At 34.7% G+C, this 144179-nt stretch overlaps 3 protein-coding genes across 5 annotated transcripts; all 3 read right to left on the reverse strand.

Moving 5' to 3' along the window:
* Nucleotides 1–1733: 1733 nt before the first annotated feature.
* Nucleotides 1734–58822, reverse strand: LOC147075267 (venom protease-like). Of its 3 annotated transcripts, XR_015070041.1 has the most exons (8): nt 16404–16793; nt 14871–15047; nt 10925–11168; nt 8774–8883; nt 8094–8261; nt 7012–7168; nt 3019–3384; nt 1734–2263 (listed from the first exon to the last, which is right to left on the reverse strand). XR_015070041.1 is itself a non-coding variant. In XM_085942789.1 (7 exons), exons 1-7 carry the CDS (start codon nt 58742–58744, stop codon nt 3185–3187), a joined length of 1344 nt encoding a protein of 447 aa, XP_085798915.1. In that variant the 5' UTR covers nt 58745–58822; the 3' UTR covers nt 2761–3184. The 3 variants fall into 3 exon arrangements, 2 of the variants coding, with proteins under 2 accessions (XP_085798915.1, XP_085798914.1); XM_085942789.1 differs by lacking the exons at nt 1734–2263; nt 7012–7168; nt 8094–8261; ... (2 more) ...; nt 14871–15047; nt 16404–16793 and adding exons at nt 45993–46149; nt 46769–46936; nt 48605–48714; ... (1 more) ...; nt 55957–56133; nt 58457–58822 and having other exon boundaries at nt 2761–3384; XM_085942788.1 differs by lacking the exons at nt 1734–2263; nt 3019–3384; nt 7012–7168; ... (3 more) ...; nt 14871–15047; nt 16404–16793 and adding exons at nt 33529–34724; nt 45993–46149; nt 46769–46936; ... (2 more) ...; nt 55957–56133; nt 58457–58822.
* Nucleotides 58823–65744: 6922 nt separating this feature from the next.
* On the reverse strand, nt 65745–80694 carry LOC147075268 (uncharacterized). The gene is made up of 6 exons (XM_085942888.1): nt 80160–80694; nt 76416–76586; nt 71873–72107; nt 69152–69252; nt 67459–67623; nt 65745–65907 (listed from the first exon to the last, which is right to left on the reverse strand). Exons 1-6 carry the CDS (start codon nt 80430–80432, stop codon nt 65839–65841), a joined length of 1014 nt encoding a protein of 337 aa, XP_085799014.1. The 5' UTR covers nt 80433–80694; the 3' UTR covers nt 65745–65838.
* Nucleotides 80695–89789: 9095 nt separating this feature from the next.
* Nucleotides 89790–116498, reverse strand: LOC147075269 (uncharacterized). Its single transcript, XM_085942541.1, has 11 exons — nt 116209–116498; nt 114318–114373; nt 113904–114201; nt 111310–111416; nt 107001–107217; nt 106259–106292; nt 103494–103628; nt 102096–102277; nt 100982–101108; nt 94148–94296; nt 89790–89969 (listed from the first exon to the last, which is right to left on the reverse strand). Exons 1-11 carry the CDS (start codon nt 116368–116370, stop codon nt 89922–89924), a joined length of 1515 nt encoding a protein of 504 aa, XP_085798667.1. The 5' UTR covers nt 116371–116498; the 3' UTR covers nt 89790–89921.
* Nucleotides 116499–144179: the final 27681 nt, after the last annotated feature.

The raw sequence follows: 144179 nt of genomic DNA on the forward strand, positions 1-144179 counted from the left end.
AATGAATGATGATGAATTTGAATTGACTACTATTGAAATTGATTGTGCTGTTGTGTGTAGTACCTACATTCATCGTATGAAAAACAAATTAATTTTAAAATGAAAATGAAAATAATATAGGTAGGAAAACCTTGTTTTTAATTTCATTTTTATATTAGTACATTGTTGACTATTTAAAAGGTGTCTGTGTTATTTAATGAAATAAAGGGGGGAGGCGCCAAGATTAGATTTTTTTAAAAGGGAGGCGTAGTAACATAAAGTTTGGAAACCACTGTTATAATGTGTGATGCTCAAAAATAACCTAATAATTTTAATAAATTCAATTCAATACTTTGTCAATATCAATGTTAACTTCTGTTTCATTTACCAATAAATAATATATTCTTTGATTTTATTTTATTATCTTATCACTATATTAACTTACCACTATCACAATAAAATTAAGTCTTTCAGTGCTAACGACGCGCTAGGCGTTAGCATGATATTTAAATATGGTAATTAATTAAGTAATTATCTGGTCAGCAGTGAATGTGTTTTAACTTCCTTTACCACTATATTACCTTACTCCTCGGGTTCAAACAAATTTATTTTTATTTTAACAGCTGCTAAATTTACAAATCATATTTAATGACTATTATTCGGCCATTTAACTCACATATATTGCCATTTTAATATTATGTAAGTCATGGCCACCACATCCCGAAGCGGGCCCCCAGACCAGGATATTTTCCGGCCCCCCTACCCATCGCTAAGGTTAATGGCAGTCTGATGCTCTACAGTGGCGTTTTCCAAATGGTATTGGAGGTCAAGAAAAATACAGTGTATTTATAGCGCTTTTTTAACACATCAAACTATGGAGTTGAGTATGGAAATAAAATAGCGCCGTATGCGAGTTTTTTTACTATTAGACCAAATTAAAGATGTATGATTATCTCATTTACCTGGTCAATCCACCACGCCCCCCCCCCCTGAGCAAGGGTCCCTAGGTCCCTAGGTACCTATGATGTAAGTCCACTGCTACAATATACAATACTCAGCGCTCGAAATGGTAAAATTTACGAACCGGAGCTCTCGATAATTTTACGAAAATATTTACATTATATAAATACATAGTTACATAAATACATAGTACATCTAACTTTATGTATATTTTATAAAAAAAGTGTGTTAGATTTTTGTGTCAAATTAATTTTTCCACTTTGACGGAGCGATAATTTTGGGGATTTTATGAACCGGAACGGCGATCCGGTGCGCTCCGGTCCACTTCAAGCCCTGACAATACTTCTATACCTTTAAAATCTATCACGAAATTACCTCCCCTTACCCTGTATTGTTTTCAATTTTACATTTTTATTCACTATTTTAATGTTAGATTTGGTTAGGTATAAGGGTTACATGTAAGTTGTACGTATGCAGTTCATCGTGGGGCACTTATTCGTGCGCCGCAGTACATGAAACATGTTGTAGCATACATACAAATATACTCCACGGTGAAATGTTCAACGAAGAACTCGTCATTTGATTAAATGTTACACGAACTCATGTTTCACGTACTGCGACGCACGAATAAGACGTGTCCTGCGGTGAACTGTTTACGTACAAATTTCTGGATACGAGGTATAAGACGATTAATAGTAAATTTGTTTTTATTATTATTTTATTTTTTATTATGGATACAGTCACAGTTATTTGTTATTGTAAAAAAGACAGAAATAAAATTATATAATCACTGATCACTAATCATAACTCACAGCCCGGTGTTGCTAATAAAGATAATTAATAATAATAATATTATTTCATTATTGTATTTTAAGGTTATATCGTCGCACATTGACGTCAAATATTATTCTTGAGTATTAGACAACTGTTAGGTACAGTGAGTATTTGAGTCCGAACGTCTGTTCGCGTCATTAATTTGTACCCAAGAGTTAATCAAGTGAAAAGATTAACTAGTACAGTTTTTCAGTCATATAAAAAAAAGAGATTATGTCATTTGAAATTAATTCACCTGTATTTAATTGTAATATCTTGTTAAACCTTATAAATCATGTACCGATATTCAGTCTCTTTTATATAGGTCGGCCGCAGTGGCGAGCGGTGACTTTTGGTTGTAAGGGTACTGTTAAAAATACATATATTATGCTCACTATTCATATTATTATCTACTTTGGCCTTGTCTACATGGCGTGTTTTGACTCGCACGCATACCAGGTATACGTTTATCCGTTTATCCAACTGACTTTCTCTTAGGCATGCTTACATACTGCAGTCTGCAATTTAGAAGAAATCTTTATTTAGCTACGTATTTTTTTCGACTTATACAAGGTATAAATGAGAACTCTGCCATTCTGGGCAGTGTTGACCTGTGTGTCCCTGATAACTATCTTAGAAATAGAGACCACCAGTTGTTTATTCTCCCAAGGTGCAGAACCAACCTGCCACTGGTAATGCCAATTGGGAGAGTGATAACTATGTTCAACGAAATTGCTTCGGGTGTTGATATATTCCACCTACGTGAGAATGAGTTTAGGTGGATGTTGTTTTATAAAATCTTAAAATAGGGTCTGCTTAGCTCATCCGGTGTACTTCCTTGTACCTATCTAATTCATCTACTGATATATCTCTTTTTTTATGTAATACTGTTATATTTATATATCTTTGTTTCTAAATGTCATGTTGTGAACGTCTTAAACTTATAATTTGTAATGTCCACAATATGTTAAAAAATAAATGAATTGAATTGAATTGAATTGAATACGTGACCTCATTGAGCCGTCCACATGCACTCGCGCCGTAATGACTGTCGCGCGCAGTCGAGGTACAGGAGACGTCACTGAGGTGTCCAAATTCGTTCGCGGCGAATCGGCTATAGTAGCCACTGAGTATAGTAAACACGGAGTATAGTAACCAATTCAAACATGACAAGCGGAGATAAGTAGTATAATATGGTGTATTGCGAAGTGGTAGGTCTGCGATATTCTTAAAAAAAACGTCATTAATATGACGTAAATTTTCTACTAATGTAGGTAATATAAAACTTCAGAAGAAGTATAGTTGAGTAAAATTCACCACACAATTATTGTACAACAAATACAAATTATATTAATTATTTCAGGAGATGCTCGGTATTTACAGTACCTATCTATGAACCGCACGCCACTGGTAGGTCGGTACCTAACTTATATTACATATTGTCTTTAATGAATTTCAAATATTTGGCAGAGTCCGTGAAGACAATGAAGTGTTTAGGATCGCAGACTGCTTTATCACTTCTCGCTACACTGACGGAGACGAGTCCTCGGAGGAAGTAAGACAACTTATTGTCTGGCTGACGGCGAGAGAAGACCAGACCACCGCCGCTGTCTCCGTTACAGGCACTCGTACCTGCAATTTGTAAATGTTACATTAATCTAATTATTGAATAAGTCAGGTATATACCACATAATGTACACGTTTATCAGAGTAATCTACGAGGGCAGTATGATGTCTGAAAAAAATGAAACGAGGAATTATTTTTTTAACATAGACACCTTTTAGCTCGATACACTTAATCCAGCATAGGGATTGCAATACCGGTATTTCAAAACCGGTATTCCAGTATTTATCAATAGCGAAATACCGGTTTTAAAAATCCAAAATACAGGAATTTTCGGTATTAAGAAAGCACACTCGTTTACATTTTTGAAAATGAATTATAAGTTATGTGCTGCTAAAATGCAAATATTTTGAGTGAATCCAACAGAGGTGAAAAAATAATTAAATAAATTTCATCAAATATATTTATATAAGTGATTGTCGTGATGAATTATCATAATATTATTTCGAAATAGAAAACATCCGTGACAAAGATGTTGAATTATTCTATAATTATTAATGACTGTACAAGCGTTGAACTTAAGCAGCTTTTCCTGCAGCCGGACTTATTTGCACTTGATGAACTTTTGAGGGCTTTAGTTAAAATTATCAATATACCTATTTAAATTATTTGTAAAAAAAAATCACTAGTTCTACAATTATGATCAATACATATTTTTAAATGTCAACATAATAAATGTAGGTATATAAATTTTTGCTATAAAATAATATTTTAAAAAGATTTTAATAGCTATATTTATTGATAAGCACCTACTTCTGTTTTTTTAATGTTTAAGAAATACCGGTATTCAATAAGAAATACCCAAAAACCGGTATTGAAATTTCATTCGGCATTGCAATCCCTAGTCCAGCATTATTACAATTTTGCGATCCCTTCCAAATAATACGATTTCTCCAACCCTTCAAAATAAGCGTTTATTGATGACCTCATCATTAGTGCCAAATCCTTTTTCGCCGAGCCGTTTCTTCAAATTTAATCCTGAAATAAGAAACAGTCGCTGGTGGCTAAATCTGGAGAAGATTATGGATGATCAATACATGCAATTTTGCCATGGATAGAACACACGTATGCACCCGTCCATTGTCTTTGAGGAAGAGAAGTTTTTTCCTCACAAAATGTGTTCGTTTTCCCTTCAAAGCGTCTTTGAAACGGTCCAATAAAATGCAGTATGTAATATTCCCTAGTAATCGTACATAATGATATAAAGTCGGGTGCCCGTTAGCGAGTACAATTACTATAATTATCGTCCGGCTGGCAACATTATGCAAATCGCTATGTAAAATTAGTATACTTCAACCACGTACTACTTCAAATAATGTTTTCTGTACCCCCAATGCCCCCAGGGGTCCATAGCTACCCACAGTTTGGGAAACTCCGATCAAAGAGTTGCACACAGACGCGCGATAGACAGTGTCATGTTGATGTACATCATAGTACTTATCAGTGACATAGCAAAGGATGAGCCAGAGAGTAATTGCGTTGGGTCAGCGAAGAAGGAAAGTTTCGTTGAACGTGCAAAAATAAAAATTGTCAATTTTTGTAAGTGTGTCGAACTAGTGATGATTTAAAACATATTATTCAGAATAGCAGCTGATCAACGAAACGTGTTTCAAAAAAATACAGATAAATAAATTATGTATGCACATATAAACTTTCGAAACTCATAATATTATATCGAGGGTATACTAACAGAACGCATTATTTCAGTTTTTGTTGTTTTCTGTTTTAAATGCCAAAATGTATAAAATTTTACGGTTTACGTCCTGGTAAAACGCACAAAGGCATAAGATACTCGTATAATGGTGAGAAAATAGAAACATTATTAAATCACATTGTTATTTTTTTATTCTGATAGAAAGTATGATAATGACCTAATGCGTTCTGCGTATACAAAATACGGGAATGGGACGACTGGCCTCCGGACAATTGGACGCCGCACTGTCGTAGACACGTGTAGACGAGGTATTTTAATCAGTTTCTATCTACTACTTAGTAGTTTGAATTCATTTTACTCTTAACATAATGTATTCTTTATCGCGGATTGAGAATTACCATGCCTAAGGCTTTATATTAAATAAAAAACTCTTTTTTCATTGGAACTTAAACATATGCACGATTAAATCATTGTTTACGTCTGCATATTTACATTCTTACCAACTATTAAATCATAATATAATCATTGAAGTATAAATAATAATATTGAATATTTTTTTTAAACTTACCTATATGTACCTAACCTCTATTTATTTTTAAATTCCGTGGCATCCAGTTGACCGGTGCCAAATCGTCCTAGACCCACAAAATACAGGACTTGTAACATGTCGTATATTGTTTGCCACAAAGATTAGTCGTTATAATGTAGAAAAAATGTTTTTAAATCATAAAAGAATCTACGTGGGAGAACGCTTTGAAAAAAATTAAAGTCCTTTTTGCGATTATCTCAGAACTTGTTTTAATGAGTAAAGTTAATGCTTTCTGTCAGTATACCCTCGATATACAGTCGAACTTGGTTATTACGATCACGGAAATAGCGAGATCTCGGATGTAATGAGGAAACGTTCGTTGACATTTTAGTTTATGATTTTCTCTGTAGGTACATTTATTCACTTTCATAACGAACTACTTCTTGGGTTTACCGAACAAAACTGTTAATGTGTCGATCGGTTAAAAACAACATTTTCGACCCTAAGCAATAAAATCCGACCGGGTAGTTAACTAGACCGATGCCGCCGGGATCGGATTACGTTTATAACACTTTAGTCAACTGTCTAAGGACCTAATTGCTATTTTCGACGACAACATTGAAAAAGTATCCACGCATATGGTTGAAATTTCATGTAAAAAATCCAAGCCTTGTGAAGTCAGTAGGTACCTACCAGCGCTGGCAGCTCAGCACTTCAATACAATAAACAACTTATTTTGTAGTTTATGATTTACATGCTTGTTTCGGGGATTTTTACGATGGTTTTCAGATTTTTTTATGTTCCATACTTAAATAGAACGTGGCGCGAAAAATATTATATAACGATATAACGAGTAATACTTGTAACGAGCAAATTCAGTGGGCCCCATCTTCCTCGTAATAACCAAGTTCGACTGTATAGTGTTTACTAAAATCGATATCAAGAGAAGAGGAGTTTGCCATGCCATTTCCTTTTCGAGGTTTCCGCCATCGCCATGCTGTTAAAGGTCCTAATTTTTTTACCAAACATCAGTGCCAGTGGCGCACCTGGGATTTAATATTGGGGGGAGCCCAAGGAGGAGAATGTAAATTTGTCCTATAGACTCTTTTTCTTCTTCACATCCTAATTTCTCGTCTATTGCACTCGGTGTAGGTACCTACACCATACTCCGCACATCCTGAAGCGTGCCCTCGGGCTAGGATATTTGGGGGCCCCCTACCTGCCGCTAAGATTAAAGGCAGTGTGAAACACTACATTAACGTTTTTCAAATTGTGTTTTAGTTCAAATTAAGGGTACTTATTCATTTCATTTTATTTTGGGTGCCAGGGCCCCTTGCCCTCCCACCCCCCTGGGTGCGCCACTGATCAGTGCAGTGTCTTCAGATCTCAGCTTGCTTGCTGTTAATAACAGCTATTGATTTTTTTGGCAATTTAACATAAGTATGATATTACCATTGCTTCTGCCCGCGCAGAAAGTTTTATCGGACACGAAACGTTCAAAGAACGTGGCGTAACTCAAGAGACATTCAGCATCCGTTACCACTGGCATTCCACCTGCTGTCAGCTGCTGTGAGAGGACATCGTTTTCATTCAAGCCCCATCCGACAACCTGCAATTTTAAACGACCATAGAATCGCAACTAACATTATGTAAATAGTAAATTTGTATAACTATCTCGAAGATTAATAGTGTACCTAGCAATTTTATAGTACAAACCTATTCTTTAACGGCCCACATGCCCAAAGTAACAAAAATACTTTATGCAGTCATCAAATGTTTAAAATAAATATATAGGATAATAAGGCTTCAAAATTATATAAATAGATTATCTACAATGCATAAGGGCGGACGTGCTCAACGTGGGTCAAAATGGAACTTTTTTTCTATTTTCAAAGCATGATCCTGGACATTCCTTAAACGTTGTAGATAATACGTTTACGTACTACGGCCGTATGTTGTAGCTTAACCACTGGGGAATGCCAAAAGAAATGGCGTATTTCAAAAAACACTACCTTATTCTAAGGTCAATAATTATTATAAAGCAATCATTATTCATAGGATATTTATCACACTTGAATGGTCAAAGACATAGCTTATAATTATTATCTTTAGAATTATCTTCAAATATGTTAATCTTGCTCATTTTTTGAATAAAAATGCCTAATTATTGTCAAATTTAGGATCACAGAGATTATCAATATAATTTTTTATCGTAAATATTTCACTATAATAATGTTGACATAAATTATACTGATGGTTTTATAAATGCGTTTAAAAATTAATAAATGTAAAAAATCTTAACACCACTGCACAAGTATGTGCTGAAATATTACTATATTCTAAAACATTAGAGCGAGAGGTTTAAAAGAATACTATTTTATGTAATTCCCGCTCGCGGGCATCGCGGCCGACTGGAAGTAGCTATCTCTAGCGGCTGCGCTACTTTTGTGACTTTATTTTTCATTACAATATATTAATTTCAACAATAATTACATAATGTCAATTTCCTATTAGGAATACCAGATTAATATTACCGTGCCTGTCTGCCCGACTATGGTGTCTTTGCTGATCTCCTCCTCTGGCCATAGACAAATTGGTTGGACGTAATCATTAAACTCCACTTGAGTCTTCAAACGAAGAATGGCTATGTCACCACTCAGTGGATTTGTATTGAAATCTGGGTGGACGACAATATTTGATACCTTAAATTTGAAAATAATGTTTTTTTATAATAAAATACGCATACATGTTGTTATAAAATATTATTAGCCATAAGATGTGAATAAATATATGCATCTATGTGCATGGGCGTGATACCCGAGATATGCAGGTTCGATTCCTGCGGGGTGTGGGGTGTCTTACTTTTTTCAAAAAGATTTTTTTCGATTGGTTATATATATATATATATTTATAACATATATTTGTTTTCATAATTATGTACATATGTGAATAAATATAATATTATTTAATGAAAGTCAATAACTGACTAAATTCCCATAGTAATATGTTATAATAAATTGTTAAATATTATTTTTAGGAATGTTTTTTTATATCAATACATAATAGATACCTTTAGAATATGTACTGAATAGGTATACTCCGTTATGGTTTATAGTGAAAACTTAAGAACAAACTAAATTCCCACAGCACTATATTATCAATCAATAATATGGTTTCAGAACATTTTCTCTACATACTACACTAATATACTTACTTCTCTCTCCTGTGATCCAGGATCTCTTCCCAATAAGTTGTATTTTCCCAATATAACTAAAAGTAGATCATTTGAGATTACTTGGCCGTAGAGTGTCACGCAGTGTCCAGCTGCAATTTAAAAGTTATTTGCAATTATTGTAACTGTTCAAAGAAAACAACATCACTAATACAAATCTATCTATGTATATCTACCAGTGGCGAAGGGTGACTTTTGGAAAGAGGTTGGCTGTGGAGATCTGATAAAAAGAATACATTTGTCAGGTATACTTACGAGAAATAAGAAGATAATACGATATTACTACTAATAAATAACTAACACACTAATGATAATGACACACTAATTTAATGAAACTTCAAAAACTCACTGACGACATAAAATTAAGCGATCAGTTTAAATTAAGTCTGTATTTTTTCGAAGCATTTATACACATCAAAAATCATTAGATAAAAGTTCTCGTAATTTTTAAAAACAGTCTATATTTATTAACATTCGATTAAACAACATAGAAATTACTTTTAAAAATTATCTAATTATTAATTATTTAGTTTTAGGCTCTGCGATCGGAGCTTACCTTAGTTCATACAATTCGATAGACTGGGCAGGGCTACGTGACGTAAAGTCAATATGAAAAAAAAATGAGATTTATTTGAAACATAATCCGACCTTTATTTACGTCAAGCCAGATGGCGCGCTGTGGTATATTTTTAAACCCTTTGCAAATTGTTTTGTAATTATCTGTATAATACATTCCTACACATACGGCATCTCTCGTTGGCAAAATAAATTATTTTATAGAATATATTATTATAATCAAGTGGTTATATAAATAAGTCAATACGCGATTAAAAAAATATTTTTCTTAAGAAGGTTGGCTTCAAATAATCGCCTAGTATGGAGTCTTCGCCACTGATATCTACTAAAAATGACAAATAATACTATAATAACTGGTACATAATTATTTGCTTGAAGCATGATAATGAAAAACCTTCAACAAATTGCCAATAGATGTCATGATATTCTATACAGATTCTGATTCTGAATTTACGTAATGATTATTTCAGTCTTTGAACACATGAGTATTAATTGATGGTAAATATATAACCCAGTGTCGGTATCTACATATTGTATACTGCGAAAACTATTATCATTATTATTATTATTATGCGTATCGATGTCTCTGTTGATGCCAAAGATATATTGTAGGTACCATAGGCCTCCATCGATCCCAGGATGTTTTTCGGGCCCCCCTACCTATCGCAAATGTTAAAGGCAGAGTGGTGTTCTAAGGCAGTGCTCACCAAATGGAACGCGTAGTAAAATTAAGGGTACCTATTCCATGTATTTTTAGCGATTTTTTGTATTTCTAAATAAATTCACTTGAATTGTTGAATTTTCGGCACTCGTCATCATATTATGAAGCACTGATCGCGACCCCCTTTTGTGGCAGCCAAGTAACATGCGCCCTTCGCCATATCGGATAAAAAGCAATATTTATTAGTCAGGAAACACACTAAATATATATTTTTTTTTTTACTATTAGAGCAAATTTGTGGTATGTGTGTATCTCACTTAACTGCTCGAATCGTCATGTCGGGCCCTTAGGCTAGAGTCCTGTCAACCCCCACCTTGTGGGGGCCATGGTAAGTGGATACTAATATAAAAATAACTACAAGATAAAAAGAACTTTTTATATACAACGTTTTTAAATTTTCTATTGAATTATTATGCTCAATATGCTCAAACTTGTACTTGATATGAAGAAAAATAAAAAACAAACAAACAAATAAATATAGAATACTGAAATGTCATTTTGACATTTCATTTTGCTTTCCATAGTAACGCACGTATATATTAATAATTTAGTTTCTAGGACCACCCTCTTAGCACCACCACCCTCTTTTACTTTTTACGGATTTTTCTGAAATAACTTTCCATACAAAACATAATTAACTGAAAATGAATTCAATTCTGCTTAAAAATGGCTAAAAGTATTAAAAAAATGCATTGGCACCGTGTTCTGATATATTCTACAAGTTTCAAATGTCTAGCTAGTCGGGAAGTTAGCTAAAAATCGATTGCAAGATTTGTACTGGACAAACAACCACCGGACAAACATGAATACGAGCTAATAAAAACATTGTAAAATACCCGTAACCACTGCATCCCTGGATAAGAGTGAAGCACCACAGGCATACTTCTGGCCGGCCTTGTTGTCGGTAAATTGGTAGAGAGCTGCGTGCCATGGCCAGTCTCCGTATTTAGTTGCTTGCCCATTCACCACGAGCTCCGTGTGCTCAACTCTTCGTCTTCCACACCAAGGCACGAAGTCATTCGGAGATTGAGTCACTGTACCAACTGCAGTGTCTGCCACTTTTTGGATGTACGGGTGCCACTAAAAGATGAATCAATAATAAATCAGTAAAAATATTTTTTGGCGAAAATTACATGAACTTTATTATATAATTATAAGTAATACGATACACGATGGCTGCACGACTTAAGCGTCGTCCTATTGCAGGGTAGGCGAACCCTTTTACGTACGCGTGCCAAAATTTCCCAAATATTATTTTTCAACTGTCTGACGTGCCGAACAGTTTACATGGGGAAAATAGTTTTTAAAAATTATGTTAAGGGAGACGTGCGCCGCGTAGGTCAAAATGGAGATTTTATTCTATTTTCAAAGCATGATCCTGGATTTTATCTTATTTATATTATTTTTATATTTATTCATTTTTAAAAGCATTTATAAAACCATTAGTAAAATTTATGTCGACATTATTATAGTGAAATATTTAAGATAAAAAATTATATTGATAATCTCTGTGATCCCAAATTTGACAAGAATTAGGCATTTTATTATTCAAAAAATGGGCAAGATTTACACATTTTAAGATAATTCTAAAGATACTGATTATAAGCTTTGTTTTTGACCATTCAAATGTGATAAAGATTCTACGAATAATGTTTGCTTTATAATAATTATTGGCCTGAGAATAAGGTAGTATTTTTTTGAAATACGCCATTTCTATTGGCATTTCCCAGTGGCTAAGCTACAACATACGGCCGTAGCTGTAAATTGACAAACGATAAATGAAGTAGGGAGTAAGATCATGGTAACGCGCGTGTTTGAACATGTACCGTTTTTAAAAAAATATTTTTTTTTCTGTTAGGTATTATTACGCCATACATTACAGTCAACTAACAACATTCATCTTCAACTTTCAACATTACACCAATTTTGAAACTGTCTGCCAGAATTGCCTACTACCACTGGCTTTACCAAGTATTTGTTTCTTATTTTGGTCTTATTAATATTGTTGTGGGTAGAAATGAAATTGTTTGCTAATGCATTCGCTGCTGAATAGATAATGAGATTTTAATTGCCCCCTTTAAAATGCACGTTAATTACATCGATCGGCCGCCTGGTCATTACGCGCCGTGTGCGTCTTCCGCGTCCAAAGTATTAATGTATTAATTAGTTTGGTTCTTTACGCACAAATTGATATTAGAATTGCTCCAATTAGATGAGGCGTTCTCTCGCTGCAGTAGCATTGTAAATCGATCAAAATTAGAGCATTCCCCGCCGCCTGATGAGGTTAGTGCGATAATATTAAATGTGACGCATAAAGCCTAACGACCAACCTATGCAATTATATATTTAAATTAAACGTAATGCTTATTCTTCAAGAGTATTTGACTGCTATTTTTTATACAATGCGATATGCCATTTATTGTTATAGGTTTTTTCTCTTTTTAAACGCGTGCCATAGGTTCGTTACCACTGATCTATAGCGTCGTGGGTCCCAGGTTCGAATCCCGGGTCTGGAAAAGTACACATCGTGTTTTTCAATTTGCGTATGAGTCAGAGTATGTACCTTATAGGTTAAGCAAGTGGCTGACATCCATTTCTCGTAAAAAGAAAATCTGTTAATACAAACCTCCACTCAGTGGAGGCGCATATGATCTTATTATGATCGGACATGGTCGAAAAAATAAAATAATAATAAGATATTGCTTCTGTGCAACCAATGTCGATGAAGAATATTGATTCGGTTCTTACGAATTTCAATCAAAAGTTAACAGACATTTTAATGATTCTAAAAAAAATAAATACAAATACATCACTGATTTATAAAGGAATCCGCGGGGTTTATGGGCATACAATTAAATTAATTTATAATTGAGTCGTATAGTATCAAAAGTAGATCTGTGCGTTATCCATCATTTCGAGAAAATGACGAAAAATGTTTTGTTAGGTTTTTTAGTGTTATAATAGCATGAAATATGTTTCTACATTTATAAATTAGAAGTTGAATTCAAATTCAACAATTCTACTTTTGTTTCCAAAGTATTGAACAGTTCTAATTCTGATACCAAGCCGTATTTTCCATCACAATTTTATACCACACAGATATGATTTTGATTCGAATATTATATTGCTAGTCGTACATTATGGTCAGAAGAATAATTTGGCATACTTAGTTAACTTTCGATATATTTGCGACAGTTCTACTTTTGATACTATACGACTCAATTATGGTAATAGCGGTTTTGGGCAAAAATGCTGAAGTATATTTTATAATAACATGACGTATAACAATGTCTTTGGATTCAACAACGTAGGTTTCCAACTGATATTGTAATATCAATGATATTATTAATGGACAACGCACTCAATACAGTAGCTAGCAAGTAAATTCACGCATAGATACATTCGCACATGCATAGGTAGACGTCACGCAATTTCCATTATGCGATATCACGCATCGGGAATTTATAGTGATATGGCGTTAGAACAGTGTTTCTAGTGTCAATGTTCATTTGAGCGAACCCTTTCGAACCGAACCGTTCGGCAGGCCCGACAAAAAGCATCGGGAATTTATAGCAATATCACTTTTATTGTAATAGCGGTAGAACAGATTATGCCATTCGGCAAAAAAGTGAGTGTCATTTTTTTTCCAGATGCTTCGTCCATATTAATGTCATTGTCTAATATAGAAACGCTAGATATTTTGAAATTAACATAGCGAAACAAAAATTACACCACTCTATGTAAATAATATTACGTTTTAATCGATCGTATCATTAAGTTCGACGATGGTACTTATATATATACTTACGACGACGACGTGGTACTTATATATTATGTGGTAATATATGTGGTAATAATTATGGCTTATCACTGCCAGCCAATTTTTACTAGGTGGACACTTGTAGGCCAGCTGTTTTTGGAATAAAATAAATCCCTTAAAAATATGAAATAGGAACAGAATGCTAAATATTTGTGAAAATTTACCAAATCAACATGTTTCTCGAGTTTATCGTGAATATTTTCATACTAAAATGATAAATATTGCTTAGAAAATATACACAAACATTCATTCAGAAATTATGACGTTTACAAGAACCCACGAGTTAATTCGTCCGTGGCACTGCTCCGGACATTCAGACGTTGGATCCAAACTCGTGATATATTACAAAATTATACGCGTTATACACGTATACACGATAGAACGCATCCAAAAGAAATTTCTTCGATGTCTTTATTTTAAGACATACCTACCTATATACTTATAACTATTTTCCTTTCGATAAATCGTCAAATGATTATTTTCCGATTCCCTTTCTACAAGGCATGCTTACTCTCCACTCTTGAATCTCGTAGGTCACTTCTGCTCTTGAAACATTTTTGCCTGTTATCGCGAGGGATGGTTTCCAATCCTGGTGTCCTAAAGAATTTAATCTTACATGCACCTGTTAATTACCTACATGGTCGCAGCCATGATTTATTCTGGATCAGAACCTTTTCCTCGTGTCAAGCCTATCAGGCACCATTAGTGAGAGGTGCATGACTAGTCAATATGCTCCCCAAAGACGTAGACATTTTCGGAGACGTGCTATGCATTTTGTATTCGAAATTTTATATTTCTGTATAAAATTGTACCTATTGTTCTCTTCTAGTCTCTTGGAAGGGTAATATTTGTTATAATGTAAATCTCATGATGGGAACGTCTTGAATTTAGATTTGTTATGTCCACAATGTTTTTTGTTTTCTTAAATGAATAAATACAATTATTATTATTGTTGTTTTTACCTGTGTAGGATTCTTGCATACCCGCAAACCATTGAGGCTTGCTGAGACAACGTTTGGAAAAGGCTTGTTAGCTGGTGCATTCACTTCAAACTCCAGTTTCTCTGGCACTTTGGGTATGCCGTATGTGGCAAATCTGAAGGTTTTACCGTCTGCATAAATACTGGCCATTTCGCCGTCCTGAAAAAAGATAAAACACCATTCAATGACATTCATAAAGACTACCCACTGGAGTTGGGAATATTATACAGAAGGCAATCCGTTTGGACTTAGGTAGGTACTTATTAAAATCTCGAAATCACTGCTGTGGTTGGATGTTTTTGACTGTAACCGGACAAAACAGTACATGAATAAACAGAACAGTGAGAAAAACAGAACGTGAAAAAACAAAACAGCCAGGGGGAAATAAAACATTCATTTGCGTCGTAACTATTTATTAATTAAATACTTTACTTTAAATTAAATACTAATAAAAAACTTAAGATTATAAACGAAATGTATATTATAAATATCTAATATAATTACATATTTACGGCGCATTGAAAACATGTGTTATTAAAAATCTAGACAACATATTAGAGATACGACAATTTCAATATTAAATGTTATATTTTTGCGCAACGTAGGTCAAAATGGAGCTTTTATTGTATTTTTAAAGCATTGACCTGAACATTCCATTAACGTTGTACATAGTTTATTTATATAATGTTGAAGCCTAATTATCCTTTATATTTATTTTAAACATTTTATGATTATTATTTTCATATATTTTTATAATATAAAAATAGTATTCTTATAAACCTCTCGATCTAATGTTTTAGAATATAGTCATATCAGTAGACACATGTGCAGTGGTGTTAAGATTTTTTAGGTTTATTAATTTTTAAACGCATTTATAAAATCATTAGTAAAATTTAGTATAGTGAAATATTTACGATAAAAATTATATTTATAATCTCTGTGATCCAAAATTTTACAAGAATTAGGCATTATACTATTCAAAAAATGGACAAGATTATCACATTTGAAGATAATTCTAAAGATACTGATTAAAAGCTGTGTCTTTGATCATTCAAGTGTGATAAAACATCCTAAGAATAATGATGGTTTAAGATCAAGGTAGTATTTTTTTGAAATCCACCATTTCTATTGGCAGTGGGTAAGCTACAACATACGGCCATAGCCATAAATTGACAAACGATAAATAAAGTAGGGAGTAAGAACATGTTAACGCGCGTGTTTGAACATGTACCGAAGCGAAAAAAAAACGATTTTTAGTGCAGGTGGTAAACAGTGTAGGTACAGTATATTATAAATATTTATATTTTAAAATAATATAAAAAATAATGCAAAAAAATATTCTAACGTATGGTAATCGTCAATGAGTATTTAATTATTGTACGGAAGAGTATCAATACAGCTATCGTATCGGAATAGAAGTATCGACAGGTACTTTTTTGACAGCCCTAACTGCAGTTCCGCAATGCCCTGTTGGACTAAGGCATATTAGATAAATTTAATATTCTAGATACTCACAACAGTAACAACCGCTTCTGAATCGAGTGTCAATGAAATTCTTGCCTCAGTAATACCCTTGTACTTATCAAGGTTAAAAGTCCCTTTCCAGTAATTGTCCTTTGACGGAGGTCTCCCGGATTCTCTTTCCATCCAGATAAACCCACTAGAGCACGGATTATAGATCGATAAAGCGGTACCGATGCCCGACATTGCACCGTCATCTTCATCAGTCTCCTGACAGTTTAAACCAGCTAAGAAACACGCCACAAATAAAGGAATAACTTCGATTAAACACCGTTTCGCCATATTGATTGTATTCTTCCTCACAAAGATACAAATTTTAATGTTGACGAGGCCAAGAGACACAGTTAAATGATTTCGGAACGAGTTTTACTATTAATTATTTTCCTTGTTTGCAGGTACATAATAATGATGTATTATTAATCGTGAGCGATGATTCTTGACATAATGCAAATTACGCTGCAGTGACGGCAGACAACGTAATGAGAGTTAAGATACAATAAATGTATTCGAACACATTACTTACAATAAAATCAACCATAAAATCACATGAAAAAACAAATAAGTAGAAAATACGATAAAATAATTAAAGAAAGACAATATTTTATGCAATGAATGAAGTTTTGATTAAAAAACATAATTAAATTAAAATGATATTTATTTACATAAGTAATAATACTTGTTATTTCTGAGTAATGATTCTTGATCTATTGGAAATTCCGTTGTAATCAACCATTTTCATTTAAGAAAAATAACATAATAATTTATTATGTATAAATTTAATAAACTATTTCTTTTGTTCAACGAATAATTCATAAGATTTGAGAATGTAACACCCTTTATATTGAATAATACATAATTTTAAAACACTTATAAAATAGTTTATTAAAATTATTAGCAAGTGCAGGTACGTTACATTCAGTGGCGGCTCGTTTATATGCACTGCGGAACTGCAGCACCCCCAAGCAAATTGAGAAAAATGTAATAATATAATATACGTATATACATTTATGTATATTATATGAAAATATCAATATTATTTAATCGTGAATTAAGTTCGCCCACGCACCGATACATCCAATAATTATCATACACCGAGGTACTGCAGTACCGTTTTCAATGGAAAATGTTTGAGTGGGCGAAGGAGGGGTGCGGGGAGCGGGAATGCAGCTGGGAGGTTGATCGGTACTGCCGGCCCGACAGTATTTCGCCGTTTATGCGTTCGTACGTGAGCACGCGCGCGACAGGAGAGGAAAGAAATATAGCTTTAATGATTTATTAACGTTGTTTTCTTTTATTATGATTATTAACATTTCTTCATGCAATTTATGCAAACTTGTTTATTTTAATTACTTATTTATATAATTTATAATTTATATTTAATTATGACGTTAATAGTAAAATATAATCCAAATAAACATTTTTTTTATTTTTAATCAACCGCAGCACCCCCAGATATCTTATCCACGAGCCGCCACTGGTTATATAGCTAAAATTTTAAATGATCCGGGCGTCGGTTAGTAACTACTAATTAAGGCACTTAATGATACCTTGATTTAAAACAAGAAACCCGATAACCAACATTAACGCAATTTTATAAGATTATAAGAATCCTATGTAAAAACTACTAATTAACAGCCCCCCCTACCCATCGCTAGGGTTAAAGACAGTGATAGTTTTTACAGAATCGTTTTCTAAATGTTCTTTCAGGTAAAATTAACGCTTTCGCTGCTGAATAGATAATGAGATTTTAAATGCCCCCTTTAAAATGCACGTTAATTACATCGATCGGCCGCCTGGTCATTACGCGCCGTGTGCATCTTCCGCGTCCAAAGTATTAAGGGTATTCGATGTATTTTTAGTGATTTTTTGTATTGTTGAATAAATCCATTTGAATTATGGAGTTCTTGACACACACTGACTTGTGACTTCACACAGTAATCAAAAATTGTATCACACAACTAGATATTTTTAAATGTCAAGACTCTAAAAATAAAATAGCACCGCAGGCGATTTTTTTCGCCAGTGGGCAAATTTGTGACGTGTGTATATCTCACTTATCAGATCGACCCGCCACGCCGGGCCCCCAGGCTAGAGCCCTGTCAGCCCCCCCCCCCGCCTGTGGCGGCCATGGGTTACAGTTTCAAGTCCCGTAGGACCACGTATTTTTCAATTTTTTTTCTAATAGTTACATAATACCTATATATTATTTGTGTTTTCACATTACGTATATTATGTATAACTAATTTCCTACGTCGAAACGATTATTTTCCTACTGCCTTTCTTCAAGGCATGCTCGCTTTTCACTCACTTGAATCTAGTAGGTCACTTTAAACGTTTTTTGTTGCTCTCACGAAGGATGGTTTCCAATACTGACGTCCGGATGCGCTCATCAATTACCTACGTGGTCGCAGCCTTGACCTCTTCTGGATCAAAACTGCTTCCTCGTGTCAGGCTTATCAGGCACAATTAGCGAGGGCTATAAAACTAATCAATGCACTTCCTAGAGATATAAACATTTTCAGTGATATGGTATTGAAATTTTAATTTATTGTTTAACATCCCCCTCATAACTCATAACTCTATGTGTCGTTAGTATGGAGTATTCTTTAGTATGGGTCCATTATCTGGAGTCTTTATGAGGTTTCCCATAAGCTCGTTTTAGACAGTGCTCGAAATGGAAAATTTCACGAACAGGAACGCTCGACAATTTTCCAAAAATGTGTGATATTAGATATAATAATATCTGTAACATAAAAATATCTTTTAGTTTTACATGATGTACTTTTTTCATCATCATCTTCGTCCAATACGCTATCGGTTATTACAATTAGTGGTAACATACAACGTGCATATTACGTGTTAACAGAGTCATTTTAGTTTACGAAATCGAAATATAAATCACTAAACGTATGAATATGAATCTAATTGGAGTGGGAAACATTATTAAAATACATGCAATAATAGACATTGGTTTCGTTAGTAGTTTTAATAAAAATATGCAACTAAGAGTGAATAGAAATATGAGTGAAGATACTTCGGTTTAAACAAAATACATGCCGCTTTTTTCATAGCTCTGATTTGTCGTAAGTTTGAAATATTTTGATTATGGTAAACTATTTTTTAATCAAATTAAAATCCATCGTATACGAAAAAGCAAGGGCATGGTTTTTAATAAATTAATTTAAAAAGTATGTTATACGCAAGATTTACAAATGTAGCATTCTTTATTAAATATGAATCATTTTAAACAACCTCAGAAGTCTAGGTACATATTATTAGAAAAAAATATTTACATCATGTGGACATGTAGGATAATTTATTCTAATAGGTTTCCAATGTTATAGAAATTGTTATATACAGGGAAATTTTTCATATATTTATCCCATTGGATTCTGATTGATTTATTTAAATCTTTTTATTTCGTATTTTACCTTAAACAATACAAAATAATTTAACATGCATACGATGTTCACGAATATGTATCTATATAAATTATGGAATTATTTGATTTAAGTTATTAAATGTATTATTATATAAGTTAAACCATCAAAAACACAGTTCATTCAACCCGAAAAATATCCATATAAAATTAAAACAATAAAGGAAATGATATTTATTATTTTTGTCACTCAATGTAAAATATTATAATAGATTAGGATAAATAATTAATATCTGGCGAATACGTAAGTTCTGGTCACAGGGAAAAGCATGACTGTATTTACTATTAAATATGAAATATTTGACCCCCTTAGAAATTATTAAACAACAATTTAAGCTATTAAGTACCTACAAAGAGTTTTTAAGCGATGTCAGAGCACAAGTTTTTCGGAAATTTAAAAATTTAGCAAAGCAGCTGCAATAGTTAGGTTTTTTCATGTATGCAATAATAATTATTTAGAACCCAACCCATCAACCTTGGTCGATCCAATGCTGGATGAAGGCCTCCCTTATTTTATTCCATCTCTCTCGGTACCTACTTAGTTTTTCACTGCAAAGTATTTCCGCTGAACTTCATCAATTCATCAATAATGTAAGAAATATAAAAAATAAATTAGTGTAGAGCAGCAAAGCATGGGGGTTAGGTAATGGGAAACCAAAAAAACACAACTTAAAATGATTAAATTTGGAAAAATAAGGAGTCTAATTTTGTCGCTTCCTCTGATGAAAACGCTTATCATTGGCTGCATACAACTTAATATTGATAAACGACCAATGAACGACCCCGATTGCATTATGAAATACAAAAACTATGAACGCGTCAAACCTATGTAAATTTCGCTAACATAATAATATGATAAATGGACAATTCGGTCAATTATGGTTGTCTCGATACAAAATTTAAAGTTTCATTACAAAAAACAATTGCCTACCACTGCCGTATTGATCATAAACGTGCTCAAGAATTTCAACCCTCGGTAGGACAGATATAGTATACCTATCTCGGTAGATAGTTAGGTAGGGCACGTAGTTTTATTTTACTATTTTTACTGTGTTATTTTTGTGCAATATTTAACAAATTAATTAAGTCATTTATACAGTAAAGATAATATATGTATTTAATGTGTTTCATTTAAAAATTTTAAAGTTCCAGTGTGCATTATAACTATTACGTTATTAACTCAATATATTTAGGCATGTACCTTAACCTTAACTGTATTAAAATAATATGTATGAACTTGCAAAAAAAGAAGTGTCTCGTTTTATAAATTAATACTACAGTAAATCTACATTCCAATGAAAAATAGCTTCCAACCTTTCCTTACAATCATAAAAACCTTTTTTTTCAAAATACATTATTGTTTCATACGTGCGACAATGCAATAAATCTTACTCATGCCCCTGTGCATTTCTTTGTATACAATTTTATTGTTTTATCACCATTGACGCAAAAGGGTGTCTATTGGTGCATTCAAGGACAAATTCATTGAAAACAGTATTGTCTTGAAAATAGGTTAGTTCTCAAATACGTTGTCTTACACTTATTCTATCACTATTTCAAAAAAACTTAAGTACATTATGTACGGGTCATAGAAAATTCAGTGGTTCTAAACCATTAAAATTATTTTTTGATAAAAAAAAATATTTATGTTTTTGTACCTTTATACCTTTCAATTCATTTTCGTAAATTTTAAATCTAACCCGGAACGTTATAATATTAAGTATGACGCTTGAGGATTTTACTAGACGACTCGCTGTCCATCGGATATGTTACGAACCGGTACGCCATTTTCGAGATTTTAACGAACAGGAACGCCATCCTTGGAAATCCCACGAACAGGAACGGCGCTCCGGGGCGTTCCGCTCCATTCCGAGCGCTGTTCTCGTGGAAAAAATAAAAATGACGCTCCGGTTTAGGAATATTATGAAAATCATAACGTCAATTTTTTTTTTTTAATAAAGTTAAATGAGAAACTTGAAATGTCGTGCACACATATTTCTACAAACAATAATATGATTTTGTGTTGATTTGTTATGGATATTAGGATTCGGGTTTGGTGTCTAGGATTCACCTTCCAACATCTTCAATGTCTTTACTAGGTCGTGGAGTCTTCAATGTATGTAGATATTAACACTAATTGAACTATTTATAAGATCGTAAATAATACATTATTAGTAACAAGCAGTGACGTCTCGCGGGGGAAGACAAACAAAGCACTGCTTATATGCGGTAGATAAAGGAATGAAAATTAAAAATAATAAGAGCATTTTTGACAGCATATTTCGTAAAAAAAAAAAATTCGCCTGCGGTACAGAAACCGCTGCCTGTCCAAATCGTTAAAAGTATTATTGCGTAGGTACATATCAGATGTAAAGACTGTTTTTGCATTACTCCGTCTAACTGAAGTATTAAGTAGATACATAACTACAAAAAAAACTCCCACACTATATTATATATTTTGAAAATTATCGAGCGCTCGTTCATAAGCTTTTAGGGTATTAAAGGTAATTTTAAAATTTAAAAAAAACATCGATTTTTAATATAAAATGAAAATAAATTAAAATCCTATTCATTATATTATATCGAATAGACAATTGATTTGGTGACAATGCTCAAATATTCACATATAATATGGCATTAAGGGGGGGCTGAAGAGCTCGACATTCAAATATAATTTAGTTTAAAAATGACCTCGGCGTCGTAAGTACGTTAATTTAAATCGATCTTTTCGCAAACATCACTAATCATCGGAGATTTTATTTCAAGAAACATTATTATTATTATTGATATTGTCTGCCGCTGAACATTATTATTATTTTATAAATACCTGCAAGATGTATGCCGATCAGAAAACAGGGCTGTCAAAATAATATTATGAATTCATATTCTTTTAAATGTTAATTTCATCATAGTTTTTAATCAAACCTGTGCAAGTACGTACTGATAACTTGGGTGGATTTTGTAGCAAACATACTATTGATATATATACGGTTATATTATTATTATAACCCAATTCAAATTGAACATAGGTTGATACTCAAATACTATTATAGTATATTTATGGTTTCGAGAAAATAATACGATGGTATAATTAATCCATATCAAATTTGAAAACATTACATTCGCACTTTGCAAGATAACATCAAAATTTGTATATACTTATCCAAATGACGAATGACATTCATGAGTGAGCACGGCTGAAAGCTTGGAAATGTGTTTTTGTCTATTTCAAAATCTTTTAATTCTGTATTATTTTATTACAGATTCAAGGCCAACTTCATATAACTAATAAAAAATACTGTTTGTTTCTACGAATAAAAACAGACAGGAAGGAAGATGTGTACAAATCACGGCAAGCAATCGGCCCGCAAATATGGCCGACAATGCGTGATACACAAACATAAAATACACAAAATTACAAACACATTCGAAGTTTGCCGCACACGTACAGACCACGTGATATTTGTTTACGCAAAATCATCGCTTTTCAAAATGGCGAATTTGATTGCCAGATTTTACTGCGATGAATCAGTATGTTCCTTCTTGTCTTTTTTATTCGTAGGTTTGTTTACTATGTACACCGAGAAATTTCCATTTATAAAATCGGAAACGATTTTTACAGAAGAGTTTTGGAATATAATGCAACCAAAACTGGAAAAAATTCTATCATGGGTGTTGACTTCCTGAATTAGTTAACCCCACTACGTGAACCACAGTGGATATTAAGCCATTTCCACACTGGCAACAAGTTGCTGGCAACCTCATTAAATTTTACGATACTTACCATAATTGCTTAAGAAATTTTACGATAATCATCATAATTATCGTAAAATCTAACGAGGTTGCCAGCAATTTAACTTGTTGCCAGTGTGGACCCGGCATTAGATGCTCAAAACTTAAATAATATATATTATAAATAAAAATTTAAAATTATAAATATTTATGATTTATGTCTTTATGGACCACATCTTAAAAAATCATATTTTCAATTCTTAAGGCCAATTCTGTAGACCGCCCCCCTAAGATGGAACTTTATCAAAGGTCTAAGGGGTTATTCATAATATTGTACTACATACACTATCGTACATAACTAAATTTGCTAATAAAAAAACTTTTTAGTAATAATTATTATTCATTCACGTACCGTGCGGTTCATGCAATGATAATAAAATGAATTTTCCGACTTGTTTTCTTCTGGGTATGCTATCAATGCAATCCCTGTCCACCCGAAGAGTGATTTCTCTTTTAAAGCATTTCTTTTTACTTCTTCGTGGGTTCATTTACAATCCGTATATACTGGCAAATATTATTTTCATATTCCCACCATTATCACTCGTAATTCTACAGTCTTCATGATACCTCGTCGCAGAACAGATGTAATGTTTCATGATGCTGTGTATCGTGCGATTAACTTATTTGATGGCACCAAAAAGGTTGATTTATTTTTTATTAACTATATAATGTTTGTCGACGTGTTAAATAGGTAAAATTTATAATTGTATATATCATGTTTCTTTAATATTTACTTAAACACATTCTGTCTTTTCTACTTTCTTGTTATATTAGTTGTTATTAGTAATTACGACATTTTTATAATTTTATATTTATTATGTATTATGGCGCATTGGCCAATCGCTGTAATGCCGTAATATTCTTTTTCTAAATAAATAAAAAAACTTTAAAATATTCATCTTTCAATCAGCAAGTCAGGGATATTTATCACTTAACTCCAAAATCAATAAAAAAAAAATAGCGAAAAATATGATATTTCTTATTTAGGCAGTTAATATATTACCCCGTGATTCTAATCGTATGCATTTGCAATCAAGTAAGACGCAGTGCGATGGTTAACAATGATTGTATACAACCGCCTCGTTTATGGAATTGTTTCGAATGATATCCGTGTAATTTTGGAGTAATAAAGATAACGGAAACCTATTAAGTAATTAGAATAGCCTTGCAGACCTGGGTATAGCTACTTTTTGGTGACCCCCAGTAATCTCCTATCTCTTATATATTATTATCCTACAGCTTTTACCGTTTTGGCGAGCGATTGTGTGCCTTATTCGTTATGTCCGATGAGTTCAAAAAAAACATGCACTAAGGAAACATTCTTCATTTGAAACGCTGACTAACAGTATGAAAGAGAGGATTTTTCCTCAATCAGTTATCTTGCAATATAATATTGATGTTTCTCTAAAGCTTTCCGACACGATACGTGACTTTATTGACAATACATATTATTGAGGAAAATTTTTCTTATCCATGTTTGCAACACTGCACAAAGAAATTTTAAAAAATAGCCGCCGCGTATTTACGTTTTCACAAACGGTAAACATAAAAACATAATATTAATATTAGAAGTGATTTAATTTGTTTTAAGTTAATTTTCTACCTATCACACTGATCGGCTCATCTGTGTTTATATTTTAAAACGTATTTTCACTAATATTAAAACATTTTTGATAAACTATTCTCAATCAAATTGACTGGATACACCGGCTAATCTCTGTTTATACTTTAACCCTTAGAATGCTACTCAACGATATATCGTTGTTTTTGATAATGGCCAGAAATGCTAACAACGATCGTCGTTTTGCTTTTCATGGCTGAAATGTTAAGTTGATTTGGGAACATACTACTGCACCAGTGGTACGAAACATTGTTTTAACATCTATTTAGTTGTATTGTTGTGTAATATAACCCGATTCATATGTTTTGTTACTGGGTAGGTTTTGAACTTATAATATTATTTTAGTATTTTTTTTCATGGCATCACCCTTTTTACAATAAAAACATTAATTCCAAATACAAATTATAGTTTACTATGTAAAAATTTGTTTACAGTCAAATTTTTGGTGGAAGGACAATGTTTTATTTTATTTTATCCATTTAAAATAATAGGAAAGTCTTTTACTCAACTCAGTGTTTAAAGTAAAGTGGATTTGTGCTATATAAAAACAGTTTCATTTAAGTATAAAAAATAATGAAATAAAATCATTTCTAATACATATTTTAAATGTTCCAATAAAGAAACATCATAAAGACCCTTTTCACAAATCACGCATATTGTACGCGATCTTTTAACGAGGCACCATGCAAAAAAAATCTTTTCGGCCGAGTAGTTTCCTAATTCCACTACTTTGTATTATCCTTGTGTGGGATAACCGATTGTTTCCAATAACTGATAAAAATCAAAACACCGTGCGCGGATCGTGCATTTTGCTCGCTCTCGCGATCGCCCGTATGATGGAGCGAGAAAGAGATATGTCAATTACTTTTGAAAGCACATGCAGCGGGCGATATCTAATTGCGTCATTATCTATTCAAAATGATAAACTAATTACGAAACGTGTTTTCATAATATTCCGATTTCGCAAAATCAATTAGAGTGGTAAGGTTTCTAAAAATAATACAATACTTTAATTTATCGACAATTATTGGTAGCAATCCTCGACCGGATTTTGCACAACATCGTAGCAGCCAAAGGGTTAAGAGTAATTTTTACAAATATTAAAACATATTTTGTGACAAACTATTCTCAATGAAATTGATAGGATACACATAATATTATAAGTGATTCATCAAGTGCTTTGTAAAGTTTCAACCATCTGAATGAGAGAGGAAAGTTCTCAAATAACTATTTTGAAAATATAAAAAAAAAACCAAATATAAAAGATGGTATGTAGGTAGTTCAATGCAAAATTACATTATAAATAACATTGTCATACACAGAGCAGAATGTTGTAAATTAAATAATAATGATGACTGCTGTCAGATGATCGATAGATATCTACCTACCTCATTAGTGCGAATGTATTTTACGATTGGGACTTTTGACATATCAGGTCGAGGCAATGCAGTGTTGCCATATTTTTCTATGCTGATTATAGTACAAAGGCGTAAAAATTATAGTATTTCTGAAAAATATATAGTACAGGAACATTATTTTTCGTCTTGAATTCTTTAAAATTATAGTATTTTGGTATATTTTGCGTAAAATTATAGTATTTTACATTTTTCGTGAAATCAAAATTATAGTATTGTACTATAATTATAGTACGGTTGGCATCACTGCTTGACGCCATTCGATTCAAAATATAAATCTCCACGTATGTGCATTCATAGAATGCTGGAATTGAAGTTTTAATAGACATTTTGTAACACCGCGTATGTGATTTACAAGATTACAAGGCAATACCGCGAATGTGTTGCGCGTTTTTTCTTTCTCCTCCACAATTTTCTGACAATCTCCTTCAACATGTGGATAATGTTGACATGATAATAGCTTTGAATAGCAAAATCTTATTAATTGCATTTTTCGACATTTATCTGATCTGTCATTTATTTTATCAGCTGTCACAATAACAACCATAGACTAAAATACTTTTATATTCAAAGACAACGTAAACATAATTATTTTTAGGGAGGTAAATTATTAAAAATGACATTTACTATAGGTAATTATTACACAACGTTTATATTATTTTATATTGTAAATATTTTATTACATAATATAAGTAAAATGCATGCGTGCGTATAAGCAAATAAAATAGTGAATTATGATAATTTCATACCAGTAGATTATAGTAGTTGTCGGATAATCGAGCGGTGGATTACTGAGAGTGTACTGTATTATATTCGTGTGAATATAATATGATCTAGAATACAATGAGCATATTATTATGAGTAAGCATTTATCTATTTTGTCATATATTTATAATAGGGTAATATTTATACCTTCATTGATTTTTTATACAATTTTTAAACATGCCAGAAAATTATATTTACATCAATCGATATTATAATTACCATGTTTTATTAAATACATAAGTAAATTATATTTAGATTTACTGACATTGTCCTTCACGATTAGGGTATATTAATTTATTTTTTCTCCGGATTATCTATGTCGTATACAAACAATAATTCGCTAACTGCACGGCGACACTTTTGTGCATTGAAGGGTGTCATTCTTTCAGTTAATTGTTTTGCCACCATTATGCAGAAATCCTTGTGGTCGGGATATGCTTCGATGGGGTGACACGGAACATTACGAATGTCTTCTTTCACGGTTTGGAGGGTTGCCATTGCTGAGGCACACATTTCACCCACGTCGGGTGTAGAACGGATCCTTCTTCTTTTAGTTGAAAGCCGCGGCGTACTACAGACGACCTCTGTAGATGCCTCTGTCTGCTGTGAGGCAGTAATAGGTAGCTGTAAAAATTAATAAAACAATCTTAAGAATTTGAGTTTTCGTCTCCTAGAAGTCAGTCATGGCCAGTCAGCCACTCATCACACTGAAGTGAAGATGCGATGTTGGATATGGCTCAGCCACGTGCTGCGTATGCCAAAAGAGCATTTCAACCCGGCTTGCCAAGTCTTCAAGTCAACTGAATTCCGGTGTCCTGGAAGGCTGCTAAATATTATCTAGAGTGGCGCAGAGGGAAGATAGGCTGTTAAGATCAGACATAAATAGTGCACACTGAGCTTTGTCAGTCAAACGTTTTCATTGAACCCAGACTACAATGTGTAGTCAGTGTTTATTGTTTTTAAAACTCAAAGAAACATCCAAGCCATAGTATATAATAGTTAAAAAATATTTGTTTATCTATAAAATGATGACATTAAACCTTAAATAATTTTAGATATTTATAGATGGGATATTTTTTTATATATTATGGTCTGGTCTAGATAGCACTTAATGAATTTAAAAAAAAACTAACCAACACCATCTATAATAATATTATGTATTAAAGCATATGGACGCCGTTCGGTATCCATATGCTCCAGCTAATGGGTGGACATGGCCGAAGAAAAATAAGAAATTACTCACCTCAACAAACTCTACATCCATTTCGGTCTCGATCATCACGGGCAAATTGCATTGGCTTGCCCTAACAGCGCATGCTGATATTAAAAATTGACATTCATCCCACAAATGCCACGTAGGCGTGTATAGTTCATCGGGGCAAGATCCGCTCCTTTGAGAGGCTTTCACCTTTCTCAGGTTTGCGGCGAAAGTGGTCCTAATATTCGCACAGCGGTTTCAAACATGCAGTACTGAAAAGTTAAACAAAACAGTTAGGTACCTAGCGAAAATAACAAGTAACACTTCTGTCAAAATGTTAAACATAAGGTTCCAGAATAACTTAAATTTATGCGTGTATACATATTATAAATGTCATTAGCAACAATATGCAACACAAATGACAAATGTTGACACGTGGATGTGGATTAATAGTGAGGTTAAGCTGTCAGTCAAAAGTACCTATCTACAATATTTCGTGATGTGAGAAATGATACATAATATAGATTTATATGTTTATCAATAAAAATGCACGTGTCTATACTAAAATGCTATTACTTTACAAAATTGAAACTACCTAGTCACAAAATAACATTCTAGGACTTACTTGATTTGTTGCCAATTATATCGGCTATCTCTTCGAATATTCGGTCCTTCAAATGGTTCTTTGAATATAACTGGTTTTTTTATATTCCACACGATATCCTTGCCGTGTACTAATTCGACGAGGAGTGAATCATCATGGGTACTCCAGATATTTTTTTGAGCTTTCGCCATCGCCCATCTTGACTTTGCAGTAAGTTGTTGAGTTGTTGAAATCGAGAATTGAAATGAAGTATGAACAGTGTTGCCATATTTTGAAAGTGGAATTATAGTACAGAGCCTCCAAAATTATAGTATTTGGGGATAAAATATAGTACGCGTTGTCATCTCTTGAAAATGAAAATTTTCCCAATTTTTCATAGTCGGCTCGTTTTTTTTAGAAAAAATATTTCTTCGCGGGCCGCAGGTTCCCAAATTTTCATGGTCGGCTTGTTTTTTTTAGGAAAAATATTTCGTCGCGGGCCGCAGGTTCCCGATTTTTCGTGGTCGGCTTGTTTTTTTTAGGAAAAATATTTCGCCGCGGGCCGCAGATTTCCAAATTTTCGAAGACCACTCGATTGCGAAATGGCAAATGCAGAATTATAGTACTTTTATATAAAATTATAGTACGATTTTCAAAATTATAGTATTTTGGCCGTACTATACCTATTTTATATCGTACATAGTACGCGGACCAAAATTATAGTACAAATACTATAATTATAGTACGGTTGGCAACACTGAGTATGAACGACCGTTGCGCGAGCGGGCGAGTATTCGGCTATTTACGTACGCTTTCGGCAATCTTCGCTTGTTAAATGAATGGATCACACGAGTGATAATAGGAAAATTTCCACTTTCGACCGATCGCTCACGATCCTTGAAAACCATAGAGAATAGAGTTTGACAGTCGTGGCAGACGATCGGGCCAGACGCAATCTGCCAATGGAATATGGGCTTATGAGTCGGCTACGTCGTATTATCCATTATTTCTATTCGCGTGGTTATATAGAAGAATTTATATGTGAGTCGTATAGTATCAAAAGTAGAACTGTCGCATATATGTCGAAATTGAACTAAGTATGCCACATTATTCTTCGGATCATAATGTATTACTAGCAATATAATATTCGAATTAAAATCATATCTGTGTGGTATAAAATCGTGAAAGAAAATAGGGCTTGGTATCAAAGTTAGGACTGTTCACGTCTTTGGAAACACAAGTAGAACTGTTCGGTTTCGACCAATCACAGAGTTGCCCTAAGTGACGTCACAATATGCCCGCTCATACATATTATCGTTCAGTTGTGGCTGTTGACATGCCGTGTTTAAAGTTGAGTTTTTTATGTTTTTTTTTTTACCAAAACATATAAATACTGATGGCTAGTCCCCTCATGGAGTACCAACCAACACCAGTAATAATAAACAAAGGTCGCAAGAGAAGCAGAAATCCTGAAAAATGACAGGCAAAAATCGACAAAGTTGGCAGGTCAGTGCGTGTAAAATCCATAGGCGTACCTGTACCTACATCAAATGTTTTGAAAATATTATTTATTAAATATTTTAATTTTATTTTATTTATCCAAGTTTAAACTATTTCAAAAACATAGTGCTAATTCTTTTTCATCCTCGGAAGAATGAAACCTCAGTTGAAAATTTTCCTATAAGGATAAACCGCTCCTGATTCATTAAATAAAGTGGATTTTAGTACAATTGTTTTTATGAAATTTTATTTATGTTATTAAAACTAGATTAAAACAATGTGCCCCCTCTCCACCAACAAGAATAGTTTCTATAATTATTTGGATTGTTTTTGTTCACTTTTTGTTTGTGTTCTTAATTCTTTTATTTATTTTCTGTGAACTGCTTATTTCATTCCTTTTTTCTTATCGATGACATGTTAAGTTTTCTAAGTGCAAAAGAAATATGAAGCGTTCAAAACGTTAGGGGAATGTTTTAGTCCAGGTAGAGAATTTATATCGATCAGACTACGGGAAACTAAAGAATATTATACAAGAAAGATAATAACATTGATACGATTCGTCCATTTACAGTTGTAAAAAGGTTGCCAAGTGAAAGAAGTTTTTGAATAAATTATTAACTAAGCATTATGGGCCACAATGGTAAACTTTACCTAGGTACTCTCCAATTCTATAAAAAAAACATTTGATGAAAATAACTCCCGGAATAATTTACGAGATTCGGGGTACGTGAACTTAGGTGAAATACAAGATGACATTCTAAATGAACTTATAGTATTGATTTTATTCTGTTATTATTCTTAATACCTAATACATTGGAAAATATGTCCTATTTTCTTTATTATAAAATATGTCATACAATAATAACTCTGTCTCCCTGTATGTTTATGGTTTCATGTTATTTGTTTAATACCCACAATATTTAATCAATTTAAAATTAAAGTATTGTAAATTTTATGTTGGTACCTATTAAAATTGAAATCAATAAATAAAAAAATACAATATTTTTCTTATAATGATGTACTGCACTGGTAAATTCGAGTGCTTAAAGTCAGACAACGTTATCTACAAAAAAGTGTTTTTTTTTTTTTTTGAGATAACGTTATTTTACATATACGGCTACATGATAGTCAAACAACGTTATGTCAATCTTTTCTAATTTCTTATTAAATCGTCAGTAAAGTTTAACGCTAACTACATAAGTTACCCTTGTTTTCATATTTTTTTAAAACTATCCCTATAAATTTTAACATCATTATAAGCAAGATAAATGTACAATACACAATAAACTATAAAATATTAACACTAGGTTTTAAATAAACATTTCCCTTGTTGAGTTACAAGAATCTAAAATAACGATTTTTGGCTCTCCTGTAAAGTTGCACTTTTGTAGATAGTGTTGTTTGACACTAAGCCCTCGAATTTGAACTACTTCTTAGTGACGTCATCCACATTGGGAACAAATACAGAACGTTACACAACCTTGGTAACAAAGACAGAACTGTATACTATGTGAGTATCAAATGTAGCACTCTTCACTTTTAAAACATGTATATTTAATTATTTACAACAATCAGAATTCTGACATACGTAAATTCTGTTGTGTATTTCTAATTTCTAAAAGTAGAAAAATATTTTATGCTTTTATAAAACTCAAAAATCCAACAAAGCGTTTTTCGTAATTTTCTCGAAACGATGAATAGTGCACAGTTCTACATATGATTCTATACGACTCATGTGTCACTATGCTTATTAGGATTTCACTACTGGATGAAGGTTATATCAATAATCCTCTTGGTCATATGAACTGCTATATCTGTCAAAATTGGTGATATTAATATATGTACCTACCCATTTATATCGTCATTATAATCATGAACCAGGATCAATCCACTGCTCGATGAAGGCCTCTCAAATCTAATTCCATTCCTATTTCATATATGCATTGCAGCATTTATCAAATATTTTAATATAAAATATTCATTTCATCGTTATCATCATACGACCAGATCAATCCACTGCTGGATGAAGGCCACTCTAAGCTGATTCCACCCTTTATGGTTCTATGAATAATTGCTATATAATAAACATAATCTACCTATTTATAATGCCATTATCATAATCAGTTTGGATCAAGACACTGCTAGACGAAGTCCTTTCCAACCTAATTACTTCCTCTCAGATGTGTTTGTTGTGTGTGTGTTTGTGTGTTATGTGTTTCTTCTTTTATAAACATTTATTTCGATATGAACGTCCCGCAGCGGGAAGCATTATATTATCGCTAAAATTTTAATTCAAATTATGATTTTTTAAATATTATTCTATGGCTGCAAGCATTTTTTTAGACAATGAAACAAAATAATTTAATTGTTTAAATTTATTTTTTATATGGTTAACCTTCTTCTATTACCTCAAAGGGATACGCGCGAGATTAATATTTACATTATATTGAATCGCAATCAAATTGTCAGCTATTCTGCTAGGTCTAGCAGCCTGGGATGGTATCAGATAACATCCCGAAGACCAAAATCCTGAATAGACTATGCATATGACGCCAAATTTATATCGACAGTAACGACTTGCAAATTGTAAAAGTGACAAATCACCAACTTGTCAAACGGCGCCATCTCTGCATACTTCACAATTTTATTAAAATCCAACATCAAGTCATTAGGACGCCAAGCTGTCTGCAAGACCTAGCGAAACAGACTGGCTAGAGCCAGCTGGCACAGCTAGTAACAATAAAATAAGGAATTAAAATTAAAACACTCGGAACTCGAATCACATATTGTTTTCAATTTTATATTTTTGTCACTATTTTAATGTTAGGTGAGGTTAGGTATAACACGTACTAATGTTTGTTTATATAATTATTTTATTTTTATTATGGATACAGACACAGTTATTAGTTATTGTAAAAAAGACAGAAATAAAATAATATAATCACTGATCACTAATCATAACTCACAGCCCGGTGTTGCTAATAGATATAATTAATAATAATATTATTTCATTATTTTATTTTAAGGTTATATCGTCGCACATTGACGACTAATTTTATTCTTGAGTATTTATTAGACAACTTTTACAGTGAGTATTTGAGTCCGAACGTCTGTTCGCGTCATTAATTTGTACCCAAGAGGTACCTAATCAAGTGAAAAGATTAACTAGTACAGTTTGTCAGTCATATAAAAAAAGAGATTATGTCATTTTAAATGCATTCACCCGTATTTAATTGTAAAATCTTGTTAAACCTTATGAATCATGTACCGATATTCAGTCTCTTTTATATTGGTAGGCCCCAGTGGCATGCGGTGACTTTTGTTTGTAAGGGTGCTGTTAAAAATACATATATTATGCTCACTATTGGTTACATATTTGTCTACATTGCGTGTTTTGACTCGCGCGCATTCCAGGTACATGTAACCTCATTTAGCCGTCCACACGCACTCGCGCCGTGATGACTGTCGCGCGCAGTCGAGGTACAGGTGACATCACTGAGGTGTCCAAATTCACTCGCGGCGAATCGGCTTAGAGTATAGTAACCAATTCAAATATGACACGCGGGAATTAGTATAATGTGGTGGTATTGCGGACTGGTAGGTCTGCGATATTCTTAAAAAAAAAAAATTGATTATGTAGGTAATATAAAACTTCAGAAGAAGTATAGTTGAGTAAAATTTACCACACAATTATTGTACAACAAATACAAATTAAGTATATTAATTATTTTAGGAGATGCTCGGTATTTACAGTACCTATCTATAGACCGCACGCCACTGGTAGGTCGGTACCTAACTTATATTACATATTGTCTTTAATGAATTTCAAATATTTGGCGGAGTCCGTGAAGACAATGAAGTGCTTAGGATCGCAGACTGCTTTATCACTTCGCGCTACACTGACGGAAACGAGTCCTCGGAGGAAGTAAGACAACTTATTGTCTGGCTGACGGCGAGAGAAAACCAGACCACCGCCGCTGTCTCCGTTACAGGCACTCGTACCTGCAATTTGTAAATGTTACATTAATCTAATTATTGAATAAGTCAGGTATATACCACATAATGTACACGTTTATCAGACAAATCTACGAGGGCAGTATGATAAGTCTGATAAAAATGAAACGAGAAATTATTTTTTTGACATAGACACCTTTTAGCTCGATACACTTAGTACAGCATTATTACAATTTTGTGATCTGTTCCAAATAATACAATTTTTCCAACCCTTCAAATACGTGTTTATTGATGACCTCATCATTAGTGCCAAATCCTTTTTCGCCGAGCCATTTCTTCAAATTTAATTCTGAAATAAGAAACAGTCGCTGGTGGCTAAATCTGGAGAATATGATGGATGATCAATCCATGAAATTTTGCCATGGATACAACACACGTATGCACTCGTCCATTGTCTTGGTGGAAAAGAAGTTTCTTCCTCACAAAATGTGGTCGTTTTCCCTTCAAAGCGTCTTTGAAACGGTCCAATAAAATGCAGTAATATTCCCTAGTAATCGTACATAATAATATAAAGTCGGGTGCTCGTTAGCGAGTACAATTAGGTACTATAATAATTATCGTCCGGCTGGCAACACTATGCAAATCGCTATGGAAAATTAGTGTACTTCAACTACGTATCACTTCGAATAATGTTTTCTGTAACCCCAGGGTCCAGAGCTACTAGTATCACAGTTTGGGCAATTCTGATCAAACTGTTGCACACCGACGAACGATAGATAGCGTCATGTTGATGTACACCATGGTACTTATCATTGACATAGCAAAGGATGAGCAAGAGAGTAATTGTGTTAGGTCAGCGCATAAGGAAAGTTTCGTTGAACGTGCAAATATAAACATTGTCAAGTATGTCAAACTATAGTCCGACAACATAAAACTGAGCCTTTTGATGTTCGGTTGTCTTCGGCTATTTTAGGCCAATACACGAGCGTCTAATAAGGAAACAGCCCATATTACACGTAGAAAATCGTCAAAGTTACTTTCAATATGAACAATTGTAAAATGTATATAATGTGAAAAGGTATGTATTAATTAAATAATTAGGAGAACACAAATAATGACTTAATAAATAGAAGTGAACAGTATGTATACAATATATTAAATATATCGATGCCCCAATCACATTTTTTTTATAATTTTCAAATAATATCTTTTAGTAAAATTATTATAAAACGCATACTGTGAAAATCATTTTCTATAAAAATATATATCTAGTTACCTATCATTATAATTGTACTGTTTTTTATCACTTTTAAATATTCGATCACATTAAAAAAATAATTTCTCGTGCTTGTCTTTGTAAAGGCTCTCTGTAATACCCCGATCGAGATGGGGCATTCATTGTAAAACTGTAATACTATTATTGTATCGTGTAAAACAGACTTTTCACACACAGACGCAGCGTAATTAATCGTAGTTATACACAAAGCAGCCAGGCCACAATTTAAAAAAAATGAGTTATTGTGATTTCCATAATTTCATACGTTTGTTTTACATTCTGCACAAATCAGCCAAGCTGCTGTCACGCAAAAATCTCATATAAATGCGTTTTAAAGATTTTGCAAATCGCAGAATATTACATTTTCGATGTGCATAAAGCAACCAAGCTGCTGTCATACGAAAATGTCATATAAATGCGTTCTAAAAATATGCCATATTCGATCTGCAAAAAGCAACCACATGATAATATTATGTATTTACCTAATTATTAAAATCCTGACTGTAATGTGTGTTTTTCTACATTAAATTAATAAACATTATTTTCTCAATTATATTATATGTATATATTTCATTATTTATATAATATATAGATTTTCATGTAAAAATTAGTGCCAGGCAGCTAAATATTAATGTATAATTTACAAGTTTTTCGAATTATTTTCAGAACTTTGAAATTTCCATAATACTTGAATAACTTAGAAGGTTTTTTTAAAGAAAATAGATGCGAAAATAACGATTTTTCCTACAAAAATAAGAGTTAGCTAGCTGCATTCAATAATCAACATTCTAAAAAACCCGTTTTGCACAAAACAGCCTAGACTGCTAAAACATCAAAATTTCATATATTTTATGCTTTTATCTCTTCATAAGTTACACAAAATCATATATATAATATCTATCATTCAAAAGGTATCAACAGTATACAGAGGCTTTTTGGATTTTAAAGAAACACACTTTACATAAAAGTGCTTCTATCTCTGTTTGAGGTTTGTGTGGACTGGCTGCTTTGCATATAACTACGCTCAATTTACACACCTACTATAGGCGCGCGAAAGTAAGTGTGCTTCTGCGCAGGTCCTGTTTTAAGTTGTTTAGCATAGTGGTAATTTAAAACATAATATTCAGAATAGCTGATCAACGAAACGTGTGTCAAAAGAATACAAGTAAATAAATGTAGACATATTTAAACTTTCGAAACTCGTAATAATATAGTAACAAAAGTGTCATTGTACGCATTAGACCAATCTGACTCAAACTAGTGTTTAGTAAAATCGATATCAAGAGAAGAGGAGTTTGCCACGCCACTTTCATTTCGAGGTTTCCGCCATCGCCATGCTGTTATATCTAGGTCCTCATTTTTTCACCAAACATAAGTGCAGTGTTTTCAGATTTAAGCTTTTTTGCTATAATAATAATAGCTATTGGTTTTCTTGTAAAATTAATATAAGTATGACATTACCGTTGCTTCTGCCAGCGCAGAAAGTTTTTTTGGACACGAAACGTTCAAAGAACGTGGCGTAACTTAAGAGGCATTCAGCATCCGTTACAACCGGCATTCCGCCTGCTGTCAGCTGCTGTGAGAGGACATCGTTTTCATTCAAGCCCCATCCGACAACCTGCAATTTTAAACCACCATAGAATCGTAACTAACATTATGTAAATTGTAAATTTGTATACCTATCTCGCAGATTAAGTGTACCTAGCAATTTTACTGTACATCCCCACATAATAATAATGATTTAGTACTCCATAAAATAGTACTTCAAAAGCTAATCAAGTAAATAAATAATACAATTTTGTGATTGCCTGGGTGACATCAAATAGTTTGGAGTACTTATAGATTTAAATAATAACTTCATTTACCATTTATAACTTATAACAAGAGAAATATTTAAACCCTGACGGCTAAAATTATTAAACATGGAACATGCTTTGCCTACTAATTCTCTGAATGCTGGTTGTCCAAATTCAAAAGAAAATAAAATAAATTGCGGGGCGCGGGTTTACACGTCATTCCCGAAGCGCCGTTTGCGGGCATCGCGGCCGACTGGAGGTAGCTATGTCTAGCGGCGGCGCTACTTTTGTGACTTTATTTTTCATTACGCCTGTCCGATTTTTCATAACGAATCCGCCCGGGATGTCAAGACAAAAGTATGTATCCATGATAAAAAATATTAATTTCAACAATAATTACATAATGCCAATTTCCTATTAGGAATACCAGATTAATATTACCGTGCCTGTCTGCCCGACTATGGTGTCTTTGCTGATCTCGTCTTCTGGCCATAGACAAATTGGTTGGACGTAATCATTAAACTCCACTTGAGTCTTCAAACGAAGAATAGCAATGTCACCACTCAGTGGATTTGTATTGAAATCTGGGTGGACGACAATATTTGATACCTTAAATTTGAAAATGATGTTCTTATATAATAAAATACGTATACATATAAATGTTGTTATAAAATATTATTGGTCATAAGATGTGAAAAAATATATACATATAAATGTGCATGCGCTCAATTAGCGATTGCAATACCGAATGAAAATGTCAATACTGGTTTTTCGGTATTTCTTATTGAATACCGGTATTAATACCGGTATTTCTTAAACATTAAAAAAACAGAAGAAGGTGCTTATGAATAAATATAGCTATTAAAATCTTTTAAAAATATTATTTTATAGCAAAAATCTATATACCTACATTTATTGTGTAGACACTTAAAAATATATATGGATCATAATTGTAGATCTAGTGATTTTTTCCAAATAATTTGAATATATTGGTAATTTTAACTAAAGCCTTCAAAAATTCATCAAGTGCAAATAAGTCCGGCTGCAGGAAAAGCTTCTTAAATTCAACGCTTGTACAGTCATCAATAATTATAGAATAATTGAACAATTTTGTCACGGATGTTTTCTATTTCGAAATAATATTATGATAATATTCATCCCGACAATTACTTATAAAAATATATTTGATGAAATTTGTCTTATTATTTTTTCACCTCCGTTGGATTCACTCAATATATTTGCATTTTAGCAGCACATAACTTATAATTCATTTTCAAAAACGTAAACGAGTGTGCTTTCTCAATACCGAAAATTCCGGTATTTTGGATTTTTAAAACCTGTATTTCGGTATTGATAAATACTGGAATACCGGTTTTGAAATACCGGTGTTGCAAACCATATGCGCAATACCCTAGAGATGCAGGTTCAATCCTGCTGGGTGTCTTACTTTTTTCAAAAAAAATTTTCTATCGGTTATATAATATATCTATAGATATATAGTTATATGTGTTTTTAAAATTATGTACCTATGTGAATAAATATAATTATACTATATTAGTTAATGAAAGTCAATAACTGACCAAATTCCACTAGTAATATGTTATAATAAATTGTTAAATATTATTGTTAGGAATGTTATTTTTATATCAATACATAAAATATACCTTTACAATAAGTACTGAATAGGTATACGTCGTTATGGTTTATAGTGTAAACTTAAGAACAAACTAAATTCACACAACACTATATTATCAATCAATAATATGGTTTCAGAACATTTTCTCTACGTCATACTACACTAAAATATTCTTCTAATTTCTTCGATGTCTTTATTTTAAGACATTTAACTATTTTCCTTTCGATAATCCGTCAGATGATTATTTTCCGACTGCCTTACTACAAGGAATGCTTACTTTTCACTCTCTCGAATCTCGTCGGCCTCTTCTGCTCTTGAAACACTTTAGCCTGTCAATTGCAGGTTGCAGGGCTACGTGGTTGCAGCTATGATTTATTCTGGATTGGAACCGTTTCCTCGTGTCAAGCCTATCAGGCACCATTAGCGAGGGGTGCAAGATTAGTAATAATTATTATTGTTATTATATATATAATTTTTTTTCTATATTCTCTTCTCTCTTGTGAGGATAATGTTTGACTTATAATGTAAATCTCATGTTTTGTACGTCTTGAATTTAGAGTTGTTATGTCCACAATATTTTGTATTCTTAAATAAATAAATAAATAAAATAATTACTTCTCTCTCCTGTGATCCAGGATCTCTTCCCAATAAGTTGTATTTTCCCAATATAACTAAAAGTAGATCATTTGAGATTACTTGGCCGTAGAGTGTCACGCAGTGTCCAGCTACAATTTAAAAGAAATTTGCAATTATAGTAACTGTTCAAAGAAAACAACATCACTGATACAAATCTAATAATGTATAATATCTACTAATAAATAATTACAAAATAAAAATAACCTTTTATATACAACGTTTTTAAATTTTCTGTTGAATTATTATGCTCAATATGCTCAAACTTGTACTTGATATGAAGTAAATAAAAAACAAACAAAATATTAATATAGAAATACTGAATACTGAAATATCATTTTGATTTCCACAGTAACGCACGTATATATTAATAATTTAGTTGCTAAGACCACCCTCTTAGCAACAAATGATAATCTTTTACTTTTTACGGATTTTTATGAAATAAGTTTCCATACAAAACAGAATTAACTGAAAATGAATTCAATTCTGCTTAAAGATGGCTAAAAGTATTAAACGAATGCATTGGCACCGTGTTCTGATATATTCTAAAAGTTTCAAATATCTAGATAGTCGGGAAGTTAGTTAAAAATCGATTGCAAAATTTGTACTGGACAAACAAGAATACGAGCTTAATAAAAACGTTGTAAAAATGACAATTAATACTAGAATAACTGGTACATAATTATTTGCTTGAAGCATGATAATGAAAAGCCTTCAACAAATTGCCGATAGATGTCATGATATTCTATACAGATTCTGATTCCGAATTTACGTACTTATAAGGCCATCCTCCCACGGCGCAATTGAAGTCCGACGGAACTGAAACTAGAATTTCAGCCAGTATCTAGCTAATGTATTTCAATGGCGGCTCGCTGACGGCGAGACTGGAATCTCTCAGCTTCAAAACGGTCGCGAAGAGACGCGACATGCTAGTCGCGCGGTCTCTGAAGTTTCCAGTCACCGTAAAACAGTGGTACCAACATCATTAGATTCGGTGAAAAATCATATTTTCTTATCAAAATTGGCCGCACTGCGAACATGTGTCATGCTATAAAAATCATTAACAACCCAAAACGTAAAAAGTACTAGATAAGCAAAATTGAAATAATTTAATTCTATTCGAATAAACGCACCAGCGTGCGTGTTGTCGGTTTTTGTACAAAACAGCTGATGGTTCAGTTTGACAGTTTGAGGTTATGTGATTATTATTTCAAGTGGTTTCAGTAGCGCCGTGTGCGAAGCATCACATTGGCCAGTTTATGAGTTCCTTCACAAACCAGTTCTGTCAGATTTCAGTTGCGCCATGGGAGGAGGGCCTAATGATTATTTCAGTCTTTGAATGCATGAGTATTAATTGGTTGTAAATATATAACGCAGTGTATCTTTTTGTATACTGCGAAAACTATTATTATTATGCGTATCGATGCCTCTGTTGATGCCAAAGCTATATTGTAGGTACCATAGCCCTCCATAGATCACAGGATGTTTGTCGTGCCCCCCTACCTATCGCTAATGTTAAGGCCAGAGTGATGTTCTAATGCAGTGCTCACCAAATGGTACGCAAGGTAAAATTAAGGGTACCTATTCCATGTATTTTTAGCGATTTTTTGTATTTATAAATAAATTCACTTGTTTTATTGAATTGTCGGCACTCTTCATCATATTATGAAGCAATGATCGCGACCTCTTTTTGCACCCCTTGCCATATCGGATAAAAAGCAATATTTATTAGTCAGGAAACACACTAAATGTTTTTTTTTTACTATTAGAGCAAATTTGTGGTATGTGTGTATCTCACTTAACTGCTCGAACCGTCACGTCGGGCCCCTAGGCTATAGCCCTGTCAACCCCCACTTTGTGCGTATCCGGAAATTTGTACGTTAACAATTCACCGCAGGACACTTATACATGCGCCGCAGTACGTGAAACATGAGTTCGTGTAACATTTAATCAAATGACGAGTTCTTCGTTGAACATTTCACCGTGGAGTATATTTGTACGTATGCTACAACATGTGGCGAATTTTATGAGATGTCTTTACTAAGTTAGTTTAGTTTAGGGTTAATCTAATTGGAACAGTACTATTTGCAAACTATCGCCGCATTTTGTAAGATACGTACAAAATATGTATTCCACGGTGAAATGTCACGTGGAATACATTTGTACGTATTCTTACAAAATGCGGCGATAGTTTCCAAATAGTACTGTTCCAATTAGATTAACCCTAACCTAACTTAGTAAAGACATCTCCGCATGTTATAGCATACATACAAATGTATTCCACAGTGAAATATTCAATGAAGAACTCTTCATTTGATTAAATGTTATACGAACTCATGTTTCACGTACTGCGGCGCACGAATAAGTGTCCCACGATGAACTGCATACGTACAATTTACATGTAACCCACTTTGTGGGGGTTGACAGCAGGGGTATTTAAAAATAATTTGTATTCTAAGTGAGTACTCTTCGCCACTCATATTACAAAGGTCCACAGATCTTGAAAATCGTAGTGATGTAGGACATATTCAAATGATAAATAGGATAGTCGCTCGAATTTATTGACAACATTAGCGTAGGATGAAAGCGTAGTTTCGTCACTAGTTTTGGCCCACAAAAGAATGCGTACATGTCAGTGACATCGCCTGGGGGTAGGCAGATTGAGCGTCGTTTGGGGGCGGCAGTTACTCGGAGGGCGGCAAATCTAAGTGAACCATTTGATACATATGTATAGAAATAGCTACATAAACTTAGTAACGACGAAAATATCCTTCCAATAAAAAAAATCAGCTCACTGATTGAAAAGAAAATGTAGATAACTATTAATTAAGATAAAAGGTTTAATAAGACTGCAATTTTTTGTCGGGTTCGCGATGTCTACTTTACTTCACAAAAACACACACTACAAACCGTCTCACCTACCGCTCCTGGTCAACGATTTTAGTCTGTATTGAAGCGTCGCGCCGTCGTTATATCGATTATCGATTTAATAATGCCTAAACCTTTGCGATCTCAGGCTAAAAATATCATTACAAATGTTGCACTTTTTTGTGAAGAAGAAAAACGACACGGATCGCCCTTAATTCCTCAAGATAGAGCAAATTAATGTATTGCAAAAATGGCATATAAGAACCCACTGTACTACCAACGTCAAAAAATCCCCACTTTTGGGGAAAAATGTTATTTAATTTTTTATGTTTTATTGGTAGATATATTATACTTTGTTGGTAATGTATCCATACAACACATTTCTTAAATATTGGAGTCATGAAAGGATGATAAAAAATACTGTATAAAAAATGAAGCGGCATTTTGGCGTTGCCTAGGGGCGGCATTTTGTCTAGGGACGTCACTGGTACATGTCGTATATAGCCCGTCTCGCATGTAACTCATCCGGCATTCTATATATACCCAAATATTTTCGTAAAAAGAAGACGAAGCAGAAGACAATGAAAAAATACCCGTAACCACTGCATCCCTGGAGACAAGTGAAGCACCACAGGCATACTTCTGGCCGGCCTTGTTGTCGGTAAATTGGTAGAGAGCTGCGTGCCATGGCCAGTCTCCGTACTTAGTTGCTTGCCCATTGACCACGAGCTCCGTGTGCTCAATTCTTCGTCTTCCACACCAAGGCACAAAGTCATTCGGAGATTGAGTCACTGTACCGACTGCTGTGTCTGCCACTTTTTGAATGTCCGGGTGCCACTAAAAGGTGAATCAGTAATAAATCAGTAAAAAATATTTTTTGCCGAAAATTACATGAACTTTATTATATAATCATAAGTAATGTAATAAGATACACGATGGCTGCACGAATAATTAAGCATCGTTCTATAGCAGGGTTGGCGAACCTTTTACGTACGCGTGCCAAAATTTCCCAAATATTATTTTTCAACTGTCTGACGTGCCGAACAGTTTACATGGGGAAAAATAGTTTTTAATAATTATGTTAAAAAAGTGATGATGTTCTAGATACCACTCACATAAAATAGCACACGTCATAATATGGTTTTATCACTTTTTTTCAATTACGCCATACATTACAGTCAACTCACAACATTCATCTTCAACTTTCAACATTACATCAATTTTGAAAATATCTGCCAGAATTACATACTACTACTAGCTTTACCAAGTATTTGTTTCTTATTTTGGTCTTATTATGTCATTTTTTTGTGGGTAGAAATGAATTTTTTTGTTAATGTATTAACTAGTTTGGTTCTTTACGCACAAATTGATATCAGAATTGCTCCAATCAGATAAGGCGTTCTCTCGCTGCAGTGGCATTGCAAATCAATCAAAATTAGAGCATTCCCCGCCGCCTGAGGAGGTTAGTGCGATAATATTATATGTGACGAATAAAGCCTAACGACCAACCTATGCAATTATATATTTAAATTAAACGTAATACTTATTCTTAAAGAGTATTTGCCCTTTTTTATACAATGCGATATGCCATTTATTATTATTATAGATTTTTTTCTCTCTTTAAACGTGTGTCATGTAAAATCATCTCGCGTGCCATAGGTTCGCTACCACTGGTCTATAGCGTCGTGGGGTCCCGGGTCTAGCAAGTAGGTACATATCTTGTTTTTCAATTTGCGTACGAGTCAGAGTATGTACCTACCTAATAGGATGAGCAAGTGGCTGACATCTATTTCTCGTAAAAACTAATTAATCGTAATTAATCGTAGTTATACACAAAGCAGCCAGGCCACAATTTAAAAAAAATGAGTTATTGTGATTTCCATAATTTCATACGTTTGTTTTACATTCTGCACAAATCAGCCAAGCTGCTGTCACGCAAAAATCTCATATAAATGCGTTTTAAAGATTTTGCAAATCGCAGAATATTACATTTTCGATGTGCATAAAGCAACCAAGCTGCTGTCATACGAAAATGTCATATAAATGCGTTCTAAAAATATGCCATATTCGATCTGCAAAAAGCAACCACATGATAATATTATGTATTTACCTAATTATTAAAATCCTGACTGTAATGTGTGTTTTTCTACATTAAATTAATAAACATTATTTTCTCAATTATATTATATGTATATATTTCATTATTTATATAATATATAGATTTTCATGTAAAAATTAGTGCCAGGCAGCTATTAATGTATAATTTACAAGTTTTTCGAATTATTTTCAGAACTTTGAAATTTCCATAATACTTGAATAACTTAGAAGGTTTTTTTAAAGAAAATAGATGCGAAAATAACGATTTTTCCTACAAAAATAAGAGTTAGCTAGCTGCATTCAATAATCAACATTCTAAAAAACCCGTTTTGCACAAAACAGCCTAGACTGCTAAAACATCAAAATTTCATATATTTTATGCTTTTATCTCTTCATAAGTTATACAAAATCATATATATATATATATATATATATATATATAATATCTATCATTCAAAAGGTATCAACAGTATACAGAGGCTTTGTGGATTTTAAAGAAACACACTTTACATAAAAGTGCTTCTATCTCTGTTTGAGGTTTGTGTGGACTGGCTGCTTTGCGTATAACTACGCTCAATTTACACACCTACTATAGGCGCGCGAAAGTAAGTGTGCTTCTGCGCAGGTCCTGTTTTAAGTTGTTTAGCATAGTGGTAATTTAAAACATAATATTCAGAATAGCTGATGAACGAAACGTGTGTCAAAAGAATACAAGTAAATAAATGTAGACATATTTAAACTTTCGAAACTCGTAATAATATAGTAACTAAAGTGTCATTGTACGCATTAGACCAATCTGACTTAAACTAGTGTTTAGTAAAATCGATATCAAGAGAAGAGGAGTTTGCCACGCCACTTTCATTTCGAGGTTTCCGCCATCGCCATGCTGTTATACCTAGGTCCTCATTTTTTCACCAAACATAAGTGCAGTGTTTTCAGATCTCAGCTTTTTTGCTATAATAATAATAGCTATTGGTTTTCTTGTCAAATTAACATAAGTATGACATTACCGTTGCTTCTGCCAGCGCAGAAAGTTTTATCGGACACGAAACGTTCAAAGAACGTGGCGTAACTTAAGAGACATTCAGCATCCGTTACAACCGGCATTCCGCCTGCTGTCAGCTGCTGTGAGAGGACATCGTTTTCATTCAAGCCCCATCCGACAACCTGCAATTTTAAACCACCATAGAATCGTAACTAACATTATGTAAATTGTAAATTTGTATACCTATCTCGCAGATTAAGTGTACCTAGCAATTTTACTGTACATCCCCACATACTAATAATGATTAAGTACTCCATAAAATAGTACTTCAAAAGCTAATCAAGTAAATAAGTAATACAATTTTGTGATTGCCTGGGTGACATCAAATAGTTTGGAGTACTTATAGATTTAAATAATAACTTCATTTACCATTTATAACTTATAACAAGAGAAATACTTCAACCCTGACGGCTAAAATTATTAAACATGGAACATGCTTTGCCTACTAATTCTCTGAATGCTGGTTGTCCAAATTCAAAAGAAAATAAAATAAATTGCGGGGCGCGGGTTTACACGTCATTCCCGAAGCGCCGTTTGCGGGCATCGCGGCCGACTGGAGGTAGCTATGTCTAGCGGCGGCGCTACTTTTGTGACTTTATTTTTCATTACGCCTGTCCGATTTTTCATAACGAATCCGCCCGGGATGTCAATACAAAAGTATGTATCCATGATAAAAAATATTATTTTCAACAATAATTACATAATGTCAATTTCCTATTAGGAATACCAGATTAATATTACCGTGCCTGTCTGCCCAACTATGGTGTCTTTGCTGATCTCGTCCTCTGGCCATAGACAAATTGGTTGGACGTAATCATTAAACTCCACTTGAGTCTTCAAACGAAGAATAGCAATGTCACCACTCAGTGGATTTGTATTGAAATCTGGGTGGACGACAATATTTGATACCTTAAATTTGAAAATGATGTTCTTATATAATAAAATACGTATACATATAAATGTTGTTATAAAATATTATTGGTCATAAGATGTGAATAAATATATGCATATAAATGTGCGTGCGCTCAATTAGGGATTGCAATACCGAATGAAAATGTCAATACCGGTTTTTCGGTATTTATTATTGAATACCGGTATTTATTAAACATTAAAAAACAGGAGTAGGTGCTTATGAATAAATATAGCTATTTAAATCTTTTTAAATATTATTTTATAGCAAAAATCTATATACCTACATTTATTGTGTTGACATTTAAAAATATATATTGATCATAATTGTAGAGCTAGTGATTTTTTCCAAATAATTTGAATATATTGGTAATTTTAACTAAAGCCTTCAAAATTTCATCAAGTGCAAATAAGTCCGGCTGCAGGAAAAGCTTCGCTTGTACAGTCATCAATAATTATAGAATAATTGAACAATTTTGTCACGGATGTTTTCTATTTCGAAATAATACTATGATAATTCATCCCGACAATTACTTATATAAATATATTTGATGAAATTTGTTTTATTATTTTTTCACCTCTGTTGGATTCACTCAATATATTTGCATTTTAGCTGCACATAACTTATAATTCATTTTCAAAAACGTAAACGAGTGTGCTTTCTCAATACCGAAAACTCCGGTATTTTGGATTTTTAAAACCTGTATTTCGGTATTGATAAATACTGGAATACCGGTTTTGAAATACCGGTACTGCAAACCATAGGCGCAATACCCTGAGATGCAGGTTCAATCCTGCTGGGTGTCTTACTTTTTTCAAAAAGTTTTTTCTATCGGTTATATAATATATCTTTATATAGTTATATGTGTTTTTAAAATTATGTACCTATGTGAATAGATATAATTATATGATATTATTTAATGAAAGTCAATAACTGACCAAACTCCCATAGTAATATGTTATAATAAATTGTTTAATATTATTGTTAGGAATGTTTTTTTATATCAATACATAAAAGATACCTTTAGAATAAGTACTGAATAGGTATACTTCGTTATGGTTTATAGTATAAACTTAAGAACAAACTAAATTCCCACAACACTATATTATTAATCAATAATATGGTTTCAGAACATTTTCTCTAAATACTACACTAAAATATTCTTCTAATTTATTCGATGTCTTTATTTTAAAACATTTAACTATTTTTCTTTCGATAATCCGTCAGATGATTATTTTCCGACTGCCTTACTACAAGGAATGCTTACTTTTCACTCTCTCGAATCTCGTCGGCCTCTTCTGCTCTTGAAACACTTTAGCCTGTTATCACGGAGGGAAGGTTTCCAATCCTGGTGTCCTAATGAATTTGAATTTACATGCGCCTGTCAATTGCAGTTTGCAAGGCTAAGTGGTTGCAGCAATGATTTATTCTGGATTGGAACCGTTTCCTCGTGTCAAGCCTATCAGGCACCATTAGCGAGGGGTGCAAGATTAGTAATAATTATTATTGTTATTATGTATATAATTTTTTTTCTATATTCTCTTCTCTCTTGTGAGGGTAATGTTTGACTTATAATGTAAATCTCATGTTTTGTACGTCTTGAATTTAGATTTGTTATGTCCACAATATTTTGTATTCTTAAATAAATAAATAAATAAAATAATTACTTCTCTCTCCTGTGATCCAGGATCTCTTCCCAATAAGTTGTATTTTCCCAATATAACTAAAAGTAGATCATTTGAGATTACTTGGCCGTAGAGTGTCACGCAGTGTCCAGCTACAATTTAAAAGAAATTTGCAATTATAGTAACTGTTCAAAGAAAACAACATCACTAATACAAATCTAATAATGTATAATATCTACTAATAAATAATTACAAAATAAAAATAACTTTTTATATACAACGTTTTTAAATTTTCTGTTGAATTATTATGCTCAATATGCTCAAACTTGTACTTGATATGAAGTAAATAAAAAACAAACAAAATATTAATATAGAAATACTGAATACTGAAATATCATTTTGATTTCCACAGTAACGCACGTATATATTAATAATTTAGTTGCTAAGACCACCCCCTTAGCAACAAAGGATAATCTTTTACTTTTTACGGATTTTTATGAAATAAGTTTCCATACAAAACAGAATTAACTGAAAATGAATTCAATTCTGCTTAAAGATGGCTAAAAGTATTAAAAGAATGCATTGGCACCGTGTTCTGATATATTCTAAAAGTTTCAAATGTCTAGATAGTCGGGAAGTTAGTTAAAAATCGATTGCAAAATTTGTACTGGACAAACAAGAATACGAGCTTAATAAAAACGTTGTAAAAATGACAATTAATACTAGAATAACTGGTGCATAATTATTTGCTTGAAGCATGATAATTAAAAGCCTTCAACAAATTGCCGATAGATGTCATGATATTCTATACAGATTCTGATTCCGAATTTACGTACTTATAAGGCCATCCTCCCACGGCGCAATTGAAGTCCGACGGAACTGAAACTAGAATTCCAGCCAGTATCTAGCTAATGTATTTCAATGGCGGCTCGCTGACGGCGAGACTGGAATCTCTCAGCTTCAAAACGGTCGCGAAGAGACGCGACATGCTAGTCACGCGGTCTCTGAAGTTTCCAGTCACCGTAAAACAGTGGTACCAACATCATTAGATTCGGTGAAAAATCATATTTTCTTATCAAAATTGGCCGCACTGCGAACATGTGTCATGCTATAAAAATCATTAACAACCCAAAACGTAAAAAGTACTAGATAAGCAAAATTGAAATAATTTTAATTCTATTCGAATAAACGCAGCAGCGTGCGTGTTGTCGGTTTTTGTACAAAACAGCTGATGGTTCAGTTTGACAGTTTGAGGTTATGTGATTATTATTTCAAGTGGTTTCAGTAGCGCCGTGTGCGAAGCATCACATTGGCCAGTTTATGAGTTCCTTCACAAACCAGTTCTGTCAGATTTCAGTTGCGCCGTGGGAGGAGGGCCTAATGATTATTTCAGTCTTTGAATGCATGAGTATTAATTGGTTGTAAATATATAACGCAGTGTATCTTTTTGTATACTGCGAAAACTATTATTATTATGCGTATCGATGCCTCTGTTGATGCCAAAGCTATATTGTAGGTACCATAGCCCTCCATGGATCACAGGATGTTTGTCGTGCCCCCCTACCTATCGCTAATGTTAAGGCCAGAGTGATGTTCTAAGGCAGTGCTCACCAAATGGTACGCAAGGTAAAATTAAGGGTACCTATTGCATGTATTTTTAGCGATTTTTTGTATTTATAAATAAATTCACTTGAATTGTTGAATTTTCGGCACTCTTCATCATATTATGAAGCAATGATCGCGACCTCTTTTGTACCCCTTGCCATATCGGATAAAAAGCAATATTTATTAGTCAGGAAACACACTAAATATTTTTTTTTACTATTAGAGCAAATTTGTGGTATGTGTGTATCTCACTTAACTGCTCGAACCGTCACGTTGGGCCCCTAGGCTATAGCCCTGTCAACCCCCACTTTGTGCGTATCCGGAAATTTGTACGTTAACAGTTCACCGCAGGACACTTATGCATGCGCCGCAGTACGTGAAACATGAGTTCGTGTAACATTTAATCAAATGACGAGTTCTTCGTTGAACATTTCACCGTGGAGTATATTTGTACGTATGCTACAACATGTGGCGAATTTTATGAGATGTCTTTACTAAGTTAGTTTAGTTATAAAATATGTATTCCACGGTGAAATGTCACGTGGAATACATTTGTACGTATTCTTACAAAATGCGGCGATAGTTTCCAAATAGTACTGTTCCAATTAGATTAACCCTAACCTAACTTAGTAAAGACATCTCCGCATGTTATAGCATACGTACAAATGTATTCCACAGTGAAATATTCAACGAAGAACTCTTCATTTGATTAAATGTTATACGAACTCATGTTTCACGTACTGCGGCGCACGAATAAGTGTCCCACGATGAACTGCATACGTACAATTTACATGTAACCCACTTTGTGGGGGTTGACAGCAGGGGTATTTAAAAATTATTTGTATTCTAAGTGAGTACTCTTCGCCACTCATATTACAAAGGTCCACAGATCTTGAAAATCGTGTTGATGTAAGACATATTCAAATGATAAATAGGATAGTCACTCGAATTTATTGACAACATTAGCGTAGGATGAAAGCGTAGTTTCGTCACTAGTTTTGGCCCACAAAAGAATGCGTACATGTCAGTGACATCCCGTGGGGGTAGGCAGATTGAGCGTCGTTTGGGGGCGGCAGTTACTCGGAGGGCGGCAAATCAAAGTGAACCATTTGATACATATGTATAGAAATAGCTACATAAACATAGTAACGACGAAAATATCCTTCCAATAAAAAAAATCAGCTCACTGATTGAAAAGAAAATGTAGATAACTATTAATTAAGATAAAAGGTTTAATAAGACTGCAATTTTTTGTCGGGTTCGCGATGTCTACTTTACTTCACAAAAACACACACTACAAACCGTCTCACCTACCGCTCCTGGTCAACGATTTTAGTCTGTATTGAAGCGCCGCGCCGTCGTTATATCGATTATCGATTTAATAATGCCTAAACCTTTGCGATCTCAGGCTAAAAATATCATTACAAATGTTGCACTTTTTTGTGAAGAAGAAAAACGACACGGATCGCCCTTAATTCCTCAAGATAGAGCAAATTAATGTATTGCAAAAATGGCATATAAGAACCCACTGTACTACCAACGTCAAAAATTCCCCACTTTTGGGGAAAAATGTTATTTATTTTTTTATGTTTTATTGGTAGATATATTATACTTTGTTGGTAATGTATCCATACAACACATTTCTTAAATATTGGAGTCATGAAAGGATGATAAAAAATACTGTATAAAAAATGAAGCGGCATTTTGGCGTTGCCTAGGGGCGGCATTTTGTCTAGGGACGTCACTGGTACATGTCGTATATAGCCCGTCTCGCATGTAACTCATCCGGCATTCTATATATACCCAAATATTTTGGTAAAAAGAAGACGAAGCAGAAGACAATGAAAAAATACCCGTAACCACTGCATCCCTGGAGACAAGTGAAGCACCACAGGCATACTTCTGGCCGGCCTTGTTGTCGGTAAATTGGTAGAGAGCTGCGTGCCATGGCCAGTCTCCGTACTTAGTTGCTTGCCCATTGACCACGAGCTCCGTGTGCTCAATTCTTCGTCTTCCACACCAAGGCACGAAGTCATTCGGAGATTGAGTCACTGTACCGACTGCTGTGTCTGCCACTTTTTGAATGTCCGGGTGCCACTAAAAGGTGAATCAGTAATAAATCAGTAAAAATTATTTTTTGCCGAAAATTACATGAACTTTATTATATAATCATAAGTAATGTAATAAGATACACGATGGCTGCACGAATAATTAAGCATCGTCCTATAGCAGGGTTGGCGAACCTTTTACGTACGCGTGCCAAAATTTCCCAAATATTATTTTTCAACTGTCTGACGTGCCGAACAGTTTACATGGGGAAAATAGTTTTTAAAAATTATGTTAAAAAAAATGATGATGTTCTAGATACCACTCACATAAAATAGCACACGTCATAATATGGTTTTATCACTTTTTTTCAATTACGCCATACATTACAGTCAACTCACAACATTCATCTTCAACTTTCAACATTACATCAATTTTGAAAATATCTGCCAGAATTACATACTACTACTAGCTTTACCAAGTATTTGTTTCTTATTTTGGTCTTATTATGTCATTTTTTTGTGGGTAGAAATGAATTTTTTTGTTAATGTATTAACTAGTTTGGTTCTTTACGCACAAAAAATTGATATCAGAATTGCTCCAATCAGATAAGGCGTTCTCTCGCTGCAGTGGCATTGCAAATCAATCAAAATTAGAGCATTCCCCGCCGCCTGAGGAGGTTAGTGCGATAATATTATATGTGACGCATAAAGCCTAACGACCAACCTATGCAATTATATATTTAAATTAAACGTAATACTTATTCTTGAAGAGTATTTGCCCTTTATTTTTATACAATGCGATATGCCATTTATTATTATTATAGATTTTTTCTCTCTTTAAACGTGTGTCATGTAAAATCATCTCGCGTGCCATAGGTTCGCTACCACTGGTCTATAGCGTCGTGGGGTCCCGGGTCTAGCAAGTAGGTACATATCTTGTTTTTCAATTTGCGTACGAGTCAGAGTATGTACCTACCTAATAGGATGAGCAAGTGGCTGACATCTATTTCTCGTAAAAACAAACATTTTAATACAAACCTCCACTCTGTGGAGGCCAATGACATTAATATTATATTGTAATATAGAAACGCTAGATATTTTGAAATTAACATAGCGAAACAAAAATTATACCACTCTATGTAAATAATATTAGGTTTTAATCGATCGTATCATTAAGTTCGACGATACTGGTGAAGAGAAACAGGTTTTGATATTTGTCTTCCAGCGGTCATTTTATTTGCATTGTTTCGTGAGATCTTATCAATCTGAATGTTTACGTTGTACTCTGTAAATTAATAATTCATTCATTTTATAAACAAAACTAATTAGAGAGACGATGAGTAAGTTAACAAAAAGGCGTACGTAAAGAAACATATTATTTAATAAGATTCATAAAAATATAGGTAAGTATTCGAGTTGGTCACAGCCTAGGTTTAAATACAGGAAGCGTAATATTATGTGAACATAATAGTACTCGTATTATGCTGTACCTCTAAGGTCACCCGCTCATGCAGAAACTAAAATCTGACGAACTGGTTGGTGATGGAACTCATAAACTGGCCAGTGACTGATGGTACGCATACGACTCTACTGAAACCTCATAACCTCAAACTGTCAAACCCATTGTCTTTCCTACTTCATTTTAAACTTTTTCCGTAATATTTTTACGGGAATATTCTGGCAGCCTGTAATTATACAGTCAGGAGTATTAATTAAAAATCGATTCATCTTAAACTTTTGACAATTTGGCTTTTTATTGCTTGTTCAGTTCCGTGCTACCAATTTTGGTAAGAAAATATGATTTTTTCCACTGTTTTATGGGTGGGTGAAACTGAGAGACTGGGAGACTAGCATGTCGCGTCTCTTCGATTACGGTCGCGGACGTTTTGAAACTGAGAGATTCTAGTCTTGCCGTCAACGAGCCGCCATTAAAATGCATATACTGCAGTCTCAGTCTCGTCTTTTTTGAGTATTCACGTAAGCGGATGGCCTAACGCAACTTATTTGAATGTGGTTTTTGTATGCAGACTGCGTTGTGATGGTTTTTTTTCTCAAAATAAAATTTACGTAATTATTTATGTATATTTTATAATACGGGAGAAATTTGTCATTGCGGATAATGTGGTTTTTTATCGGAAAACGATAAAATACCGCTGAATTAATAAGGACAAACGGCAAAGAAAGTAACACTCAGAATTAAAATTTAAAAACCAATATAAGAAGAACAGGTAATAAGTCATAGAATAGAAGAATCCAGATTTATTTCAAGAAAACACATCGTTAACACGGTTAACACGATGGTAAAAAAATCATTTCAGAGTCAACACAAAGATTATTATGGCTTATCACTGCCAGCCAATTTTTACCAGGTGGACACTTGTAGGCCAGCTATTTTTGGAATAAAATAAATCCCTTAAAAAATATGAAATAGGAACAGAATGCTAAATATTTGTGAAAATTACCAAATCAACATGTTTCTTGAGTTTATCGTGAATATTTTCACACTAAAATGATAAATATTGTTTAGAAAATATACACAAACAGTTCATTCAGAAATTATGACGTTTACAAAAACCCGCGAGTTAACTCGTCCGTAGCCTGACGCGACATACATGCTTTATATTACATAAATAATACGCGTTATACACGCATACACGATAGAACGCGTCCAAAAGAAATTTCTTGGATGTCTTTATTTTAACTAACATATAACTATTTTCCTTTCGATAATTCGTCAAATGATTATTTTCCGATTCCCTTTCTACAAGGCATGCTTACTCTCCATTCTTGAATCTCGTAGGTCACTTCTGCTCTTGAAACATTTTTACCTGTTATTGTGAGGAATGGCTTCTAATTCAGGTGTCCTAATGAATTTGAATTTACATGCGGCTGTCAATTACCTACGTGGTCGTAGCCATGATTTATTCTGGTTCGGAACCGTTTCCTCGTGTCAAGTCTATCAGGCACCATTAGCGAGGGGTGAAAGACTAGTCAATGCCCTCCCCAAAGACGTAGACATTTTCAGTGACGTGCTATGTATTTTGTATTCGAAATTTTATTTTTCTGTATAAAATTGTACTCTTGATTTTTTTTATATATTATATATATTCTCTTCTTCTCTCTTGCGAGAGTAATATTTGTTTTCGTTGTGAACGTTGTTAATCAATGCAATCCCTGTCCACCCGAAGAGTGATTGCTCTTTTGAAGCATTTCTTTTTACTTCTTCGTCGGTTCATTTACAATCCGTATATACTGGCAAATATTAATTTTCATGTTCTCACCAATATCACTCGTAACTCTACGGTCTTCAAGATACCTCGTCGCAGGACAGATGTTATATTTCATGATGCTGTGTATCGTGCGATTAACTTATTTGATGGCACCATAAAGGTTGATTTATTTTTTATTAACTATACAATGTTTGTGGACCTGTTAAATAGGTTAAATTTCTAATTTTATATATTATCATGTTCCTTTAATATTTACATAAACACATGCTGTCTTTTCTACTTTTTTGTTGTATTAGTTGTTATTTGTAATTAAGATATTTTTATAATTTTGTATTATTTTATTATGTATTATGGCGCATTGGCCAATCGCTGTAATGCCGTAATACTCTTTTTTTTTAAATAAATAAATAAATAAATAAACGTCTTGAATTTAGATTTGTTATCTCCACAATGTTTTTTGTTTTCTTAAATAAATAAATAATTAAAATTAGGTATCATTATTTTTTTTTACCGGTGTAGGATTCTTGCACACCCGCAAACCATTGAGGGTTGCTGAGACGACTTCTGGAAAAGGCTTGTTGGGTGGTGCGTTCACTTCAAATTTCAGTTCCTCTGGCACTTTGGGTATGCCGTACGTCGCGAATCTGAAGGTTTTACCATCCGCATAAATACTGGCCAATTCACCGTCCTGAAAAATAGATAAAACACCATTCAAAGACCATACAAATTGGAGTCAGGAATGTCACACAACCGGCCATTCGTTTCGACATATTAAATCTCGGAATAAAGCAAACCAAACAAAGCAGCTGTTTGCGCAAAATTCATTAACGGCCCACATGCTCGGCGCAGGTCAAAATGGAGCTTTTATGGTATTTTCAGAGCATAACCCTGGACATTCCTTAAATGTTGTAGACAATCTATTTGCATAATTTTGAACCTTATTATCCTCTATATTTATTTAAAAAATTTGATGACTCCATAAAGTTTTTTTTTTACATAAAATAGTATTCTTTTAAACCTCTCGCTCTAATGTTTTAGAATATAGTTATATTTCAGTATGTCAAATTTAACAAGAATTAGGCATTTTATTAGTCAAAAATGGGCACGATTAATACATTTGAAGATAATTATAAAGATACCGATTATAAGCTATGTCTTTGACCATTCAAATGTAATAAACATCCTACGAATAATGTTTGCTTTATAATAATTATTGACCTAAGAATAAGGTAGTATTTTTTTGAAATACGCCATTTCTATTGGCATTTCATAGTGGCTAAGCTACAACATACGGCCGTAGCCATAAATTGACAAACGATAAATGAAGTAGGGAGTAAGATCATGTTAACGTGCGTATTTACAGCTCTAGAGATTACACTAAAAAATAAAAAAAATACTTTAAAAATGTTCCCTTACAGTGCTCGAAATATTAAAGTTTATGAACCGAAGCGCTCGATAATTTTCTAAAAATGTTAAAATATTACGTTTAATTTCCAAAAGAAAGATTTGCAGCGATATGTAGTCCCAAATGCTGCTGTAATTGCGCATTACCAGACGCTTTAATTTTGGAACTTTATCTTCAAGGATATAGGTATTTCTGATAAAACTCAAGTTTATTCCCTCCCTTCAAACGTGCACTTTAACTCTATGCTTGATTGCAGCTATATTTGTAAATTTGAAGGCACTGATTCCATCTCTACATTAAATGGAGTTAAGATTTTTTTGAACATTTTCTCATACCTATGCGAATCTGATATCGAATTCTTTAATTAATTTTGTGACTCCATTAGAATATTTAAAAAAAATCTTTACGTTCACTAGTGTGGAGCCGGCATAAGCATAAAAACAGGTACTTTAGCACGCAGCACAACAAGAAAAATCTAATTTCACAAAATATAATATAAATGTGGTAAAATTACGAGATTTTTTCTATTGTATGAATACCAAAATGCAAAATATAGAAAGCTGGAACCGTCAATTGGGCCTTTGACCTCAAAGTCTTCATTAGGGCATCGGGTTGAGCATGCCTGGTTTAAACCTTTAATTACGTAGGTACACAAGTTTGTCACAAAATTGTCATGGATTCTATATTTCACCCCATTTTACACTGAATACTTATTTTGTTATGCGTTAGAAATCTCTAAAAAAGAAGCTATTTTATATATTATAGCACAGCGGTGGTTGAATGTTTTTGACATGTTGACTCAGAACAACTGTAAAATTATTAACTTTACTCCAAACGATGTATTTTACAACGTTTTTATTAGCTCGTATTCTTGTTTGTCCGGTGGTTGTTTTTTCAGTACAAATCTTGCAATCGATTTTTAACTAACTTCCCGACTAGCTAGACATTTGAAACTTTTAGAATATTATAAGAACACAATGCATTCTTTTAATACTTTCAGCCATCTTTAAGCAGAATTGAATTCATTTACAGTTAATTCTGTGTTGTATGGAAAGTTATTTCAGAAAAATCCGTAAAAAGTAAAAGACTATTATTGGTTGCTAAGAGGGTGGTCCTAGAAACTAAATTATTAATATATACGTGCGTTACTATGGAAATCAAAATGACATTTCAGTATTCTATATTTGTTTGTTTGTTTGTTTGTTTTTTATTTACTTCATATCAAGTACAAGTTTGAGCATATTGAGCATAATAATTCAACAGAAAATTTAAAAACTTTGTATTTAAAAGTTCTTTTTATCTTGTAATTATTTATTGATCGATATAGGTACCGTGGACAAACAACGAAAAAAAAATAATATGAAAAACTTTCTACTCCATCTCACGACACGAACAATAAAACAAAATATATTCGCATGGTAATCGGCAATGAGGATTTAATTATTGTACGGAATAATATCAATACTGCTATCGTATCGGAAGATAAGTATCGAGAGGTACTTTTTGGTGGCCCTATTCACAGTTCCGCAGTACCATACCGTCGGACAAAGACAGTATATACTTTTAATTGTAGAAAACAAATTGAATAATGTAGGTAGGTACTCACAACAGTAACAACAGCCTCCGAATCGAGTGTCAATGAAATTCTCGCCTCGGAAATACCCTTGTACTTATCAAGGTTAAAAGTCCCTGACCAGTAATTATCCTTAGACGGTGGTCTCCCGGATTCTCTTGTCATCGTGATGAATCCACTGGAGCACGGACTGGTACTCGCTATAGCGGTTCCGAGGCCCGACATCGCACCATCATCTTCATCCGTCTCCTGACAGTTTAAACCAGCTAAGAAACATATCACAAATAACGGAATAATGTCGACGAAGCCACGTCTCGCCATATTGATTGTATTCTTTTGCACTAACACAGAAATTTTAATGTTGACGACACCAAGAGACGTGGTCAAATGATTTCAGAACGAGTTTTAGTATTATTTTCCTTGTTTGCAGGTACATAATAATGATGTACCTATTATTAATCGTGAGCGATGATTCTTGACATAATACAAACTACATTGCAGTGACGGCAGACAACGTAATGAGAGTTGGGATACAATAAATTTATTCGAACACATTGCTTACAATAAAATCATAAGAAAAAACAAATAAGTAGAAAATACGATAAAATAATTGAAAAAAGATATTTTATGCAATGATTAAAGTTTTGATTAAAAAGCATACTTAATTAAATTAAAATGATATTTATGTATAGGTACACAGTTAAATTATTGGTACACAATTAAACAAAATAAAATAATTAATAATATATCTATATAATATACTGCTTTACTATAGACGTTAATAATAACCACGTGTTATGCCAAGTACCTTGCGTTTGTATACAGCTGAATGCATGGCTCCCACATCCTAAAACGGGCCCCCCTACCTATCGCTAAGTTTAATGTGTGACGCACAACAGAAGCGTTTTCAAAATTGTGTTTGAGGTAAAAGTAAGGGCCTTCGGTTTATTTTTCGGGATTTTTGTAGTTTTAATACATCTACTTGAATTATGTATGACTTTTTTTATCTACTGTTAGAGCAAATTTGTGATGTGTGTTTATCTTAAATATGCGATTGACTCGCCACGCCAGCCCCCCCCCTGAGCCCGGGACCCTAGGCTAGAGCCCTGTCAGCCCCCCCCTTGTGGGGACTATGACTGAATGATTCGCACATGCGTGTCGAGTATACCCCGATCACAACTAACTTCATCATGTCGCACTTTCGTAACGGTGTGCGCGCGCAGCTCTCAATTTTACCCTCTACTAAATGCGCCAAAAGAAGTAAGTATAGCTTAAATAATTTGAATATTCGTTGAATAAAATAAATAGTTTATTTAAACATACTAGTTAACATCGTTGTAATTAAGTAAGATAACCGCAACTTATTTAGGTTAACGTTATAAGTAAAGTACATTGTCGCGAATCTAGTGATCACAGGTTCTAGTCCCGTCGGCAGTCGCATTTTTTCAAAAAAAGATTTTTGAAGCTATACTTCTTTTGGGGCGTTTGGTAGTGAGTGAAATTGAGAGTTACGAAAGTGCGCGACAGTATGAAATTAGCTGCGAATCAGTCAGCTGTATACAAAACGCAAGTTTAATAGTAGAATAATTATTCCGTTGCCTCGGCAACGAATTTATTAATTGTTGGCCATTTGCAATTCCTTACGTAAACAAACGATTAAGCGTCAGAGTGACAGTTGTAACTTTAAAAATGAAAACAACGAGAAATAATTGAATAATTTAGTAATATAAGTTGAAGTGTACAAAGAAATCAACCAACGGCGCTCCAATAAACGGCCCTTTTCTTGAGTGTGTAATTTAACAAGACAATTAAGAGCTAGTCGAAGGATCTACTGTCCAACAGGAACTTAACTACGTGTTAATACTGTGAACTAACTCCTCCTATTTAGTCGACGACAGCGCCTTTGGCGTGTGTTTAAATCTTCTTGTTGGACGGTTATCACAAGTTTTGTTTTTGTGTTGTTACGTCAAAGAAGTATAACTTATAACGCGCGTACATAAGTACACACACCGATTTTTTTTCTAGTAGGTATATTATATCTAAGGTGTTTTCTAACTATGTATATTGGGTATATTTTATGTAAGTAAGTACATATAACTGTTTTCCTTTCGATAATTCGTCAAACGATTATTTTCCGACTGCCATGCTTGCTCAGTTTTCTTTCTCTTGAAGCTCGTAGGTCACTTCTGCCCATAAAATATTTTTGTGTCCTGCGACAATGGATGGTTTCCAATAATAATTTCCGGAATACTTTGATTTAATATGAGTCCGCCAATTACGTAAGTGGTCGCAGCGTCGCGCTATTCTTGTACCGACAGGATCACAATTTCAGCGCCGGTTTTAGGCAATCTGCTATACCAGTGGTCCCCAACCCCCGGTCCGTGGATGAAATGGTACCGGGCCATCGTCAATAAAATCGAACCAAAGGAATAGACTGGACGTGAATGCAGCACTTCGTCTGTCAGAGATACCACTGCAGCCAAGAATATCCAATATATTAGCAAAGATGCAACATCAGGTTTCGCATTAGTTTGTTGAAAAAAAACCCATTGTTTTTGTTAATTTTTTATTGTATCAGACTGTTATATGTATATTAGTTAGCTAATGTATAGCACATCGCTTCAGGATGTGGGGGCCATGGTCCCGTCTCAAATATTATCCCGATTGACCGTTTTTGTTGAATATTTTTCATTTGGCTTTCGTAGAATTGTTTATGATACTTTTTATGATGCTTTGTGTGAAAATATTAAGGTCTCGTCACAAATATTATCCCGATTGACCGTTCAGTCGCGTTGCTTTGTTTGCACAGGCCGATCCCGTATCACGATTTTTTGTAAGTCGCAAGTAAAATGCCCCCCCCCCCACGAAGAAAACTAAAACTCTAGTTGAGAAACTTATAATAATTCGAGACGTCAAATTTTTTTTAGGTATATATCCCGCATTTATCGTTTTTTAGGGTCCCTTGAAAATCGTAGAATCGGTTACATGTAAGTTGTACGTACGCAGTTCATCGTGGGACACTTATTCGTGCGCCGCAGTACGTGAAACATGAGTTCGTATAACATTTTATCAAATGACGAGATCTTCGTTGAACATTAATATTTCACCGTGGAATACATTTGTACGTATTCTTACAAAATGCGGCGATAGTTTCCAAATAGTACTGTTCCAATTAGATTAACCCTAACCTAACCTAACCTAACTTAGTAAAGACATCTCCGCATGTTATAGCATACGTACAAATGTATTCCACGGTGAAATATTCAACGAAGAACTCTTCATTTGATTAAATGTTACACGAACTCATGTTTCACGTACTGCGGCGCACGAATAAGTTTAGTGTCCTGCGGTGAACTGTTTACGTACAAATTTCGTAGAATCGAAGTTTCACTGTATATGTACATACCCGGATATACGCTAAATTATTTATACAAAAGCGTACCAATGGAATTATATGTATTACAATATTTGAACGTTATAAATCGTAGAAATAAATAAACGCTATTTTAAAAATTTTAATTTTCATTTACATATTTGTTTCATTGTTAAAAATTGGTACACCACTGCACCTATCTAACGAATTCTACCTAGCATCAATAATTAACCTTACTATTTTTACATATTGCTTAGTAGTGGTATTCGTGACTGGTCCGTGTCTCATTAATGCCCGGGACAAATTTCGTTGCCCCTCTTTGGTATAATATGTAGGTACTTTTTTTTGCTGGGACAATCGTAAAGTATTCATAAGTATTATAAAAAATCTAAACAAAATGGTAAGAGTTCGGTTATGAGGAATACAGCGGAAAACACATTTTGAAAATACCCGATGTTGGTTCATCTATTTTACAACGTTTTTCTTAGCTCGTATTCTTATTTGTCCGGTGGTTATTTGTACAGTACAAATCTTGCAATCGATTTTTAACTAACTTCCCGACTAGCTAGACATTTGAAAATTTTAGAATATATCAGAACACGATGCCAATGCATTTTTTAATACTTTTAGCCACCTTTAAGTAGAATTGATTTAATTTTCAGTTAATTCAGTTTTGTATGAAAAGTTATTTCGGAACCATTATTGGTTGCTAAGTTTGATAAGCTAGTCAAGTCAAGTTTATATGATTCAACAGATAATATAAAAACGTTGTATATAAAAAGTTCTTTTTATTTTGTAATTATTTAAGTTCAGCTCTACCTAAACCATGGGTGGCCAACCTTTTCAGCAGCCGGGCCAGATTCTAAAAGTGAGATTTCCTACCGGGCCGCACAACTGATTTTTTTTATTATACAAAACAAAAAAGAAATATATTTTAAGTAGGTATATATATTTATAAAATAAAACAAAAATATGAATCAAACATATTTAAGTATTAGATTAGACTTTTTTAAATAATAAAAAATAAACAAAATAATATAAAAATAATAAATTTTAATGAAAAGTTTGATTTTGTGTGGCAGAACTAATTGCGTTAATATTGATATCGAATGAGGTTGTTCCTACACGCAAACAGTTTTCCAAATACACATCAGTGATTCGTGTTCTCACTTGGGATTTGATATGCTTTATCCGACTAAAAAGCTGTTCACACGTGTAAGTGTTTCCAAATAGAGAAGTCATCATTAGAGCATATTTGTAAAATGCAGGATATTTCTCCTTGCCCAAATATGTTTTGTAAAACTCTTCCAAACCAACCTGATGGAATTTCTCCGTTCATCGCAACATATTTCACAATATTCCATTTGTAAATTTCCCGGTAATAAATTCACGTCTACGGAGAATGGCGTTGCAAATGCAGCAAAAAGCACACGGTGCTTTTTAAAATCTTGAGCCAATATTGAATCCCAATTTGCGAAATTACCACAACTAGCGGCAGCATTTGTTTTATATTTATATAAAACTATAATATTTTTATTTTCTCACTGCTCCACGGGCCACAAGTTGACACCCAGTGGGCCTCATGTTGGCCACCCATGACCTAAGCCAAACTATAATAGATAAAAAAATATTATTCTATATATAAAATATCCAAATTTATGTATAATTTAATTGCATAATTTTAGATATTTTATAGATAGACAAGAATTTTTTGATTATTATCTATTATGGCTTGGTTTCGCGGGGTTTAATTGAATTTTAAAAACTAAGCAAGACCATTTGTAAATTGTAGTCTTATTTAAATGAAAACACATGCGTATGACTGACAAAGTTTGGTGTGCACTATTTATGGCGGATATTAACAGCCTACCTCCACCCTTCGCCACTGTTCTACACTCTATAAAGACGTGTGCCAAAGGTGTGGTTTACTTGAACTGGTTCAACATTAGAGTATAACATCGTCTGATGCATTTCTGTCACATGCTTTCTACCTCAACTACAAAAATATTAGGAAATCATTCTTACAAAATAAATAGTACATAGCTAACTGTGCAGTTAATAAAGTTTTTTCAACATTATTTAATGAATTCGTGATTACTGAGGATAATTAATGTAGCCGGGCACCGCCATCTTTAGATTAATAAAGCCTGAGCATAACTTTTTGCACAAGCAACGAGTGGTCCACTTTTCAGCTGTCAAAATCAGATCCCAGATTGCTTGACATATTGATTCGCCTTTTCTCGTTTCAAATTGAATTATAAAAAATTCTCAAATCAAATATATGAACTATCAGTGTTATTAATAAATAATATACATTCCTGTTATTCATCAGCTGTCAAAGTCAGACTAGTCCTTCCATGGCCCCCACATCCTGAAGCGGGCCCTCAGGCTAGTATATTTCACGGGGCCCCTACCTATGGCTAAAGATAAAGGCAGTGTGACGCTCTACAGTAGCGTTTTCCAAATGGTGTACTCGGTAAAATTAATGTATTTATTTAGTGTTTATTGTATATTTGAATTCATCTATTTTAATTATGGAGTGGTCGAGTATCGATACACAATTAAAAATTGTTGCAACCACATAATTTTTAACAATATTAATATTGAAGATGCGACTTTTTTTTACTATTCGAGAGAATTTGTGATGTGTGTTTAAAACACTTATCTGGTCGATTCGCCACGCCGGGCCCTTTCTGAGTCCGGGCCCTCAGGCTAGAGCCCTGTCAGCCCCCCCTTTGTGGGGGCCATGAGTCCTTCACACAAAAACCGGTGGTAATATCGATATCCAAAAAATATGTAGCATTGATCTATGCATTACATTTGTAGAAGGTGTGTTAATGCTAGTGTATTATTTATCATGTAACTCATCCATCCAAATCAAACCATTCCTAGTGTGAACACGACAGACGCGTCGGTATGAGCACTCTATAGAACAATGACAGGTCATCCATCGACAACAACGGGAGGGGCGGGAAAAGTAGGACCAGTCGTTGTGAATGTATCGGCTTTCTACTTGAGTCGGCAATGAGCCGGGTAATTTGCGAGTTATAGCTAAACAACCAAAGAGATTGGACTCCTAAACAACTAAGAAACGGACCTGCGCAGAAGCACACGTACTTTCGTGCGCATATAGTAGGTGTGTAAACGCTGCGCCTAATTGTGAAATATATACACACGTAGACAGTGTAGACACAGACAACTAGTATAATAATATTAGACTCAAAAATGTTGAGAAACACTGCTATAACATACAGTTAGTCACGCGATTAGAGAATCGAATCCCTAGCCAAAATTTTGATCCAGGGATTGGCATTTTTTCGTTAGTTATATATTTACATATAGTTACAATCTTTCGTTTCAAATCTGCTGTTCTCCATGTTTGCTCATAAGCCTGACATTTAAGCCGGTTCTCAGATCAAAACTCGTCTCGTCTGCTACGTGTCGAATAAGTCGATGTGACGTCATCGTTATTCACGAAACACACGTTGCAAATGGAGCTCCGCAGATTAGTCGAATGCGATTTTTTAGTTTGAACAAAACATCTAGTGTTGATCCATCGACAAGTTGCATGCTTCTCGGGCTGAGAGTCTCATACTAACACCTACGAATTGGTCATTACTATACCGCCTCGCCGATCGCCGCATCCAGATATCTATACCTTTCGGGGTTACGTGCGACTGTCACTAGGTAAATGTGCGCGGTCTTCATATGCAACACCGGATTGACGTTCTAAGAAAGTTTGATTTATGGCCGTGGTCTGCAGACGAGGCGAGTTGGATGTGAGAGCCGGCTAATATTAAGTTGCCACTTCATCGTTTTATAAAGACTTTCTACAGCTGGTGCAATTTACAATGATTATTTTGTTTAGTGAAAAATATAAGTAGTCCATTGCTATGGTAAACATTTCTTTGTCGTCGCTTTCCATATCTTTGAAGAAAATTAATATACTTTTTATGTTGGTGTCAACATTTATTTTTATTAAAATATTGTAGTAAGGTACTTAATTAACATATAATTTTTGGCTATGGTAAATTATTTATATTTATTTTGATTTGACAGCGTGACTAGCTTTTTTATCCACCTTAGTTGTAGCGTTGCTGATTATTTCAGGCTGAAAAAAAGTATTAAAAACATATTAGAAATATGAAAACAAATGTTAATGTCAAATTCAATAAAACAGTAAAACATGTACCCAAGTAATTATTAACACACTATAATATGTCAACATTATCTATTGTAGATTTAGTATACAATTGAAACTGATAAAACAACGGTAAGAGGATAATAATAATTATTGCTCTCTGAACATATTAATTCCCAGATATTAATTACCCAACCCGTATAAAAACCCAAATTTGAAATATCGGTATTATGATAAAATAAAATGAGAAAAATTGTAAATAAAAATATGAAACTAAATTTTCTGTCAGAGATTTCAATATTTTAAATAATATTATATTAATTAATTTTTAACCGCCCTTTATCTCTAAAATGTACATATTAGATTTTAGTATATATTTTTAAATTTGTATTCATATTTTGCTTGTCAATATTTTTTTGTTAAAACTACCTAGGTATGTTGTAGCAGTATCCGGAAATTTGTACGTACACAGTTTACCGCAGGACAGTACATGAAACATGAGTTCGTGTAACATTTAATCAAATGACGAGTTCTTCGTTGAACATTTCACCGTGGAGTATATTTGTACGTATACTACAACACGTGGAGATGTCTTTACAAGGTTAGGTTAGGGTTAATCTAATTGGAACAGTACTATTTGCAAACTATCGCCGCATTTTGTAAGATACGTACAAATGTATTCCACGGTGAAATGTTCAACAAAGAACTCGTCATTTGATAAAATGTTATACGAACTCATGTTTCACGTACTGCGGCGTGCGAATAAGTGTCCCACGATGAACTGCATACGTACAACTTACATGTAACCGTTTGTAGCATCATGAAAAATGATATTAATTTAATGGGTTTATATTATTTTATACTGATAGTTAATTTTCAGGGGTTTTTTGTATCAAACAGTGGATTATTGTCCTAAAGTATTTTTTTCTAAAATAAGAAAAGGTAACAGTTACCCATTATAATAATATTATGTAGACAGATAAGGTAGATATTTTTTTCATTTGCTTTGTAGCTGCAGAATAATAGCGATCAGATATCTATTGTTTAATGTATCAAATTACTCTGCAGTAATATATTCCCAGCGAATCAATTTAATCAATATCATTACGGTGTATTAGCCGAATAATCATTTTTCATGGTATCATATTTTCTTACGACTGTAATAATAAATAATATTTCATTTCGCTACTCGATTTAAAACGCTGACTCTAGAACTAGTCCAATATGATTATGTACCAGAATTAAATGTTAATGTATTACTTTTTATTGTATAAATAACAAAGAATAATTTATCTAAATGTCACTCGAATCCAAGTACCTAGCTCGTAACTATCTCAGTAGATTATATGTACTATCATTGTATAATATACTATTGTACCGATACGCTGCTAATAAATCTCACCCTGCTACATCGTAGACTTCATTATCATCATCCTCAACCCACACATCGAATACCACAGTAGTGACCCAATAGTTTGTTATCGTATTTAAATTATATTAAATAATAATATGCATGGTTACCGTGGTTTTCTGCCCAATTATAGCGTCTTTGCTGAGTTCGTCTGACCACAAACAAATTGGTTGAACGTAATCGTTAACCTCCACTTCCTTGGCCAAATGTAGAATAGCAATGTCACCTTTCACTGGAGTTTTTTCGACACCTGGACTAATGATAACATTTGATAGCTGAAAAAATAAACAATAGATATAGTATAATATTACAATAAAATGCAAACAATTAACAGGGAGAGACTGTTGGATGTACCCCCTCTGCCGACTGCATGTCATACTTACGGGACTTAGTTGAATTTTGTTTCATACTCAGTGACATCTCGTGGTGGGTAGGCAGGTCATGTGTTGCATATAGGCGGCACATTATAAAGGGCGACGAATGAAGGAACAAATATAAATATTACAACTTTTGAGAGCAGTGACGGTTTTCCATAAAGCAGAGAGTGCGGTCGCTTCAGTGCTTGAAATAGACCGGAGCGCAGTTCCGGTTCGTGAAATTAATAAAATATCGCTGTCTCGTGGAAAAAATAATTTGACTGTCTGAGCTAGATATATTATAACAAAAAAATCTAACCACTTATTTTTATAAAATACATACAACATTATTTGGACATAGTTATGCAAAAAGTAGCCAGTCCACAAAAAATAAAAAAATGAGATATGATATAGATCAGATGCGAGAAGGTTTTTTCAACATTCTGCTGAAAATAGCGAAACCGCAAAAAAAATATTCTGGAAATAAAATACTATTTACAATTTTACATTTTACATACATTTTTAATAATCATGTTGTTACTAAAGTGCCATTATCTCAGCTCGACATTATTGTGGACTGGCTACATTCTGCATAACTACGTTCATTTGATAATTACTACGTTAATATCTTTAGAAAATTGTCCAGCGCTTCGGTTCGTAAACTTTTCTATTTCGAGCTCTGGGTCCGCTTCATTGGAGAGTATCGATATATTAGTTTAAAAAAAATAACGAAAATAACAAAATTATTTAATACATGTTTAAATTTATCCTATATTTTTCCACACTCAGTAGGTAAGACAGTTTCCATTAAAGCGTCAATCACATTAAACTTCTTTATGAGCTGTTTGTTGGCGAATTTATAATCTGCCTGTAAAGTCGCCCAGTGTAATCATCGAATAAGCTAACAAGCAGGTTGTAAACACTCTACCGAGAAAAGTTGAAAGCCGGTCAATTTTACACGCTACACACCGGCGTGTGGGGCCTACTGCGTCTGCGTAGTAGCAACCTCCATGTAAAAAACGAACTACGTTCTGTCAAGATAGTCGCTGGCTTGTGGCTTCTCAGCGAATGGAAAGTTTTGTGTGTAATCGTCAAATCGCAGTAGGTGAATCGCCCGCTTTTAAATTCGCCAAAAACAGCTCGTAAAGAAGCTCAATGTAATTGACCCTTTATTTTGTATTCCCTGGAAACGATGTTATTAAATTTCAAATTTGGTACTTTTGGAGTAGGTAGGCAAGGTTTTGGTTCAAGGCAATTTGGCAAGGTTTGTCGTATGCTCCTAGATTGGAGTATGATAAATTGATAAGTAAGGAAATACTTAGAGAATTAAATATACTTTCATTGCATATTGAAGGATTTCATAGTATTATTTTATTCTACTCAATAATTATCGACTTAACCTTTATAAAAAACATAAATGTGGACGTATGTTATTAAAATTTCTCACCTCTCTCTCTTGCGTTCTTCCAAGTATGTTATTTGTTCCCAAAACAACCGATAGTAAATTATGTGCGATCACTTGACCATTGAGGGTCACGCAATGTCCAGCTAAAATTAAACCAATCAACATTAATTTAATACATTCTCAGTAATAATAAAATTATTGACAGGTAAATGTCGATTTTGTAAACTTTTCTTGGATTTAGCTATTCTTACAAAGAAACAAACTTATTACCCGAAGAAACCTGTATATACTCAAGGTTACGGTAACAGTCAAAATATTGTAAGTCAGTTGTTTTTAAACTTTTTCTTTTCACGACACTCTAAAAATGTATGTTTTTAGCGGGGCTGATCCTAGCGTAGAGGGGGTGGGGTAGTGCTTGACATAGATTTTTTTTATTCTATTCTCTATTTTTAATTTTGATCTGATTTTATGTATTTATATTTTATAAAAATAAGTGTGTTAAATTTTTTGTCATATGACCTATTGTTACACTCCCAAATGGTCCCAATTTTGGGATGTCTCTGTGAATCTGGAGAAGCCTGAATCAGTACCATGCCGACAAATAGTAAGGGTTGATTACGAAAATAAATAATAATAAGCCGGCAACGTTGTACATGTTTGGCGCCAAAATTTAATATTGGCAACGCTGCATTGGTACCGCTTTGAAAGCGGCCGTTTTTTTTTTGGCGCAACAGAACGCTGCAGACGACCAAACAGTAAACATTATTAACTCGCGTTACGCATAAAAGAAATTATAAAAATGTAACCATTAGTAGATATTAACGTAAAAAAAACTCGTCGTTTCTGACCACAATTCCGTTGTGTTATTTGTTCACCTACAAAGTCCCGAATCTAGACGAAAAATCATAAAAAAATAAAAGTGACAGCATCTTTTCACTTTCGCAAATGGAGAGAGATGACACTATCTACCTCAGATGGCTTATTAATTTTTCCACGGAACGATAATTTTGCCGATTTCGTGAACCGGAACGGCGCTCCAGTCCATTTCGAGCCCTGGGGAGCCTTAGGTACGAAGTGCAAATAACGGGAGGGGGGCTGAATGGTACCCACCGACACACATTTACTTAAAATGAATTTTTTGGCCCGTATTGTTATTATACTAAAACATTTTAAGAACTATATTAAAACTACTAATCTAATCAAGATAATTATTATATTAAATTTTTCTTTCTCCTTTATTTTTTTAAGAAAATCTTTTCCACATTTGTATGTAACAAATAATTAACACATATAATGATTACATGCCAGCAAAATACTCTGCTGGTTTCATTCATTTAACAATATTGTACTTTGTCAACCAAAGCAATGAAATTACTGCTGCCATTCATAACATCATTTATGTATGCGAAACGGGATTTTCTGCATTAGCTGCAATGAAATCCAAATATCGGACCCATTTAGTAGTATAAAAAAGCTACGAGTGGCATTCTCCTCAATGACACCAAGATTTGATAAATTTTGTGCAAATAAACAAGCACGTCCATCAAATTAAAATATAGTAAAACCTTGTTATTATTTTGTCAATTAAATAAGTTTTTTTTTTCATTTTTTGTATTACTTACTTTTGTAAAAGTGTGTGCATTAAATAAAGGGGGGGGGGGGGCGCCAAGAGATTTTTTAAAAGGGAGGCGTAATAACATAAAGTTTGGAAACCATTGATCTACATTCTACACATTGAATGAAAATGAAAATAAATGAAAACAAAATATAAGTACGTGTGACTGACAAAGTTTAGTATGCACTATTTATGTAGGATCTTAACAGCCTACCTCCACTCTTCACCACTGAATGACATCCCTGTCATCTCCAATAATAATTACTTTTTCTATAAAAGAGAACCGAAAAGAATCGTGTTTTATGTAGACATGAATTTTGTCTCAGTACTATATGACCAAAGAGGTTGGAATTCACGGTGAAGTGTGATACGGCGAACTGCATACGTACAAATTTTAGGTTTTGTACTGCATATCTCATGACGCCTACTAGCTACCTATATTTTAAATAATTGTGAAAACTGTGGAAAATATTCTTGTTGGGGTCGAATGTTCCTAACATTTATATATTATAATAATTATTATAATGCACAGTGGCATCGCGCTATAAATGTTGTACTTACTATAAACTATTTTCCCATTACCTATATAAGTTTTTGTTTTGTTTTTTTTACTAAGTAATTTCCTTTCGTATCCGATGCTTCCTAATATTCTAAGAGCATAGAAACGAAGAGGAGGTGGAAAGAGAAAAAAATCAGTGTATGTACTAATGTACGTGCGTTAGTAGTTATAATCCTTTGGCGTACATAATAAAACAAAAACAAAACTTGTGATAACCTTGATTCTTCGACTAGCTCTTAATTATCTCGTTAAATTACACACTCAAGAAAAACGGCCGCTTATTAAGCGCCGTTGGTTTATTTCTGTACACTTTAACTTATATTACTAAATTATACAATTATTTCTCGTTGTTTTTATTTTTAAAGTAACAACTGTCACTCTGACGTTTAATCGTTTGTTTACGTAAAGAATTGCAAATGGCCGACAATAATAAATTCGTTGCCTAGACAACGGAACAATTCTACTAGCAAACTTGCGTTTGTATATAGCTGACTTCATACCGTCGCGCACTTTCGTAATGGTGTGCGCGCGCAGCTCTCAATTTCACTCTCTACCAAACGCCCCAAAAGAAGTATAACTTCAAAAATACCTGCAATTACTGTATTCTTGGAGATAAGGGATCCGGCGCAGGCATATTTCTTGCCTTCCTTCTTGTCAGTGGATTGGTAAATGTCCGCGTGCCACGGCCAGTTGTTCTCCTGTCCCTTAACCACGAAATCTGTGTGCTCAATCCTGTTCCTTCCACACCAAGTGGCTGAGTCGTTCGGAGATGGGGCCACCGCACTGACTGCCGTATCTGCCACTTTTTGAATGTATGGATACCACTGAAATATAATCACTAATAATTGTTTTTTTTTGTAGAAAATGTAATAGTGTGGACCTAGGGGCGGCAGGTTATATAAACAAGTATGGTAAGGCAGGCTGGTAATCAATTTGCGGCAAAATTAACATTAACATTATTAATAATTATAAATGGTTACATATAAATGATCAAAGTAAATCCTCTGTGATGCCTTGCATTTCTTTTATCGCGTCGTTATTTCTCGTAAGTTGTCGGCTATATAATTGTTGGCCTGCTTCGTTCAGTTGTAATTATGAGAAAGCCGATTTCTTGCCCCTCTTTTTATTTAATACCTCTATGGTGTGGACTTTCAAAATCAATTTATACCTATGATAATTCAGTTTTGATGAAGTACAACCGTAAGTTATATTATGAAATTTAATTTTTGCGTTCTGTGCACAGGTACTTAAGGCGAATCCTGTACCTACCAGAGACACCTAGCGGAAAAATACGAAGCTTGCAATTTGAGACACTTTTCTGATAATTTACAATTTAAACTGTATTCATTAATAAAAAATATGTAAGTATCTGAAAACATTAAAAAGAAAAATATTTTTTATTTTAAGTCAAAGATAAACAATTTTTAAAAACATGATATAAATGTGAATTTTAAAGGATCCCATCTTATTATTACACACAAATTATTTTATGGTTATATTTATTAATTAGATTTAATTTATCAAGTTTTCTATAATGTCATGAGGAGGGATTTGACTAATTCATAGTTTAAATATTTTTCAAATTTATTTTAAAAAGCATCGATTTTTATAAAAAAAATGTGTAACTTGAATTCCTTTTTATATAATATATCAATCAAGTTTCAATATTGGGACCATACCTAAATAAGATTTGATATACATAAAAAGGCTTTCAAGTTGTAACTATAGATTTATATTTTTAAACATATTTGTTTTCATTAAACTAAGATTATAATTCACTAGATAGTGTTTGTTGGTTTTTGAAATTCTATCAAATCCTGCCTAATTCAAGGCATAGTAGATTATACTAAAAAAATATTCGTTTATCTATAAAATATCTAAAACCATACTTAACCTTAGTTATTTTATAAATAGAAGAATATTTTTTATCGATTATAATTTGGTTTAGGTAGGGCTTAATGAATTTTAAAAAAACTAGCCAGCACAACAAATGCGAAAAAGTATAGATACACTATATTATTATCGGATCGCCCATAGCATATCTAAATTATTATGGTTTGATTTAGGCAGGGTTTAATTGAATTTTAAAAACTAACCAGTATCTACCGTCTGCAAATTGTATTCTAAGTTCAATGAAAGTAATTAAGTAGGTATGACTGGCAAAGTTTAGTGTGCACTATTTATGTCGAATCTTAACAGCCTACCTCCACCCCTCGCCACTGCTATAAACCCATTTTCAAACACGTCGTTGCAGTATTTTTTTTACTTTATCGATTGCATAACTAATATATTTTATAGCTTTGATAATCGTCGATGAAATTGCTTTTTTCAAGTTCCTAGAGATCAGCTAGCAACGGTTTTAACATAGTTGAATTGCTATGCAGAGTGAAATTAATATTTTTTAAAGTTGACACGAAATTTGATGGTTTAATAATTGCATAATTTTAAATATTTTATAGATAAACGAATATTTTTTGACCATTATCTACTATGGCTTGGATTAGACAGGTTTTACTTAAATTTTAAAAACTAACGGTACAAGTCTGTTAATTGAAAGCCAGGCGGTAACAGCGGCAATTTTCATAGACGATTTAGGCAAAATTCATAAATTCAAGAATGATAACCTAACCTAAACTAACAATTAATAATCCAGTATATCGGCTATTTTCAAAAATTGTTTGCCGCTGGCATTCACTAAAGAGACAAGAACTAAACTTACAAACACTATCTACATTCTACACATTTGTAGTCTTAGTGCAATGAAAACAAATACGTTTGACTAACAATGTTTACTGTGCAATATTTACGTAGGATCTTAACAGCCTACCTCCACCCTTCACCACTGAATGACATCCCTATGATCTTCAATAATAATTATTTTTAGTTACATGATGTAATTCTATAAAAGAGATACATTGATATGTTTACTAGATATTATGTTGGTAGTTGAATATTATGGTTTTTATTTTATTTGTATAGTGGGGGTATTAAAATCAGTTAGCCCATCGGGATTCCAACTCCATAAACTCTGATTTAGATTTTTCTGCTCGCACACATCAGTGTTATCTGATCCCGCACATCGGGTATAACCAGTGGCGGGTTTAGGGATGTGAAGGCTCGGCACACCTACTGATTTTGAACTCCCCTCCCATAAAAAAAAATTAAAAAAAAACATAAAGCACATCCTTCCATCCAAAAATAATTATTATTGACGATGATTAAGACCACAGAACAGATAATAAATGTAATTCCGATAGGCTATATAGTATATACCAATACAGTAAATTTTTACGCAGGATTTTGATTGTGTGAGTGTCCTACGAAAATGAACCACGCATTATAGACATGCAATAGTATATTGTGTAATACACCAATATTAATAATGAGTGTCGATGCTTAAACCGAGAGCAGTTGTCAGTAACATGACGTAATTTACCACGTTTTTATTAGCTCGTATTATTGTTTGTCCGGTAAAGACTTTTTCTTGTGTGTCCAGTATAAATTTTTTCTTGTTTGTCCAATCTTGCGATCGATTTTTAACTAACTTCCCGACTAGCTAGACATTCGAAACTTTTAGAATATATTATGTAGGTACAAATATATGAACAATGCATTCGTTTAAAACTTTTAGCCATCTTTAAACAGAATTGAATTCATTTTCAGTTAATTCTGTTTTGTATGGAAAGTTATTTCGGAAAAAATTTCGTTGCTAAGGGGTCCTAGCAACTAAATTATTAATAGATATATACCTACGTGCGTTACTATGGAAATCAATATGAAATGTCAAAATGACATTTCAGTACCTATTCTATATTTATTAATACATAGAATTGTCAAGTTTATATGATTCAACAGAAAATTTAATAACGTGGTGTATAAAAAGTTATTTTTTTCTTGTAATTATTTATTTGAATTGTCTTTATTGTTCCTTACTCGAAATCAATTGCCTGCTTCTCCTTACCCGTTAGGTATTTTATTTCCCATTATTTCTGACATAATTCCCTGATTATGACACATAATAATATTTTAGTGGTTTAATGTTTATGTACCTAGTAGTAAGCATCCGTTGAGGCGCTCTCGTGGTAGAGTGCGTAAGGCGCTGTCCTTTCATCCAGGAGCTCTGGGTTCGACCCGGTGAGAACACAATATTTATTATGTATGTGATTTTCTCAAAGCCTGGTTGTTTGTGATTGTTCAAAATTACTAACAACCACCTTGTACGAAAAAGCAAGGAGATGGTTATTAATACTTAATTTTAAAAAAAATCCGTTGACCGGTTATATTATTAAGGGGCTCTTTGGTTTTCAAGTTCAATTATTTTTTTTTTTAACATATTGTGGACATTGAAAATTATAAGTTTAGGACGTTGATGATGTTTGCAGGGATTTTGTTATGCTTTGGGTAACTTTTAAAAAAAATGCTATACTTTTTTTAATTGTATGAATGTTTCCTGGCCCCTTTTTAAATATTATGACAAATCAATTGCGACATCTTTAGATTAATAAAGCCTGAGCATAACTTTTTGCACAAGCAACGAGTGGTCCACTTTTCAGCTGTCAAAATCAAATCCCAGATTGCTTGACATATTGATTCGCCCTTTCTCGTTTCAAATTGAATTATAAAACATTCTCAAATCAAATATATTAACTATCAGTGTTATTAATAAATAACATACATTCCTATTCATCAGCTGTCAAAGTCGGACTAGTCCTTTACACAAAAACTGGCGGTAATATCGATTTCCAAAAAATATGTAGCATTGATTTATGCATTACATTTGTAGAATGTGTGTTAATGCTAGTGTGTTATTTATCATGTAACTTATCTATTCAAATCAAACCATTCCCTGTGTGAACACGACAGACGCGTTAGTATGAGCACTATATAGAACAATGACAGGTCATTCTTATAAAACAATGGGAGGGGCGGAAAAAGTAGGACCAGTCGTTGTGAATGTATCGGCTTTCTACTTGAGTCGGCAATGGTCCGGTCCACAGTGCATGCAGTATATTATGTTTGATTTTTTTTTTTTTTTTGAAAAGTTGCAGAACTGTGTTGTGGATATGAAAAATGTTGGAAAAACTGACCTAACAAAGCGTACGTATTATTAATAATATTATCATCTCTCTTACCGGTTTAGGATTTTTGCATACCGCCAGACCATTGACAGTTACAGAGACGATATTCGGGAAAGGCTTGTTGGCTGGTGCGTTCACTTCGAAGGACAATGAAGGTGGCACTTTGCCGAATGTTGTGAATCTGAAGGTTTTACCGTCAGCGGAAACACTGGCTTTTTCACCCTCCTGAAAAAAAACATAAATCAAGATGAAGAAAAAATGAAGAAAAACAAACAAAAAACAAAACAAAAATTTGCATTAATTAATGACACCCTTGTAGGAATCCGTGTACATTGTACTACTTACTAACACTTGATAAGAATAATATAAAGAAAATCTCAAATTGCAGAGCTATAACACAAAGCATAATGCATGCAATATAAGTTGCCTAGCTGACAAACATGCTGCTTGACAAATTCAGTTATAAAGTAGTACCCAAAAGTCGATTAAATATCGTGTCCGGAAACTTGTACGTATGCAGTTCGTCGTATTACACTTCACCGTGAAATGTTGTATCGGAAATATATGGCAATATAAGTGCGGCCAACCTCTTTGGGTCGTATAGTACTGACATAAAATTCATGTCTAAATAAAACACGGTTCTTGTCGGTTTACATTTTACAGGAAGCCAGCAGCAAACAATTTTTGAAAATACTGGATTATTTGTTAGGTTAGATTCGCTTAGGTTAGGTTAAGTCTTAATTTTTGAATTCATGAATGTCGCGAAAATCAACTGTGAAATTTGAATTAATGTTCATATTTATTAGATCTAATAAAATTAGAGACCGTATAGTATACGGTCATCTCTTACCGATAGAAAACTCATGGCGATCTGTGCCACGGTGAAATGTTTTACGTACAATTTACTGATTACGAATAACTTTTTTATAATTTTTTAAAAAACATATTGACATAGATTAAAATTTGTTTAGCAATAGTACGCGATCCATTTTCAATAGATATTGATAGTGTACCGACGCGACAGAGCTACAACGTGAGATTATTGATCTGCAGTGTGACACTGATTTAAGAGAATTGCATCGTCGTGAAGAAATCTCCAAATTTTACAATGCCCTTAATTCAGACAAATTCGACCAACTTAAAGATTATGCAAGAAAAATGTTCGTTATTTTTGGATCAACCTATACATGTGGACAAACATTTTCGATCATGAACCTCAATAAAAATTCTTTGCGATCAAATATCTCCGATGCCCATTTACAATCACTTTTGAGAATATCAACTACAAAATTAACACCTGAATTTAAAAAAAATTAAAAAATGTACAACAGTTTTATTCTTCTCATTATTTTTTTTGTAGCGTTTATTTTTCGTGATAATAAATAGTGTATATCTAAAAATGGTATTTTACTTGCGGCCCACCGCTCATTTTGAATTCTTGAATTTTGCCCTCCATACAAAAAGTTTTCCCCTCCCTGATTTATCATATCAATAATTGTGTGAGTGTCAACGTACTGTTATGCATTAGATCGATACGTAGATAAGAGATTCTAATTAGAGAAACCGCAACTTCCTCTGATAACAATAGCATCCTCTGATATCAATAATATTGTCAATTTAAATATTGATTCATTTTATTCTAATTAATTCTAGAAAACCACAAAACAATAATATCATGTTATTTGTGTTTGATAATTGGAAACATCTAGAACATTATTCAATCTATATATGAACCATTGTACACGTAATTAATTTGTTAGTTCTTTGTCAACCATTGTGCCTATAGTATGTAAGTTGGCTTTCTGTCAATTGTAATAAATCTGTATTACTTGTAATTTATCACCGTTTAATAAATCAAACATCTATCAAAAGTTCTTCTATTTTCGATTTGATATCTCCTGTGAACATATCCGCCCTCTTTCGCTATTCCTGACAAAACAAAAGAGACTTTTACAGAGTCCTATTTCATAGTCCTCTGTATAATAATAATAAAATAGCAAATAATACCTTACAAGTATAAAGACTATTTAAATTCGTATTCGTAAAGTGATTAACTATCTTACTTAAACTATTCCACTTTTTGGGGACGTAACAGTACGTTATATGTACGCGTATAGCAGGAAAATGGGACAGGCGACTAAAAAAGTGAAACAAAATGATTTTAGTAATTTTCTCTCGAGCAGTGGTTCTCAAATGCGGCCAACAAAATCATTATCAGTATTGAATGTAATTAATTGGGCTAGCGTTAAATATGCGTTATAGGAAATGCTTAGTACTTAAAAACCATTTTAATAATACCGCGGTTGAAAAAATTTGGTCGAAGTTATACGTTGACCAAGAATCAAGTCAATTGAAAGAATTGGCAACAATTGCTTTATTAATATTGTCGATTTGTCTGTATCCTGTGAAAAATCATTTAGTGTAATGCACTTCATAAAAAATAAATATCCAAGTCAGAGTGTTGACAGCTGATAAATAATATGCATTTGTCTTTTATTAAATGGACTTGATTTGAGTTTCCCCATCTCCACCCGCCATGTATATGCAGCCGCGGTTTGTGCACGGCCGCCTTCCATGACGCTATGAACGTGTATGTATCGCTATGAATAGATTTTAGTCAGTGACGTCCCTAGGTAAAATGCCGCCCCTACGCAGCGCCAAAATGCCACCCCATTTTTTATCATCCTTTCATGACTGCAGTATCTAAGAAATGTGTTGTATGCGTACATTACTAACAAAATATATAGGTACCACTAAATCTAATTTAAATTCCATACTTCAATAGACAATATTGCGTGTCCACGGTTTTAGATACATTTAAATATACACCTGACAACTTTCAAAACTCGCGAAAGACTGGCAAAAATATTTGGATAAATTAATTTGGTTAGTAGGTACCTACCTATAATTCAAATAGAATTCGCAAATATACACGTGGCATTGCTATTCATGATGGATGTGACGTCCAAGAACAACGGAGGTAAACTAGACATCGCAAACCCGACATAAAAAAATCGGGTCTGTTTATGTTAATTAATACATTTTGTTTCCAACCAGTGACTCAATCTTTTAATGGGAAGATATTTCCGTTATTACTAAGTTTAGATAACTATTTCTATATACACCTAATGATTCTCCTCGATTTGCCGCCCTTCGAGTAACTGCCGCCCCAAAGCGACGCTCAATCTGCCTACTCCCACGGGACGTCACTGATTTTAGTGCCACACTTCCTTGTCCCGAAGCGATGCTGTACGGGACTGATGAAGCAACCATGCACCTTAGTGCTTAAAGAAAGAGTTTTAGAAAATAAAAACAATCTTGACTTGCTCTGCCGTCATTTATTTTTAATAACATGACGTGTCCTCTGTACCCGTGTACTGAAACTCTGCCGAAACAGAGGAGTCAGGAGTTGATAGTGATGAATCTAAGGAGGGATCTGAATTATTCCGTCCTCCATATGACGCAGCAAATTTTTCGAATGCCTCAAAGTTGGCTTTGGTTGATATCAAGTCGGCGTGGTCAATCGGGCCCGTGTGTGGACGGACCCTGGCAAACAGCCCCGCTCGGTCGGATCCCATCAACGGGCAGTCCCAGTTGTCCATAAATAAATTGATCCATTAAATAAAGTTTAGCTTTAATTTTTTCAATCACAACAAAAGTGAAATTTGGTGCGGCCACCAGACGTTTTCATAGAACTGTCAATGTCAATTGTACGGCCACAGTTAAATTTCACGTGAGAACCACTGCTCTCTCTTATAGAGTCTTATAAAACCAACTATAATATAGTAGGGTACTCACCACAGTAACAACTGCTTCTGAATCGAGCGTCATTGAAATTATAGCCTCTGGAATATCCTTGTATTTTAAGAGGTCGAATTCCCCAGTCCAATAGTTATCTTTGGATGGAGGTCTTCCTGATTCTCTTACCATTCCGACGAATTGATCAGAGCACGGGTTGAAACCAGCAATAGCTGTCCCAATAAAAGACATTCCACTTGTCTCCTGACAGTGAACACCAGCTAAGAAACACACCACCAATATCGAAACTACGCTAAAATCACATACTGCCATGTTAATTAATTAGATTATTATCACACACAGCACAAATAATAATTGATGTTAACAGGGCAAAGAGCCACAGTCAAATGATACGAAACGAGTTTCTGTGTTTATTATTTATATTAGTTAAATTTGTGTAAACAATAACGGTGTCATTTCTTGGAAGACCAGGTAAACTTTTGATTCTTGAATAAATTAAATTTTTTAGCCGCAGTGACCACAGTCCTAATTATTAGTAGAAGCGATAATATAATTAAGTTAGGCATTATGCTATGAAAGGATAAAGATTATAAAGATTTAATCGTGGGTTATTTTTTATGAAAAAGTGGCGGTTTTTTTTTGAGAAATACCAAAAATTAGGTATATATTTTTGTTTATTGCGGTATTACCAACTCGAGTTGAAAATGAGAATTTTTGACATAATATATGTTTAGGTTTTCCTTGGCTTCATTGCCGATCGTTTTAATTTTTATTCCACTTCCTCAGTTTGCATCATCATCGTTTCCCAGATTGGGTTCCATTCCGCGAGGGTGGGTAGTTTTCTAAGATATGATATTGACAAAAAGATTGAAGAAAATTAGCTAAAAATATTTGAATCCAAAACTATGCTGGATGAAATGGGCCAGTCCATAGCCCCCACAAGGAGGGGCTGACAGGGCTCTAGCCTGGGGCCCGGCATGGTGGCTTGACCGGTTACGTGAGATAAACATTCACCACAAATTTGCTCTAATAGCAAAAAAAATCTTTTTAAATTTTAAATTTAACGAGCAGTATTTTCTACTATCCTCCTAATTGTTTCCTAACTAATAAAAATGACTATCCAATGTGGCGAAGGGTCGTATTTTACTTGGATATCACAAAAGAGGGTCGCGATCAGTGCTTCATAATACGATGCCGAATGCTAAAAGCTCAATAATTTAAGTGGAATACCCTTAAGTTTACTTCAAGGAATACCATTTGGAGAACACTAATGTAGAATATTAGACTATTCTTAACCTTAGCGATAGGTTGGGGGGGGGGGGGCGCCAAACACCGTGGACTGGGGGCCCGCTTTAGGATGTGGGGACCATGGGCCAGTCTATTAATTTTATTAAATTGAATGTCGACCATTATGTCAACTACAATAATATGTAGTCAGAGGGTAAGAGGTAGTGATCGAAAAATCTCGAGAAATAATCGGAAAGGAGATATTAATTAGGAACCGTTAATTATAGATTATACTAGGCATGTTTGATCGATTTAATCAATGCTATTTATATATACAGTGGCTGCTCGATGACTTTCTAGATGGTGGGGTTTAGCCATTAATAAATATAAATATTTACCTACTCTCTCATATTATACATTATGTACAGTTATTTACTAAGGGTTATTTGATTCGCTCTCCAGTATGCGTATACTAACGCTAATGCATTCTCATCCTTTGTAGAACGAGATTTGTACCACGGCAACGGGTTGGTACTGAGTGACAGTGGCACACCCAGGATTTAATATTGGGGGGGCCCAAGGAGGAGAATGTAAATTAGTCCCATAGGCTCTTTGTCCTATTGGCTTTCAATTTCAATGTTTAAAATCATTCTGATAATTTTCATGTTTGGGGGGTGCGCCACTGCTGAGTGACCCCACCCCGGTCAACGAAAAATAAACGCTATAGCTTTCTTAATTTGTACATAATATGTGCCACCGTGAAATAGGGCGTATTTTAATTTAATTATTTATTTTAATACCACGTAATCATTATTATGTTGTGACATAATTTACAATCATTGCTTTATTTATTTTTATAATAATAATAAATATCTCTTTAATTGCGATTTAGATGGAAAAAATAAATTAAATAGCTTATTTAATCATGTAATTAAGTAGATATAAATTATGACTATGATAAAAATATCTGACGTGATAATGAAGTGGGGATGGTCCCTACTAACCCTAAAGGTAGAGCCGTAGAGTCTTTTGAGTTAAGCCTCGTCGGGCAGAAGCAACTGTAATTTCATACGTATTTCATGTGTTCCTAGTTAGTTTTTTTATTCTCTTTAAAAATAATACTTACCTACCTAAATATACTTATTATTTTATTTCATAAAGGACTTTAAAAGATCATAAATTATATTTTTTTAATCTGCTGAAAAGTAAAGAAATTATAGTTTATGAGCTAAAACTGGGTAGGTATCTGGAATCACTGTTCAGTGCACGGGTCTATGTGAAAATTTGAAATAGGTACCTACCTGATCTGGCCGTTTAAGTACATCTTATAATTTCAAATTGCTGGAATGAGTGCCTGTAGTGGAGACAGCAGTTCTGGACTGGACTTCCCTCGTCTGCAGCCGGATAGTAAAATTACCTACTTCCTCCGAGGAATCGTCTCCCTCAGTGTGAAAGGATAAAGCAGTCTGCGACCGTAACTTCGTCGTTTTTACCGACTGTGCCAAATTTTAGGATTTCATAAATGAAAATAGTTAGTGACATGTATGCTCATTTTTCATTACACTTCCTTGGTTAATAGTCATTCTGAATTAATGACTTTTAATAATGAAAATCATATTAAAATAAGCCACCATAAGTTATTCAATGGTCAAAAGCTGAGAATTGCCCTATTGAAGCAGATGCAACTGGTCCTGATCATTAAATTATGCGAATAGGTAAGTACCTATTATGTATATATTTTAATCAATAAAATGAAAGTTCTGGAAGTTATATCCTATACACTTCTTTGGAAATCCGCGACAGCTCATCTGGTCACCTTTACTGGTCTTAAAATATTCCGGACCTTCGTTGATGTTGAGAATATTGCCAATTTTGTTTTCAGAATGTCGGTAGTCAATAGATTAATACAATCTCCACTCTGCAGAGCCCCATATTGATCTTAGGATCGCACATGGTAAAAAAATGATTACTGTGTCCTTAATGAATTTTTTTATATTCTTACTATTACCATGTGATTATGATACCAGATGAAGGTATCCCACAGGAGACCACCTCAAAGGGCAGACCGAACCATCATATTTCCCAAAATACCACAGCCTACGTCCACTCTACGCGGTTCTCGCAACCCTCTGCCGAGCGAAGCCCGCCTCAAAGAATCGTAAATTCAAATTCTTCAGAATCCCGCCAAACACAGACGCGGCCTGTCAAAAACGGTCGCTCGCACCGCCACTAGTCGATTCGTCGGTAAAACAGAGAGCGCGTTAATGCCGGAATCTGACAGTGGGACGCGCGCGAAAAGCTCTCTCTTTCCTGTGACGCCGAACCAACAGCATCGCCCGCAAAAGCTCTCTCTCGTATCAGACGTCGACCAACCAGGATCTCTGCTCGCCTCGGACGCGAAGCCAAGCCAGCATCCACTATTCTCCAGCCAAAAGGACCGTGTCGGCGCCAAGCAAGAAACCAAGCTAAAGCATTCCGGACAGCCAGCCAAAAAGACTGCATCGCCATGACCAACCCACCGCCACGACAATAACCTGTACCCACTTAAAATATACCAGCCTTGACAAAATACCCCGTGCGTTTCTGTCTCCCACCCCCGCTTTGGCCTTGACGTTATCACGGCCTGCCATCTCCGCTTCACACGCGGAAGGCCGGTGATAAGTTGGCGCCCAACGTGGGGCTTGTGGGCAGAATTGTGTCCACCGGAGCCAGCATCGACCCTGAGATACGCCAGCAGAGTGAGTACAACTGTGAACTTCCTCAAACAGTGACATTTGCGAGTACTCACTCTACCGGGGGAGAAACACACGGCCGGTATTTACAGTGTCAAATTGACCTTGTTTCGCGCGTGCAATCGCGACATCGAGACACGCGGCGATACGTTCCTCGCAACGGAAATGACACACGAGATCGAGCGGAACGTACTCCCGCAAGTTCATACGATGTGGAAAGTATAGCCAGACAATGCTGGGGGGCCACGCAAAAAAAACCGCGTGGTCCCGAAACCTGGAATTCAGCACACCAGTGGCGCCTGACAGAAGCAACAGCCTGGATAGCAAATCAGCATGGACATCGGCTCCATCAAAAGACGTGACAGCACCATGAATCAGCAGCATCGTTATGTTCCTCCGACCAGCGGTATAACCCGTTGACCCTGGCCCACGGAGGAATACATAAGATATTATGGCCAACGGCGTCGCGACGCTACACGGAGATGCCCCGGCTACCGACGCCGACGCTCTTCGTAACCGACGTCACCTAGCATAGCGAGGTGCCAGCCAACGGCGCTCGTACCTCAAACCCAGGCGAAACATCTGCCACCGGCGCGGATGTCTCGCCTAGCATAACCACCAGCCTTATCAAGCCTAGCGAGCCTTACGACGCTCCTCGCAAAGACTCAAGGTCATGCTTCAGTACCAAACCCCATAACCAGCCGCTTACCATTTGGCACCGGCGTTATCACGGAGTGCCCCGGCGCGACGCCCGGCACCTTCGTGATATACCTTACGGCAGACCGAGGTTGGTCGCCTGGTCTCTGGTTGCCCAACCGGCGGTGACCAGCAGATACATCAGACACCGCCTCAATCGCCGACGGCCCAAGGCTACATCGGATCTGCAACCTGAGGGACCAAGAAGACTGAAGCGGAAGCCAAGATTCCAGTGACGCAGCAAGACCCCCAGCATTAATCGACCAACAAGACAAACATCTGACACCAGCGAGGATGTCACGCCCGCCTTAAAACCACGACACCTATGGCCAAACCGCTTCGACGCCTTGGACGTGCGAGAAGACGACGCTCAAGAGCTCAAGGTCCCACTTCCAACACCGGACCCCACCACCAGACGTCTATTCTTGGAACCGGCGCTATCACGGAGTGTCCCTGACTGACATGTCTGACACCTCCGCGAAAACTTCACGAGGAAGCTGAGATTGGTGCCCTGGTCTCTAGTCACACAATGACGGCGACTAGCAGGCGCAACAGGTCCCACCTCACTCTTTGACGACCCAAGGATGCGACGAGCTGGCCGATCCAAGGGAACCACCATGTGGAAGTGGAAACCTCAGCAGCTAGGAGGCAAAGAAGCCTCAAGCACGCCAAGACCATCGGACGCGTCAAAGCCGCACAGAGGTGAATCGGCCCCCAAGGATAAGCGACGGTAGGCTGATGGAAAAGACGACGGTTCGGTCGTTTCCCGGAGAGGTCGTTTGATACCAGATGAAGGTCTCCCACAGGAGACCACCTCAAAGGGCAGACCGAACCATCATATTTCCCAAAATACCACAGCCTACGTCCACTCTACGCGGTTCTCGCAACCCTCTGCCGAGCGAAGCCCGCCTCAAAGAATCGTAAATTCAAATTCTTCAGAATCCCGCCAAACACAGACGCGGCCTGTCAAAAACGGTCGCTCGCACCGCCACTAGTCGATTCGTCGGTAAAACAGAGAGCGCGTTAATGCCGAAATCTGACAGTGGGACGCGCGCGAAAAGCTCTCTCTTTCCCGTGACGCCGAACCAACAGCATCGCCCGCAAAAGCTCTCTCTCGTATCAGACGTCGACCAACCAGGATCTCTGCTCGCCTCGGACGCGAAGCCAAGCCAGCATCCCCTATTCTCCAGCCAAAAGGACCGTGTCGGCGCCAAGCAAGATACCAAGCTAAAGCATTCCGGACAGCCAGCCAAAAAGACTGCATCGCCATGACCAACCCACCGCCACGACAATAACCTGTACCCACTTAAAATATACCAGCCTTGACAAAATACCCCGTGCGTTTCTGTCTCCCACCCCCGCTTTGGCCTTGACGTTATCACGGCCTGCCATCTCCGCTTCACACGCGGAAGGCCGGTGATAATTATAATATATATATCTTAATAATATTAGTACATATTATGTCGACTTGAAATTATGAGTATTAATATTATAGACTCATCATTATAATATCATGTCAGTGGACGCCTTAGCGGCGATCTACAGAACTACAAATCCCCCGTTCTTTCATGTTTATTATCTATACTGCGATCCATGTTTCCCTCCTTTACACTGCTTTTAGAGGTCACAGTCATAACATGTTGGTTGTAGAATAGTTCCAAGTAAAATTTATTATTATGAGGTATGTCAATTTTTTAATGTACTAATGGCCAGATGCATAGTCATACTTATTTATGTATATAAGTGGTCATAACTGCTGCTTAATCTTAAGCGGCCGAAATTGGCGCCACTAAACTTAATGGTGGCAGATATAATAGGATCACTCAAATCAAGAACATAAATATGAAAGATTTGGATGAACTTTACTAAATCTCTGTAACTTTTTTGTGTTTTAAGTAATTTGTAAAATATACATTGTTTAGGATCATATTTTTATTCAAAAAAATAATTATTTCTTATAATAACAATATTATAATATATCGAGACATTGTCTTCGATGCGTCTAGGGACATCTACAGTAAAACCTCGTTAGTAAGAACACTGATAATTCGAAATTCGCGGTTATTTGAAATTTTCGCGAAAAAACTGTCCCTTGAACATTATTTTCACATAAAACCATTATTCATAAGATGTTTATCACACTTGAATGGTCGTGGTGGAAAAGACATAGCTTATAATAAATATCTTTAGAATCATCTTCAAATGTGTTAATCTTGCCGATTTTTTGAATAATAAAATGCCTAATTCTTGTCAAATTTGGGATCACAGAGATTATCAATATAATTTTTAATCGTGAATATTTTACAAAAATTATCTCGTAATAAATTATACTAATGGTTTTATAAATGCGTTTAAAAATTAATGAATGTAAAAAATCTTAACACCACTGCACAGTTATGTACCGAAATATGACTATATTCTAAAACATTAGAGCGAGAGGTTTAAAAGAATACTATTTTATGTAACAAAAATACTTTATGCAGTCATCAAATGTTTAAAATAACAATAAAGGATAATAAGGCTTCAAAATTATATAAATAGATTATCTACAACGTTTAAGGAGTGTCCAGAATCATGGTTTGAAAATACAATAAAAACTCAATTTTGACCTACGACGAGCACGTGGGCCGTTAATACGAATTCCATGGGACCAAAAATCGAAAAAAATTCGAATTACGAATTATGAAATGTATGGGGGGGAAATATTAAAATTTTGAAAAATTTTTTTTTGATTTCTATTAATTTTGTTTCTGATCATAGATGTGTCTACCAAATTTCCGATGTAATTCTTTCAAATAAAAGGTATGGTTTTATGTGAAAATAATGTTCAAGGGACAGTTTTTTCGCGAAAATTTCGAATAACCGCGAATTTCGAATTATCAGTGTTCTTACTAACGAGGTTTTACTGTAGATGTCCCTAGACGCATCGAAGACAATGTCTCGATATATTATAATATTGTTATTATAAGAAATAATTATTTTTTTGAATAAAAATATGATCCTAAACAATGTATATTTATGGCTACGGCCGTATGTTGTAGCTTAACCACTGGGGAATGACAAAAGAAATGGCGTATTTCAAAAAAACACTACCTTATTCTTAGGTCAATAATTATTATAAAGCAATCATTATTCATAAGATGTTTATCACACTTGAATTGTCAAAGACATAGCTTATAATAAATATCTTTAGAATCATCTTCAAATGTGTTAATCTTGCCGATTTTTTGAATAATAAAATGCCTAATTCTTGTCAAATTTGGGATCACAGAGATTATCAATATAATTTTTTATCGTGAATATTTTACAAAAATTATCTCGTAATAAATTATACTAATGGTTTCATAAATGCGTTTAAAAATTGATGAATGTAAAAAATCTTAACACCACTGCACAGTTATGTACCGAAATATGACTATATTCTAAAACATTAGAGCGAGAGGTTTAAAAGAATACTATTTTATGTAACAAAAATACTTTATGCAGTCATCAAATGTTTAAAATAACTATAAAGGATAATAAGGCTTCAAAATTATATAAATAGATTATCTACAACGTTTAAGGAGTGTCCAGGATCATGGTTTGAAAATACAATAAAAACTCAATTTTGAACTTCGACGAGCATGTCCCCCCTTAACGAAGTTTTACTGTAGTGACATAATTACAAAACATACAATCAAATATTATATTGTAATGAAAAACTACAATAAAATGACAATTCATTAAAATTACTTAGGATATGATTGTAATGCAGTTTGATTATTTTTGTATTTGTAAAAAATAAAAAATGTTAACTTAAGCCCTTTTATTTATACCTGCTTAAGGCGAATACTCCACCTACCAGAGTCACCAGCGGCGAAATATGAAGCTTGCAATTTGAAACATTTTTTTGAGAACTAGATATTTTAGAGTGTTTTGGACGCTGTAGACGCACCTGGCGCGTAACGATCAGGCAGCTGATCGATGTAATTAGCATGCATTTTAAATGTGAAATTAAAAAGTAATCATCTATTCAGCGATGTGTTAATTAATACATACATACTTACTATCTAAAAACATTAAAAATATTTTTTTTCTGTCAATTAAGCCAATGATAATTGTTTTGTGGTCATATTTATGAAATTATAAGTTATCATGCGGGTTCGTTGTTTTTTTTCAATATTTCTCGGCAATGGTCAATCAGAATTCGTATCTAATGTAATTTGTGTATTGGGATCCGAGAAGTGCGACATTCCAAAAGTAAGATATACTCGTCTCTTGGCATTGCTTTCCGGAAAATTTGGCTGGATAAGAGTGGATCGGTTGACCAATCTTCCTCTATTGTGATGCGACAAGTACTGTCCAACAAGAAGATTTAGGCACAAGCCGGAAGTCGCTGTTGTTGATAAATAGGAGGAGCTTGTTTACTTCACAGTTTTAACACGTGGATAACTCGTCGCTAACCGGAAGGCGCTATAATCGAAAATGGGAGGAGCTTGTTAGTTCACAGCTTTAACACGTATCCAAGAAGATCTTGTTGGACAGTAGTTCTCGATTTACAGCAAAAAAATGGATGTTTCTTTGTTTGTTTCGATTATGATTCTGTGCATATTTGAATTTAAGAAATCTTCAAAAAATCTATTTGAAAATTTTGTGTGACTAAAGAAAAAAAACAAAAGAAAATGTTAAATCACGGACTCGTATATTTTAAAAAGTGTCAAAAATGCCAGAAGAGAACCTCAACCTGGCTCGTCAATTCTTCAAGCCAACCGGATTCCGGCGTCCTGGAAGGCCGCTAAATACTATTTATAGAGTTTTCCTATACGGCGAAGCTACGGAATTCTGGTATGACTTGGAACGATGCAAAAAGACTGGGTAGCGACAGGAATTCTCGGAGGCGCCACGTGGTGTCCATATGTTCCAGCTAAGGGGCGGATATGACCGAAGAAAATGTAAACTTTCAAAAAAAAATTATTAAATTGCAAGCTTTGCATTTTTCCGCAGGGTGGAGTAAACACCTTAATAGAGTTTCAGCATTGCCACAATATGTCAATTTGTGAGATGAACAGTAAATGTTAGTGACATAAATTAAATATGTCATGTAGAAAATATATATATATTATATATACATAATATAATATTGTGCTCAATAACGACTGAAGCATAATTATTTTCCTTTAGGAGTTCCACGACTTTCCTGTGTATTCCTTCTTTTCTGTGAATAGAAAAAAAAAACACTTTTAATTTAATAATATGTATGTAGAGTGTAGTAATAATTATAAAGTCAAACTTGGTTATTACGATCACAGAAATAGCGAGATCTCGGATGTAATGAGGAAACATTCGTTGACATTTTAGTTTATGATTTTCTCCACACATTTATTCATTTTTATAATGAGCTACTTCTCGGGTATACCGAGCAAAACTGTCGATTGTTTAAAAACAACATTTTCGACCCTAAGCAATAAAATCCGACCTGGCAGTTAACTAGACCGATTCCGCCGGGATCGGATTACGTTTATGACACTAGTTAAGTGTCTAAGTACCTAATTGGTGTTTTCGCCGACAATATTGAAAAATTATCCACGCATATGGTTGAAATTGCATGTAAAAAATCCAAGCTTTGTGAAGTCAGTAGGTACCTACCAGCGCCGGCGGGTTAGCACTTCATTACAATAAACAACTTCTTTTGTAGTTTATGAATGCCATGCTTGTTTCGGGGATTTTTACGATGGTTTCCAGAATTTTTATGTTCTATGCTTAAATAGAATGTGGCGCGAAAAATGTTATATAACAATATAACGAGTAATACTTATAATGCTTATAACGAGCAAATTCAGTCGGTCCCATCTTCCTCATAATAACCAAGTTCGACTGTATTATATTTCAATTAAATTACTGACCAGGTTGGTTTAAACACCAATCTGGTCAGTCGAAGTAGGCAATTGATTTTTGTATTACAAATTAAAATATTTATTACTTTTAATTACTAATTGACGTCACGGATAACTCCAATATTTTCTGTTGTAACTTACTTGAACTTACTAATAATTTTAAATAACTATTTATTTTATTCAATGAATAATTCACAAGATTTAAGAATGTACCATTCTAATTATTGAACATACATACATACATAAATAAAAGCATACATACAAAAAAGTTTTTTTTTTATTGGCTATATTTTCTTATAAGTGTTTTCAGAATTGGCTACGAAAAGGAAAACCCAAACAGAAAACCACACACCAACCCGTTTGGACAGCGTGGTGTGTTATGTCCAAATACCCTCATAGAACACAAACAAAAATCTCGGCATTTATTCTCCGAAGGCCAACCTGACACTCATCACGGCAGCAATCAGCAAGGGAAGGCAGAGGGTGCTAAGAATCCTCGGAAAGACGGAAACGGCTGCCTACCGATGACCATTGCCACATATGACGCGAGAACATTATCCAGCAATGCCAAACTTCTAGAGCTCGAAGAAGAACTTAAAAAAATCCATTGGGATGTTGTTGGGCTCAGCGAGATAAGACGACAAGGACACGATATCGTCAATCTTCACAGCGGACATTTACTCTGTTATAATGGGACTAAGACCGGACGCATAAGCGGTGTCGGATTTTTAATCCACAGACTCTGGTAAGCCCGCATAGTTGAATTTGATTTCTCCTCAGATGGAGTTGCAAGTTTAACACTTCAGTTCAGCAAAAGATACCAGATTCTGCTTTTGCAAGTTTATGCGCCCACTCAAAACTCACCTGATGAAGAAGTGGAGGAGCTATATGAAGAAATCAGTACGTTGAAAAATAAACGGAAATGTCACTTCACTATCACAACGGGGGACTTTAATGCACGAATCGGATCCCAACACCAGGATGATGTAGCGGTCGGGCACTTCGGACATGGCACCAGGGATGGCCGAGGAGACATGTTAGTGGAGTTTGCGGAAAACCACAATCTCTACATCATGAACTCATTCTTCAAAAAGAAGCCTTCCCGAAAATGAACATGGCGAAGCCCAGCAAAACAAACCAGCGAAATCGACTACATCCTCATCGACAAGAAGGATATTTTTCTAGACTGCACAGTCATTAACAGATTTAATACTGGCAGCGACCACCGAATGGTAAGGTGTAAAGTACGATTTAACATCAAACGTGAGAGATCCAAACTGATGCAGAAGCCCAGAGTCCACAGAGGCTTGAGAAGCAGAATCAAATTCCAACAAGAGCTGGAGAACAGGCTAGCAGCCTTCCAGGCTGAAAATGACCCCATCTCCTTACAAAACACCGAGGCAATAACAAAAATCATTATAGAATCTTTGGAAGATACAGCTGCTGGTGTGGTTGAACGAGTAAGAAAACTCTCAAAGGAAACGTTGGATCTTATGAAGCTGCGTAGGAGTACGAAAAGTGAGCATCAAGTTGCAAATGATCCCGAGTACTCCATGCTGTGCAAAACTCTACGTAAAAACATACGAGAAGATCTTCGTAAGTTCAATATGAACCTTGTAGAATCAATTGTTGCATCAGGAAGGAGCTTACACAAGAACAAGCAGCATCTATCAATAGGGAGACGGCAGATCACGACACTAAAAGCGCAAGATGAAAGTATCGTGCGTAACTGGGATCATCTACTGGACACTGATGTAGAGTTTTACAGCGCTCTATACAAAGATGACACTGACAACACTGACATCGATTCAGATCTTCGGGTGAACGGAGAATATGGAGATCGTCTTCCCGAGGTTACTACCACAGAGGTGGAATATGCTATAATGTGCATGAAGAGTGGGAAAGCCCTGGGAGAAGATGGGCTGACTATCGATGTTCTCAAACGGGCCGGGAGGACGGTGAGCGAAGTGCTCGCACGTTTGTTCACAGCTTATCTGCCTGAAGAGAATATCCCAGAGTCATGGAAAAATGCCTCCATTATTATTGTCCATAAGAAAGGAGACACTGAAGATCGGAAAAACTATCGACCAATTAGTTTACTGCCAATTCTGTACAAGGTTTTCACGAAAATACTCTCAAACTGTCTCGAAACAGTTCTAGACGAGAACCAACCAAGAGAGCAAGCCGGATTCAGAAGAAGCTACAGTACTATGGATCATATACAGGTCGTCAGGGAAATCATAGAGCGCTACCAGGAATACAAACTGCCATTATATCTTGGTTTTATAGACTATGAAAAGGCGTTTAATGCCATCAAAAAATTCTCAATTATAGACGCCCTTAGTAACCAAGGAATTTCCAGACGCTACATAAACATATCGAACAGTATATACAGTGATGCCACAGCATGCGTGAAACTCCACAAACGGTTGTGTAAATTCCCCATCAACAAAGGTGTCCGGCAAGGTGATACCATTTCACGTAAACTATTCACCGCTACTCATGAGGACTTATTCAGGAAACTTGATTGGGAGGAAAAAGGTGTTCCAATTAATGGGGAGCACCTCAGTCACCTGCGCTTTGCAGATGATATTGTTATATTCTCACAAGACCCGAAGGACCTCTAAGGTAGAATGCAAGAACTCGCAGATATCAGTCAAACGGTTGGCCTAAAGATAAATGTCTCAAAAACAAAAGTGATGAGGAACTGCTTTTCGGACCCTGCGATTATCTGTATTAATGGCACCCAACTCGAGCAAGTCAGCAGCTACGTCTATCTCGGACAGCAGGTGTCCATAGACGGAAGCATGCACGATGAAATTGCTCGAAGAACAAAGCTGGGATGGAGTGCTTTCGGACGTCTGAATAGTATCTTCAAGAATGACCTACCATTATGTCTTAAGCGTAGGGTGTTCAACCATTGTGTGCTGCCTGTGCTCACGTATGGCTGCGAGACGTGGACCCTCAACACGAGAAATATCCAAAGGCTAAGAGTCGCACAGCGAGGCATGGAGAGGTGTATGTTGGGCATCACGCGAAAGGACCGTAAGAGAAACGAATGGGTTAGGAAGCAGACAGGAGCACGCAATGTAATAGACGTTGCCAAACAGTTGAAATGGAGATGGGCAGGGCACATTGCTCGCCGAAAGGACGGCCGCTGGACAAATGCCATCATCCAATGGTACCTAAGGGGCACGAAACGACCACAGGGTCGCCTTAAAAGCCGCGGGATTGACGAACTGATAAAGTTCGACGGAAATACGTGCCAGCGAACAACACAGGACCGAGAGAGTTGGAAGAAGCTTGGGGAGGTCTTCATCCAGCAGTGGATTGACCCCGGCTGATGATGATGATGAATAAAAGAATGGTACATTCTTAAAACTTGTGAATTATTCGTTGAATAAAAGAAATAGTTATATTGTTTTTTAATTAAGTACATTATAAGCTTACCAAATCAGATGACATTTGAGCAACGAGACTTAAGATTGTGTTTACTTACGGTTCCTTTAATAGCTTTACTCTTTGGCGTCGAAGCAATTTCAGCAGAAGATTTCTCGCTCGATTTTCCTCTCTGTTTTTCTTCCTTTTCAACTTTGATAGCATCCCAGTTGTCAAGTTTCATCCCGAAAGCGATTGGTGGCGGTATTTCTGAAAAATAATTCAATCGCAAATGAATAACTATTAACTACATATTTCTGTACGTTTATTAATGTTTTTAGTGTTTGAAAGCAAATTAGTAACCTGAGACGTCTAATAACAAAAGTCCACAATTCAATATTTTCGGGAAACAACGTTTTTATGTTTCAAGCTTCAATTATTTGTTTTAACGTGAGATTATTTTTTCTGTTGTATTCTATGTCGAAATTAGAACCAAATGGTAATTTGTTTCAGCCGATAAACTCTTAAATGTAATAAATATAGGCAAAATAAAATTGGACGTAGTGCTACTTGTACCTCACTTTTAAATTTATTCCGCATAAGGCACATATTTCCGTGGCACCGTCATGAGTTTACCAGATGTTACAGCATGGGAGACACTATTTCCAATATTGAACGTTCCCTTATTGGTTGACTTACACACGCGAAATCAACCAAGCTTTAAATAATTTATGAAACACGGACTTGGCGCTTTTTGTAATAAATCGAGACTTAAAATATTTTTTTTCGTACGGTTATGTCACGTTTTGGAATTTATAGATCAATACAATGTATAATTTTACACAATATGTCATATTGTGTAAAATTATACAAAGAATACATGCGTATTTTTTTCTCGATTTTAACCAAATGTGGACTTATCGCTTTTTGGAATTAGACGCCTCAACTCAAAACATTCAAATTATAAACAGTTTCTATTAAAATAGTAATAAAATTTTATACGCCATGTCACCATACACCTAACATCATTTTCGTGGCAATTAAAATTTCCCGGTGCTTCCATACAGTGATAAGACGCATCATCGCATTTTTCGCATTCTGTGTGCTATGTCTGGAGATTTGTATGTATGCAGTTCACCGTATCATACTTCACCGTGAAACGTTGTATCGGAAATATATTTAAATTTTTTTTTTTGACCATGGCCGATCCTAATAGGATCATATGGGACTCCACAGAGTAGAGGTTTGCATTAACAGATTTTGTATTTACGAGAAATGGATGTCAGCCACTTGCTCAACCTAGGTCCATACCCTGACTCACACACAAATTGAAAAACAATATGTGTACTTGCCAGACCCAGGATTCGAACCTGGGACCCACGGCGTTATAGTCGAATGCTTAAGCCGCACGGCCACCGTGGGTGTATCAGGAATCAGAATATCGGAAATATAATGGTCATATATTAAAGATCGTTAACCTCTTTGGGTTGTATAGTACTGTCTAAATAAAACACGGTTGTTGTCGGTTTACAGGAAGCTAGCGGCAAATAAATTTTGAAAATAACCGATATACTGGATTATTTGTTAGGTTAGGTTTTCTTTCTTGAATTCATGAATTTTGCCAAAATCGGCTATGAAATGATCCATAAACAATGCGTAATTTTTTCATCTCGGTGAAAGAAAAGAAAGCTCACGGCGAACTGTGCTACGGTGAAATGTAATACGTCCAATTTACATGTAACCTCTGTGTGCACCTTCTTATCTCTGCTTCACATCCGCTTTTTCCACTGATGGTCCCACTGTTTCTAGGTTTTGGTACTTGCTGCTGGTAGATTAGCCCAATCTATAACCATTAAGTTGGTCTAATTCCTATTAACACGGAGGCCATATTTGCAACTCGCTTTTACTATCCGGTGTAGCAGTTTTGTCAGTTCACTTTAGAGTGGTATCATCACAAATCCTAAGTTGCTTATTTTATGGTCACCAATGTATTATTCCGCAAAAAAAAAGTAATATTAAATAATATGTATGTTTAAAAACACTACAGGAGCAGGCATTATGATCATGCATGATTTGTTTTGATTTGATTGTTTTGGCACATACAGTCGAACTTGGCTATTACGAGGAAGATGGGACCGACTGACTTTTACTCGTTACAAGCATTACTCGTTATATCATTATATAACATTTTTCGCGCCACGTTCTATTTAAGCATAGAACATAAAAAATCTGAAAACCATCGTAAAAATCCCTGAAATAAGCATGGCAATCATAAACTACAAAAGAAGTTGTTTATTGTAATGAAGTGCTGAGCCGCCGGCGCTGGTATTTACCTACTGACTTCACAAAGCTTGGATTTTTTACATGCAATTTCAACCATGTGCGTGGATACTTTTTCAATGTTGTCAGCGAAAACACCAATTAGGTACTTAGACACATAACTAGTGTCATAAACGTAATCCGATCCCGGCGGCATCGGTCTATTTAACTGCCCGGTCGGATTATGATTGACACATTAACCGTTTTGCTCAGTATACCCAAGAAGTAGCTCGTTATAAAAGTGAATAAATGTATGGATAAAATCATACTTCACACAGTCAATGAATGTTTTCCTCATTACATCAGAGATCTCGCTATTTCCGTGATCGTAATAACCAAGTTCGACTGTATATTATTATATTGCTCTTCTGTTTCAATTTTATTCCCGTTCTGGTTTATATTTTTTAATATCTGTTTACCGAATTTAATAAACGGATTTCTTTCGAATATTGTTTTACTTGACATGTTACGAACTGTTTACAACGTAGTGCGTTTACTGTCAAGTAGCGACACTCAATGAATATATCTGTTACCTTAGAGCTGAAAGTGCAGAAGTCACATTTTTGAGTTAAGTACGCAGATTTAAATGTGTATTCACGTTCTCTCAATGCTGAAAATTTGAGAGTCTAGTGTCACATGGTTTTCAAAATACTTACTTCTAAAACAACGGTAGCCCAATTATTAAACCATAGAGATGAAAGAATAGATGTCCAGTTTAAGTCAGTTTTGCTTTAAGCTATAGCAAAAAGATTGCAAAAGTATGAAAGTCCAACAAACGGAGGATTAGTCCGAACGCAAGTGAGTATTTTAACTAGATTAGCTTAACAATGTTAAAACTGCTCTTCTGCAAAATATTGAATATCGTCGTTGAAACTAGAAAATTGTGTAACTCCGTTTTAATCGAAAATTGACTTTGAATGCCATCTAGTGGCCGTTGATAATATCTATCCGTCTTGCAAATTTTGTAATTCCAGAAAAATTGTATCACTGTTAAATCATGGATGATTTCACTCCAAAACCATACATTTGTATAGGAAACCATAATGTTTTTTGTCTCTCCTGTAAAGTAGTGTTTTTGGAGTTACACAATTTTCTAGTTTCAACGACGATATGTGACTTCCAGACTTTTAGCTCAAAGGTACAGATATTTAAATTGTTAAATTTATTTTAAATTGCAAACCATGTCAATTTAATACTTATTATGTATGTAATTTTTATATATAAATAAAACATACATTCTATTTATTTCAAATTTTAGGTAACAGAACCTATTTCCCATTTTTACAACATGTGCGCCTTTTATTACTATCCCCGTGCAAAAAGAGAGTCGGGTGTAAAGTACACTCCAGTAATCCGCCGCTCGATTATCCGACAACTACTATAATCCGCCGTTATTTTTACTAGTTGAAAGCACAAAATTAAGCTCTATAATTCGCCGGTATTCGATTGTCAAATTCAGTAGTCCGCCGCGTACAAGTATACAACGCAGATGAGACGGGTTTATTTTGGAAACTTCTCCTTCATTACAATTAAGCTTTTGGTCATAGGGAAAGCCAGGAATCCTAAGCCATTCAAGAATATCTGCCTCACTGAACAACTGGTTGTCTCAAGTGATTTACTGTTTAATATTTAGTTAATAAACTTGGTTTATAAATATGTATAATTTAGTAAATACTTGATTTTGATTATAAATAAAACCGTAATTTGCTCTATCTAAAAAAACTATTTTTACGAAATACCTGTTTTAATTTTTACCATATTTTGTATTTATGCACTATAATCCACCGCTTTCACTAATTGGACACTTGTTTGGTTTTGGTGTGGCGGATTACTGAGAGAGTACTGAATTATTAAATGAATGAAATGGGAGAAAATATATTAAATGACATTAAAATTTTAGTCTGTGTCAGACACATCCGATAAAATTTTAATTCATTCAAAATAAATAGATAAATAATAATGAAATGAAATGAACTCTACCTGAATTGCAATAAGCGTCAATTTCCAAACTGTGTTGATTTGTTAATATCTTTTTAGTTTTATTGCTCCTCAGGTCTGTATCCAAATGCCAGATGTTCATCTTAAAAATACATATTACATGTACTCAGGGCTTTTTTTGTCATTTAACGCGGTGGAACGGCGTTCCAGCATCATTTTCACAGTATTTTTAATGTTTCAAAAGCAATTAAACGAAACAATGTTCGCGCTTACATAGTACAAGTTAATTTTCCAGAATCATCTCATATGAAAAGACATCCTGAAAAACTATCGTGTTTGACATATTATGCATTGAATTATATAACCATTTATTTCCTTCAAGTGAACGTGAACACGAATTTTCGCAAATGAATCTAATTATTACCCCAATAAGAGCATCGTTGAAGACCAAAACAGTTTATGCACTTTTGTTCATCAAACTCGTCGGACCACGTTTGATACTTTTCGATCCTTCAAAATACGTTGATCGGTGGTTACTCAGTGGAAGACATTCGGCCATAGACTCTACTAACAAAAGATATCGAGACGATTTGCCAAACGAAAATTGGACTGAACTTTGGCCCCCGCAAAGGGGGAGGCTGACAGGACTCTAGCCCGGGGGATCAACCAGATAAGTGAGATAAACGCACATGAAAAATTTGCTCTGATCCTTAAAAAACTCGATTGCGGTTCTAATTTCCTTCAGGCGCAGAAACATTTTAAAATATGTGGTTGTCTAATTGCATTTTTTGGTTAATGTTTGTTGATACACTGAATACCCTTAATTTTACCTCGAACACCATATGAAAAACACTACTATAGAGCGTCACACTGCCTTTAACCTTAGTGATACATTTATTCAAATATATGGTGTTTTTACAATTTTATTTTTTACAACTTTAGTTGTTTATTTGTATAATTTTTATGCACTTCGTGGCATAGGAAAAGTTGCTTTAAATGATATTTGAACATAATTTTCTTTAGTAGGTAAGAAGTTTGGCAAGAAGTGAGTTCTGGCCAAAAAAAAAAAGCCCTACATGTACTTAACCCTTTCGACGCGAGCCATTTTCGCGGGTATTTATTTTCAGTCAACTGATCTGTTAAAACGGTCACTTTAGCTAAAACAGATCGATTTTAAAATTAAAAAATAGATTACTAGATGAACTATATATCAGTTATTCCAAATACACCAAGAAATAAACTATATTCGTGACATTCTCACTAAAAAAAATCGAAGAAAATGAAGACGCTAAAAATATCCAAGCTTTGGCCCCGCGGTCAATATGGCGGCCGTCCAATGTCACATACATGATTTTTAACACATACGAGCGAGCGCTCCGCTGCGTTTGTATTTGTAATACACAGGGCTGAGTACATGCTGCCAGAGTTGGTTACGGTCTATGACAGATATATTACTAAATCAGTGAGTCAAAATCACACTTGTGGAATGATCAGTGGGTTATCGCACTTATAAGTCGTAAACTCAAATTTTATTACCGTTTCAAATCAATTCATTTTCGTCGCCATAAAATAATGTTCGTCATCGTGTCACTTACTCATTAGGATGTTTTGGAGATTAAAACAGTAAAAATAATTACCCCACTGCTAAAATACTATTGTAATATAATTTATGAGGCGCCGTCGGCTTTTTCATTGTACAAAGGGCCTGTCGAAAGATCGCCAGGCAAAATACGACCATGTAAAATGAGATAACACAGTTTCGTGGCACATAAAAAATTAAAATTATTACCCATTATAATAATGTAAATATCAAATATGGAACAATGAACAAAGCCATACAAATTTACTGGAGAGCTGTGCGTCGATAAAATATTTTCCAGCATGATTTCTTCAATAATATTATGTGGTAGTGACATTTTGGCGGGTGAAATAATTATTTTACAAATATTTATAATGACAAAAAATACTAAAAACAAATCGTCAAAATGTTTCTATCGAGATCACAAAAAAATACAGAACACTAACGTAATCGTAATAGTTAATTGTAAATAAAAATAATATCGATGCACACTTTTCGATGCATGACCAATGTTTTGTTTTGATGCATCGAGTAGACCCGTCTTCGCAATGGCGCGCGATTCAAATGACTGAATAACGAGTGTTTTTTTCAAAAATATATTTCCTTGTGTTTTACTTGACATTTTTATGATCTGTTGCCTGATGTGTCTACCGAAAGGTTTGAACTAATTTTTAAAGCATATTATCCACAAGTGTCTCTTCTAGTTTGGTCGAAAATACGAGATAAAGTCTATGGCATTTTTACATGCCATAGAAAATACGAGATAAAGTCTATGGCATGTTTACATGCCATACGCAGTGTAAGGGTTAAAACTGAACTGTACCTACAGAAATTAGTGTGATTCTTACAAATCTTTGTCAGATATCTATAACCTTTACTGGAAAAAGTATCTATTTTTCTGTTCAGATATTGTTGAATCTTGTACATGTATCAATATGCGTGAACGATAGTATAAATAAGATATCTCATCAACATCTATCTTGCGACTGAGATACGGCCGATCGCTTCCTTGGTCGCAAACACAAAGTTGTGGTTGCGGTCATTGCTATCACCGCATAGTTGGAGCGAGACTTTTGTTGAAATTGACGTGTCCAGTTAATTTAGTTGAAGAGTGCTCACCGAAAGGTTCCCGGACCATCTGCATGAGATCAATAGGGGTAAGAAGGGCTGTGCACATTTTGAATCGGTCCAACAGCTTCGTGAATTTCACCCAAAACGTTTCTCCCGCCTCTATTTGAAACATCATCTAAAAATAGAAAAACTGAATAAGTAATATAATTTCTTTCAAATTAAGGAAATTATTAATTTGAGACATTCATAACATGATATTTTAGAAAGAGATTCATATTAATTTATTGTATAACATGTAGAGCTGACGAACGAACACCCGTATTTTTTACAACGTTTTTATTAGGTCGTATTCTTATTTGGCCGGTGGTTGTTTACCCAGTACAAATCTTGCAATCCATTTTTAACTAACTTCCTGACTAGCTAGACATTTTAAACTTTTAGAATACATCAGAACACGATACCAATGCATTATTTTTATACTTTTAGCCATCTTTAAGTAGAATTGAATTCATTTTCAGTTAATTCTGTTTTGTATGAAAAGTTATTTCGACACCATTATTGGTTGCTAGGGCTCTGGGGTCCTAGCAACTAAATTATTAATATATACGTGCGTTACTATGGAAATCAATATGAGATGTCATGTACAAATTTTTTTGATCGTTTAAGCTAGTCAAGTCAAGTTTATATGATTCAACAGAAAATTTAAAAACGTAAGTATATAAAAGGTTCTTTTTATCTTGTAATAATTATTATTATAGATTCAGTTCCAAAGAAAAACATTTTGGAATTTTGTTCTATCAAAATAAAATTATGGACCCTGTCGCGGTTCTTCAAAAATTTTTCTTCACGATGTGTCGACTTGTAATGTCGTAGGTCACTGATTTGAATCCATAGTCTGGCAAATACACATTTTCTTTTTCAATGTGTTTGGAGTCAAGAGTATAGACCTAATGTCGAGCAAGTGGTTAACATACATTCTCGTAAAAACAAAAATCGATTAACACAAACCTCCACTCCGTAGCAGGCCCATTTCATCTTCTTAAGATCGGACATTTTTCCATGTCATGTAGTGATGTTTTGAATTTATACTTTGTAAAGTTTAGAGTAAATAAGTCTGTAAAATAAATAAATTTCAATGAAAAGGTAAAATGAAACAACATACGGTGAATTTGTCAATGCACTGCTGAGATAGAAGCCTGATTTTGGCAGCCATCAATACGAACATAATGTCGTCCTTAGTGCGCAACTCCGGATCGACGGGCATACCGACGTAGTCCACACATTTCATGATTGTATCGACAATGCCGGGGTTTTTCAACAGCATCAGAGGGTATATTTCTAAATCTGTAATATACAAAATGAATTAGCAAATCAAGCAATTTAAGTTTTCTAAATAAAGCTTTGCTTGGGCATTAAAAATCAAAGGCCCAAGGTCCATGGTCTCCTTCATCATCAACACTTCGACTTTCCAAGTCGAATGAGCCTGACGAAACTTCGCATATTTCAAATCTGCTCAGCACCAACATAACACCATGTCATCTACCAAGAATAAATACCAGTGGCGTACAGTACATAGATGCTGCAGATATGGAGCATCTCCAGAAAAAATTAAGTACTAATCAATAGGGGTGGAAAGTCTTGGTCGATCAAAAGATGACAAAATTCAAAGGTGGTCACGATCCTCAGCCATGAGGGGATGACAAAGAAGAAGAATCTATAATACTATGTCTCTATCGTACAATTCAGTGGTGAAGGGTAGAGGTAGGTTGTTAAGATCCAACATAAATAGTGGACACTAAGCTTTGTCAGCCATACTTATTTGTTTTTATTGAACTAAGAATCCAAATTGCAGATTGTGTTGGTTAGTTTGTAAAATTCAATTAAACCCTGCCTTTAAAACAGCGGTGCCCAACCCGTAGCTCACGTAACAACACGTTGCCCGCGTACCAATTAAATGTGGATCGCGCATTCAGTTTATGTATTAAGTGCGCAGTGTATTAAATTAAATTATTTCAGCTATTGAAGATGTTCAATTATCAAGAGTAGTAGTGTAATATTATTGTTTTCTTTTACCTATTGTGCTGATTTTTTCAAAAAAAAAAGCTCATCGTCCTATGTGTGGTTCGCCAAAATTTTAAAATTCTTAATTTGCTCGAGATAGACTAAAGGTTGGGCACCACTGTTAGAATATCGGCGACCCACTACTCCGCACAATACCACACATCACACTACTCCAACTGCCGATGTAGCAAACAGTAGGTATATCGCGAGCCGAATACTACAAAGTTCTAAGTGTTCGTCCTTGAAAAAACAAACCCAACAATGAAGTAGTATTCTAAGCTGCCTCATTGTTACTTTTGTTTCTCCAAGGACAAACACTTAGAACCTTGTAGTTCTCCACTCGCGATATATTTTATCCCTACAAGCAAAATTCACTGCATGCCACTGATAAATACATTTTATTAAGTCTATGTAACTGTTTTTGCTGAAATAAGCCATCTATTGGATGTTCTGTGCATGCGGTGATTACGCAATGGGTACATAACAATATTAATCTTACTATTTAGTTGCGTCAAAAGCATGATGCATGAAGCAGGATCCGGAGTGTTTACGCATATTGACTCTTTTATTCCAAAATCCAGTTCTATTAAACGTATTTCAATCGCTAAGAAGCCGCGTCTGTTTAACTCTGTATCTAAAATAAGAAACAAATCATTATTGTAGTACCTATAGATAGATATACCATCATAAATCGTCCGGTGTTAGAATTTAGAACTAAGCTCATCACAGTATAAAAAGTATTGAATGATATGCCAAATGTTAGCATGGTGGATTAATAGTGCAGTTTTGACAATAGCATCTTCGTTTTCATGTTCCCAACTGCTTAGGCTCGTAAATGACCTCATAATATCTCTCTACCAATCACTGCATTCCTAATAACTAGGCTTACCATAATAATTTTTTCCCAAACCGGAGCAAAATAAAATAAAAAACAATTATGTAAGGATAATTATATCAAAGACAAAACCATAATTTTCAATACATTCGTTTTTGTACTGTCTGAGGATAATTGACATAACAATAAAGTTGTGATTACATTGAGATGCACGTCGCATACTATTACATGACGTCACAGTAAGCTGCAGCACGGGAAAAGAGTGTGTAATGTCGTTTTTTTGGTGTTTAAAATGTTATCAGACTGATGCTCCCATCCCATAGCATATTTTGAACCTTTTAATGAACATTGTCAGTTAGCAAAGACTGTCGAAATCACCAGAACAAGAATGAGGTCACCGCACTGCATGACTCAATGAACGTTTTTTATCATTTTCTATATGCCTGCACATTTTTGACTGTATGAAATCGCATGTTTTTTGTTTTTAGCGGTTGGCACTGTGTATTTTCTATAAGAATGTTGTCTATTATCTATGGTCTGCAGGTTGGGTTCTGTTCAAAATATTATCTATGGATGTAATATCGCAACTAATTTTAACATACACACACGCAGAAACTCTTAAAATTAATTGAAATTGGCATGAATAATGAATTATAATTCAAAATACTTATACATTAGAGTTGGCACTCTCCATCATTAAATTTACAGAGACGGTGATCGTTCAAAATATTCTGCAAAATGACGAAACCATAGGCTGAATTTGTCGCCGTGACAATACGTGTCGTGCATCTCAATATAATCACAACTTTACACATATAATTCATGTGGTTATAACAAAGAAACAAGAGAAGGTTATCCAAGTATATGAAAACTAAATTCTCTGAAGAATACCGGTTAAAGAAAATCAAAGGTGGCGGTGGCGCATACATACGAATGCTGAGTTCTCTGAACAATTTAAGCTCAATAGTAAATGTCTTATGATATAATAGCTGCAATGGATCTAAGGCTCTCTATAAAGTTTATGAAGGAACCCCTGTAGGCACTCGGACACCAGGCTGCCCCGAGTGTGACCAACTGGAGAGAGAGATCTTGGGATCGAGATGCCTCTGGAGAATGGTTGTGCAGTCAGCCATGGACCTGAATTGTCTGTAGCGTCAGCTTAAGGGGGGACATGCTCGTCGAAGGTCAAAATTGAGTTTTTATTGTATTTTCAAACCATGATCCTGGACACTCCTTAAACGTTGTAGATAATCTATTTATATAATTTTGAAGCCTTATTATCCTTTATAGTTATTTTAAACATTTGATGACTGCATAAAGTATTTTTGTTACATAAAATAGTATTCTTTTAAACCTCTCGCTCTAATGTTTTAGAATATAGTCATATTTCGGTACATAACTGTGCAGTGGTGTTAAAATTTTTTACATTTATTAATTTTTAAACGCATTTATAAAACCATTAGCATAATTTATTGCGAGATAATTTTTGTAAAATATTCACGATAAAAAATTATATTGATAATCTCTGTGATCCCAAATTTGACAAGAATTAGGCATTTTATTATTCAAAAAATCGGCAAGATTAACACATTTGAAGATGAATCTAAAGATATTTATTATAAGCTATGTCCTTGACCATTCAAGTGTGATAAATATCTTATGAATAATGATTGCTTTATAATAATTAATGACCTAAGAATAAGGTAGTGTTTTTTTGAAATACGCCATTTCTTTTATCATTCCCCAGTGGTTAAGCTACAACATACGGCCGTAGCCATAAATTGAAAAACTATAATTGAAGTAGGGAGTATAATGATATTGACGCGCGTGTTTGAACATGTACCTAACCGAATTTTTTTTTATTTTTTTTTAAACGGTACAATAGCTTATAATAAATACCTTTAGAATCATCTTCAAATGTGTTAATCTTGCCGATTTTTTGAATAATAAAATGCCTAATTCTTGTCAAATTTGGGATCACAGAGATTATCAATATAATTTTTTATCGTGAATATTTTACAAAAATTATCTCGTAATAAATTATGCTAATGGTTTTATAAATGCGTTTGAAAATTAATAAATGTAAAAAATCTTAACACCACTGCACAGTTATGTACCGAAATATGACTATATTCTAAAACATTAGAGCGAGAGGTTTAAAAGAATACTATTTTATGTAACAAAAATACTTTATACAGTCATCAAATGTTTAAAATAACTATAAAGGATAATAAGGCTTCAAAATTATATAAATAGATTATCTACAACGTTTAAGGAGTGTCCAGGATCATGGTTTGAAAATACAATAAAAACTCAATTTTGACCTTCGACGAGCATGTCCCCCCTTAAGTAAGTAATTAGATTTTGTCTCATTTTATTATTATTGATGTATCAATATTTAAATCATTCAAAATAGTTTGAAAACTTACCGTCTAAGTGTGACAGATCTTTGGACAGCTTTTCCTGAAAATATCACAACGGAAATTACGTACAACAAATTACTGAAATGTGTGTCGTGTGCAAAGTATAATATACTTATTGTCCACACTGTAATTTCTATTCTTATTTTAAATACAATTATCCCTTTAACTTAAAACTTTAAACTTATAGAATGGATGGGGGAGCCACTGTCGAAAACTACCCAATCAAGACTTGCAACTGGATAAAATCTAACATTCGAATGACGTTTTTAAAATGGCGTCCCTATGATAGTTCGTAGTTCCATTTTTGACCGTTCTTTAGATGAGTTTGTATGACTGTACATTGAAATCTTGTTTTAGTGTAAGTAAAAGCAAACTGGTAACCAATACTATGGTTACATTAAATATGCAATCAATCTGTTTCTTTTATTCAACGAATAATTCACAAGATTTAAGAATGTACCATTCTAATTATTGAACATACATAATTCTGAGCCTGCGTCTCGTAGCATAGTGGTAATGCACAGGGCGCGATACCCAAGAGACGCAGATTCGATCCTGCCGGGTGTCTTACTTTTTTCGAAAAAGATTTTTTCTATTGGCTATATTTTCTCATGAGTGTTTTCAGAATTATGTATGTTTAATTGATTAATGTTTAATTAATTAGTTGAATCTTTGCATTTAGCCCTGTCTCCTTTCGTAACTATTATAGCGTGATGTCTAGTGAGAATCAAATTATAAGAAGTCATACCTGCTCTGCACTGACAGTTCTCGCATCTCGAGTGGAAACCCTCTCGACGCTGGATGGACCGGGCATCGCCAGAGAAGTACTCGCAGACATCTGAGGACTGGAGGCGAATGGCAGAGTGAATGGAAACACCTTTTCTTCGGCAGTTGGCGATATTTTGGATCTCTTTCGCCTCGGTTTCGTCAATACTGGAGTGCGACTGGTATCTTCCTTATAATACCTGAAAGATGAAAAACATTAGTTAGCGTAATTACCCAATCACTATATTATCCTTTTCTACCAAATGACCTTTCATTGTGCTTATAACCTTTTCTATGCCTCACAATATTACTATGGCAGAATCTGACAGACCGCAGATTTTTAACGACACACGTTGAATGTAGAGCAAAGTTCTTAGCCGGCTCTCACATCAAAACTCGTCTCGCCGTAAAACGTGTCGATTACGTCGATGTGACGTCATCGTTATTCAACACAAATAACAAAACACACGTTGCCAAATGGAGCTCTGCAGATTGTTCGAATGCGACTATTTCGTTTGAGAAAAACATCTGGCTGTTGTAATCGACAAGTTGCATCCTTCTCGGGCTCCGAGTCGAAGGGTCGAAGTCGCATGCAAACACCTACGAATTGGTCATTCCTATACTGGCTCGCCGATTACCGCGTTCAAATATCTATATGTTTCGAAAGCTACGGGCGACTGTCGCTAGGTAGATGTGCGCGGTATTCACAAGCAACACTGGATCTCAGTTCTCGGAAGGTTTGTTAGGCACACGAGATGAGTCATAATTATTCAAACAGATCTCACTGAGTGTTTATTTTTTTAGATTATGCAAATCAATCGACAGTGGCTAGTAACTATTTGAGTTTAATGTCGGACGAGATAACTCGTGAAATTTGTATGTACGGCCTGTCGATCACGGCCTCATAGAGCGAGATAACTCGCTAAAGGCATACAACTGGTAAAATGTTATGGAACGGTGGGATCATTTTAATATGAACACCTTTTATATTTAAACTGATTTTATTAGAAGCTAATAAATATAATATATTATATTTCGGATAATAACTTGTTACAGTATGGTTAAACACAGTGAATGCAGTCGATGCTTCTTTCTCTAAGGTTTAATTTAAACTGAATTCTAAAGCTATTTTGATTAAGTATATTATAAAACAAACATTGATATTACAATGGCATTCTCAGATGACAATATCCCTTAGAAGGGAGTCTGAAACAATGAGCAATAAATCAAATCTTTATCAAAAGCATTCCCAGACATTCATTGTACTGCTTACTAACACTTGATAAGAATAATATAAAGATAAGCTCAAATTGCAGAGCTATAACACAAAGCATAATGCATGCAATGTAAGTTGCCTAGCTGACAAACATGCTGCTTGACAAATGCAGTTATAAAGTAGTACCCAAAAGTCGATTAATTAACGTGTCCGGAAACTTGTACGTATGCAGTTCGCCGTATCACACTTTACCGTGAAATGTTGTATCAGAAATATATGGTCGAATATTAAAGACCATCCAACCTCTTTGGGTCGTATAGTACTAACATAAAATTCATGTCTAAATAAAACACGGTTTTTGTCAGTTTACACTTCACAGGAAGCTAGCAGCAAACAATTTTTGAAAATAGCCTATATACTGTTATTTGTTATATTATTTGTTAGGTTAGGTTAGGTTTTCATTCTTAAATTCATGAATTTTGCCAAAATCAGCTAAGAAAATTAAATTAATGTTCATATTGAACCTAATAAAATTGGAGACCGTATAGTATACGGTCATCTCTTTCCGCTCACGGCGAACGTGCCCAGGTGAAATGTTTTATGTACGATTTACATGTAACCATTAAAATAAATATCACTTACAACAAACAAGATCTCATTAAGCAGTGGATCGACCCTGGCTGATGATGAAGATGATGGTAAAGATTTATGAAAAATATATTAATATCAAAACTGTGCTTACAGGACAATGGTTTTCCAAAGACTGATTCATAATAATTGAAATTAAGAGTAACCATTGTGAGAAAACTGATAATGTTGAGCCTTACAGAAATTTTACAAAACAAATGTATCTTATTTCACATTCTTATGAAGGATAAATTTGAGCCATTTGAGATAAGGCATAAGTATTGTTTATATGTATGGACTCCCTAAAGGAAAGATTTATTTTTAATGAGTTATTTGTATGCAATCTCCAAACAGTGAAGTAATATGGCCTGAAGTCAATGTGAATTGCTTTGCGATACCATATACAGATGTCATTTATTCAATAGGTTCGAAACAATAATATTAAACAATCAAAATTAATTTAAAAATAATTACAAGATAAAAAGAACTTTTTATATACGTTTTTAAATTTTCTGTTGAATTATTATGCTCAATATGCTCAAACTTGTACTTGATATTAAGTAAATAACAAACAAATATAGAATACTGAAATGTCATTTTGACATTTCATTTTGATTTCCATAGTAACGCACGTATATATTAATAATTTTGTTGCTAGGACCACCACCTTAGCAACAATAATAGTCTTACTTTTTACGGATTTTTCTGAAATAACTTTCCATACAAAACAGAATTAAGTGAAAATGAATTCGATTCTGCTTAAAGATGGCTAAAAGTTTTAAAAGAATGCATTGGCATCGTGTTCTGACATATTCTAAAAGTTTCAAATGTCTAACTAGTAGGGAAGTTAGTTAAAAATCGATTGCAAGATTTGTGCTGGACAAACAACCACTGGAAAAACAATAATACGAGCTAATAAAAACGTTGTAAAAATGGTTAAACATCAATAAACAAAATGTTATCAGACAATAAAGTTGGTCCTTGTTGGACATTTTTGGAGTGCCTCTTTTGTGGTGGCCGTTGCATTCTGCATATTACCTTCTTATGACTCAAATTGGGTGCTTTTCATAAACATTTTCAGCTTGGAGAACACCCCAAAAGTCATCTTGGAAAAGTACGAATCCTGACGAAGCGCAGGATTGGTTCGTTTGGCTAAGAAAGTCTGAATCATATATAATAAATGAGCTGATGCAGTCACGAAGCAACTACCAAGTTTCTGCTATCCAAATCCTCAGTCAAAATTATATGTTGAGGGTCTACTGAAATGTCAGTCTTCTTTGAACCAGTAATACCAGTGCTCCGCAACCTTTTCTCACCCACGGCACACCAAAGGTCTTCTCAGAATTCCGCGGCACACCACACGTAAAACAATTTATACACCAAAACATGGACCGCACATCCTGAAGAGGGATCCCAGGCCAAGATCTTCGGCAGACCCCCCTACATATCGCTAAGGTTAAAGACAGTGTGATACTCTAAAATAACGTTTTTCAAATGGTGTTCCGAGGTAAAATTGATGGTATTGATTGTATGTTTAACGATTTTTGTATTTATTAATATGTACATGTGAATCTTTTTTTTAATGTAAGTAATGCATTTCCAGTCAATTAGTATGTACCAGTGGCGAGGGGTAGAGGTAGGCTGTTATGATTTGACATAAATAGTGCACACTATACTTATTTGTTTTAATTGACCTAAGAATACAATATGCAGACGGTGCTGGTTAGTTTTTAAAATACAATCAAACCCTGCCTAAACCAAACCATAATAGTTTAGGTATGCTATGGGCGATCTGACAAAATAGTCCACACTTCTTCAGTCATACTTATTTTTTTTCGTTGAATCGAGAATACATAATTACAGATGGCGTTGGTTAGTTTTTAAAATTCATTAAGCCCTGCCTAAACCAAGCGATAATGGATAAAAAATAGTCTTCCATCTATAAAATATCTAAAACTATGTATGCTTCAATGGCATAATTTTATATATCGTCACTGTTCTGGCAGAAGACACTAATTCGGAAAAATGACATATTGAGTTAGTTATACCAAAATGTTCCTTATTTCAAACTTTACCGTCTGGAAACCTTCTTAATAAATAAACAGTCTTTATTTTAAAGTCATTCTTTTTACGATTACTTAATAAACTCACATGATAGACCATTTCAAACATTTTAACAACTTCAAAGTCAAATTACTCAAAACTAGTATTCTCCAGTTAGTGTGTTCTGCCAGAACAGAGACGATATTTTATAGATAAACGAATATTTTTTGACTATTATCTAATATGGCTTGGTTTGATTGAATTTTAAAAACTAACAAACATTATCTGCACATTAAAGTTTTAGTTTATAGAAAACAAATACATTTGACTGACAAAGTTTAGTATGCAATATTTATGTCAGGTCTTAACAGCCTACCTCCACCTTTCGCCACTGGTATGTACATACCTATTAGGAGTGAGCCTTTCAATTCTGACAGCAACTTCTGCAATTGGAGATCTTGGTTCAGATTTGGGAGAGACCAATCCTTGGTCTGAGAACCTAGGGCTTGTTTTCTGAAATGAAGAGAAATACATGCATACCATTGTAGTGTTGCTAGTGAAGTAGTATTTAACTGAATGTTCGTTACAAAGTTGGCTATATTCATCAGCTGCCATTTTTTATATTTGTCAACAAACTTTAAACATGGTTCCTATTAATTTTAATATGTTTTAGATATCAAAATATTCCATTTGCAATCCTAAATGTGCTTGGCAGTTTTTTGTCAAAATAAGGAAACATGGAGGTAAGCGAATGTAAAACCAATACAGTAGAACCACGATATAACGGACTAATGCGGTTGAAGGGATGCCAATTAAAGCCGAAAATCCATTAGATAAAAATACATACAAAATCCTGTCTATTCGTCTTTGGATAATATATCCGTTGATATATATTGACACACCCATTGTGAAGTTACATTTAATGTGTTTTTAAACGATCAGTTATGTTATCAAATCAGTCTCCGTTTCCGTCGAGCTGTCTATTTGCTATATTTTAACTGATATATTTTCTATCCGTTTTCATAACTGTTTTTAGAGTTGCCAGTTAAATTGATGTGTAAATTACTATGTTGCCATACTTTTCATACTACTTTTCTAATTTTGATTGAAATATTATAATTTATTTAAATATAGGTACTGCATTACACCAACTAATTAATTTAGAAATTAATTATAAAAATAATATTCATTTTTAGTGGATAAAAAATACGTACATATTGATGGGTATGGGTTTACGTAGGGTGTTGATTTACACTTTCCACTTATTAAAAACACTGATTCAGGGACATTAAGTATTATGTCAGTATATTTCGCTTGACATGTAACAATTAATTATTAGCAACATTATTTTATAAATGCACGCTTTGGCGCGAAAGGTGGCAAATTATTGTATTTAGAGGCGACGTTTAAGGTTCAAGGGTAGGTTACCGAATGCGCGTACTACCTACTCTCGATCCTTCGTCTGCCCAGAAACAGATAACGGTAACTTTCTGTTTGTTTCGCTGTGCGTGCATCCTGGTCTAGCCTTGACTCATTTACAGTTACAATAATATCATTATATTCCCAACTCTGTCGATTGGAGGATTTTTGATGGGGGATTTAGGCATTATGATAATATAATAAATATTATTTGTTATCAATATACATCGCCGATTCCGAACTGACCCGGCAACTGAAACCTCGACTGAACGGACAACAGAACTGACGGTTAGAAGGACTTTTATGTTCGATGTTGACGCACCTGTTTTTGGTAATACTACTTTGAAAAAAGAATCAAGTTTTGTTTGCACTTTTGAAGTCTGCTATTTATTTTATAATCAACAAAATTATAAAAATATGTATAGTTGAATTTCATTATCTAACGAATAGTCAATAAATGTTATTAGATCTTCGAGATGCGATTATATCACTGATAACTTTGTTATTGGGCGTGTTGTTTCTTTTTCTAAGCTATCTTCACTTCCATCCTCATTTTACAAGATCATAACTTCATATTTTGCTATTTCACTTTTAGTCATGATGCAACCAGGGTCACCTTCATCTACTACTAACCATTGTAAACTTATTGAATGGAGTAATAAATGTATTCATTCACTTTGAGTAATGAAATTAAATTGTTGTGCAGCTGTGTGAATTAGTGGCCAGCGTTGCAAACGTCAGTGCTACGTTCAGTCTACGAGCAGAACGGCATTATGACTTGAATTCGAGTGCGAGAGGTATGAAGTGATTATCATGTGCAGAACATTGTTTACAAACGGTAACACTTTGATTTAAACATGTATCACATTAACAGGATATTTTAACAATCTTCACATGCCAATAACCCGTAACGTAAAAAGTGGTAAAGCAAAGCACATAACGCCTAATATAATAATAACATCCAATAAAATGTGACATATATAATATAAAGATAAACATCCAAATTTGTTATATTACTTTCTGTTTTACCTTTTAAATAATTCTAAAGTGACATTTTGAAGCTGAATTCAATACACGTCATGCAACACGCTTGACAGCTTAGATGCAAGATACGGGCTATTACAAGTTTATTCCTGTAATGTTCAGATACGGGAAATTACTAAAATTACTGTATCATTTTTGTTAAAATAACCACAGTTATAGGAATTTCGCAGTCGATGGGCAGTATTTTTGTTGTTTTTAGTACATCAAAAAGTCATTTTCGTCATATAGGTAGGTCAGATACGGGATATTGACATTAGACCATCGATATGTATAAATAAGAAAAAGGAAGAAACGGGGTTGAATTAGTTTTCACATAGAAACATAGAAATTACTATACAAATTTGTTCAAGACACAATCGATGAATTCAGAAAATATAATATAATTATTAGAGTCTTGTTAGGATGGTCTATGTTTAGTATTTTGGCTTATCTTAGGACCCAAGTCATTCATTTGAGCTATCAATCACTGAAATAAATTAAGTGGTTTTTGCATAATTTTAAGTAAGTACAATACAAAATTATATAGAATAGGTATACCCTGCCCGATATTGTTCTTCTCGCATCTGCATCATTTCCAATTGAAGTATCGATTGATTCTTCCATGGAATCAGCTACACTGTTTGCAACGGCCGGTGATGCATCCATGCTTTCCTGACTGCTTCCGACGCCGGTCGGTGTTTCTCTATCCAGAGCTACATCATTTGTCATGACATTTGAAATTTCTGTATCGATTTCGACCAAACCTTGATTAAAAAATGGCCGCTTGTTTTCTTTGGAGGTGAATGCTTTTTTGTGATCAGAGTAATCGAAAAGATCCTTCGCCAGGAGGCTGCTTCTGTAAAATTAATAAAAAGAGAAATTTAAAAATTGTTTGTTTTTTATGTAAGGCAGTGGTTTTCAAATTTTGAAAATATTAAAACATTGAAAATTTTTCTTTAAAAAAATACTTACATTTCGCCCGTGCCATAAAATCGTACTTTATATTTTTTTCCCTCTAGGATCGTAATCTGAAACAAATCATTTTTTAAATTAAAATATACATAGGTGCACCCACAATGGCCGAGCGGCATACGCGACCGGCTTATAATGTCAATTGACATTGACAATTTTATTGATTGTCACCGGGGCGCTTTACTTTACAGGCGCGAGGTTACAGTTTTTTGACCATATCCGATCCTAAGAACCTATGGGCCTCCACAAAGTAAAAGTTTCTATTAACAGATTTTTGTTTTTTTTTATAAGAAATGGACGTTTGCCACTTAATAATCTATTAGGTCCATTTTCTTTATTCCAAACACATATTGAAAAACAATATGTATATTTGCTAGACCCAGGATTCGAACCTGGGACCCCTGGGACTGCGGGTTACGTACAAATGGACAGCAGAGGGTCACGATGTGGATCTCATCTTTAGGTAAGGTGTATGTATTACAGACAAAACAATCAAAATTACAATTCGACATCGCTAGTGAAATACAGAACGGAGAAGCTGCAATGCTCCTCTTCTTCATTCTTCCTGCTCGGGTTATAAATATTATAAAAAAATAATGGTGCTTGTGACTGGTCGTCCGCCGTCTTTGGCTGTCAGTCGCCTTTGTTGAATTCAGCTATCTTTTTGTCATCGAATTATAGAACGTGGTCCAAGAAATGATAGTATTTCGCCAAAAATTATAGGACGTGTTTAAAATGTAAAAATATGCTAACAGGCGAATTCAATTAATTCCATTTTTCCATATGACCTAAACCAACCTAACCGACGAATTCCATTAATTTCATTTTTCAAAATTGTGGTATTTTTGACACACTATACTTTTTTAATAGTACGCGGACCAAAATGTACTATAATTATAGTTCGGTTGGCAACACTTCGTCCACTGACAGATGGCAGCGCGCCACGGCGGAGAACCAGTCACAAGACCCAAAATAAATTATATCTTGTTCTCAAAAACACGTAACCTCCCATTGAAAAGGCATTCATTTGGTCTAATATTCAATCTAGAAGCCATTCATCACATAAGCAGAGTTGCTTTTCTTTTAGTCATTTTGATCGTGACTAGTCATCCATCTGAATCAATCTACCGATAATGCAAATTTGGGTGCTTTTTACTGGTTCTCCGTCATCGTAATCTGTCAGTCGCCATTGTGAATTTTAGCTATCTTTTTGTCATCGAATTATAGTACGCGATCAAAGCCATTATAGTATTTCAGCAAAAATTATAGGACGTGTAGAAAATGAAAGTTTTTTGTTTGTCACATAAATATAACGGAGAATTCGAGAAATTCCGATGCCCTGCTTAATTATAACACCTCTTACGACCTAAAAATGCTAACACCGGCCGCCGTCATTAACTGTCACGTTAGTTTTTTATAGTAGGTATACAACGCAAAACCACGTCCATAGACTAATATCGCACACTGAAATCCCATATTATTTATATTATACACCGTCCCTCGCTTCACACCCCTAACCAAACCAGCGAATTCAATTAATAAAAATTTTCAAAACTGGTATTTTTGACGTACTATATTTTTTTAATAGTACGCGGACGAAAATGTAACTTTTCGAATAGTACGCGAACCAAAATGTACTATAATTATAGTTCGGTTGGCAACACTGCGCTCACTGACAGAAGACAGCGGCCGGTGGCGGAGAACCAGTAAAAAGACCCCAAATTTGGGTAAACATTCATACATTTTGTACAAAATTATTTGTTTACACTGTTTACAGTATGATGGAAACATTGCGTAACGTCAATAGTTTCAACATAGGTTATAAGTATGATTTGATAGAAAACACATTAAATTTAATATTTATAAGTTTTAAAATGTAAGAAATTCTAACCTTAGCTGGCCAAGCAGGATACCCTTTAACTTTTGCAAAAACATAATCGCCAGGTTTGAACACTTTCGTTTTTGACCCTTTCGCCATACTTGTAATAGCCCCGCGGGTTTTATTTAGTAATAAATAAAAATGATATATTATTTTGTGTAATCCTATACACATTCAATGGATTTGTTATTAAGAATTTCTTATTTCAATAAGAAAGTCACTGTTTATTTATCTGTCAAAACAAACAGGTATGACGTCTAGTTATTTGGCGCGGTAATGGCCGTCAAAATAATGTTACTAGTAATCATTGCCAGTAAAAGGATAATGTTTTGGTGATACTTAGTTTTAGTGATACTACAATAAATGAAATATTATGGCGAAAATACATTTAATTCAAGTAGCAAGTATTTGTGAAATATAAATAAAATAAGTAAGTATATACTATAACGTAATTATTAATAGAATAAAAACAAAATTATAGGTCCGCTCCTTTTGGCTCGGACAGCCATTGCGAAATTCAAAAAATCTTCCCCCTCTCTCTTATCATCAAAAAAACACATACCTAAAAATACCTACCTACAAATTTTCACGACCAAAATCCAAAAATACCAAAATTATTATTATGAATAATCATTAACAATTATATTGTGGTAGGTACTGGAAGTATTATAAACAAAAACTATAAAATAGGTTGATGGGGAATCGGAAATAATTTTATTAGCTTAGTCGTATACCTACCACGCATCATTTATTAATTTTAATTAATGTAAGTATGAGGAATTATGAAAAAAGGTGTTTTTCGTTTAGTGCCTTTCTTTTTGTAATAGTTGTTTGATGATTTTTGTTCAACTGTGAGAATAATATCTTTGTGAAGCGCTAAGGACGCTACGGTCACTAACTTTTAATCATTTTATTTAAGTACCTACTGATTTAAATACTTAACATAAAATGAAAACAGAATCGAAAATATTTTCGCTGCTCCTTAAAATAGGCAGCCCTTGTGCAATCCATAATATTAATTCGCACAATATTGAGAGGGGGGCCTCTGTATCTATATCAGTAGGTACCTAGTGTAAAATCTTAGTTTACATAGCAGCATCACTGCCTATATTATAACCTAAACAGGAAAAACAATACCTATATACAGCTATGGTTCGTAAAATACTCGGCTCTACCACTCCGTCTCGCTGGACATTAAAAATAATAACAGGTAGGTATATAATAATAATCATTATCATCGGTGTAAGTAACCAAGAAGTTGCACTGCTTAATTCTACCTCTATAATCCTAATCTCTCGTATTCCAAAAGTATTTTCCCAGCCCTAAATTGGCAAGTTAGAACCAATGTCGGATTTACACACGAAAGGGCCGGGCCCTAGGTTTATATTATATTATTGTATTGGGTGACCAGAAAAAACCAATATTAAATTAAAACTTTGGAAATAATAATCATTTCATCAAAATCTATTATTTTTAACATTTCAGACTATATTGATGTTGGCCAAAGATATTGCGTAAATAATTTTTAACATTTGTGTCAACGTAGAAATTGGCATTATGCCTTGCAGGTATACGTACTAACGAGATTCAAACGTTAGAAAGTGTACTTTTAATTGGATCCCATCTTCTAGAAGTTCATAAATTTTTTCAATTTTGGGCCTGCAGTAATTTACGAGAAAAAATAAATACATAAACCATTTTTTTTTTAAATATTCATTATAATCTTACATTTTTGGGGGGCCTCTTGTCCTACGGTAAATTCAACCCTGACAAGGAATCGACTGAGATCATCGTGTATTCGAAGCACATCAGAGATCTTCGACTGAATCCTCACTTGCTATTATAATAATCATTTTATGATAACATTTATGTAAAACAGCAAATGCCAAATACAAAACGCTATGCAAATGTTGCAATGTTTCCAAAATTACGAGTCAATTGCGAACTACAATAATATAAAGTTTACCGACAATATTTTACTATGTACCTACCTACCTAATATTATTTTTAATAAACGCTCGTATTGATAAATGAATAATTAAAGGCACTATATCCACGGAAATTTGACGTAAGTAGGTAAAATATGGGTTTATTGTCAATTTCAAATGATTATACTTACAACAGGTAGGTACTACAAATTTATGGTACTTATTAATATAATTCAATAGTATTAATTAATTATATTGAACATATTACATTTTCCCTAGAGATTGTTCAGACTTGGCTCCTCAAGAGACACAAAATTCTTAATTTATGACCTGTACAGGTTATTTGGGCCCTTAACCACCAACGACCAACCAACAACTAACAAACACCAAGTGGCTTAAATATTGATTTACAATCAAAATATATTTCATGATATTTAACAAGTTTTCTTCTGCCGTTTCATTAAGTATTTTTTTAAATTTTTTATTGCCCCCCGATTCGATATCCGAAAAAGCATCTAGGGCACAAGGTAGCTTTTGATTTTAATTTATAAAATCACTGTTAAAAAAATACTATGATACTAAACTAATTAATATTTTCGCGTATGTGTGAATAATTGATTGATCTATTTGTACCATAAATCAATCCTGACATTTCGTTACTCCCACAGTCAGGATTTTGTTTATATTGTTATTCTCTTGTTCGTCATATCGTTTTTGTTGTTTGCTTCCATTGTTTGCGGTTACGAACATCTGGCAGTTCCCATCTCTACCTTTTCATCGAATCTTTTGTGAACATCACAAATATTCAAATAACACTGTTCGAAGTTTACTAACAACAGGGCATTATTCGAAATTCGAACATCCGTTTTGGATCGGAAAATTTTCGCGCGTTTAAAATTAATGATAGTGTTGCTATCCTAGACACAGCGCCGGTTTTAGGTACGAGAAGGCCCGCAATAAATCACCATTCAATGTTATATCATACAGCAAACGTCACAGTTGTTTTACTTATACGTTGATTGTTTTATTCTCATTTTTTTAAACTCAGATTGATGAGATGTTTCTGTATTTTGATGAAGCGACATCTCACCTGCTATATGGAAATGAGGACATCACATCACATCACATATTGACCGATTAAAAACTTAAACACTGAAAAATATGTAGTACCACCTACTGCACGAGCAAATTTTAAATGTACCTGCATAATATGTAATGATTAAAAAGAAAACGGTGTGTGTACTTATGTACGCGCGTTAGAAGTTATACTTAATTGGCGTAAAAAAACAAAAACAAAACTTGTGATAAACTAGATTCTTTGACTAACTCTTAATTATCTTGTTAAATTACACACTCAAGAAAAAGGACCGCTTATTGGAACGCCGTTCGTTTATTTCTATACACTGACGTTTAATCGTTTGTTTACGTAAGGAATTGCAAAAAACTATAATATTATACTGTATAGGACTTGCGCAGACAGAGCGCGGTCAGGCGGTCTGCGTTCCGCGTTCGGAGTTCGGCGTTCTTTGTACTGTATGGACTTCATACTGTATGGGTACACAGCCGGCGGTCAGACCGCGCCGGTCAATTGGAACGCTAGAGTTCTAGAGTTCTATGCCCGGAATTACAAAGAACGCCGTACCTCCCGTCCAGTCCCGTCATAGGAATTTGAGCAGTCACACAACATAGAGCGAAACCACACGGGGGAGTGAGTACGCAACAGCGGTGCTTTCTCACTTCCACTCGCAGTCGGAATATAGCGGTCTCGCATTATGCAGCGCTTGTGTCAGTACAACGTTTGTAAACAAATGAAACGCTTATTGTTGACCGCCACCTGTCTGCTGTCCCTGAACGCTAGCGGTCAACGGTCGGTTGAACGCAGAACTCCGACCGCTCTCTGTCTGCGCAAGCCCATAATAGTCACGGTTGCAGTATCATACTGTGGCGTAAAGGTAGTGCGTTCGGCTGATAACTGAACAATCAGTGGATCGAATCCAATCCAGTGCGTTTTTTTGTGTGAAAAAATAAATTATGTGTTATTTATGTCACACGCCAAAAATACACTCTGATCTTATTTCCCAAACGCGCCAAAAGAAGTATAACTTCAAAAATGCTTTTCAAGCAACTTGTTGACTGGGCATGAAACAAATTTTAAGAAAATATGACTTATTGTCATAATTCATAACATATTTTGATGGAAATCTAGCATTTTTCAAGTCATGTGACTGCTTTTCTTGCCTTCCTGGCCATTTTTTGCGGACCAGAGTTGGCAATAATTATGAAAAATTTATCAATAATAATTTATGTATTGAAACATCGGAGCATTGTTTATAACCGCCATCTTTATCTTTTCCAATTGATATTTTGGTGATATACAGACCTATGATATTAAGTTACATAAGGATTCGATTTTTCTGATTGTTATGTCGTAAAAATTATAGCTTGGTGTATTTGGCTGACTTTTAGAAAAAATCTGATCAGTCAGTCCTTCCTGTGTCCTGGATAGTATGATAATAATTATTAGGGATTGCAATGCCAAATGAAAATATCAATACCGATATTTCGGTATTTCATATTAAATACCGGTATTCGTAAAATATGTAATTCGTATTTGGTGGTTTTGGGTGGCCTCCAGGGAAGGCAAAGCAGAGAAAGAGCGACTGCGCGCTGGATCGACCAAGTGAAAGAGCTGACTGGGGGCATTCATTCTGTCCTGAGAGAAGCGGAAGATCGAAAAGGGTGGAAAGTCTTGGTCGCTCAAAGGATGGCAAAATTAAAAAGTGGTCACGATCAGTGGCGGCCCGCGGATATTATAACTGTGGGTGCTGCGGTTGATTAAAAATAAAAATAAATGTTTATTTGGATTATATTTTGGTATTAATATCAAAATTATTGAGTTATCAAAATTAATCAGTGTACCCGCACGCGGTCCGCAGGGTTCCGTGCTTGGCTCCTTGCTATGGAATATACTTTTTGACGATGTTTTGACGTTACCTCTGCCACCGGGCTGCGCGCTCGTCGCGTACACTGACGACCTTCTTTTACTAGTTGGCTCGTCAAGCCGTCCGACACTCGAGCGCGTAGCTAAGGACGCATTATCGAGAATCCTTGACTGGGGTAAGCTTAATAAGCTTGCATTTGCACCTGGCAAAACGGAAGCTATCCTCCTCAAGGGCAGCTCAAGGATAAACATAAATAAGCGATCACCCGCAGTGCGCTTCGGCGACTCTGCTATAAGGTTTTCTCGAGAGGTGACCTACTTGGGGGTCGTTCTGGACGAGAAGCAGACCTTTTTGAAGCATGCTAAAGTAATTGTGGCTAAGGCCAACTCAGCCTATCAGAAGGTTGCTCGCCTGGCGGGCAACAATTGGGGCCTAAAGCCTCGGGCCCTGAGAATCGCCTACGAGGCTATATTCATGGGAATCGCTGGCTATGCCTCCAGCGTGTGGCACACCAAAGCCTCGCTAACAATTGTGAAGAGGGCTCTGCTTAGCGGACAGAGGGCTGCTCTGATTGGCCTTACTAAGGCCTATAGGACCACATCTTCGGATGCCCTGGCGGTCCTTGCGGGGGTCTTTCCCCTCGACTTGCACGTTCAAATTAGAGGATCGATCACTCTCCTTATGAGGAGGATCAATACAACTCTCGCCAGTGTCCCTCTGACACCGCCATCGAGAGTGGAGAAACTACAGAAAGACTGTATCTGAGCTGGTCTACAAGACCGCATATGCGGCATGGCAGGCGAGATGGGTGGCTTCCTCTAAGGGTCGCCAGACTTTTCTATACTTTCCAGATGTCTCGGTGAGACACATAACGAGGAGACTAGTGCCGACCCACTGGACTAGTCAATTCATGACTGGCCATAGAAACTTTGCGGCCAAACTGCAGGGGTTTGGTTTGGCAGGACATGGGTCGGGTTGCTCATGTGGACACGACCAGCAGGACGCAGAGCACGTCCTGTGGGACTGTCCACTTATGGGCCCCGAACGAGCGGAGTTGTTTGCCCGGGTCCGACCCCATTCGGGCCCAATAGGACACCCGGACATGGTGGCAACCGAGGCCAATTTTGCGGCCTTTACTAAATTGCGACTCTTCAAATTAAAGTCACTCTGATAGTTGCCATATAAATTAACATCATGCATTCGCACTTCGGTGCAAGGTTGCATCACCAGTCCCGTGCGGCTCTGCTCGGGACAAAATGAGGGCTTAAATTCTTTGATCTGGCACACGTATGGGTTATGTTAGCCGGCCGCGTATGACGTGGCTGCATATACATAACGGGAGCGGAGGTGGGAATTTTACACACCATGCACCCGCACGCGACACGAAATACAGCCACTACCAGAATGGCAGTGCCAGACAAAGCTCCTAGCTGCGAGCCTCGCTCCCCGCGCCCCCCTTCACCCATTCGAGCATATTCCATCGAAAATGGTACAGCATAAAATCACGTGATGCCTCACGTTCTGATATCAGTATCGCGCTGTATAATAATAATTATTTGATGTATCGGTGCGCGGGCGAGCTTAACACGCTTAAATAATATTGATATTTTCATATAATATACATAAATTTATGTATATTATAATATTACATTTTTCTCAATTTGCTTGGGGGTGCTGCAGTTCCGCAGTGCAATATGGACGAGCCGCCCCTGGTCACGATCCGCAGCCATAAGTATACGACCAAGAAGAGAGATCCTTATATTTACAAATACCTACGTAGCATGTAGTTGAACGCTATTGGCACTTTCTTCTTCGAATGATCTTTCAATAAATCTATATTATGAGTGTCCCACTGGTAATCCCACCTAATGTTTGATTAGTTTATTGCACTTTAAAGTTAGCAATGTCTTTACTTTTATCCTGTAAAAAGTAAATCGAGACACAATACTGCTCACTGTTTTCTTTAAAAAAATATATTTCCCCATTATTGTGTAAGACACTCTTTAGTAGATAAAGATAAAAAAATAGGCACAGGCAAGTCCACATGAAATATTCGCCACTAGGACTGAGGTTTCTAACGATCATACAAACGAACAGTATTTAACCGCGAATTGAGATACATCTAAAAATACACCCAAACCTTTTATGTTAATAATTAATGTATTTTGTTTCCACTTTTAATACCGACAATATCTGTATTGTCCGATTTAAAAAACCGGTATTTCGGTATAGAAAAGTACTTGGATACCGGTATTGCAATCCCTAATGATAATAGTATAAAGTTTCCTACAAATGAATCCGCAAGACAAAATAGCTTGTGTATAATTTAAACCTAAGTCAAAGAGTCCTTTTTGGCTTCACTTTCCTAAATTATTTAGGCTCCGTCTAATAGAGAAGACTACTTTCTTCAATATCTTTAGCTGTCATTAATATTATACCTACCTAAATAATATATGTATATTTCTATAAATAATATGACATCTTTTGGGAGATTTTCCTTGAAGCCAATTTATCCAATGACGTCTGAAATGATTTCAGTGAAGCCTAGTTAACTTGTAATGAAAATGTATGTGACATCCCCACTGGTGTGATTTATTTATTCCGGAACTACGACTTTCTCGGATATGAAACACATTCGAACTTGACTCATTATTATGACTTTGAAGCTCTTAAAACCCAGTTATTATTAAATTCCAGCTATACAAATAATAAATACAACATTGTGTCTGTTTGTGATTTAGAAATATAAAGGGCTCAAAATGACCGGAGCGCACCGGAGCGCCGTTCCGGTTCATAAAATCCTTAAAATTTTCGCTCCGTCTCGTGGAAATATTAATTTAATCCACTGAGCTAGATAATATGAAGTACATATAATAAAAACAACGAACACACTTTTTTATGAAATACACATTTAATTAAATAATCGTGTTAATATTTTTGTAAAGTTATCGAGCACCTGGTTACCACTCCGGTTAGTGATATATTCTATTTTGAGCGCTGGAAATATATATTTATTGGTCAGTGTTTTGACTATTTCCACAATACACACAAAATATAGTTTTTTTTAAATGTCGTCTGTATGTGTACTTGACTAATATAACTTGTTTATTATTTTAAAGAGATTATTTTTGGTGCCAAACTAGTATACTTACTTTATATTGATATCTCAAAAGGTTTTGATGTTACTTCTCGGAAATATCGGTTTACGACTAAATGATAATCAGGCCAAAAACGGAAGAAATACAAAGCCCACCCGAATGTTACCAATTTCAATTCAATTCAATTCAATTTTAATTTATTTCACATATTGTGGACATTACAAATTATAAGTTTAAGACGTTCACAACATGACATTTAGAAACAAAGAAATATTATTAAAACACTATTATGTAATACTGTAATTATGCAATATTAAGTTATTCTACAGTATAAATGTGTAAATACAAAAAAAATATGAAGTATATAGGTACAAGGAAGTACACCGGATGAGTTAAGCAGACCCTATTTTAAGAATTTATAAAATAACATCCAACTATACTCATTCTCACGTAGATGGAATATATCAACATCCGAAGCAATTTGGTTGAACAGAGTTATTGCCCTCCCAATTGGCATCACCAATGGCAGGTTAGTTCTGCTCCTCGGAAGAACAACCAACTGATGCTCCCGATTTCTAAGATAGTTATCAGGGACACACAAGTCAATATTACCAAGAATGGCAGAGTTCTCATTCACACCACGTATTAGTCGAAAAAAATACGTGGCCAAATATTGATATCTTCTAGCACTTAAACTACAGTATGTAAGCATACCTAAGAGAAAGTCAGTTGGATAAAGCCACGGATAGTATCCATATAACCTCAAATAAAGGAGTCTCAAAAATTTCTTTTGAACTCGCTCTACCATAAGATCATATTTCAACTGATGCGGGGCCCAAACAATCGACCCACTCTCAAGTCGGCTTCTCACTAAGGAATTATAAAGAATTTTTAATACAGTAACATCCGAAAAGACCGGGAAGCACGCAAGACGAAGCCCAACATTTGTAGCGCCTTTTTACAAATGATAGCTATATGACCACTAAATGATAGCTTACTGTCAAACGTAATGCCAAGATCCCTTACAGATGGTATTCACGAAAGAACTCTGCCATGCATCGAATATTGGAAAAATAATACTCGCGAGGCTCTGGTAAATGATAAAATATTGCATTTTTCAATATTGAAGTCCAGTTTGTTACGCCTGCCCCAATCTAATATATTGTCTATATCAAGTTGGAGTTGACGACAATCGTCCAAGGTGACAACCTCTATGAAGAGTTTCAGGTCATCAGCGAACAACAAAACATAGCATTTTTAATGACCATTGCTATGTCATTTATAAAAATCGTAAACAGCAATGGCCCCAAGTTTGAGCCCTGAGGGACACCAGAAAATGTATTGAACGTCTGTGACTGATAGACGCCATACGATACGTATTGTTGACGATTCCTAAAATAGCTCCCGAATAGCTTCAGAAAACGATCGGACAATCCAATTAGTTGGAGTTTTTCCAACGGGATGTCGTGATAGACTCTGTCAAACGCTTTTGAGAAGTCATTGTAGGAACAGTCAACCTGATGGCCTCTATCTAGTGCTGACGACACATAATCTACAAATACCATCAGGTTAGTTTCCGTTGATCGGTATCGAGTACGTGTTCGTTTGCATGACAAGCTGCAATGCATATTATGAGGCGGCTCTCGTGGTATAGTGAGTAAGGCGCTGGCTTTCCACCCCGGAGCTCTGGGTTCGACTCGATGAGGACACAATATATTTATCTGATTTCCTCAAAGCCTGGGGGTGTTTGTGATTTTTCAAAATTACTTACAACCACATTGTGCAAAAAAGCAAGGACATGGTTATTAATAATTTATAAAAATGCATAATATTATGATATGGACGTAGCCATTAAAATAAACAGTTATTTAACATGACATCGCTACAGGATTGGTTTGTCGAATATCCATTTTTGTCGAAATCGACTTTTTAATGCAGAATGATTTTTTGTATCTAAATGGACTAGAACCATCCTTTTATTTAAATTACTTTAAAATTACTTTAAACACTGCCCAGAATGGTAGAGTTCTCATTTATACCCCGTATAAGTCGAAAAAAATAAAATATAATAAAAAATAAATTTAATAATATTGTACTTCATTTTTCGTTAACGGTCTTTAATGTGTCAAAACTACAATCCGTACAGATTCCTATCTGGTCTGAGCATTCCAAGATTATGCCGTTAAACTTTGAAATGGCAATCATAATACTAAACTAGATCCATATGACTAGCAGGAACGAAGCCATAATAACTCCACGAACGTACAAAATTTGAATTTTCGTGAGAGATGAACGGCTAGATATTAATCTAATACAGTTTGATGTAAACCACAAGCGATTCAAGACACTTGGACGTCTAAACGGCAAACTGATTTGAAACATCGTACTACTAATATTAGTCCTGAGAATAATTAGAATAATTTTATTATCATCCACTAACAAAATACATCTTCGGTAAGTATTCTGCAACATATTTCTGATTACGTTAAATAAATTTTTAGTTAGACATATATCACGATATCGAATCCTGGTTATTTTAAGTACATATATTGTTTTTCAATTTGTATATGTTGGACTCACGATTGTACTGGTTCAAAACCAAATGCCGCATATTCGACGCTTGCATTATGATGGTGCTGTTTTACGGTAGCGAATCATGGCAGCTTACGAAGGCTCAGAGCAACCGTTTACTGAGCTTCGAAACCAGATGTTTACGACGGATACTGGGTGTGCGGGGAGGTATGACTTTAGGAGCAACGAGGAGATAAGAGAACGCACCAAGCAACCTCTCATCACACTGAGAGTGAAGAGATGACGTTGGAGCTGGCTCGGCCCCGTGCTGCGGATGCCAGAAGAGAACCTCAACCTGGCTTGCCTGTTCTTCAAGCCGACTGGATTCCAGCGTCCCAGGGAAGGCCGCTAAATACTATCTATAGAGTGTATACAGCGGAGCTACGGGATACGGGTTTGACCTGGAACGAAGCAAGAAGACTGGCGAGCGACAGAGATTCTTGAAGGCGCCACGTGGTGTCCATATGCTCCAACTAAGGGGCGGATATGGCCGAAGAAGAAGAGGAAGTATGAGTCAAAGTATGGACCTAATAAGTAGAGCAAGTGGCTAACATCCATTTCTCGTAAAAACAAAAATCTGTTAATACTAGCCTCCACTCTGTGGAGTCTTATAATATGACCTTATTAGGATCGGATATGGTCAAAAATACCTATTTTATTTGTGCTGAAAACTAATGCGAGGTTAAAAATAAAGTTGACTTTCTGTAATAGGAACCCAAAAAAATACTACAGTTATATTTTACCCATGCCACTATGTATGCGATGGATGATAATTGAGGTCTTCCAGATTTGCAATCCTTGCAATTCCTGGACTGCTAGAGTGACAATAATGTTGATGTCGTCAAACAAATGGGAAAGATCCAGAAAGTTCTGCTTACCATAACATTGTGAAAACTGCGGTTGATCAGTCACATTACAAGAGAACTTACTTATACTTATACCGTATATCCCAGTCCATTATCCAAAAAAATATTTTGAAGAAATTTTAGAAGTTTACGGACTACTAGAGTGTCTAAACAATGTCAACGTCCTCAAACGAATGTGAGAGAACCAGAAAGTCCTGTTTAACATAAAATTGTTAAAACTGTGGTTGGTCAGCCGCATTACAAGACGACATAAGTACTGTATATCCCAGTTCATTATCCAGAAATATTTTTTGAAGAAATTTTAGAAGTTTAGCATTTTTCTTCTTTTTCGTCACGACCTCATGGCTGAGGATGGTGACCAAAATAAGTGGGCCGTCTGATAGCTTTGCTCCATTTCGCTCGGCATTCAGCGGCACGCCGGGCATCCATCAATATTAAACCTGTGGCACTCTTGATTTAGTCTCTACCCTCCTCCTCGCCCTATATGACATTCCACTCGACTTCAAATCACGAGCATGTCCAGGTTATCATCGTCTCTGTGAGTTGGTCATATGAGACAAAAGGAGTCTGGCAAAGCCAAACCGAGGTGAGTCTGTTTCGAATCTAGAGTTCGCTGAGTATAAAGTCGTTGGTAGTTTTAGCCATCATTCGGAGATTCTCAGCATTCGCCTTCAGCACCATATTTCAAAAGCGTCTTTCTCTTGCCTTTCAAGAGCCTTTACTAAAAATATTTTAGTATTAATAATAATATGTTTGCTATTCCAAGTCAGTTGCAGTTTTGCCATTTTGCCATTGCTATTTTCCTTTTGATACTCATCTCACATCCACCTTTTTCAGACACTTAGATTTAGCCTTCGTCTCATGTAAATTGCCATATAATGTAATAACTCGCGGTGCCACTATCTTGTGATGGAAAACAAAGTTAACTTCTGGGGTATCTCAAGTTAAGAGATGGTTAATTACAACTTTATTACCGGTTGAGTACCAGATCATGAGCATTTTACCGGTTTATAAAGAAGCCCTGAATATCTACTGGGTATAAGTATGAGCGTAAATGTTAAGTATAATTGTTATGGCATTGTTATTGTGGAACATGCAACGTTTTGTAGTTATTCATTAAGCCTATTCTTGGGTGGCGTCTAAAATAATACATTTAGTTAGTTTTTCGATTGTTCTCAATTTTCCTCGAGCTTAGACAGAAGTGGAGAACTTTTTTATAATCAGGCGTGCGTAGGCAGTGCGTAAGGCGCTGGCCTTCCATCCCGGAGTTCTGGATCCGATTCCCTGTGAGGTCAAAAATATGTTTACATATTCTGATATGTAAATATTATATTCTGCGTATGGTACGTTGTTGTGTTCTCTCAATTCTTTTCTATGGTATGGAAGTATGGACGCTAAACCAAGAGATGTCACGGAGACTTGAAGCTTTCGAGATGTGGCTGTATAGACGCATCCTCAAAATTCCTTGAACTGACTGGGTGACAAATGATGAAGTTCTCAATCGAATGGGGAAGGACCGATAAGTTCTACGTAGTATCAAAACCAGGAAACTACAGTACCTCGGCCACATTATGAGAGGACAAAAGCAGCATTCCCCAACTTGTCATTCAAGAAAAGATCAATGGTAAGCGTAGCAGACGACGGCGTCGCATTTCGTGGCTTAAGAACCTCCGTGATTGGTACGAGTGCAGCTCCATTGAACTGTTCCGGGTAGCTGACGACAAATTAAGATCGCCTTGATGGTGGCCGACCTCCGCTAGGGGATTGCACAATAAGAAGAAGAAAATATTTAATTACTACTACTAATAATAATAATAATAATAATAATAATAATAATAATAATAATAATAAGAAGGGTAACGTGCCAAATAAATGTTCCCGAATCGACATATTTTTTGGGACAAAAGCTTTTGCCCAGGAATTAAATTTCATCCAGAATCGACGAATTACGTACTTGAACTTGCTAATAATAAAAAATTAAATTATTAGCAAGTGCAAGTACGCGAAAATACGTACTGCCACTAGTAAATCCATGTTAGTGTAAACAGGTTATTAATATAAGTTAAACTTTCATTTATGTGGACCTCCAAACCTGTCAATTACATATTCGGGCCTTGACGTACCTAAAAATGCGACTGTACGCGTAATAAATAAGATTGTGAACATATAATATAATAGAGGTACATAGTGTATATCAGTGGCGAAGGGTGACTTTTGGAAAGAGGTAAGCTGTGTATATCAGAGAAAAAGAGCACATTTATCAGGTGTACTTACGGGAAATAAGACGATAATACGATATTACTACTGATTAATTAATTGGTACACACAAATTTCAACGTCACACTAAATCGATAAAATTTCAATAGCTCACTGACGATATACAATTGAACGATGAATATAAATTATGTATTTTCCTTTACCTACACGTAAAATACGCCCAAAAATATATAATCGGTAAATATAACGGAATCAACAGCTCAAAATGACAAACAACTAAACAAAAAAATAATATAAATACATATGTTAGTTAATGACTGAATTAAATGAAAAATAATAATTACGAGATAAAATTATTATTTATTTTTAAAAATATTCCACCTTTATATGACGTGATTGAACCCATAGAAACATTTTTTTTTAATTATCTAACACTACAATAAATATCTAAAACTAAATACGTGCGGAGATTTTAGGCTTCACCTTTTTAGATTATAGATTCGTAAAAATCTAGACTACCCCGATGTCACGTGACACGCAGTTCATACAAAAACGACGCAAAAATCATTTCGTATGAATCGATATTTCAATACTCGCTAGCAGCTAGAGAATACGTGGCACTGCTTGACACTTATTTTTTTTAATTATTCTAAATTTTGACGATAGATGGCTCTCATTTTTATTTCTAAAATATTAATTCATTATTCTGAGGACAGATTGGTTCCCGCACATTTTTTTATTTATTTAAATTTAAATACATTCTATCTATTTTACAACGTATTGATTAGTTCATATTCTTGTTTGTCCGGTGGTAGTTTGTCCAGTACAAATCTTGCAATCAATTTTTAGCTAACTTCCCGACTAGCTAGACATTTGAAACTTTTAGAATATATCAGAAAACGATGCCAATGCATTCTTTTAACACTTTTAGCTATCTTTAAGCAGAATTGAATTCATTTTCAGTTAATTCTGTTTCGTATGAAAAGGTATTTCAGAAAAATCCAAAAAAAGTAAAAGACTATTTTTGGTTGCAAAGGGGGTGGTCCTAGCAACAAAATTATTAATATATACGTGCGTTACTATGGAAATCAAAATGAAATGTCAAAATGACATTTCAGTATTCTATATTTGTTTGTTTGTTTTTATTTACTTCATAATATCAAGTACAAGTTCGAGCATATTGAGCATAATAATTCAACAGAAAATTTAAAAACGTTGTATATAAAAAGTTCTTTTTATCTTGTAATTATTTCTTAGAAGGTAGGGTTCAAATAATCGCCTACTACGGAGCCTTCGCCACTGGTTTATATTGTGTAGGTATTGTTTATTCCAATTAGGGCATTTTCTTTTTCCTTTTCTTTACAATATAATAAAGTCATAAAAACCGAGAGTTCATTGGGAAGGAAATCTCGTTTCCTGATCACGATCCACGGGCGGCGTCCGTTTTTACGTCGAGGCCTCGGAATAATAATTTCAGATAGCAACATCATAAAACAGTTGACTAGATATGGATAGAAGTAAAAGTAAACCTTCCGTCTTATAATATTATCATGAAAAAGCTACAAAGAATAAAGAGGAAAGAAATTCACTATCGGTAAGTCAATTTCTATTTCTCCCTGGTTTAAACATGATAGCCCACAGAACTAATATAATATTATTTACTTTCTTTCAGGTATTTTACTGTTTGTTATTAAATTATGTTATGAGAGAATAAACTAAAGTAAAACAAAACACATGCCAGTTCTCCACAGCGAAACAAATGATAATAACACTTTTATCATTGGCGGCGATGCTTTCGAAACTGTGGAATAATTTGTTTATCTGTGTCGCTGAGTTTCAAATCTCGCTATAACATCTTTTCATTATTTTGAGAAAATCAACAAAAACTTTTTGATCTAAAAATGTTTTTGAATGTTTCAGTAGTGTTATAGCGGGATTTGATAGACACATTGATTTTGTTTCATAAATGACAGTTAATCGTAGAGGATTTTGAAAGATTTTTATGTAGAGATTTTAATAACGAATCCAACGATATATATATCTTAATTATTTCAAAAAAGTGTTACAGCGAGTTTTGAAACTCAGCGACACATCTAACGTCCCTTGTCACAGATACTAATAACACAAACGACGAAATAAATCGCCGGATAATCCTCGCCAACAGGTGTTATTTTGGTCTCCAAAAGATTCTAAAGAACAAGGCACTCTAGAGGGAAACCAAAACAACGTTATAAAACCCTATGCGCCCAGTATTAACGTATGAATCCAGCAAACAGGATGAAAGAAATAAGGATATCTTTGAGAGGAGAGTTTTGAGAAGAATTTTTGGGGTTGTTCAAGAAATTAGCATTTGGAGGACAATGTATAATGAGGAGCTGTACACACCTAGGGGCGAAAAGATCACTTGGTATATGGAAATGCTGAGACTGCGCTGAATCGGCTACATGCACAGAATGCCGGAGTGGGCTATATACGCAACCCCTGAGGGCAAGAGAAGACCTGAACGGTGTCTGGGATGCGCCACAGGATGTTCAGTCAAAGCAACTGGAGAGTGTCGGCGCTGGATCGTCCAGGATGAAGGATGCTAAGGGTTGTAGTGCCATAAATTAAAAAAAAACTAAAAATGTTTAGCAGGCGTGTATTCTCCTTAATTTGGAACGTCAAAGAAATATACCTACATATTAATTAACTACAATTGAGGTTTTGTACGTCATACGTAAGAAACACGGCCTCATGTTGCCGAACAATAGCAACTCTCTTTATATATTATTACTCAGAGGTAATAAGCCAATGGTGTTGAAGAAACCATGAAGTGAAGTTGATAAAATATTTACACATACAATTAATGATTAAATTATTTGCGAGCCATCTCGCATTTAATTTTAGATTTACTCAATCAACCAATTCCATACATAGTTATAAAGTAGGTACTAAGGAATTGACAAGAAAAACACTGACATTTAAATTTATTACAAATTAATATTAGTTAGATAAACAATTTTAAAATTAGTGAATTATGACGTTTTAATAAAACGTCTGTCAAACATGCTGTCAATTTTTAATGCACCAATATAATGGCCAATGATTCAACCAAACTAAAATTTTTTGGAATTTCTACCAGAATTGTAATAAAAAATCCTTACTCACTCTAGTTTTTTGTGATACAAAATATTTTTAATTAAAAATTAATACAATTTAAAAAACCGTCGCAGTAATTATCAAATTAGTAATATTTTAATGCTATTTCCAGAATGCAGGACGCGGTATTTAATTGTTTTTAAATCAAATTAAAAAGTTTTCCACTTCGGCAAGTAGATGGCAGCCCTGCTTCAGTGTTGCCATACAGTCTTAATTCGTTTCCCGAGAAAATTATCAAGTTACATCAGGACGACACAAATTGATGTCAGCGACTACTTGATTTATTCAACTTATGTACCAGAACATGCAATAAAATGGCAATAAAGGGTTTCTAATTTGATATATTCATTAATAATGGATACGGCATCTAGAGAATAAAAAGCTTGTCGTAAACTTTCATAGTTATAGACATCTGAGTATATTCCCACATCTTTTTTACTTACGTAAAATAGGTACATAAAACAACCGTAAAATAATCCATATAAAGACCCAGGAGAAAAATGCGCTGAGAATTAATTATTGTGATTTTTATAACTTTGTAATAGTAGGTATGATCCATGGCCCCCACATCCTGAAGCGAACCCCAAGGCCAAGATGTATGGCAGGCCCCCTACCTATCGCCAAGGTTAAGGGCAGTGTGATTTTCGACAATAGTGTTCACCAAATGGCTTCCGCGGAACCCCAGAGTTATGGTGATTCTGTGTATTTTCAGCGATTTTTAAATAAATCCAGTTGATTTATTGAGTTGTCGGTACTCATAATCATAATATTATGAAGCACTATTCGCGACCTCATTTTGTAGCAGCCAAGTAACATGCAACCCTTTGCCATATTGTGTAAATAGCCATTTAGTAAGTCGAAAAATACACCTAATAAATTAACACGCCGCCTACCTTAAGCCCGAGCCCCCAGGCTAGAGCCCTGTCACCCCCACTCTTGCTATGATCTTTCTAAGTCAAATTTTGGTATGAATCTCAATAGATAATACTATAGTTACAAAAAATTAAAGGGTAAGGAAGAAACACGCTGAAATACTACTTTCCACTTTTACGGTGTGCGCACATTGTAACGTATGGCTGTTGCCTTTTTACCTACCACACTCCGCACAGATATACCGCGCAGGAAGTGTGGGCAGTGTTGACCTGTGTGTCCTTGATAACTGCCTTAGAAATAGAGAGCACCAGTTGTTTATTCTCCCAAGGTGCAGAACCAAACTGCCACTGGTAATGCACATTGGGAGGGCGATAACTTTACTATGTTCAACCAAATTGCTTCGGGTGTTGATATATTCCACTTACGTGAAAGTGATTTTAGGTGGACGCTTAAAATGGCGTCTCCTTAGCAAACTCGGTGTACTTCTTTGAACTACTGTAGATGTATAATTGTATTTTCGGTGCTTTTGTATGTTTATATTATGTTCTCTTTTTATATTTTCATTTTTATCGCTTCTATTACTTTTTTATTCTTTATAATAATATTTCATTTAATCTTGTGAACGTCTTAAACCTATAATTTGTAATCTCCACAATATATTAAAAAATAAATTGAAATTGAAATTGAGACAGTCTGTATGATAGGTCTTGTCCAGATAACACGATTTGACTCGAGCGTAAAAACTGGATCGCATTCCAGGTACATGTGACCTCATTGAGCCGTTCACACGTAATCGCTGCGAGTGACTGCTCGCGTGCGTTCAAGGTACAGGAGACCTCATTGACCTGTACACATGCACTCGCGTCGTATCGCGGCGAGACACGCGTCATCTGGACAAGCTCATTGAGGTGGTCAAAAATCAACGTCTCGTGGTTATGTCGGTAAGCTGCCTTAGCCGGCTCGCACATCACAACTCGCCTCGTGTGCCTAACCGCCATAAATCAAAGCTTCCGAGAACGGGCAGGCGGTGTTCCTTGATAAAACCTCGCACATCTGCCTAGCGATATCGACATTCGCCGCATCGGAGAGTGTCTCGTCTGCCATTTTTATTGTGTTGATTGTATGAACCAGTGGCGAAGGGTGGAGGTAGGCTGTTAAGATTCGCTATAAATAGTGCACACTAAACTTTTTTAGTCATATGTATTTGTTTTTATTGAACTAAGACTACAATTTACAGATGGTGTTAGTTGGTTTTTAAAAATCAATTAAACCATGCCTAAACGAAACCACAATAGTTTTGGTCTAATTTGGGCAATACGACAAAATTGTACACACTTTTTCATTCATAGTTATTTGTTTTTGTTGGATTAAAAATACATATTACACATATTTTTGGTTAATTTTTTTTAATTCATTAAGCCCTGAGTATACCAAACTATAATAAATAAAAAATATTATTCTATTTATAAAATATTCAAAGTTATGTATGATTTAATTGCATAATTTTAGATATTTTATAGATAGACATGTATTTTTTGACTATTATCTATTATGGCTTGGTTTCTCAGGGTTTAATTGAATTTTAAAAAACTAACCAACGCTATCTTTAAATTGTAGTCTTATTTCAATGAAAACAAATATGTATGTCTGAAAAAGTTTAATGTGGACTGTTTATGGCAGATCTTAACAGCCTACCTCCACCCTTCGCCACTGGTATGAACAAACATCAAACGCGGTGACCAGCGATGAGCGAGCGATGAGCGAGCAATGACAGTGTAGACAGAGATAGAGACAGAAATGGCCGATGGCCGCGGGCTGTGCGCTTGCGCGTAGTCGACTTTTTTTAGATACGACATGCAGGCCGTATTAAATTCGACATGTTGCATCTGCGGATCGTCTCGCGTTGCAGTTGCAACGGCCAATCTGCGAAGCTCCATTTGATAACGTTTGTTTCTTGGTTAACGATGACGTCACATCGACGAATTTGTCGTAAGACGCATGCGGCGAGTTCTGATGTGCGAGCCCTCTTATAGGCTCAACGCACAGTAAAATTAGGAAAGTACGTACATCATATTAAGGTACACGCAATATCTTAAGAAAAAAGGGCCCACGTAAATGACGCTGTTCATATACATCTGGGCCTGCTCATACATATTTCTTTCTATCTTATATTGCAAGCATATACATACAGAAATGAGCATGTATTTGTTACACCGAATGCGTGAAATTGTGTATTACATACCAATAAAGATGATTATCGTTTATATTATTATATATATTATATAGTTATATCATTTTCGTATAATATGTCAGCACGTTATACCTATTGTAAAATGATTTTAAATGTAGAACTTTAACTATATTTCAATAGTGGTCATTTTTTCAAATCCGCGTTTCATAGCTTTGACCTGAAATGAGTTAAGCTACCGTACCCATTTTATATTTAGATTTTTTGTGTGAGGGGGTGTCCTACTATAAGTCAGTGAATATTTTATTATAATATTATGTGTTACGTATATTCTAAGAAATTTCCTGTTCCTTAAATTTCAATGGTACCATAATATTATTAATAAACTATTATCTTTTTTGGGTTTTTTACTGGGTTAATTAGTTTATTATAGTAGGCATATATATATATATATATATATATTATATATCTCAAGTAATAACACCCACGATACCGCGCGGCTTAAGCGTCGGCCTATATATTTGTGGCTCCCAGGTTTGAGTCCTGGGTCTGGCAAGTACACATATTGTTTTTCAATTTGTGTATGAGTCAGTGTATGGACCTAATGGGTTGAGCAAGTGGCTGACATCCATTTCTCGTAAAAACAAAATCTGTTAATACAAGCCTCCACTCTGTGGTGACCCATATGATCTTATTAGGATCGGGCATGATTGGGAGAATAAAATATCCAGTAAAAAAGGTGCACACAATGTACTATTACCTAATTATATCAATGCTCATTATCAAAATATAACAAAAAAAATAACACATGAATTTGTCAAATACAGGATTCGAACTCACGACACACGGATTGATAGGCAAAAGTTGTGCCAATGCTTAACCACGGGTTACTAAATATATAATATTGTTTATTTGTGAGTGATATAAAAAAGAATAGCGCAACGTGACATGGAAAGGTGCATGTCGGGCATAACGCGGAAAGATCACAAAATATACCAATGGATTAGGAAGCGTATAAGAGTACATGATGTGATAGAGATCGATGAGTAGGTGAAATGGCAATGGGCTGGACATGTCTGAATAAATGCCGTCATACACTTAACGCCCACAGGGAATCCTTAAAACCCGCTGAATAGACGTAGGTACTTATAAAGTTCGGTAGATTTACGTGGCAGCGAAGAACTAGGGACTGAGAAGAGTGGAGGGAGCTAGTAGGGGCCTTCATACCGTAGTGTTTCGACTCCACTGATGATGATGATATAAAATAGTAAATAAATAATAATCAATATACAAATTTATTCACATATGAAATGAATATTGGGTAAAATGGTTTTTGTGTCATATTGGTAGTGGGATTATAAATATGTAGATATATGAAAAATTTGAAACCATAAAGTGCGAAAACTGTTGTAACAAGGGTGATTTTAAATTTGCCACCAAACAAGCTTTCCTATGTAAATCCGTTTCCGGTCCTCGTTCGCGAACTTTTGTTTGGTGACGCCAGAGGGCAAAGAGTAACAAGGTAATATTATGCCGTATATTTCATGAAATAAGCATGTTACTTTATCATACACCATGTTATAATATGATACCTACTCAAACATTTAGAAGACAGGAACCACAACAGGCTGAAAATAGAGAAAACACAAAATGGCCAATGAGGGTGTAATCTAAATGATATAATACTTTTATTATATGATATGTATGCTATATTATGACCGGTTAAAATTAAATTTGTCTAGTAAAGTAGTTTTTCACGGGTGTCATATGTGTCGTTTTAAGTGTTTTGAGTGAGACATTTGCATATGTTTCAAAAGCAAACATGGTGTTTACGTAGTTTTTCACCAGTATGTGTCATTTTACGTATTTTGAGATGAACAAAATACGAGAATTTAAATAAGCACCTGACGCATGATTTAAAGTTTCCCTAGTATTTGTTTTTATATATTTTTCAAAATATCAATACGCGATTATCCTATTATACGTGTAAGCAAATTGATTTTTTTTTGTATGATTTTTTCACCAGTTTATGTCATTTTAAGTGCTTTGAAAGTCATGTTGAACTGCTTTGCGGGGCAAAATAAGATCCTCATCAATGGCACTCAGCTCGAACAGGTGAAAAACTACATATATCTGGGACAATAAGTGTCTATAGATGGATTTATATTTGATGAAATTGTTTGCAAAGTAAAGCTAGGTTGGAGTGCTTTTGGCCGCCTGAATAATATCATCAAAAGTGAGCTTCCACTGTGGCTAAAGCGCAAAGTGTTCAACCAGTGTGTGTTTCCCGTAATCACATATGCGCATGAAACATAGACCCGAAGTGAAAGAGAGATCCAGAAATTTAGAGTAGCACTACGTGGTATGGCGAGGTACTTGCTGGGCATAACGCGAAAGGACAAAAAGAGGGCTGAGTGGATAAAGAAGCAGGGTTTGCGATGTAATATAGTTCATTAAAAGCCCCAAATGGAAATGGGCTGAACACATAGCTCGAACAAGGGACAATCGTTGGAGAAATTTAGTCATCTATTGGTATCCAAGAGGTCCTAGAGGCCGCTGGATCGATGAAATGATAAAGTTCTCCGGAAGTACGTGGCAACGCAACGCACAGGACCGAGAGAAGTGGAAGTAGCTTGAAGAGGCCTTCATCCAGCATTGAATAGATTCAGGCTGATGATGATGAAGTGCTTTGAGTTGAAATATTCGCAAGTATTTAAATCATCAGTATGTATCATTTCATCCACGATGGCTGAGCGGTAACATATCGGCTTATAATCCTGGGTATAACAGCTTCATATACCTATTGTTTTTTCAATGTGTGTTTAGACCCATAGTGAGGATCAAATATGTTTGAAGAAAGAAGGCCAACATTTCTCGTAAATTGTTGTTTTAATTTAATAAAATGCATTTTTTTGTAGTACTTATTCCACTTTTAATCAATAAATTAGGACCGGTTTCGTCCGCCTCAGAGGGATATTTTCAACTTGATCATTCAGTTGAAAATGTCCCTCTGAGGCGGACGAAACCGGTCCTAATTTATTGATTAAAAGTGGAATAACTACTACAAAAAAATTGCGTTTTATTAAATTAAAACAACAATACAATGCAGTTCCACCATGAATTGACAGTTAACAAAATAAAAGAAATTTCTCGTAAAAAGTAAGATTTTCCACTGGTCTGTTTAGTTTTCCACAGATATTGAAGTGATGAACATTTAATTAAATTTTCATCAGTTTCTTATGTTGTGTATTTCCTTGTATGTTACATCGTGCTTGACTGACTAACTGACTTTGTGAAGGGGATCACAGTAAGCATTATTTCAACTAATAAGATTGCCATGCCACCTAGGGAATCCAATCCCGAGCCAAAATTCTGATCCCGGGATTTCGGGATTACAATTTGACAATCCCGGGTTACCGGGACTGGTCCCGGGATTGGCATTTTTTTCCATTATTACTAATATAAAAAAAAATATTTACAAATAACATTGATAAAATCGGTCAAAAATAAATCTAGTATAATTTGTACTATTTATTGTTAATATTGTATACGTTCAATCTTGGAAATACATAAGTTTAATGGAGTAAATAATATTGTAATATAAATATTAATGTGAATTTAATATGAGTTTGCTGTTTCTGATAGTAAAGACTTAATGAATGGGTTAGCGAGATTTAAAATAGTAAAGCAAATCATGGTGTACGTATGGCCTTTCCGCTTCATAAATCTAATTAGTCAGCCAAATATGAAACTGCCGTAAAACGTATGAGATCATGGTGGAATTACTTTGTTAATAGTGCGAAGCATTATTTTTTTCCAGTCTTTCGGCAACTTACACATGGGTATAAATCAAACTTCATTCAAACTCAGTTTATTTCTAATGTAGTTATTTGTTATTAAAAGTATTTTTTTCTGATATATTTTCGTTTTTATTTTATTTTCCATAAACATTGATAAAAAAATCAACCCCGAAAGTTTCGGGATTATGTTTATCGATCCCGGGATTCATAGGTATCGAAAATAGCTCGGGATCCCGCGATTGGAATCCCTAATGCCACCCAATATTATAAATATTTTAACACTTAGCACTGTCCTAGCTAATCCTAGTTCAAGACCTTTCTAACTTAGGAGGTAAGTTTTTTTCTGAAGTTATTTATTTCAATTTATTTATTTTTATCATATTGTGGACATTACAAATTATAAGTTTAAGACGTCCTCAACATGACATCAAATATTATTATAAAGAAGAAAAAAAAGCGATAAAAATGAAAACATAAAAAGAGAACATAATATACAATACATATATAGACAATACAATTATACATATATAGAAGTTCAAAGAAGTACACCGAGTTTTTTAAGAAGGCCCTTTTTAAGAATTTATAAAATGGCGTCCACCTAAACTCACCCTCGCGCAAGTGGAATATATCAATACCCGAAGCAATTTGGTTGAACATAGTTATCGCCCTTCAAATTGGCATTACCAGTGGCAAGTTGGTTCTGCACCTTGGTAGAATAAACAACTCTGATGGTCTCTATTTCTAAGATAGTTATCAGGGACATACAGGTCAACACTGCCCATAATGATGTACCTACCAATGTATGTGTAGCGATTATGCTATTCTGCATTAAAATAGTGACACACTTTAATATGTAGGTTTTGTTATTAAAATAAAACATTAGCAATAATAATTGTCAGCATTTTCTCAATCGTAACTAGACCAGTAGTGTTTGTTTCGATTGAGAATTACGACAATATCTATAGTAATATATTATGTACTGCATTAATATTAATAAGAATTATCACACTCAACTCATCGAGTCTGTCACGAGACGTGCTGTTATTGTCACGAGTTCTTCACTGGACATAATATATCCATTATTCCACTCGAATCAAGTCTCTCAGTGCATTCTTATAGTTTGTTAATCTCTTAATCATATCGACTTCCCCACTTGTCTGGTCAATTAGCAAGGCCGGGCCCCCCTTAAGCCAAGGCCCCCAAGCTAGAGCCCTGTCAGCTCCCTCCTTGTGGGGGCCATGGGTACATCATTACCTCGCGATTATAATCTCAAGTCATCATCCCTACCATTGCATTTATTTCTTGTACCGACGTGATCTAACTTCCACACCATCATACCGTTAAATAATGTCCGGAAACGGTACGTATGCAGTTCGCCGTATCATACTTCACCGTGAAATGTTGTATCGGAAATATATGGCCGTATATTAAAGACCGTCCAACCTCTTTGGGTCGCATAGTACTGATATAAGATTCATTTCTAAATAAAACGCGGTTCTTGTCGGTTTACATTTTACAGGAAGCCAGCAGCAAACAAATTTTGGAAATAACCGTTATACTGGATTATTTTTTAGGTTAGGTTAGGCTTTCATTATTGAATTCATGAATTTTGTCAAAATCAGCCATAAAAATTGAAGTAATCTTCATATTGAATCTAATAAAATTAGAGACCGTATAGTATACGGGCATCCTCTTTCCGATAAGAAAGCTCACGGTGAACTGTGCTACGGTAAAATGTTTGACGTACAATTTACATCTAACCCCGCTAAATAATTATGTTCAATTAATTACGTGTACATTATCAATTATTGAATAAAAAATAAACTGAAATTAAAGCTAGGTAATGAAACTTGAAGTCACTTTATTTTATTTTAAATCTTACGCTTGGCATAAGGAAAGAGTTATTTAAAAAAAACAGCTTTCTATATTAAAACGACTTAAATGGTTTTTGTGAAACTTCCTTACTTACAATAAAAGACCCATCATTCATATTAGCCGCTAGGTCCAAATTACGAAAGTATTCAAAGTTTTTCTTATTCCCGCACAGAAAAGACGCGACGTTTTCTACGGAGCTAATGAGTCTAGAAACTTTTTTATACGGCGTGTTAATTTCCGCGGAAGTTCATTTTCATTTTCAAAATTAATGATGACGATGCAGCAAGCAAAAGTTATATTACGCAATGAACATCGCTTCATTTTAACGTCTTTTTTGACACGAAAAATATTATTTATAATCAATACAATGATAACTTAATGAACAAAACAAACATAACATTAAATGAGAAAATTAGCAATGGTGCCAGTGTTGGTTTTACTTAGAGCGTAGATAATTAGCATCACTAGAACGCCTAAAACGTTTTATTTTTGCATTTTAATGCGCTTGTGGCATACATCTGTTTATCCATGGACTGAAACCGTATGCGGTGTAGAGCCGTGCGCCGTACTAAACATATGATTTCTGTTCATGGAAATATATTTTTATACCATAAACTTACAAATCAGCCTGAATCTATCCACTGCTGATGAAAGCCTCTCCAAGCTGATTCCACTTCTTCACGCCTCTAGGTCGCCTCTGGGTATCACTGGATGACTAGATTTGTCCAACGATCGTCCCTTCTTCGAGCTATGTGTCCAGCCCATTTCCACTTGAGGCCTTTAGCGAACTCTATTACAACGGATTATGTGTCTATATATTAATATGTGTGCTAAAAAAAATACAAGGTCATCCGCACAGAACAGATAATAAATAGAATTTTGATAGGCTGTATTCAATACGCTACATTTTGATGCAGGGTTTTGAATGTGTGAGTGTCCTACGAAAATTAAACACGCATTATGCACGTGCAATAGTGTGTGATATATGTGTGTAATACATCAATATTAAAATGAGTGTCAATACCGAGAGCAGTTGTCAGTATTCGACGTGTGACGTATTCTTGACACGTGTTTAAGTTTATCCCGGACTCTTCCTACTACTACTAGAGATTGGTTACCTACTCCTCCTTACCCGTTAGGTATTTCAGTTCCCATTATGTCTGAGTTCCCTGGTCAGTGACGTCTCTAGATAAAATGCCGCCCCTAGGCAGCGCCAAAATGCCGCTTCATCTTTTTGTGCATTATTTTTATCACCCTCCATGAGTCCAATGTCTAAGAAATATGTTGTATGGATACATTACTAACATAATATCAGACTAGTTATTCACAAATCTGCACGTGTCGTTTCTGGTCACCAAAAACATTGAAAGGCAACGGAAGTAAACTAGATATCGCGGTGAGCTGAATTTTTTAATGAAAAGATATTTTCGTTATTACTAAGTTTATGTAGCTATTTATATATATTCCAAATGATATTCCTCGATTTGCCGCCCTTCGAGTAACTGCCGCCCCAAAGCGACGCTCAATCTGCCTACCCCCACGGGTCGTCACTGTCCCTGGTCATACGATATGTAGAACATGCACATCAAGCACAAAGAAATAAGCATTACGCCTGATTTTAGAGGGCATGTCAAACTTCGAAATTGCAATAATTATTTCATAATATAATTTAGAGACTTACCAACTTTTGGCTGTAACCCCAGGATATATTAAAAATTTATATAGTATTTTGTTACAAATTTTTTATTAAGAATTTTTCAAGTACCCTCGTTATAATTATTTTGATTGACCACAACATTAAATTTGTATAAAAATAATTACAAGATAAAAAGAACTTTTTATATACCACGTTTTTAAATTTTCTGTTGAATCATATAAAATTCTATGTATTAATAATTTAGGACAAATAAGGCAATTGTCAACAACATTTTTTTGCTATTTTGCAACAAACAAATACAGAATACTGAAATGTCATTTTGATTTCCATAGTAACGCACGTATATATTAATAATTTAATTGCTAGGACCACCCCCTTAGCAACCAATAACAGTGGATTGGATTACGGATATCTTCCGAAATAACTTTTCATACAAAACAGAATTAACTGAAAATGAATTCAATTCTACTTTAAGATGGCTAGAAGTATTAAAATAATGCATTGGCATCGTGTTCTGATATATTCTAAAAGTTTCAAATGTCTAGCTAGTTGGGAAGTTAGTTAAAAATCGATTGATTTGTACTGGATAAACAACCACCGGACAAACAAAAATACGAGCTAAGAAGAACGTGGTAATATAAAATTTGTAACAATAGGTCAGTTCTATATATTTGTATAGTAAAACTCAATTTCGAAAGAGTAAATTTATGATAATTACATAATAATAATTTCAAAACATCTGAAACGTTGACTTCTACATATATGTCTGTGGTGGCGTTGAATTATTACAACTTTGTTTCTAACTATCTAGACAGCAGCTGGTTCGCTCG

This window comes from Rhyacophila brunnea, unplaced genomic scaffold (assembly GCF_057557595.1).
Source record: "Rhyacophila brunnea isolate RB1 unplaced genomic scaffold, BYU_Rbru_1.0 scaffold_15, whole genome shotgun sequence".
NCBI classification, from domain to species: Eukaryota; Metazoa; Arthropoda; class Insecta; order Trichoptera; family Rhyacophilidae; genus Rhyacophila; species Rhyacophila brunnea.

Excerpts from the sequence above, each read along its gene's own strand:
- LOC147075267 (XM_085942789.1), bottom strand. The coding sequence starts at position 58,744 with ATGGCGAGACGTGGCTTCGTCGACATTATTCCGTTATTTGTGATATGT. Across the intron at positions 48,715-52,020 it reads CAGGGATGCAGTGGTTACGG|CTGGACACTGCGTGACACTC; the intron begins GTATTTTTTCAT and ends TTTAAATTGTAG. Across the intron at positions 3,385-45,992 it reads CTGCGCTGGCAGAAGCAACG|GTACGAGTGCCTGTAACGGA; the intron begins GTAATGTCATAC and ends TACAAATTGCAG.
- LOC147075268 (XM_085942888.1), bottom strand. The coding sequence starts at position 80,432 with ATGGCAGTATGTGATTTTAGCGTAGTTTCGATATTGGTGGTGTGTTTC. Across the intron at positions 76,587-80,159 it reads CAGAAGCAGTTGTTACTGTG|GAGGGTGAAAAAGCCAGTGT; the intron begins GTGAGTACCCTA and ends GTTTTTTTTCAG. Across the intron at positions 65,908-67,458 it reads TAATTGGGCAGAAAACCACG|CCTGAAATAATCAGCAACGC; the intron begins GTAACCATGCAT and ends ACTTTTTTTCAG.
- LOC147075269 (XM_085942541.1), bottom strand. The coding sequence starts at position 116,370 with ATGTGTATAGGATTACACAAAATAATATATCATTTTTATTTATTACTA. Across the intron at positions 103,629-106,258 it reads AGATCTGTCACACTTAGACG|ATACAGAGTTAAACAGACGC; the intron begins GTAAGTTTTCAA and ends TTCTTATTTTAG. Across the intron at positions 94,297-100,981 it reads GATGGTCCGGGAACCTTTCG|AAATACCGCCACCAATCGCT; the intron begins GTGAGCACTCTT and ends ATTATTTTTCAG.